The sequence below is a fragment of the Cydia pomonella genome, chromosome 12 (assembly GCF_033807575.1).
Source record: "Cydia pomonella isolate Wapato2018A chromosome 12, ilCydPomo1, whole genome shotgun sequence".
NCBI lineage: Eukaryota > Metazoa > Arthropoda > Insecta > Lepidoptera > Tortricidae > Cydia > Cydia pomonella.
The window spans coordinates 17,004,656-17,148,834 of NC_084714.1; the positions used below are offsets into that span (position 1 = coordinate 17,004,656).

A 144,179-nucleotide genomic window follows, 5' to 3' on the forward strand; every position below is an offset into this window, starting at 1 on the left:
TACATCTTTCCCTTTTCAATGAAAATAAGTTTACAATTATCAATTACTTAGTTTTTTAATATTATACAATTAGCAATACAAGTTGTTTACTATCATACATTGGTTTTTCTTCCCCCTTAAAACAAAGACATTCGCTATCTATTAAGGTAGTGAGACTTAAGATAATATACAAACTATACTAATTACACGCAACCTAGAACTACGCATTCGACCAACCCCGTGACTGTTTGGCTGGTCTGGTGAAACATCAAGTCATCATGCCGGCCTTATATGATACGATGTCCTCGTATATTTAACATTATTTTTATCTATGAGATCATACGACCTCATGCCATTACACTTGATTATGTTACCCTGTAACCATACATTTTTATTAATATCCTTCTTCCACCACACATCTTGACCCTCAACAAATGGTTGCTTATTTCTAGATCTCTTATTATAATTTATTACATTACTATTCCTAATTCTATTAAATATATTTTCTGCATTTTTGATCGTCTTTGGTTGTAAATACTGTGAAGTAACTATTAACTTTGTTTTTAAATTTCTATTCATTACCAGTTCACTAGGAGTGACATTGGTGCCAGATGTGGGTGAAGCCCTATACTTTAGTAAAGCTAATCTGTAATCACTTTTATCTTCTAAGCATTTGTATAACATTTTTTTAGCAATCTGAACTCCTTTTTCCGCCATACCATTCGATTGGGGATACCTAGGACTTGTGTATGTGAACTTAAATCCCCACTCCTGTGCAAAGTCCTTACACTCCTTCGAGTCAAATGGAACATGGTCAGATACTACTTCAGCCGGAATTCCAAAATTAGAAAAAATTTCTATCAGTGCATCAATTATGGACTTGGAACTTTTATTTGTTATCTTTTTAATGTCCAACCATTTAGAATAGTAGTCATAAATTATTAAATAATTCTTTGTTTTAAAATCCATAATATCAATAGCTATTTTATAAAATGGTAAGCAAGGTATGTTGTGCGACAGTAGTGGCTCTTTAACATTATTATTTTGAAAAGTTTGACAAGGAAAGCAACGCTTAACATATTCTTCAATATGAGAGTCAATATGTGGCCAATAATATAAATTTCTCGCCAGTTGCTTCATTTTTGTCACACCGATGTGTCCTTCATGTAAGGTTTTAATGAATGACTGTCTCAAACTTTTAGGAACAATTAATCGATTATTAAAAAATATCAAATAGTTATCTATAGTCAGTTCACCTCTTAATTTATGGTAACTATGTAGACCATCAGGAATATCCTTATTATGAGTAGGCCAGCCATTTGTTATGAAATTTCTTAATATCTGTAATTCGTTATCATTGGTACTTTCATTTATTAATACTGTTTTTTGTTCCTTAGAGCATTCTAAATTGTGTGCTAAGCCCATGCAATGTATCACTTCATACATGTAAGACTCATCGGTGTCCTGTGACAATTGATAAGAGCGTGATAGTAAGTCCGCAATGTACATAAATTTACCTTGTAAATATTTGAATTCTATGTCATATCTTAATAGTTTTAGTTTCAATCTTTGTAACCTTGGCGACGGTACTTCATGAAGATGTTTCTTAAGTAAACTTTCTAGGGGTTTGTGATCATTAAGTATTGTCACTTTACGTCCATATATGTAATAATGAAATTTACGTGTAGACCAGGTTACACTTAAGAGTTCTTTTTCAATCTGTGAAAAGTTACGCTCAGCTGATGTTAAACTTCGTGAAGCAAAGCAAACCGGTTTGCCATTTTGAAGTAGACAACATCCAAGTCCATCTTTGGATGCGTCACACTGTATAGTTATGGGCAAATTATCATCAAAATTTTGAAGGACCGGAGCTGTACTGATTTTATTTTTAATATTAGTATATACATCTTCATGAATTTCTGTCCAAAGCCATTCAACATCTTTTTTCAATAACAGTTGTAATGGTGCTGCAATATTAGCCAAGTGTGGGATAAATTTTCTTAAATAATTGACCATTCCGAGAAAAATTTGAAGTTCCTTCTTATTATTAGGACTTTTCATATTAACAATAGCACTGACTCTATCTGGATCAATTTTCATGCCTTGTTCTGAAAAAATATGGCCAAAATACTTTACTTGCTTTAATTTATATTGAAATTTATCTTTATTAAAGCGAACATTGTGTTCTCTGGCTCTACTAAACACCTTGTCTAAAATTGCATCATGTTCCTGTTGAGTGTCAGCACATATTAAGAGGTCATCACAATAAACAATAACTCCGGGGATGTCACCAAAGGCAGTTTCGCTATATTTTTGGAATACCTCAGGAGCTACTGAGATCCCGAACGGACACCTTACAAATTTGTAACAGCCAAACGGGCTATTAAAAGTACATAAGTCACTTGAGCTGTCTGTTAATTTAATATTATAAAACCCATCTGATAGGTCGAGCACAGAAAATATCTTCTTATTACTTAATTTTGGCACAATCTCATCTAAGGTTGGTATTAAATGGTGCTCTCTTATTAGCACTTGATTCAAATCCTTCGGGTCTAAACAAATTCTAAGTGAACCATTCTTTTTTTCAATTATGACTAAATTGCTAACAAAACTTTTAGGGTGGTCTACCTTAGCTATGACTTTGTGCTTCACCAGAGCTGCCAGTTTGTCCGCGAGGCGCGGCTTCAGGGAGTTGGGCACCCTCCGTGGAGGTCTCACCACAGGCTCAGCGTCAGGTCGAATGCGCAGTTGCAGTGGTGTTTTGAACTCTCCAACACCCTGAAATAGTTCGATGTTTTTATTAATTACCCAGTTTTTACTATTATTATTAGTTACCAGATCAGTTTTTAAAATATTAGTGGCAATATGATCAGTCTCAATTGAATCAATATTAGTATTATTTAATAACTTCAATTTTACTAATGAGGCTAATCCTAAGATTGGTCTGACACTTTCTTTGACAATTAAAAACTCAGTCATGACTTCATCACTTTTAACTGCTTTAGAAAAAACTTTTAGTGTGACTTTACCTATTGGGAACAATTTTCCACCCCCGAAGACTTTAATTATTACTCTCGTCTCAGATATTTTGAAATTGTAATCATCATTGACAATTTTCCTAAAATCCCTGACACTGATCACATTAATTTGAGCTCCGGTGTCACATTTAAAACAAACATTTTTATTTTCTACTCTGAGCGTCTCAGTCCAATCATTTTTACCCAAATCTATGGAATAAACCTCATAAGTAATATTATTAGACAGTCATAAGTCATGAACATTGTTACAGGCTTCTTCAATGTCATTGTTATTAATGTTATCAACCCGTCTCTTATAAAAAGTACAACCCACACTAAAATGATTCAGCCTGTTACAGCTCGAGCAAGTCTTACCATAAGCAGGACACTGTTTAGGACCATGCTCGGTGTTACACTTTTTGCAGTTATAAAACCATCTATTATAACGACCCTCCATATTAACATTTTGAGACAGTCTTTTTATGATTACTGAAATACTTAGCTTTATTGGACTGCTGTGTTGCCCGGCCGGTCTGAACTGCATGCACCTCCGGGTTGTTGAGCGTCTTCACAAATTCTCTGGACAGCTCTGCAGACCTGCAGATGTCGATGGCCTTCTCCAAAGTGAGATCCTTGATTTCAAGTAGCTTCTGTTGGATACGTTGCTCCCGAACACCAATAACAATCTTGTCCCGAAGAATCTTCTCTTTCTGGTCCCCGAAGTTGCAGTTCTCCGCTACTTTTCTTATTGCTGTGTAAAAAGCATCAAATGTTTCTCCCTCTTCTTGGTTCCGCTTGTTAAGATTGTATCTGTTTATAATTTCATTTTGTTTCGGCTTGAAGTAGTCGTCGAAAACTTCGATCACCTCCTCTAGCTTGTCCTTGCCTTCCACTTTAAGAACATTAAAATATAATTCTTGCGCTTCGTGGCCAACGCAGTTAATAAGTATTGCTGCTTTTCTTGTTTCCGATATTCTTTCTAACCCCGCCGCTAGCACGAAGTTGCGAAAAGATAGCTTGAAACGTTGCCACTGCGGCCAGCAGTTTTCGATATCTTCTAAATTGAGCCCCACGGGCATTTTATATTCGACGGCAGACATTTCGTTAAAATCTTCTTAATCTTCACTTGTCTTTGTTCAATGAACATATGCACTCAGTAGCGATTTGTAGGTTATCTTATCCAATCCAGTTTAATCTTCCTGAATTTGACTCCTTTTCGGCTGCGCCATGTATGATCTTCAATAAAACGATACTTGAAAGTCTTCGGGTATTTATTAATAAAGTCTTCTTATAGATATGACAATATTATTAATATTAATATTATAGCGAGCTGTGTACCGTGTCAGGGATATAAATCAAGAGGGGGCTGTCATAGTGACACTTGGTAAGGTTTTACAGCACGTTGCATTTACAAAGAATGTTATGACAGGTGCGTTTATAGAGTATGCTACATTCCTTCAATAGATCTATAATGCCATTATTCAGATGCCTTAGGTGGGCATTAAACATTAACACCTCATATCGATAACAGCGGCTAAATGAACATCATTTATGTTCGCGTCATAAATGCCTACTTTTCACAATTTCATTATAAAACTCGTTACACACACATTATTCAGCGTTGATTATTGTACGTATCTAAATGTCTATTAAAACTTTCCCATATCAACCAAACTATACTACCTCTTATCACATTTTGCATTCACTTAAAATTCATCTTTATGAATGACCACTACAAGGTTTATTTTAGGTCAATAGTTGAGGTAGATAAGAGTAGATGAATTAGTGGATATAGTATACAGTTCATTAGTTGAGCAGTGAGTGACAGGTGTCTAGAATTATCGAAATCATAGTTAGTTCGTTAGGGTTCTGCCGGTAGCTTGTATGGTAGCTTCTCACGGCCCACCCATGGTAGGTTTTATCGATATCACGTGTAATTTTTTTAATGCACGTGTAGAAGATTATAATGAATCCAATTGAAAGCATTATTTGAGATATTGTTTGCATGCAGCTGATGATTCGAATTTATTTCCGACTAGCGTCTGGTCGCGATTCCGTCAGCTTGGAATAATGATGACGATTGATTAAAAATATCCTAAGGACATAGGATAATTTTCCCCGCAAGGAAATGTCCCGGGTCTCAAACTACCTTCATACCAAATTTACTAAATAGGTTCTGCGACTTAAGCGTGAAGAGTTAACACACAGACAGACAGAATATTAGTAGAGATGAGTGTAATGGCCTAATTAATCCCTTAGTACATCGAGAGATAAGAAATTCTGAATTATACTCGTATGCCGCTCTTTTTAGGGAAAAAAATCAATATTGCAGCTCGGTGTACCTCTGCCTACAGGGATGAAAGTGAGTGACACATTATGATAAGTTGTATTAGATAGGCGTAAATACCTACTATTATTGTGTAAAATATGTAAAAAACTAGAACTCAAATTACTAGGTGCAATAAAGTTATTACTTTTTATTGGATTCAGTAAAATGTCACTCCTTATGATATTTATCTCAGAATCATTTGTCATCATGTTTTAGTTTTTTTTAATCGATGCGCATTATCAAACGATTGTGTTGTTTACCCTAACTTTGCGGTTCAAGGATAATAATATCTAACATTAATCTCTCAAAACAATAAACACCTACAACATTACCTTAACCTTCAAGTGTTTTTGAAACTTTTTCATGGCGTGACCTCCTTAGAATGAAATAACTATCAAATAAGCTTTAAGAACATCCTTTGCCATAAAGCTGATACTTTTTAAACTGCTGGATATTTATCAAACATAACTAAAAAGCAAGGAAACTTACTTTCACGTTAAAAAACCGAAATCGGTCCTTCCATTAGAGAGCTATGATGTCACAGACAAACACAGAAATACATTGGCTTTAAACGTATACCCTCTTTTTCGGTCGGGGGTTAAAATTGTTTCGATAACAGATGTCGAAATATAAATGATATTATTTTTTTAAAGCTTTGTGATCGCAACTAAACAGGCTAATAAAACGTGGCTATAATCAAATTAGCTTTTGAAATATGCGAACACTTAAACAAATGATAATCATAGGCAAAAATATACATCCTGAGTTTAAAAATGAGTAAATGTAACCATATTTAAATTCACGCGGCTTATGGAAATCGAACCCTCGACCCCTTGACCCCCAGTCCACATATAAATCACAAATGGTATGTAATTTGTGGTTAATTACTAATCAAGATATTCGCCATGTGTTTATTACCGCGGATGCGAACGGTACACCCGTTTTATGGGCCGCCATTATGTTCAGAATAGATATGACTGCGGTTTTCAATAAATTGGAAAATTAAAATCTTGATAAATAATGATTCATAAATATCGTTCGATGGACACTGAATATTGCTGATGTTTGAGAAAAGGAATTCTTGAGATAATTGTATCTTTGTCTTTCAATAAACTCTATCGGTTGTGTCGGGTCTTAAATAGCGTTCCTATATGTACTCGTAGTACCTCAACTCAGAGAAATATGTAGAAATTACTCAAAACTTTCTTGTACTGGCAATATTCGGACTCGGGCTCGGACAAGTGGCTTTAATAAAATCAAGTTATTTTGCCTTTGCTAAAGCTAGCATTAAATATTTATGATAATTAACAGGACGTTAATATAACTTTTTCAAAGCTTAATTTTCCCGAAACGAGTAAGCGGTCGAAAATTAGTTAATCGTGAATTTTCACTTTAAATAATTTTGACTGTGGAGTCCAAAAGCAGGAACTGATCTGGACCTTAATCTAAGAAGTTTTGTCACGAAAACATGTTCGCCACAAAAATTATACGACATTTGTCGGCAGAATTTTGTTAGATCTTTATCTACATTTCAATGGTGTATTTGAATACCAAAGTGACAAAGGATTCGCTAAAATCCCTCTCGGAATTCTCTAATTTCCTTCCCAACGTAAAGCCGTGAGAAACTTATTAGAATATATGCTAACGAATGACATGAGCTAAATGCTTAATAAAATCGACAGATTGTATCGATAAACGTAATCTGAGCATTAGGCCCTCAGTGGAGCGTAAGCGTAATCGTCGCGTAAGCGTATTGTAACACCAAGTGTCACATAGGCGTCGCGTAAGCGTAATCGTTTTATAGGTGAAATCTCATTCGTTGAAATCAGGGCGTCACTGGCGTCAGATGTCTTCGGCGGATGTATTGCCGTTCTTACTTTATCGTCAGACGAAGAAGATTTTTTATTGTTTGATTATGTGAATAATGTCAGAAGTTTTGTTGTTTACGCTACGCCTGTTGTAATGATGACAGAAATCTCATACGCGACGCTACGATGACGCATCGTGTACGGACTTGTTTGAACTTGTACGTGCTCACGTAGCGCTCACGTTCTACGCGCGTATTACGATACGCTTCAGCGTCTTTTACGCTTACGCTCTGTGTGCTAAGGGCCTTAGTCAACAGGTTATGTACAGAATATATGAACATCGGCACTGATTAACGGCCCGATTCGAAGAATGAAATACGATAACGATAAGTTCTGTTTAGATAAGTTCTCATTTAGATATCGTTTGCATGTCGTATAATTGACAGTAGGGCTAATATGGTCGGCTCTTTATCACTTGTCACTATGTCTATCACGTTCTAACAAGTATATAAGTGCGAAAGTGACGCATGGCATGACAGGTGATAAAAATGCGACCATGATACCGCTGCAGAAGCAGCTCGATTCGGGCAACCAATGTCACTTTGACGTTGGAAATATCGTAGATAGATTTGATTGGGATTACAGCGGAATCGAATTAAACGTCAATTTTGACATGTCGTTTAGCTATCGATGTTTTAAAGATCTTTCCAAGATCTTAAACGTGTCTTAATAATTCTTCGAATAGGGCCGTAAGTATAAAACGGTAAAATACACAAACATTACACTGATTTTAATCGGTGAAATTAACTGGCCGATTTGTTTATAAGATTACACATAAAGATAATATTTCTTACAATTCATACTAATCTAGAACGTTGAGTCACCTCGGATAAAATTGGTAATAAATAATTATGATGTTCTCCGTTAAAATCAATAAAATAAATTAGAAAACTAGTTGTAATTTGATATAGTTACGACTACTTCAGAATTTATCTGAGCTCATCTATGCTACTTGCGTGTTTTGTTGAACTATTTTTATTTTAATATATGTAATTTAATTACCTCTAGATGGTTTCGAAAGCTAATTAAGAATACTCATTTCGAAATACTTTTTGTACACGTTTTTGAAATTTAAATGTGAATTGAACTTTAACAAACTTTGGAAAAAAATATATTTACCTACCTTTGATGCAATAAAGTCATGTGCTTGTAGTTTTTAAAAATGCTTTTGTGTTTTCAAAACATGCCAAGTTTATTTTTCTTAGTAGGTACCTATTTCTTTTATTATTTTGTGCTTGCTGGTATATTACCCTCCAATGCTAGGTATGAGGTGTGTTTTGAATAAAGATATTAGTTACTTGATGAACTTCTTATCGTAGGTATAATTAGGTATAGCAAAGTTGTCGGTGTTGTTTTGCAGATATATATTTTTGATAATGCATTAACGAAATTACCTACATATACATATTAGTATATTATAAACATGCCATGTCCTAGAGAGTGAAACTAAATGAAGGCATGTTTACAATGCAACATCAGTAAACTAGACATGATTTTACAGGAAATGAAAAAAACTAAATGTCTTCTTATATATTAGTTAGTATAGATAAATATTGTATAGGTGATTTTAGTAAGTGGCCAATATACGATGACGTTCAGAGATATACGATGACACATTTCAAAGACCAGTATTTTTGGAAAAAGATTGAATAATAGGTTCGTCAATTATGCTGTTTGTTAAATTTTGTTAATTATATGTTCTTTTTGTAAGAAAATAATATAATTTCTATTACAGTAAATTCAAGTATATTATATTTAAAATTAAGTTTTTTATGTGTACCCATACAATTATGTTCTTTTTGTAAAAAATAATGTAAATATGTAATTTTTGTAAAATGGGTATAATTTTTGGGATTGATATCGGACAATGGGGTCATTTTTTGACACTATGTTTTGCTCTACTTGTAGATCCTGCTTAGACGAACGCTCTGATACCAATAACTCAAATCCGCCAAAAATGTTAGTTATGTTGTTTTTGTAGTATATTATGTATTTTCAATCACATTTATCACATGAACTACGCTAATAACTAAGCAAAGGAAATTAAAATCTTTAACTGTCACAATTAGCTTACTAGGAAGAATCGAAAATTAAATATGAAATTATAAATCGGTAGCCATCTGCACATCGTTCCATGTTTAATTATTATTTCGTTACATAGATACCTAATGGCGTATGTCCTAAACATTTAGCAGTTTATATAACCCTTTAGTTTCAAGGACCAAAATGAAAACTAGTTTTACGAATGGATATTGATAATATCATTCAGTTGGTTGTAATAAAATTGGCACAGTAATTACAACTTAGCAAGTTTATTAGTCTTAAGCCCACCGTGTTTGTGTTTGTATAAGATTACATCTTGTGTTTACACTTTTTTACAAAATGTTTGATCGAAACATATTGCATTTGATGTTATAATATTTATTTAATTAATATGAAATGAGTAACGGTAAGTGTAAGTAGGTTTATTTGAAAATCCTCGCATGGCTTTTGCACTCAGTCAAAAAAAGTATTGCTTATAGTCTTGATACGCACCAAATTGTTGTGTATTTTTCTTTGGTTATAAATACTGTCCTCATTCCTGCCCACAATAAACACAGTACGATCTTCAACTCCGGAATCTTGTTAAGCAGCCCATTACGATTTCCTCTTCATTTTTTGTAATACACACCGGCTTTTTGCAGTTGTGCTGTTCTAAAATAATGAGTGGCCGCGACCGCGCGCGCAGCGGGCGTTGAATTATGGCGACAGAACGCGTAGATCACCCCGTAAGAGCCGTCGCATTCGGCGACTTTTTGCCGCGATGCAGGCGCGATGCAGGCGCGATACAGTTGCGATGTAGTTGCGGGGCAATTGCGATGCGCTGGTCGATCAAATCGCCCACGTAGTTTGTATGGCCACTACAATTCTGGCAAATATAAAGGTAAACTATTCTATTGTGCATCCCACTAATACCTTATTTAATGCAGCACTGTTGACTTTCCTACAAATAACCGACTACAATTGTCAATTTTTAGGAAAAGGCGAAGAAAAACATCTGACCCATGAGGTATCAGATGTTTTTCTTCGCCTTTTCCTTTTCATTTTTGAAAGAAAATAAAACCTGCCTGATTTTAAGAACTTAAATATACATTATATTACATTACTTCTATACACATTCTATACAAGTTAAAATTCGTAAAGCCATATACATCCATCACTCGCAGAATTTGCTAAAAATAAAAATAAAACTTTACTTAATATCAAGGTTGTTTTTATTTATAGATGAACACGTTTTAACAGAATGTTGACAGTTGGCCGTCAGATATGAAACTAATAATTAGAATTGCCTTGATGTTTGATGGAAACTTACAAGTTTATAGAAAAATCGGACAAGTGTGAGTCAGAATCGCCCACCGAGGGTTCCGTCCATTCCGTGTATTTTTACAAATTTACAGTTTTTAGATTTTTTCCTGTACTTGTAGTATAAGACGATAATACTTGTCAAATTTCATAGTTCTAGATCAACGGGAAGTACCCTATAAATAGCCGGAAGATTGATTTTTTCACAGCGTAAAGGGAGTGTAGACCTGAGTATAGGTATATTATTAATTTCAACTTGACACCTCCACGCGTCCCTGAGATAAAGAGTCTTGTCAGATAGACGAACAAACGGACGAACGGACGGACGGACGGACTGACGAACAACAAAGTGGTCCTTTAAGGGTTCCGATTTTTCCTTTTGAGGTACGGGACCCTTAACAGGAAGTCGAGGCCTATTCATGACAGTTGGTCATTGTAAAAGAGGAGGAAATACTTTCTAATAAAAAGATTTAATTAATCATAATAATAACTATCATTGGCCCGCAGGGCAGCTTGTGGCGAGCTGTTGGGGAGTAACGACTCCACGGATCAGAGTGCTTCCGAGAGTTGATCAGGGTTTCCGTCTCCGGCGTTTCTTCGTCGGTCGGGACCCCAAGGGGACCCGCAGGGCTCTCAGCTCTGGCTTGCCTTCATTGGCCGACCAGAGAGGAGTCGTTAAGGTTGGAAGTGATGAAAGATGCATACGACGCGAGCTGGCACAGTGAATTTTAACAGCTACTGGGTAGAATGTGGCGCACACCTCTCGACACCACTGAGCCGCTCACACCGGTGTTGCCCCTGGTCGTCTTTACGACGGCAGTTTCAGGGGCCCATCTCAGGTCACCACCTACCTCGATAAAGTGTACTAACATTGTTATGGCAGGTGTCCGGCGGACGTCTTTGCAATAACCCAGTCTCATTGTCCACCAAAACTTCAATCCATAGACCGTTATACTGTTCACTTTTTCTACAATAGTTCCAATTGTTGCACCTGTGAACGGGTTCCAGCAGGCGTTCTACATGACATTAAAATTCTCCAAAGGGTACGTTTTGGATCTATATCCCCACGCAAGCTTATCAAAAGACAGGGATTTATAGGCTCGTGAAATCCAAAATTGGCATTGATAGTATATACTTACACTATCAGTATTTAGACACAAGGAACTTCGATACACTGGTTAATATAACTTAACCTTATACCAATATCACTCAGCCTTATCCTAACCCTACCTAAGTATGTCAAATTATTAGATATTACTCTCTAAATCATGTTATTCATTAAATTCTTTAAACGACAACCAGAACACGCAGGCTAAGTTCCGTTTCCGGGTTTAACTACTTGCTTTATGCACTTGTGAATTAGTAAATACAAAGGTATTTATGAGATGTAATTATGATACCAATTTGATGTCAATATGAGTCAGCTATGCCAAGTCATGAGTGCGTTAGTGAGAGCAATGAGCAAATTTTATAAATCTCCCTTTTATTTCTGAATATGCCCTGTGTTTTAAATTTAACAATTCATTTGGCTACGGTGCAAAAGTTTGGCATCTTGGCTAGGCCCTCTGGACTGTAGATATCTAAGTATCACTAGCGTTTGCAATAGAGATATTACCTAGTTTCTACAAAACAGAAAACATACATAGATCACGACGTTAACAGTCGGCGTGTCTACTACGCTGAATTACGTCGCTTGTGCGCAACGCTGGTTATTAAAACGTATTCGGTCGTAAGGCGAACGTTGTTGCGAACGTTTGGTGAGCGCAGGCGAGCTGCCGCCGCATGACAGCCAACCGCCGCGCCAGCGATGCTGTACGCTACCCTAGAATACAATGGGGTTGAGGCCGAGATCGAGACTGATGCGCCAGTAGCGGCTTTGCCCTTAGGCACAGTAGGCCCGGGCCTAGGGCAGCAAGACATTAGCGACAGCAAGGCAGCGGTCTATATGACGGGTGCTGAGAAAGGGGCCGTTAGTAGTTACTTACTATAGGGCCTGGGGCCTAGGGCGGGCGGCTGACATTACAAATCCGCCACTGGGTTGCGCTTTCATCGTCTATTGCGTAACAGGTACTCAAACTTACATACTTTTTTTAATCCGAAGCCACAATTGCAGATGACAAAAGCGTGATCATAAGCCTGTAGGAGTGACTATCAGACCGGCTAGCATGAATTGCGTTCTCGCGCGCGACTTCAAGTAACTATGGACTTGCGCGAAAGGAACGTACTAGATGTCATACTAGATGGTCAGAAGACATTAAATAAGTCAAATGATGCAAGTCAAGAAAGTTAAGAATTTTAAAGGTGACCTTACTCAGAATAGTAGCTATATGAATAATGTGAGTTTCTAATACTCGTACAAATGATCTAATATAATAATTCTACTCTAATATGTTGTTAAAACTATAAAACTACATCAGTATGATTAGAATTTGAATTGAAAAGTCTTCTGAAGACTGAAACCAGTATCCTCTACGGGCTCGAGCGAGACGAGAGCTCGCGAAGCACAAACATTAGAAGCGCAGGTCGCGTTTGATAGGTAATTCTGTGAGCGGCGATCCTTGACCCGCAGGCGCGGGCGCATCTCCGCGACAGCGGTAGAGACGCTGGAAGAGACAGTGGAGGCTTCTCTGTCGCTATAAAAATAGTGTGTGTGGGTCAAAATCCTGTATGTTCCTTTATATATATATTTCTGAGTTCATGTATTTTCTATTGTGTTTATCTATATCTATTATATATATATATCGACGTCTAGCCCAAAACACAAAACCTATAGAGCTTACTGTGGGACTAAGGCCATTTGACATGCAATTATAATTTTGGAATGGATACCTATCGAAAACAAAAAGCGGCGTTTAATAGGTACTTGCTTATATTGAGATTTTTTGTATTCGTTTGTATATGTCATGGCATGAAACATTACATACGAAATTTAGTATGGCTACGGCGTAGCACTTTGTATGTGTCATACATGATAATGTGACGATGACGGCTCACGAGACGCGGAGGCTAATTCGAACTTATATTTTTATGTCTCGTACTTTGTTTATAGGCTTTAGCATGAGCGAGATGTACGACCAAATGATAACGAAACGATGTCGTTTTGAAATCGAAGAGGAATGTATGTATGAATTGGCCCCCTGGACGCCTATTTAGATTTTATAAGAATATATTTATCTTTTTATAAACATGATTGCAGTTGGTATTTCTAATGGACAAACGATTGAATTGCATTGTCAATGCTTGAGCGTACTTGCTCACCAGTGCAGGCCACATCCGTCCCCGATCTTTAAATCTTTGTTCAGCAGCTCGTCGCCAGTGGAAGCGACTTGTGTAACAGTAGTGCACAACAACGCCGTGTTATAGGTCACGCCCAATCGTACAGCCTTGTTCGAAAACATATATTTTCTGGCAAACAACGTACATGCATACCTATACTATATAAAATATATGACGTAGTTTATTAAATTAAATTTACAAATTAAATTAAGTGGAAACTGAAGCGGCAGATGATATCAAACGTAGTACATTGGTACCATTTTTTTTAATCTAACGTGTAAATGTTTTTGAAAAGGTTTCTATAGGTGCCTTAGCTTATATGGGTGTATTTTCAAATATAAAACGGCATAGATGCTATTTTAACAGTCGGGTCTGTACGCAGAACAATTTAGTAGCAGTAAAACACTTTTAATGTACAAAAGAATCATAAAGCAGGAAAAAACACATATCATTTGTACAAAGGCGAACTTATCCCTTTCAAGGATCTCTTCCAGTTGAGCAATTGAGGAAGAGTTGGAGAACGGTAGACATCAAAACTGTACGCAAAAAGAAAATATTTAATATATAATATGTGTATTTAAAGGTTCTTAATACCGGTAGAAATTTTAATGGAATATAATTACTTACTTCTTAATATATGTCTAAGTAAAATAAAATATAACCTTGGTACATACACCAAGTATACAAGATACAAAATTTTAACTGAGTATATTTGACCAAGCGCAGAGTCGCATTAGACTAATCGCATATATTTAATAAGTTTAATACGCGCGTACAATATTACTGCCTTGATCCCTTGACTCGTGCACGGGCCTCGACAACCGTTAAAATGGATAATTGTATATAATTGATAGTATAATAAGGCCTATTTATGATAATAATAATAATCGAGAAATATTATGATGTTGAGGACTAGATAGGCCTGGTGATTGGACGTCAAGTGGTGACAAGACTAACGTCTTTTCGAGGGCTGATGATTAGGATAATAATATTGCCGTGGGCTTGTTATATTTTTGCCATCTACTAAATGAAGTATTAAAATCAAAGAAATTTATACAAAAGTGACATAGACGAAACGAAGTATGTCTACTTGTAAAACCACAAATGATGTACAAGTGGACACTATTACTACTAGTGCCCAGGGCTGGGCACTGGAGGCCTTGACTTGATTTTTATTGACTCTTTTATAATTTATATGACGGACGAACCGAGCCGCACCATAAGGGTTCCTTTTGTACCTTTTTGCTACGGAACCTTAAAACCACAAATTAAAATATTTTCATAGAAAGTAATTCTTAGAGAACGTGACAGTATTTTTCCTCAGCTGGTTCGGACCGCATCCTGGGGTAAAGCTTCTGGAATAATGGTAATGGGATTTTTCTCAGCTAAGACAATATTGATCAATCAAGTTTGTAGAAAAAGTTTTCAACAGATATTCCAAGCGCCTGGAAAACTATTGTAGCAGCAATAGGTAGCCAGAACCACAATCCTCAGTAATGAAGTTTATTAAAAAAAAGCTTTGTGGGTACCATAATTTTTAGATACTTACCGTAAATGAAAATAGTTTTGGGTATCGAAATATCAGTCTTCATGTGGCATGTGATTTAAGCCAAACTATGTTGTTTCTGTTTTGTGGAAGTTATAAATAAGTCCATATATGTGAATAAGTGAATATATTTTAGTTGACGAAATATAATTTGCTTTGCACCAAGTTCTCGAACATTTATGGTGAATCGGTCAGCTATACGCGGTCTTTCTTTATATGGCATTTTCCCACGTCTCAGAACATTAAAATAAAAGCACTTGACAACTTTAAGTATAATTCAGCAAGACCAATTCAGTTTTAACATGCATTATCTTAATGTTTTAAGTAATTTGGGTTTCGATTAAGTTTGCACTTTGCGGCTAATAATTATGATGCGTCCCTCTTTTAGTGATATGTCTAACTCCCGTTTATACTTAGTATGACAGTGTGAGATACGCCATTCGGCAAAGATGAAGATGAGGTCTCTGTATTACCATCTTACCCAATTGAATTTTTTTTTAAATGGTGTTTTAAACCATATAAGGTTGTAAATAACGCTACGGTAAAGGTTGCTCTTGTAATTTATCTCTTCGACCGACATTTGTCGATGTTAGATTAGCATATCCGATATTGGGCACAAACAGTAACTTGATCGGATGTTCACCCCAGGTTCAACGTTCACCAGCCCATATACCTGGTATTTACACTATAATTTATTTACAAGGATGAGTCACTTGGATTGTAAACTGAATAGATCATCCAATATGGCTACCGGAGTAAAATTAGGACCGAATTTGTGAAAATTCGCAATTTACCATGTCATCCATCGCTGCGACTTTGTAGTCTGACTAAAGAGCTAATTACTAATATTTACAATTCATAAATAATAATTGTCTGTAGTGAAATGTTTTGCTAGCGACATTTGATTGTCACTTGAACATATTTGTTTTTCTTACTCATATATAGGTATTTGATTTGTTCTTAAACTAGTTTTATTTCAGTACAATAATCTAGCATTAAAATCACCGAGGTTTCTAATTAGCTTCGCATCAGGGGAAGCGTACACTCCTTTGCCGCCCTCCTTGTGGTTTAAATAAAAATCGTTATCAGAAGACTTTACTGACTTTAGAACGACCCTGATTTCAGAACCTATGGTCAATTTAATCCATGCCGTACTCAAGGAGCCATAAAAGTGTTGTACACAATTCTTATAGGCATTATTAATTTCGCACCAACTTATTACATTACTTATCCCGCTTTATTAATATTGCTGCCATAACTCTTGCGCACCTGAGACCTGCACCTTTGCTCTAGTCAGTACTAAAGGCTGTAACTACCTATAAGTTTCATATGTACTTGTTACCGTTTGGTTTAGAGCGACGGGCCAGGGGTCAGTGCACATGCGTGCTGGTGATAATAAATAAATAAATAACGTCGCACAGGACGGCCCTCTCTAGGATTCCTTGTCTCGGAAACAGTGCGCTTCCAAAGTGCAGGTCGTAAAGTAGATTAAAGTTTTTGTGATACGTCTTTGAGGTGCAATTCTGGTTAGACTCGGGTAGAAATGTAGCCAGTAATCATACAAACAGAAAACATCGAAAAAGTTCATATTATAGACGGATATATAGTCTAGTCCAGGCCAAATCGCTCAGTTTTTTAATGGCTTCTAAGTTCGTTTGATTATAACCAGACATGTAATATAAGTAGATTCGTAAATCCTCATCATGAAGTAGCCAATGTTCGCTTGACAACTATCCGGAAAAGTAACAAGTGGCTGTGTATGATCAGTTAAGTCTCTACTCCTTTCTCATTCGATATATGCTCCTACTGACCATGTGGTACAATATAATTTTTAGGGTTCCGTAGCCAAATGGCATAAAACGGAACCCTTATAGTTTCGCCATGTCCGTCTGTCTGTCTGTCTGTCTGTCTGTCTGTCTGTCTGTCTGTCTGTCCGAGGCTTTGCTCCGTGGTCGTTAGTGCTAGAAAGCTGAAATTTGGCATGGATATATAAATCAATAAAGCCGACAAAGTCGTACAATAAAATCTAAAAATTTAATGTTTTTTAGGGTACCTCCCCTACACGTAAAGTGGGGGTGAATTTTTTTTTTGCTTCAACCCTAGAGTGTGGGGTATCGTTGGAAAGGTCTTTCAAAACTAATAGGGGTTTTCAAGAAACATTTTTTGATAAAGTGAATATATTCGGAGATAATCGCTCCGAAAGAAAAAAAAAATGTGTCCCCCCCCCTCTAACTTTTGAAACATAGGTCCAAAAAATATGAAAAAAGTAAAGCTTAAGAAAGACATTAAATGAAAACTATAGCGGACATGATCAGTTTAGCTGTTTTTGAGTTATAGCAAAAAGTTTTCCCTTCATAGTAAAAAGACTTACTTTAATTAGGTACTGATTATGCAAATATGCCTATTTGTTTAACTCGGGTGGAAGGTACCGTGTCATCCCTTGGTTAACAATTTACTATACTTTAAGCTCCAGTTTAGCTTATTGTGACGGAAGAGTAACTACGGAACCCTACACTGAGCGTGGCCCGACATGCTCTTGGCCGGTTTTATTTAACATCTTGGGACATCTCGATTCTGATGGTGACATGGCCGTAGCTTAGGCGCATGTCTCATATGTTCTATGATTTCTTGCATCCTTTAGCGGCGTTTCTTAGTTCGCAGGTGACATTTCCTGTGTTCGCAGTTAGTAAACCATAATTATGTTAACGGAATGGTGGCCGCTTTCGGATGAAAGAAGCCCCTGGCGTCCATTGGCTCGTTGGGTGGACGACATTCGGAAAATTGCGGGACACTTCTGGATGCGATTAGCTCAGGATCGGGACAAGTGGCGTACTGGAAGAGAGGCCTATGCTCAGCAGTGGGCGATAAAAGGCTAATATGATGATGATGATGATGAATTACTGTTTGCGTTTTACCAGCACTGTATTTTTTAAATTAGCAGTTATAAAAAAAACTTTTACAAATGTTAAAATCCTGTTTAGTTACCGATTTCTGTAATTCCTATGCAAATACTTTAAAGTTATATTGAGTAAGTACTATAATTTTTATATAGTTTCTAAAAAAAAAAAATTAAAATGTTTTAAAGAAATAATAAATTCATATAATTTTTGACGACCGGTCTGGTCTAGTGGTTGACCCTGCCTATGAAGCCGATGGTCCTGGGTTCGAATACTGCTAAGGGCATTTATTTGTGTGATGATACTGATGATATTTGTTCCTGAGTCATGGACGTTTTCTATGTATTTAAGTATTTGTATATTATATATATCGTTGTCTAAGTACCCACAACACAAGCCTACTTGAGCTTACCGTGGGACTTAGTCAATTGAAGTGTAAGAATGTCCCTATATTTTTTGTGGATTGCCTTGTAAAAAGTTTATAGAAAAAGAAAAACCCATGTACATACTTGTACATTGGTGGTTTCTGGCGGAAATTGAATCCGCAACAATATATATTTATTTTTTATTTTAGGTTTAGTTTTAGTAGTTTTATTTTATAAGTAGTCATAATTTATTTTACTTATATATTTATTTATTTTTTATTTTATATATATTTTTATCAAATTTCTATAAAGAAAAGTAGCAACTATATGTAACTGCATGATTTCTATAGTAATCTAAATTGTATTTTTTTTCTTAATTGCATGTTAATTATAAGATGTAATGTTTTGAAAAGATGTGTCCCGCCGAGTTTCTTGCCGGTTCAATATTGGGATAGCCTCCTAGATAGCAATTGAGGGGGGATTTAAATCTTCTCTGGTCAGAGGTGTAGGGTTAGAGCCGGTGTAGCTTTATTTGACGTTCGTAAGCGCATTGTAATATGCCTACTTGAATAATAAACTATCTTTATCTTTTATCTTTATCTTTAATACTATCAACAATATCAACTAGCATAAGGGCATACTTCCGTTTGGTTTTATTTTTACCCACGACGGAACGGAGACGGTATATGCGTTTGGGGTGAGAGGATGTTTGTGCAAATCTATGTTGTCATTTTTCTTAAAAACTACTAGTCTGATTTTGATGCGGTTTTAAGTGATGGGTTCTGGTTTGATTGGTTTCTTAGATAGGTGTTACGGTGACAACTCACCAGAGGGCGCTGCAGTAAACATTTATTTGTGCATCCTTTTGCAACTACGTTTTAACCGTCGTGGGTATTTTCAAAAAAAATAATTTTGTTTTTATATTAGAGTGCAATAGTCTTTCTACTACCATTTGGTTTCAATTACATCGATAACTTAAATTTGATAAGTTCCTTTTTTTCTTTTGGGTGGCAATTTAGTATACCTCTTTTTGTATATATGTAGATATTTAATATATGTCTGATGATGGTCATAATTATTCAAAATCGTAATTTAACGAATGGGGTGAAAATATACAAAATTTCGAGTGCATCAATATTTTATTTTGTACGCTCCGCTACATCTCATTATTAAAACACGCTAACTACAATTATATTTACAAACAAACAAACAAGCCTATTGTCTCACAACAGTATTATATATGAGTATGTGTCTTGTGACTAATTTCACTACATTTGAGTACATTATCGAAGCTTCGCACGTAATATTGAGCAAATACAGGAATGTATTGTTCTAAAACATTACAAAGTTATTTCGGCCGGTGGCGAAAATATTAACTAATATAATTACGTACTAATTTCAAGTCTACAATTCGATTACATCGATTTGCCACTGGCGTAAATAAATTTGTATTGTTTAAACCCTTTTAACGCCTAAGTCATTTAGACCACCGCACGCAACGTTGGGTCGCGTTAATGTTTATAAATCGATACTAACTCACACAGCAATTGGAATGTATAGTTGTACAAATAATATTTAAAATTGATTAAAACAACTTAAAAGTACGGATAGAGCTCACAATGCACCCGAAGTCTCCAAACTCAAAAAAACACTCCAAATTCTACTACAATTGAATAAATTATATTCGAATTATCAAAAAACATACGTAAGAATTTCCTTTTTACAAAAATAATGGAGCTGTCTCCATTTACATAATTAAAACGAACTAGTATTCTAAGCTTAGTTTACAAAATAATTTATTATTTACATTCGTTTTGTACATACCGTTCGAGTACCAATAACATTTTAATTACTTGCTACTTAAATTACGTATTTGGATAGACTCTTTCAAGCGATAACAATTTCACAAAACAACTGCCGTAAGTCTGGTCCTACTTATCTTTAAAATCACAATCCGATTTACTGGCCTTTAATTATTCACTGACGCTATTAAAGGTTTCGACGGCACTAAAGGACCCTTCGAATCAGACTTTGGTGGTAAGGTCCAGAGGGTGGAGTTTAATCCTGTTGATTTCGGGGAATGTGACATCTTCATCCTCGCTGGCTGAACCCGCGCCGCTGCCAGAGTGGTTGTCATCGTGATCGTGAGCTATCACTTCGCTATCGTCTGATCTTCGCCTCGCTGAGCTTGACCGCCCATCAGATTTCACGGATAAGTCCATTGGGTTTTCCTGCAAAGGAGATTCACTTGTTCTCCGCTCAGCCGGAGGCGTAGGCACAAACTCTGCTTCAGGAATCACTTCTTCTTGAGGTGGCGGCTGCACTGACCGCTGTTGTTTCAGGATTTCATCCAAGAAGAAACGCTTCGACGAGTCAGCGTTGTGGTCATCAATTCTGACATCATTGTTGTTTTCCGCAGCTTGCCTCAAAGCTGCGTGGTCAAGCAGATGCCTCGAGTACAACGGATGGAAACCTGGAGGGAACAGCAGGGGATGGTTCGCCGCGAACGGGCTGAAAGGTGGCGGGGTAAGGAACGGCGAGTGGGGAAAGTGGGGCAAGGACATGTTGGCTAACGGCATGGGGATAAATGTGTCCCGGGGAGGCGTGAGTGGTCTTTCTTGTCTCTGCGTAATTCTATGTTTTTCGTCTAATTTGGGGGACGAGCCACTGCGATGAGAATCGGGGCTACCGGAGCAGGGTGGTTTGTATTCATCCAGGCCTAGTAGAGCCAGTTCTTCTTTTGTCCTCGGTCTGGCTAGTCCGGGAAATAGGTGAGGAGGGAATGGCGGCGCTAGATGGTGGGGTGATTGTGGCACTCTGGGAGGCGATCTAGATTGTGCCGCTTGTTGCTGCTCTTGAAGGAGGCAATGGATCTTAAACCAGTTGGATCTCCTGCCATATCTGGAGCCGGACTTGGACATGCCGACGAGAAGGCACTTGCGGAGCCGGCAGGCCTTGCAAGCCGTCCTGTTCTTCTTGTTGATGACGCACTCGCCGTTGTTCTTGCACTCCGTGATGGAACCGAGGTTGTTGTACGATCGCCCGAAGAAGCTCTGTAAAGAAGAAACACAGGGTTAGACATATGACGATATGACAAAATTTTGGTCTTAGATTTTGGGTGAAGTCCTAAATTAAATTTGAATTGCTCATCACATAACGGAGGCTTAGCACTTATGCAATACTGTAACTATTTGATGAAAAGCCTGCAATTTATGAAATTATCGATGCTTTAAAACCATTACCTCTTAAATATTATCCTATTAACTATTATTAAATCTAAATATAACGATTATGTTTAAGTGCATTTATTTTACAGCTGAGCATTGCTGGGTTTACAGCTTTTCAAAGCAATGTTAAACTTGTGTTTATGACGGTGAGATACTACCTGGATTGCTGCGTTTATTGATATCGGAAACAAACTAAAATCCACTGTCGGGGTCAAAAAATATCAATGAATGTCTTGGCGTTCAATCGATTTCCAGCGGTTCTCTTAAGACAAAAACTAAACAACAAGAAATAAATGTAAAACCTGGTCATTAAAATAAATAAATAATTGGTCATGGGATATATTGTACCTATCTTGAGAGTCAAATTTCTAACAAGGTTCTTAGGAGGTTAAATGGAATAGAATATAAGTAGTATAGGTGAGGCATGGCATTGTTGCGTAACAGTGTTTGAATCTTTTATCCATCCAGCCCTCGACAAAAGACTGTCGCATTTGGTCCAAAAATACAACTTCACGACAAGCAATAAAGAAATCAAAAGTCCATCGAAGCCCGGCGACCTAAAGACACGTTTACACGGCCGGCTGCCCGTCGAGTAGCCCCGAGAGTGAAAATCCTAAGACGTCATTTCCCGTGGAAATGGGCCACGCTCCGGCGGTCACTTTGTTTCTGCGACCTTGCGTTATGTAAGGCATGGCTACTGGTTCGGAAACGGTTTGGAATTAACAACATTGGGCCGTTTTTGGTGAAGGTATAGTCAGCGTCAATAGTAGCAACTACGACGAACGACCGACACGCCACAACAACAAAAGTATCTGTAAGGACGCACCAAAAGTATCCTGCCAATTTCTAATAGTTTTGCAAGTAGTCGAAATATATATCTACAGTTCGCGTACAAATATATAAGTCACAATCAGTTTATGTGCATATTTCTATACATATCTCTTTTTGTAAAGCTATTAGAGAATGGTTGAAATGCGTAGTCTCATCTGCTACTATTGATTGGATTGTACAGGCAACATTAAATTATGTATATCGTCGCGTCAGTCGTGCTGTGCCATATGAAACATTTCAATTCATTTTAAGTCGAATATTTTGTACTATCATACCGAATAAAATATGATATACTCATCATATTCATAATGGCGAATCAAGCTTACAGCATTTAGACTTTAAGTACTTATCCAAGCCTTAGTAGGCGAATCAAGCTTAGCGTAATAAGCCTAATAAGAATAATTAGCCTCATAATGCTTGGATACTAAAAGTCTAAATGCTCTATACTTTTTAAAATCAAATGATTTCCAGTCCATTCGTTTCGTTAAGAAGACCCCAACGGTTCGGTCAGTATAGCATTTATAGGCTGGTCTGTGGAAATAATCATAAATTACATATAAATTACCTTACACTTGCATCTACCGAGCAAAACTTTCCCGTCGTCATTTGACCTCCGGATGCCCAGGTCCAGTTAGGTACCGGTAAAGTTCGAGAATTAATAATCTGGATCTAAAATAGGCTAGCCTTGTTAGATAATTACACTTTAATATGAAAATTCAATTCCTGCAACAGATTATGTGAGCTGTCACTTATGTCAAAGTTGGTCGCGTTCACGATTTATAGATTTATCGTTACGATTCTTTTAATGTACGTATATTCTACAAATTCGTTGTATAAAGTTATTTCTTTACTTTCCGATTTGTATGTGATGTGTCTAATGATGTGTCACTTTTTAAAAATATTTATTGTAAATATTGTGTTACGCTTCGTGCTGTACACGGTCATGGCCCCGAATGAAGACCAGCGCTAGCCCAGCCAGGCTAGCACCATGCTGTCGGGACCATTTCGAGGCTTATATGTTATGTTATGTTACTTGGTGTTTTCTTTTTTACTTTGCCACGAATAAACACTCTCTTCTCTACTCTACTCTACTCTAAAAAAGTTTGTATTTATAATATATTTAAGAGAAAAGCATTTTTGTGATTATCCTCGATTGATATGTGTTTTTTTTTGCGAAATTGCAATTAAATATTGTTATAAGTATACAGATTACGTTGTAATTGATATTGTAACGAAAAAGTTGTTCATCGTTAAGAAACTATTCTGTAATAATAGTAAAAGAATCTATGACAGTTCCCAATTTGACCACCGGGAAACATTTACATCCAAGAAAATCATCATGAGTCTGAATTTATTTGACTTCAAACTTTAAATTGCTACTGTTAAGGTAGAATTTAAATAGTTTTTCAAATGGAATTGTGTCTTTTTAGTTTTGAGTTGTAAAAGGCATTGCCAAAACAGTTGCGCGCACATCGTTGAATAGCAAGTGGGATGCACCGGGCGTCATAGATTAAGCGTTTGAACCGAAACAATGCCATCTTAACTGCGCGTGAGTTGAATTTTATTGCGATTATTGTAAATGTTTGCATTTTTGGGAGTGTTACTTACGATAGAGACTCAACTGTAAAACGAGTACATCTAAAAATGTACAAGAATATAATTAGTCTGAGTTCCAAAAACTAATTCAAAATATTGTATTTTTCAGGACACAATGGACTTACTGACTGAAAATATAAGCTATAAGTCATGAGCTATATAAATGTATGTATATTACAATTGAGTCTAAAATATCATGAAAAATTACCTAAAATGACCATTAGAGCGCGATCTTTATTGAGAAATTTAAAAAATATATTGCATCTACTAAAATGTTGATCTTATTAACGATTTTTATTTAAAAATATCGGGTTCGATGCCGAAAAATAGTATCCATTAGCTCGAGACGTGTAATAAGGACACTATCATATATATCAAGATTATCTATTATGAAAGATCAGTAGATTAAGGTAAATGCAAGTATTAATGGCGTCGAATGGGCCGCAATTAATGCAGATAAGGGCGCCGCATGCGTTATACTAATTGCGTCATATGTCCAAGCCTTGTTAAGGAAATGCCATATAGAGATTATAGAGTATATACCTAGCAAAGAAGCTCACAGGCTTGTTAAGGGACTGTTTGGATTCAGACTAACCAGCAAAAATCCGGTCAGTAATGTATCGCTTTTTGTCATTTCAGCAATGTAGTCGGCAGTAATGTTGCGCTGCGGTACTGCAGCAGTAATGTTGGTGAAGGTAAATAGTACCTTTCTCAGGTATGTGACACGGGCTAAAGTGGTTTCATAGTTTTAATGTTACTTTATTGGGTAAATCTTATTTTTGATTCTTGTGAGTTGTTTAAATAGTTTTTTTTTCGATTTTTAAGACAACATTTTCTGTGGCATGTCTTTTTTACAGAAGGGGGTAGGCAAAATATCAGTTCTAATACAAACATTATATTTAATGTTTAATAAAAGTCATTATAATTGGATCAATAAATATCAGGTATTATGGGTTTTAATTGACAGAATAATTATAGATTTTTATGCTCGCGTAAAATATACGCTAAAATTATAGCAGTTATTAAAACAGATATTATAAAAAAAACCGGACAAGTGCGACTCGCCCACTGATGGTTCGACACAAAATAAATTCTTTTTTATTAATATATTTAAAAAAATTCGGTTCAAATTATTTTTTGTCTGATTTTTCTTTATAGGAAGTGTAAGACGGGAAGGACCCTATAAATTTTGATTCCCTTGAGAGTGTCGACATGTACGATTTTTGGCGACATAAACGATCATATCCTTTTTTACGTTAACTTAGACGTTTGGTTTTTTCACAGCTTTAAGGGACTGTAGACCTAAGGTTTTAATTTTAACTCGATACCTTTACGCGTTCCCGAGATAAAGGGTCTTGACAGATAGACGGACGGACGTATGGATGGACGGACAGAAAACAATCTTATTCCGGGTTCCGTTTTTTCCTTTTGAGGTATGGAACCCTAAAAAGACTGTTTTAATGAATACAAAGTCAATTAAAGCAATTATGTGAAATTATGTATATTTAAGCGCTTACAAACTGCTCAGTTGTACAAAAAAGGTTAAATCCATGAATACAGTTTAGGCATTATTGACTACACGTGACTTGAACTCTGTTTTTGTTTCAGATACTTTATTAGTTACCTAATCGACCTGAATTTCTACCAATTTTAAACAAAAAATTACAGATCGGTCTGACAAACTGGAGCAATCGACCACTTCAGTATTTGGAATATAAAAACAGTACTCTCTGACCAATAGTACTTGTTTTGGATTGATAAAAAGTATATTGCTAATTTTCACTTAAACCATAATAAATCTGTACTTAGCGCCTCTTTCGTGGGGACCCTGAGTCCTCGCATAAACAACGTTAGGAAAGACGTTGCTAAAGTTACCCGACCTCTGCCCGCTGCCCCTTGGCACCTTTCATTATTATTCATTTATTGCCTTCGTTACTTTCTGCTAATTTACGAGGTTCGGCGCACAACGCACAACGTGTGGTGACATCTATCGATTAGGCAGTGAATTAGTGGAAGTCTTTTAGTGCTATTAGGGTTTCAATTGATTGATGTTTAGATAACAGATAGCGGTGCCTAGTTGTTAGTAGAACTTGTGGTGACATCTGGTGGGATTTTTAGTATAAACTAGTAGAGTGAGTTTCAAATAAGCAGGCTTTTAAGATGGAGATGATGTATTTTCTAATAATATTATATTCAAAAACTGGGTTTAGCTTGACCAGTATTATAATTATGATCACGCGCCATGTTACAGAATTTCATTGGAAGTAATGTCTTCATACTTTACGGAACTGACACCATATAAATAAGAATAACAGCCCCTCTTGACAATGATCATATACTACTGGTCAGTCTTTAGCTAGACTAGCTGTAGCCATTCTTAAATTGGTCGTTGTTACCTATGTAAAGTACATAGGCAACTTCCCCGAGAGGAAGGATTCCCAAAAATAAAATGTTTAAATACAATCGAATAACATATCGTGAAAATCTGTTCAGTAGTTTAGTCGTGACATGGGAACATGTAACGCTTTTAAAATAGGTGTATAAATCATAAATCATCCCATTCACTATCAGTTTCATGTACAACTACGTCAAAATGAAACAAATCAGCCTCGAACTACCTCGCAAAAAATACACGATCATTTTAATAAGACTTGTCATTTTATCCACTTCCATACCATACTATAACCGACCGTATTTATAACGTATTAGAGTAGGTATTTGATTGCATTTCGAAGAGGATGAGCAGGCGCAGAGTTGAAGGCAAGAGCGATAAATTTCGCGTCGCCTAGGCAGCGACAAGCGGCCAGACACGAATATGTACTGACAGGAGGGCTGTGGTAATATTTGCTACATTATTGAACGATGCTTTATGATGTTTATTAATTTGATGTGGAAATAAAATTTGCATAGGTTTTTGTACATGTTACTTGAAATGTATGCTATAATAATTAATATGCCGAGCGTAGCAAAGGTTTCAGTTTCAGCTTGATAATAATGCTTGCACTTACTTATACTTACGTTCTCTACAGGTCGTATTTCTCAGCCGCGTCTTTTGAAATTTTGTGAGAAGGTTTGATAATTGCATGTTTTTTTTGTCGAATCAGTTTAAATTGTTTCCAAAATTATGGGAGCGATGGTAGTTCGTGAGGTATACGCCTCACAGAGCCGCTTGTTAAATTAAGTGTCTAGCGAAAAGAGCTTGTATCATGTTACGTATTTTATAGAAATTTAAAGCGCGCGGTTGTATTATGCGATAACGGAATGTAGGAAAAATGACAATGCGCTTACCGCTGCGTTTACCGCGTAAAATAATATAGTGACATTAGATTATTTGATGTAAAATGGATGTACGGCAAACGCAAATGCGATAACCGTAGCGTTGAACGCGATAAACGCTGCGCTTATCACATAAAAAACCGAGCAGTATACTTGCAAAGGTATATTATATAATATCTATTCCTGACGACATACTCTATTTTATTGACTTTATTCTCATACTAATACAGTGCCAGATGTTATAATGATGGCCACCATTTACACCTTTATAAATTGAATTTCCATGTTAACAGCTTTTCAAGTAATTTAATTATGAATAAAACCATGACAGCGGTAGGTCCTTTTAATTGCCCGTTGTTCGTCATTTTGGACTTATTTTATGTTGACACACATTAGTTTATTGTAATCATTATTTATAGTTAATAAAATACATTGATTTTATGTTCTGTGCTCTAGAATATGGTGATAATGTATTATTTTTATGAACCAAAGATTTGTTGTATGAATCGAGTCTTTATGTCAAACCAGTAAGAACCTATGTACATTTATCATGATGAAATTAAAACATGCTATTGTTAATAAAGTCTCCTTTTTGCATTAATATACTTAAAAGATGAAACCAGATTTTAATGCCTATTATGTTATGAGAACGATTCACCCAACCGCATCGATAATACGATTAAATAATGGCAAAGTAAAATTTGGTATTTGTAGTAAAAATTAAAACGAAACCATTTGCTACCTTAAATCTAGAAATACTAGGAATTCAGAAAGTAAAGGCAGCCTTGTTTCCATTAAGAGCTTCAGGCTCCAAACACACCAATATACCTAGGTCAAAGCACTAAACCTCTTATCAACGTCATTGTCATAAAAACCTGAGTATACCAAGATTTACGTAAACACCATAAAATTGCTTATTCGTCACTTACGTTATCGTCGTAACTATAACGAGCATTTAGTACCGAGACGGCTACAAAGTAGGGTCCATAAAGAAGAACCCGCAACACCATTAGGACCCCATAAATGAGGGATAAAAGCGTGTTGCAGATTTTCTGCTTATTTTGCTGAGTTTACCTACCGCAGCGCGATCGGGACTAGATTGTGGAATAAAAAAGGGAAGGACTGAAAAGATTGCTTCCAGACTAGCATATTATCTGCGCGTATAAGGCTTTAAGGCTGTCCAAAGTTCAATAGGTGACTATACGCAAGCATCGTCAGTTTTACGCACTAAGACGTCAGTCACTTGTTCAAGGGAACACGCCGGAATAAGTGAGTATACGGAAAAACGCTGATAAGCTAAATATTGTTTATAGTTATACACGGTGAAAAGTACATGCTACCAAGAGTAGGCCCCTAATGCAAACATTGAAACCCTAGCGAGAGTTACTGGTAAATAACGTGTCATTCTGCTATTCGCAAATTGATTAGAAGGTCGAACGAAACATGATGAATTATGTATCGGGAATGTCAATTACTTGTGTGAACCTTTTGAGTCTGGCGAAAGAGGTAGTTTCTCAGAGATGTCACTTTCACTTTTGAAATTAAAGTGCTGAATTCACATTGACATCCTTCAAAACACTAATTTTAAATACCATAAACAATTTGCAGGTTCATTTGCCTGACAAATAGTCGGCATAGACAAACCGGACTCGTCCAATCAGCTAACCCACACAAACAGGCGTGAGAACACCATAGATAACAGCGATAACTTTTATTTTGACCTCCACAACGGTAGTACCAACCGTCATAACTTTACCATTTACACGCAAAATGCATTTAAATTTATTCTCAGTGGCGCTAGCTTTAAGGTTGCATATTGACTGGTAGTGTTCTCAAAAATGGAACAGAGATGGGCCATAGAGAACGCGAGCGCTTGTCATCCTTAGTTTGCGTTCGGAAGCAGTGACCTGTACAGTTCTCGAGATGTTTTGATTGCGGCTGACATTCGAATACAATCGATTATTCGTGTTACCGATCATTCGACTAACGTGATTCGATTGCGCTCGATTTTCAGCCATCAATCAACGCGGAAGCGAATTTTGGCAGTCTTGGGCGATGATTGAAATCGTATATCATCGGGTAGTTGATTGGCTATGGATAGTTAAGGAAACTGGAAATTTATTATGAAATCTTCAAGTAAGATATATCTCTAAGCAAAGAACCCAAAACTAGCGCTCAGACATATTGAAATATCTAGTTATATATAGTTTATATGTACACATCAATTGTAATTGAAAATAGTTTTCAGGGTACTAACGCCACTGTACAGTTGGCCTTGTTACACTTACGTAATAAGGCGAAAAATAGAAACATATTTTTTACGTCCACTTTAAGAGTCCTTATTCCTACAGACGAGCGTATTTTGTAAAATGCTTCCTTTTTCATTCAAGATTACGACGTAACTATTAGTATTTATTCAAAAACTGATAACGTACTTAAATAATCGTTTCCTAAACTAGGGGCTCCAACAGTTCAAATTTTCATTTTCTCTTTTAAACCTCTTTTTTAATGAGGTTTTTTGGGAGTCTTTTCCAAATTTTGCAGTGAGATGTGGCGTTTCGGTTCTCAATTTTGCTATAAAAAAGAATCATTTGGTACATGAATGACTACAATTTGATTCAACATATCTCGTACGAGGGGCTGGAATGATTAACAATCGAAAATTCATTTGAAAAAACTGATAAAATACCTTCCGAGTTTTCTTCATTTTTTTGGCGAAAACAGGGTTTTATTATATTTTATTTCCGCAAATTGTACGCATATTTTGCTTTAAAAATAATATTGTAGCAAACTGTAACTTTATGTTAACCTATAAAAAAAAAATCGTAACTATGGGACCTACATTGCCGTAAATTTATATTTTTTTAAAACACGTATAAATCACGCAGCAGCGACGCCCCGCTCTCAGTCCGCGCGGAGCGCGCTTAGAGGACGGACCTGTGCTCGATTGTCAGGCATTCGTTGCGATCGTAATCAGCTACGGAGTTCCGAGAAGTGCTATATACTGCGATTAGAAAATCTTAATAAAAGTTCATTTTTTACAGTATGCCAAACAGACTCGCTTATTGATGGATTTTCAGTGTTACTTTTTTTTAATACTAAGTCGGTGGCAAACAAGCATACGGCCCGCATATGTACGCCTGCAACTCCAGAGGAGTTACATGCGCGTTGCCGACCATAACCCCCTCCCGCCCCTCGTTGAGCTCTGGCAACCTTACTCACCGGCAGGAACACAACACTATGAGTAAGGTCTAGTGTTATTTGGCTGCGATTTTCTGAAAAACGCATTTTCACTTGAAATTACGTTAGGGTTTGCATTATTATTTTTGACCCGGATGAAGTCCAAGTTCTCATGATGGAGTCAGGAGTTGGTCACCAGAACTCCTAATCTACTAATTATAATCCCATCGTGTTTGGGCTCAAAAGATTTGCCCTGACGAACACCATCGATCTAGATGAGGTCCAGGGTCTCATGATGGAGTCAGGAGTTGGTCACTAGAACTCCTAATCTACTCATTATAATTCCATCGTGTTTGGGCTCAACAGAGTTGCCCTGACGAGCACCTTCAATCTAGATGAGGTCCAGGGTCTCATGATGGAGTCAGGAGCTGGTCACCAGAACTCCTAATGTACTCATCATAACTCCATCGTGTTTGGGTTCAATAGAGTTGCCCTGACGAGCACCATCAATCTAGATGAGGTCCAGGGTCTCATGATGGAGTCAGGAGCTGGTCACCTTAACTCCTAATCTACTCATCATAACTCCATCGTGTTTGGGCTCAATAGATTTGCCCTGATGAACACCATCGATCTAGATGAGGCCCAGGGTCTCATGATGGAGTCAGGAGTTGGTCACCAGAACTCCTAAACTACTCATCATAACCTCATCGTGTTCGGGCTCAATAGATTTGCCCTGACGAGCATCATCAATCTAGATAAAGTCCAGGGTCTCATGATGGAGTCAGGAGTTGGTCACTAGAACTCCTAATCTACTCATTATAATTCCAACGTGTTTGGGCTCAAAAGATTTGCCCTGATGAGCACCATCGATCTAGATGAGGTCCAGGATCTCATGATGGAGTCAGGAGTAGGTCACCAGAACTCCTACTCTACTCATCATAACTCCATCGTGTTTGGGCTCAATAGAGTTGCCCTGACGAGCACCTTCAATCTAGATGAGGTCCAGGGTCTCATGATGGAGTCAGGAGCTGGTCACCAGAACTCCTAATCTACTCATCATAACTCCATCGTGTTTGGGTTCAGTAGAGTTGCCCTGACGAGCACCATCAATCTAGATGAGGTCCAGGGTCTCATGATGGAGTCAGGAGCTGGTCACCAGAACTCCTAATCTACTCATCATAACTCCATCGTGTTTGGGCTCAAAAAATTTGCCCTGACGAGCACCATCGATCTAGATGAGGTCCAGGGTCTCATGATGGAGTCAGGAGTAGGTCACTAGAACTCCTAATCTACTCATTATAATTCCAACGTGTTTGGGCTCAAAAGATTTGCCCTGATGAGCACCATCGATCTAGATGAGGTCCAGGATCTCATGATGGAGTCAGGAGTAGGTCACCAGAACTCCTACTCTACTCATCATAACTCCATCGTGTTTGGGCTCAATAGATTTGCCCTGACGAGCATCATCAATCTAGATAAAGTCCAGGGTCTCATGATGGAGTCAGGAGTTGGTCACTAGAACTCCTAATCTACTCATTATAATTCCAACGTGTTTGGGCTCAAAAGATTTGCCCTGATGAGCACCATCGATCTAGATGAGGTCCAGGGTCTCATGATGGAGTCAGGAGTTGCTCACCAGAACTCCTAATCTACTCATCATAACTCCATCGTGTTTGGGCTCAATAGATTTGCCCTGATGAACACCATCGATCTAGATGAGGTCCAGGGTCTCATGATGGAGTCAGGAGTTGGTCACCAGAACTCCTAAACTACTCATCATAACCTCATCGTGTTTGGGCTCAATAGATTTGCCCTGACGAGCATCATCAATCTAGATAAAGTCCAGGGTCTCATGATGGAGTCAAGAGTTGGTCACTAGAACTCCTAATCTACTCATTATAATTCCAACGTGTTTGGGCTCAAAAGATTTGCCCTGACGAGCACCATCGATCTAGATGAGGTCCAGGGTCTCATGATGGAGTCAGGAGTTGGTCACCAGAACTCCTAATCTACTCATCATAACTCCATCGTGTTTGGGCTCAATAGAGTTGCCCTGACGAGCACCATCAATCTAGATCAGGTCCAGGGTCTCATGATGGACTCAGGAGTTGATCACCAGAACTCCTAGTCTATTCATCATAACTCCATCGTGTTTGGGCTCAAAAGATTTGCCCTGACGAGTACCATCGATCTAGATTAAGTCGAGGGTCTCATGATGGACTCAGTAGTTGGTCACCAGAACTCCTAATCTATTCATCATAATGGTAATTTGATGGTGCTTGTCGGAGTAAATCTATTGAGCACAAACACGATGGAGTTATGATAAATAGATTACGAGTTCTGGTGACAAACTCCTGACTCCATCATGAGACCCTGGACTTCATCTAGATCGATGGTACTCGTCAGGGCAAATCTTTTGAGCCCAAACACGATGGAATTATAATGAGTAGATTAGGAGTTCTAGTGACCAACTCCTGACTCCATCATGAGACCCTGGACTTTATCTAGATTGATGATGCTCGTCAGGGCAAATCTATTGAGCCCAAACACGATGAGGTTATGATGAGTAGTTTAGGAGTTCTGGTGACCAGCTCCTGACTCCATCATGAGACCCTGGACCTCATCTAGATTGATGGTGCTCGTCAGGGCAACTCTATTGAACCCAAACACGATGGAGTTATGATAAATAGATTACGAGTTCTGGTGACCAACTCCTGACTCCATCATGAGACCCTGGACTTCATCTAGATCGATGGTACTCGTCAGGGCAAATCTTTTGAGCCCAAACACGATGGAATTATAATGAGTAGATTAGGAGTTCTAGTGACCAACTCCTGACTCCATCATGAGAACCTGAACATCATCTAGATTGATGGTGCTTGTGAGGGCAAATCTATTGAGCCCAAACACGATGGAGTTATGATGAGTAGATTAGGAATTATGGTGACCAACTCCTGACTCCATCATGAGACCCTGGACTTCATCTAGATCGATGATACTCGTCAGGGCAAATCTTTTGAGCCCAAACACGATGGAATTATAATGAGTAGATTAGGAGTTCTGGTGACCAACTCCTGACTCCATCATGAGACCCTGGACTTCATCTAGATCGATGGTACTCGTCAGGGCAAATCTTTTGAGCCCAAACACGATGGAATTATAATGAGTAGATTAGGAGTTCTAGTGACCAACTCCTGACTCCATCATGAGACCCTGAACATCATCTAGATTGATGGTGCTCGTGAGGGCAAATCTATTGAGCCCAAACACGATGGAGTTATGATGAGTAGATTAGGAATTATGGTGACCAACTCCTGACTCCATCATGAGACCCTGGACTTCATCTAGATCGATGGTACTCGTCAGGGCAAATCTTTTGAGCCCAAACACGATGGAATTATAATGAGTAGATTAGGAGTTCTGGTGACCAACTCCTGACTCCATCATGAGACCCTGGACTTCATTTAGATCGATGGTACTCGTCAGGGCAAATCTATTGAGCTCAAATACGACGGAATTATAATGAGTAGATTAGGAGTTCTAGTGACCTACTCCTGACTCCATCATGAGACCTTGGCTAGTCACTATCATGGGTGCGTAGCCAACATGCCAATCGTTTACGATACGACAACGAAACACTACTCTCTCTCTATCGCACTAATATACGCAAACGATTGGTATTTTGGCTAGGCACTAAGCAAGTGTGTGGCCAACATGCCAATCGTTTACGATACGACAACGAAACACTATCTGTCTCTCTATCGCACTAATATACTTTATTTATACCTGCAGTCATTTACTAACTTCTTCATTTTCCATTGGTGTGAAAGAGACAGAATAAAGAGCAAGGGTTATAGTACACTCTGTAGTCTGTACATAAAAAAAACTACTGTGCTTAAACAATAAAATAAAGAGTGCCCATATGATATCATATGACACTAAAATTAATGTTGCTTGAAATTATATTGACAACTATCAAGATTATTCTAGTCTGCATTGAAACGCGCGTCGCGTTGCCGGCGCTCGCGTACCGAGCGCCAACGCCATCTATCGAGCGTTATTTCGTGAAATCGGAGAACGCTCCAAGGATTAAGGGCTCTTAAATATAATTAATTACCTATGTATTATTTATAGTTTTAATTAGAATTGCATTATATTGTTGTGAGAGTTTGCTGTATGCAAATTGCAAACATAACGATTGTGGCAATGACTTTTTTTTAAATTTTATGATTAATTATAACCCAATCCAACGTTATGCTACCACGTCCAGTGGTAGGATGTAACAGTACACACAAATAGCATACTATCAAATTGGTCACCGCACTTAGATCATAGCCTACTTTATATCACGCGCGCTTAAATACTACCCTTGTGATAAAAGGACATGTGTCGCTATAAAATCTACAGACACATATGACGTTATTCCGCCCAGGGGTCGAATAATCGAATATATTATGCAATACTAATCAGACAGTGCACGGACGGTGGGAACGCGCGTCGAATCCTAATGATCTGCCACAGAATGCCATGAAGGTTTTTTACTGGATCGATTGTAGATAGGATTTTATTAGATACGAATTAAGCAAGTTATCATTTTTGTTATGATTATGTAGTTGCAATTTGTTACTTTTTTAGCAATATAATTACCAATAAAAATACCTACATTATAAAAGTGAAAAAGCACTGCTCGGCAGGTCTTCTGCACGATTTATTGCAGATTTATTCATTTAAATGCCAATAGATTTCTTGTATTAGCGTCAAGTACAATCACTATCAATGTCTTTAATTCGTTTACATTTGATTTTATAAGTTTATAATCTTCTAATTCAAAGATATTATTTATTGGCAAGGTAGTCAGTCGTAACTTTTCAAAAGATAAATGTATAAGACGACGTAATATGTAGTTAGTTTGTTTGGCTACGCTCCAATAAGTGTGCGCAACCATTCGCGACAGTTTCAAAACAATAATCATTAAACATACGATTTGCATCACTATACGCCATAGAAGAAGCACTAATCGATAATCGGGTCAAGGCAAAACAGTCTAATTAAACTCGATTAATCGGTAAACCAACCGATCAATCGAAAAGACAAATACAATAAATTGACTCCATAATCGATTGATTTAACTTATCAATAATCGTAACAATAATAAGCTATTAATTGTAACAAAAGTACGCAGTCGATTGCGATGACGACTATCGGCTGAGACGAATCGATTGGATACGATTGCCAACAAATGGTATTGTTTCAACGTTGCACCAAATCAACCGGGTTTTGATCTAGTTTTTTAATTAGGTTTTTTATCAAGGTTGTTGCAAGGGCGCATTGGAAAATTTAATCTGTAATTTAAGTAAGTGCAAAATGTCTTAATTTGTTTGTTAGTATACTAAGCTTAAGTATTTTGTATGGGAAATTATTATACATATCATGACTTCGATATGAACATTACATATTGTGACATTTATACTAAGAAGTAAGTTATGTACGTTGGTGTATAGTGCAATACCGATTATCAAAATAAATAAATCACAAAATGGTCCAATTGCTCATTCGTTTAGCTTCATTTACCTTAAATACATAAATAATGTAAGAATCGTATTATCCAATGATAGTGTCTATTTTATAGAATTCAATATAACTTAACACGAGAATCCTTCATTATCATTATAACACGTAAATACGTCTACTGCCTTACATTTAGCACATTCAATAGATTCCTGTAACCTTATTTATACCATCCAGGACACCCAGTTAGGGGGCTTTCTGCGCTGGAGTTTTAGAGCTGCGGTCGCCACGTAACCTTTAAAAAGTATTCAGCTCAGTAAAGCCCACTACCCCAATTCAAGCAATACCATAAACAACCTCCCATTACCCATACAAAGGCGGTTGTCAATTTGTCGACAATTAACCTGCCGTGGCGCCGTTTGTATGCAGATGCGTGCGCTTCTATTCAGACTTATAAGGCTTTTGCGGAATCCGATTTAGACGCTTTTAATTTCTGGTGGGGCTTAAAACTAATTAAGAGGAAAGGCAGTCTCAGAGATTTAAAAGTAGGCATTTCAATAAATGTTGCGAGAACGAGAATGTTGTTGTTAATAAATGTTTGGTAGTAAAAAGACAACTGCCACTTGGTTTGATTGTACCAATTGATTATATAGGGCAAATTGCATTTTGTTGTTGACGATTACCAGTTCAAAATAATACTATTTAGCTTTTTAAATAGATGTATTGAATAAACTGGTCAATTGTTTACAAATGTTGCAATCGATAAATGTTTGTACTTTTAGAATGGTCTAAGGTTTTTCATTACCCTATATCTTATAAAATCGTGGAAAAGGCGAGGGACGTAGCAGTGGTAGAAATTCGCAACCCAAATAGAATTTCCTTAATAACATGCGACATTACAAATAATTATTTAAGGAATATAAACTTAACAAAATCGGTGTTTCTATTCATTAAACAGCTCTAAATCCATTTAAAGCCATATTCTGAGTAGTCGGGCAGGTTAAAACAAAAGCCGCCAGCGGTAGTTACGAGTAATGGCCGCATGATTGATGGCGACCGCCGCGGCAAAAACGTGTGAACAGCCCTAGTTACGTCACGTTCGAGTTCCGAGTGAGTTACGAGATTGTAGTAGCCGTTGCTTACTATGTAAATACGATACGATAACATCAACCCATTGATATCCTATAAGTCCTAATATAAATTTAACGTCTAGCTTCTGTTCAGTTAGGTGCATTTTTTACGACAAGACCCTTGGCTCCTGGAGGCCTAGTCAAATAATAATTTCTTGCTACGAAACGGTTATGGATATGATCATATCTATAATAACCTTTTCTTAAAAAGATAATAAAGTTCGAATCGCCCTTCTGGAAACTAATCTATGGTCACATATAAATATCATTGATCACTACATCCCTGTATATATTTATGACAAGCATTTAAGATCGGTAAAATGAAGACTTTGTATGAGTAACCATTGTAACTCATTATATTGTAGATGAGTATATTATCAAGAATGAGTATATTTAGTGGAAGACGGTACAATTAACAGCCTATTGAAATATACAGCGTATTTATGGAAAGTTTCGTTAAGTAGATGTGAAATAACGGGAATAAGCTTGAATATCAAGTAGATAAACGTATAAAATCATGCCAGCGTTTAGTAATTTCGTATTAAAATTCAATTCATTTACGATTAGTGATTTTGTACTGTAATGATCCAAATACCACAGTTTGGTCATTTGTCATAAGTAACTTATCCTTTCTCTCAGGAGTCGAACATGAAATGTGCATAAGTTGAAATACATTGAATGACATGATCGTTATAAAAAATTGAAAATGAAGATTTGTTCTGCTAGCCTACGAATAAGTTTATTTTTAAATATGTTTTTGCTGACAGCTAAGGTAGAAAAAAAGAATTGAAAGAAAAACCAAATCTCGATTATCAGATGTCTCAACTCAACAAACCGATCCAGTCCGATAAGCAAACGGTCGCACGGACGAATTATATTCCAATTTAGCTCATTCGGTACACATTCAAATTGCGGTAACGCACGCGAGGAGAGGAAACAGATATTCGGGTTAAGCCTCGCTCTGTCGTAACTCGTTCATAAATCATTGCTTCTAATTTGTTTTTAAAGGTTTCTGGAAAGATGTAATCGGGTATTGTACCATCCTCTTTCAAACGGAGTCGCTGAGAGAGGTAACAGTAGTTAAAAAGGCCGCACGGCTATTTGTCACCAGCACAAAGAGAAGGAAACAAAGCTCACTAACGACCCTCTAATGTGGCTTAATTAATTGACATTGTTCGTAATTGGCCAGCTTTGTCGACGGCTAAGCTAAAAGGTTTTGACTCTATTTTGCCTTTACTGATTTGAACAATGTCAATTGTTTTTGTCATCAAGAAAGCATTTTCAGTGTGGAACTGCAATAATTAAATAGGGAAACAGTTATTTCGTTAGAATAACACAGTAACCGCTTTGTATTTAATCAGAGCAACATTAACGAAAAACAATCGACAAATAAATCGAATTCTCGTAAACTTCCTCATGGTATTGATATCGTTTTGTAATTGCCAGTTTTGTATTATGGGTGTTAAAGTGAGATATTACTTTTTATTATTTGTAATCGACTCAATGCGGGATCAAGATCGATTACTATCATCGATTACAGTCAATAAATTGTTATTATTATTAGTCTGTGCGTCTAGATGAAACTTCTCTCTTTGTTTGTAGAGTTGTGTAGTATTGTTGTAACGAAATTAATTTCTGCAATTGAAATATCTTTTGTCTAGTCATATTATTTATTAATTAAATTTGTTTGACATGGTTTTGTTAAATTAATTTGTAAAAGCACTTTGAGATTTTGTTATAGGTAGGTAAGTCGGTAATAATTCAACTATCTATATACGTCTGATGATTTCCTGTAAACTTCCTCTGTTGCAACATTTCTTACTTAAACATCAGCAAGTCTGGGGAAGCTCTCGGGTCGACAATTTCGATATTTCGTCGGCGATTTTACGCGCCATGCGCCGGCGTTGGCTAACACCGTTCCGGCGTCAAACACCATGACCGGCCTTTTCGCTGCCACGATCATTGCAATACTGATAATGGACTATCAAATACAATACGAATTGATAAGATTTAAAATCTTTAATGGAAATCAAAGGCTGATTCTAAACAATTCAAGGGAAAATAAGGGAATTATATGGAAAATTAAATAAGAATAGTTCAGCATTTACCTATACAATTCAAAATCGTGGAAGATGGTCAATTGGTGTTTTTTAGTAAGTTCATTAGAAACATGAGAACATCTTTACAGAAGTAAACAAAATAAAACTAAATGAAATTAATAATAGCATCAGGCGGGCCGTATGCTTGATTGCCACCGTCGTGGTATAAAAAAGTGACAACCCCTGAATTTAGTTGCATTTTAAGAATGTAAGGTACTTAGAGTTAAAAGTATAAGAAGTTGCCGTGGTTTGTATTACATATACCGATGGGATTGACTCATAATCGTAGGTTACTATTTTAAATTTATATAATATAATTAGAGAACTGGCTAACCAGGTCAATGTTCAGCATTGTCAAGCCGACAATGCCCTAGGTTCTGTTTCTCAACCACCATTGTTCTGATCCACTTGCGCTCATACAAATTGCCGGTCCGCTTAGTGACGTAACTCCTAATGTGATTTAAGGAAATAGCCATTGTGAAACTGTTTGTATTGAGTTAAGTTGCTTGTTTGAGTTTGCATAAATTGTGCGTCTACGTCTGCCCTTGTTCTGATTGTTGATTTGGACAGACAATTTGTGATGTCTATAAGTGCTTTATTTACTATAAAAAACATTTTACTGGAAAATGCATGTTTTACCTTCTGATGATAACATATTTTTATACAGATTGAAATTGTTATGTTTGATCATACGCTGAGGGGTGTATGTATATGTGGGTCATACTAAACAACTTTTACTATTTGGCCAACCACGTAATCGTGAAAAAAAAATCTGCCATCTCATACATTTTGGTGAATCACATGTCAATGTTTTCTAAGGAACAGTAGATTTTTTTTCACGATATCGGGGTTGGTATGGCCTGACCTGATTATGATATGACCTAATGCCACTTTTTTATGTGACCTTTTTTGCTTTTTTGTGTTATTTTTAGTCAGGATCGCGAGCCCTTTCATCGTTCCGGGAGAAAAAAATTCCTTACATTATTCAGACTTTCCTTTTTGTTACCGCCATACAAAGTTTATGGGGAAATAAATGGTAACACCATAGAAAAAACCCCTGGGACATTTTGTTTATCCCATTAGGATCGAAAGAGCTCGTGATTCTGAGGAGAAAAAACTCAAAATTAATGAAAATGTATTTTTTTAAGAAACGCTAATTTAACTTTAGCGGTTCGTAAGAAGGAAGTTATTATGGTCAGCTACTTACTGGTTGAAAACTTGGCTACTAGAGGAAGCTGATAAAGATAGTTTATTTTCCAAGTAGGCATATTACAATGCGCTTATGAACGTCAAATAAAGCTACACTGGCTCTAACCCTACACCTTTGCCCAAGAATCTACTCTGGCCTCTGCTGAGTATTATGTTAAGTACGTAAGTAAGCCAACCACCTGAGATAATTTGTGGAATCATAGTAACTTTCCTTCTATTGATAAATGAGATCGAGTTAAACAAAACGACTAATTTCGCAATATAACAGAATTTATAAGATAATTTTATGCACTAATAACCACTAATAATTACAACTATAATAGTTATTTACGATACAAGTGCAGAAAATAGGAAATTCACAACGAGTGGTGATAAATTAAAACACGACCGAAGGGACTGTTTTAAATTGACACGATTCGAGTTGCGAATTAACTATTTGCATGTGTATCGTACAACGTTTTACAGTACATATGGCTCTTTAAAGTTTTGACATATGCACGGAAAGCGCTCATTCCCGCACCCGTGCGGGAAAGTTGCACCGTATGTACTGTAAAATAAATGGATACACGCTCAGGAAAGCCAAATAAGGAAACATAATACTAAAACCGATTAAAGGGAAACGCATTATTTTTAGTATTTGGTCTAATTTAGATTCGGCAAAAAATCGGTATCAGATCCTTTGCGTGTTGATCGACTTATTGAAGTGAAGATCCCGGATATGACCTTAGAATACCAATATCATCTTTCCGTTGATTACTCGTTATGGCTTTTAATATAAGGTTGGATATGGTTTGATTAGAGGATAGGTTGAGTTATATTTAATAATCAGTTGTAATTAGCGATGAACGAATTTTACTATAAGAATGGTTATTAAAGTTAGGGGATTATTGCATGATAAGAAGAGGAATTAGCCGATTATAAAACGAAATCTGTAATGAATGTGATTGTAGGCAACCAGCATTTGATGCATAAACCTTAAGCGTACTACATTGTACTTGTGTTAATTTGTATCACGTGTTGAACTAACACTCGTGTTGGAGCACTGGGTGTGGTATTTTTTTCATTCAGCATGTTATTATATTTAGATGAATAACACTTTTGTGAAAATATTGTTGCTGTAGGTAGATATTTTATTCGCTCTTGGAATTGAAGCTCTTGCTTTTTATTTGGGAAGAGCGACTATACTCGAAGATGCTATTGATTTAAAAGTGAAAATTTCGTAAGTAGTTAAAGTGGTTGAAAGCTTACCTTACAACCCTCGCATGTGAAGGCCCCAAAATGGAAGCCTGCAGCCGGCTCCCCGCACACTTTGCACTTTTGGTTCATCTGTAACAAGAAAAGATCCAAGTTAGTCAACGTTACGTTATTTTTTATTAGCAGAATGTTAATTCGTATAAGATAAGTAGACTTAATAGTGACATAAAGGATGTGAGAATTTTTAATTCCAATAAGAAAATAAACATTAAAGTGAAGATATTTGTAAATTAATAAAAATGGAATTCGAACAAGCGAAAATTCTATGATAAAAATAAAGTAAATATAGGTAATTAGAAGACAACTTGAACACTAAATGCAAGCAAATATATATCTGCATAAAAAAAAAAAAATTGAACACAACAAATGAAGCCCGAGCAAAAACTAAAGAGAAATAAACCTTCAAACTGAGCAATATTGTCGGTGTTATCGGTCGACATAAAGTGCGCGCGAACCCGGCACAGAAACCCAATTCACTATTAATACGCCGTGACCAAAACCGACCATTTTCCAATCAGTCATTTAGTTGTTAATTTCGAGGACCACAGTGCATGATATTGCTTCGATAAAATCTCTTGTATGTTTCAGAATCGTTATGTATCGATTACTATTTGCGCTGTTTTTTTACTTTTTAATCCATTTCAATTTGTCGGGTTAGTTTTGTGGTATAGGTTTCTCGCGTTGCCGATCGGTTACGTGTTGAGTTTAATTAGTTTTCGATTATTGTTTTTATAAGTTTTATAGCACTATAATAATTGAGCAAGTGTTTGAGTGGTTATGAGATTATTGAACGTGTGAAGATGTAACTAAGCCAAAACAGCATTTATTGTAACTTGAAATTCTTTAATTTAAATGATTTGATCCGGTTTTGAATGCCATGAAATCATTAACTACCATTACTCAGGATTTGAATAAAATTTCTGTTGTTATACATTTTAACACTCGCTCGAGCGTTTAAGAAGCATATTTCAGTTTAAATGTCCTTTTGCTAATACGCTGTAGGAATAAGGACATAAATACGGGTAATAACTTTATTTAATCTGTAAAGGATTGCAATTGGATTGTGGATCTGTAAAAAGGGTTGCAATAAACAAATGTTAATAATTATTCTTTTTATATTAATTACTACTACTACACTTACGTTTTAATAAGGTAATTTGTCTATGAATTAATCTTATAAGATGTTTGGACGAACTCGTTATTAGTAAAAAATATTTTGTAAAGTTCTGTTGAAATTTTGTGCAGGTAATTATCGACCACAAACTATATCGTGCTCTTGGAATATATTAGAGCAATAAATGATGTAACCAGGCAAAAACATTGCACAATATCCTACGGTAAAACGTTTTATCAATTTTGCAAACAATTTCAATCCAAGTTAGACCAGTTTTAAACGCATTCTACAAGAAAATCTTCACAACAGAAAGCTTGCTCATTAAGGGCTTATTTAAAAATGTAAATACGTAGGTACATCTAGAGGTAACTGTTAATCAAGTCGATATGCATCGAGACACCTCGGAGTATGAGATTTACTGGAGTGTAAAGAATTCCGTTGGATTTGGAGATATTTAGGAGCATAAATAATAATGACACTTAAATTTAGATTTAGATTATGTATTAGTATTAGTTTTTGAGTTAGCTACGAATAATTCAATATGTTAATAAATCTCAGTACTAAGCAAAATTATTTAGCTTGTTAAATTTTTGGAAACAAGTATCTTAGAAAATAATATGTTCTATAAATTGTAGCAAATTTTTTTTAAAGAAAAAGTACAATAGTTGGTTGGTATCACTGATGTAGATTGGACGAAGTTTGTTACGGATTCCGTTTAGTACCTACTTACGCTTTTGACGAAGCTTGCGCTGTGGATTTAGATGATGGATGTGCTTTAGTACTTATGTTTTCGTTTAATATATTATTATGCATAGTAATAAATAGCAGTATTTGGCCACTTACAGTAAATCGAGTCAAACAGAAGCTATGATAATTAATATTTTAGTAGTCCACAAGTGAACATGAAACAAATGTTCGTACACGACAACCCTAGGCTGCGGGCTAGACGCCCCGTCACAGTCACAGGTGCCCGGTGACTCGGTTTACTGCGACAATTCAAACCCTAGTTTGTACGATGAATATATTCCATTTTTGCACGCTGAAGAATTCACAAAAATCCACATTGACCTAAATGATTAATAAAATACATTTGATAAATAGTATTTGTAAACCTTAATATATATTTTTGTCGTTAAAATAAATAGCCTAGTTGTCATGACTCTAGTTTAGCAACTCATATCGTCACTATACTTACTCAACCTCGTATCTATGTATTAGATACTATATCAGATACGAGTTTGAGTAGGTATAGCGACGATATGAATTAGCGACTGTGCTTTTTGCCGCTAACAGACTAAGGCTGCCTTTCCACTGAGGAGGAGCATCAAAACTTATTATATACCCGAATGCATTTCAGCTATATTATGTAGTGCATGTCCACCATAGATAGATAGATAGAAGATAGAATACTCTTTATTGACACACCTCAGTAAAAGGATACAAAAGAAAAGAAAAGAAACAATGGATTAAATGTACAGGCAGACAACAGGTCTTCTCGCTAATGAGCGATCTCTTCCAGACAACCTTTGGGTAGTGGGAACAGATAAATTAATCGATAAAGAAGGTGTTGCTAAAACTTTATGAAGCCTACATTCACACCCGCAATGACACACCATTTGTGACTATATTAAGTCAAACCACAAACGCAAATGGCGATGGCGCATCGCTAATTCCTTGCTCGAGATTAGAAATTATCGTCTATAAAAAAAACCTCCATGAAAACTTATTTCAAACCCTACTGCACCTCGGCAGTATTACAACAGTCGCATGGTCGCCCGCCGCACGGAGTAAATCACGCCGCATGAGCCCGGCCGCTTATCGCCGATCGCCCGCTCTAAATTAGATCGAACACGATTCCCTACAAGCACTCGCTTGTTTTAAGGGAATGTCGCCCGATGATTTGTCGTTTTTATGATATCCGCGCTTGTTAAGGTCTTTTAACTTTTTTAATGGTTGGTAGTCCTGCTGTTTGGTTTTTTTAGTCGTTTGGCCTACGATGTTTGTTTTACCTTTACCCTTTTTGTTGCATTGACATTATCTAGTGAGTTATGTTATGAGTATTGTTAACAACAATGTCGTTTCCATGATTTTGTAAACATACAACTTATTTTTAGAAAATGCATCGGCTCAGGTAACTTCGTATATAATTTTCTGACTACCCTTAAGAATGTGAAAGCATTCTTACTCTGTCATATTGCATTTAAATTTTCTCCCCGGTCAACGAACTCGATGCAGAATGCCGTAACTGCATTATCCGAATCAGCGTGTATTCGAGCATGTAATGCGATGCAGCGGATCGATTTTTACCATACGACTTAATTAATTTGACTCCTTGTACTTTAATTTTTTAAAGCCATAGTGACGTGCAAACTTAAACACTAATTAAACAAAGATAAAGTTGAATATGGTTTGAAAGGTCCGCTATTTATTCAACCATATAAACTGAAGGCTTATGACATGAGGACGAAAAATGGCGAGCCGAAAAGGTTGTCACTGGATAATCAGTTATCTGAATGAAATCTCGACACACAATTAGCATATTAATGATTTCATGTTCCTTGGGATTGCCTTTTTGTTCTAGAACATTTATTGGATTGTGTTTTAAGTTTGAGTCTGTATTTTATACTCCTAATATACATTTAGCTACTTATATCCAACGTCCGTAGGTCCCTATGCTTTAGTAATTTTGCTTGTAGGTGCTTTTTTGTCTTTCCGCCCGATTCGAAGAATGAGATACGATAACGATAAGTTCTGGTTTAGATATCGTTTGTATGCCGTATAATTAACAGAAGCAGCTCGATCCGGGCAACCAATGTCACTTTGACGTTAGAAATATCGTCGATAGATCTTATTGGGATTACCGAGGAATCGAAATAAACGTGAATTTAGACGTCGTTTAGTTATCGATCTTTTTAAGATCTTTCCAAGATCTTAAACGTATCTTAATAATTCTTCGAATCTGGCCGTTTTGCACTTAAACAATGTTTTTGCAATTGCTCAATATATTTCCACTATTGCTTTATTTTTACTTTAGAAAATTTGGACGTAGTTTATCAAAAGGGATCCATCCTCAAAATGATGTAAAATAATATCTGACTTTACTTTTTATACAAATAGTTTAAATTTGATTGATAGATTTTTGTAGGTTGGATCCTTTTCCTTAAATTACATTTGTTTATTCTTTCTTGCGGCTTATTTATTAACTATCAATTACATTATCGTTTTCACATGATCAAGAAAATCATATTAAAAGTACCAGGCGGCCATATATCAAAGGAGATCAAAGAAAGTTGTCCCTAGATTCCCACGGAGGTCACTCGGACGGCGTCGGCAACTCTGTAATGCCCGCCAAATGACAGGGCCGCGCGTTCACACGCCCAGGGAGTAAATATAGTAGGTGCTGTGAGTGAATCAAATGATTCCTATAGTTTTGTATTGGTACAGAATGATATGCAGGACAATGATGAGGGACTGAATTTTGTTAACGAATAGAGGGTAATTTCGTTTTTAATGTATCTTGTACACAGGTTTTTAAAAAATGACAGTTTTTATTACAAGTATAGTTTGATAGACAACTATGGCGTCCACTACATTTCCTTATTTATATCTTCTATTTTATGAAAACCCACAAAAACTTACGGCATTTTATTTTATACAGGTGAATTGCACTGAGATGATTAGGTATTATAGCACGCACTTGTTTTTGTTTTTGTTACGTCACGTTTTTCCTTATTTTTGTTTTTTTTTGCTTCAACTTGTTTTTCATAAAACGTGATCTGTTTACAATATGGGAACAGCACTAATCGCGGGCCGCGATATGGCAGTTCTCACAATGCCGGCATAACTGCGGAGTCTATAAGTGAGCGCGACTAATTTGTAATGCCGCGGGAACATCGAGACGATACCGACTGCAAAAATGATCTACTTCAGACACGTCAGTTTTATACTTTTGAGTCCCTAGTAACGATTTTACAGAACCCAGATTAATATATATAACCGCGCGCGTAGGTATGGCGCGGAGGTCGCGGGTTCAAATCCTGGCTCGTACCAATGAGTTTTTCGGAACTTATGTACGAAATGTCATTTGATATTTACCACCAGCTTTTCAGTGAAGGAAAACATCGTGAGGAAACCTGCATACATCTGCGAAATAAATTCAAAGGTGTATGTGAAGTCCCCAATCCACATTGGGCTAGCGTGGGGACTATAGCCCGAGCCCTATCACGCATGAGAGGAGGTCTGTGCCCAGCAGTGGGATGTATATAGGCTGAATTATTATTATTCTTATTTTATTATATATATTCGAATTATGGATGAAAATTGAGATATACCACTGCAGGTTCAAGTTTCAGTATTATTAAGGACTTAACATCATTGGATGTCTTTGCAAGGACAAAATACAACTATGTAGTTTTAGGTAACCATTATTTTTAGAATATTGTTGAAAATAAATGTGCAAATTTTGTATAGTATCTTAATTTAGTCCTACATGCTGACTAATTGTTGTTGCATAATTCAAGTTGAGTTGTTGAATTTTACAAATCAATTTGCAGTTGTCATTTTTAATTCACTTAAACGTTTTTTTTCGCCGAAAAAAAGAACGCTCAAGTTGACATTCACGGCCCGCGTCGAACTTAAGAATGCGTCAAAATTTTCTTAAAGATACGATATGGATTGGTTATGTCAGTATCAAAAGAGACGTTTTGTTGAAGAAACATATGTTTTGACACTGACATATCTAATCCATATCGTATCCTTAGAAAATGTTTGACGTATCATAAAGTAAAGTTTAAACCGGGCCGTTAGTTTCCCGTTATTAGTAAATCGTATAATTTTGATATTTTAGATAACTTGATTGATTCAAAAGGTTAGGTGCTAAAACAACCTTATTTTTTTAAGCATACGTCTAAACTAATTTGTCCATAACAGCTTATAGACTTTTATTAATGACCAACAATAAAATAAACCCAATTTGCATGTACAATAAGATAAGGTTTGAATTAATTTATGTGGGTGTTTTGGATTACGCTTTTTTGTTAATTTTATTTAGTCGTTTCAAAATTACTAGCGAAAACTATATTAATTTTAATAACAAGAATTCAATAGAATATATAGGTGTTAGTATTATGTTCATTATTTCATTAATCTATTTCTCACCTATTAATTAAACAACAAACATATATTTTTCTTATCTTACATCGAAGTATATACACTTTTGCGTACCGTACCTACCTGCCTTGATTTAGTTTTGATAGATGTTAATTCGTAATGCCTCGACTTATGCATATTATACTTTAAAAAAGTCTTAAAAGAGACTTCAATTACTTCAAAATAAGTTTTTTTTCTACATAAATCTCAAATAATTAAATTTGTCATAAAAATTAATTGTCATATTGTCTTCGTAAAGTATCTGCTAGGCTTCATGTTTGATTTTTCATTCGTTATATTTGCCCTGGAGGCATATTCTGATTGTAATAACAGGTTGTTAATTTGATCCACAAATGGTAGGGATATGATCGTCAAAAATTACGTTTTTGGCGTTAACAAATCCAGATCAAATTCATAACCAGTTTTTACATCCAATAAATAACCCTCCTGGTATAAGGAGACGGATGGCAACTAGGTTATTTATAAGGCAGCATTCGAGCCGCTTGTTATAGTTGTCTTCCTTATAAAATATCCTAAGTGTGCGGAAAGTGCGCATTAAAAACGACCTTTTTTGTTATGAACCCATTTTATTGGAGGTTATCTTTTATTGCTCTTTAAAAGGGTTACTTAGCCTAGGTTTAATACTTATCGAGATCGCGGCTTTTCTATAAGACCATTTTATTGCTATTTTAAGTTTCCTGAAGTTTTACAACTTATAATAAAATACTGGCGGATACCGCGGACTTATTAGGAATGAAAATTTTGTGAAGCTAGAAAACATGCGAGACTACGGCACGAAATATTGTCTAGATTCTTGAAATAGAACAGAATTATTAAAAAAAAGCGACCGACATGGCAGCATTATAATTAAAAATAAGTGGACTTAACTAATAAAATTACAATAATTCCCATTTTTAACAGCCCCTTGACAACATTCACTTACGGATACGATCATTGTACCTACCCCTAAATGTGTGAGGTGGGTTTAGTTTTTATCTACCTATAAACCTTGCTTGGTTTGAAGAGCTTCCCATTCTGGACGGAATAAATACGATAATTTTGCGTTAAATTACGAAAATTCTATTTATACGTTCTTCGCACAGCGAAATAGAATGTTAACAGTTCACGTAATATACTTTTTTAACTTTTCGTTTTTTTTTTTGTAAACTGCACGAAGTGTGGAGGGGTTCTGAGCTTTACTTTCGTCCGCGGGTAGATTCCGATCTAGGTAAATATAATACTATAATATGAGAATACGATAAGAACATTCTTTACAGTAAATTTTACAAAAAACATGGAATGACTTAATTAACCTTCCGTGTGTGTGAAAAAATCGTTCTAAAACAAAATGGAAAAAGATCAAAAAATCAACCAGGAAACTTTTCGTACACAGACGAAGTTTAGAACATTGATTAGAAGTGGTTAAAAAAAACCGTGTGCATTTGTTGAAAGCAATCTACGTCCTACTACCTATATAAGCTGTGGTCGAGTGCATAACGTAGTGCGCCTGACCTCGGTCGAGCACGAGCGAATCACCACGACCTGCGACCTCCCGTACACCTGATTTTCGGATGCCGTGCGATCACGACTAGCCACAATACATATTCATGATTGCGAACTGCGAAGTTTGCCGTAAGTATAAGTTTTGGCGACAAAAGGGCGGTTATTTATTTACTTAAGTTATAAATCGATGGACTCTTTGGGTCATTCTTTAAACGCTTTATCCCTGTAACCTCACTTGTTTCCTAAATTTTAAACTGCAACTTTTGCCGAGATTCTTCTGTAATAGATCGCCATCGGCCGCCAAAATAATAAAGAAAGAAGCTATTACGGGCAATGATCGTCAGATCAATCGATAACAATACACTGCAAACATCGTTGACTTTAAGTAACTTGATTTATAGAGGGAAAAGCGTCTGTCACAAATTGACATAATAGTGGATAGCTCAGTTTCTCAATTGCGTTTGATTCTTTTTTTAAATAAAAGTCGTTTACCAAGCGTAATGTAATTATGTCACTTTAAAATAAACTTTACAATAACAAATACGTACAGTGAAGTTCAATAAATAAAGCACAGGTGAAGGCTCGCGATTATTTTAATTGACGCTGGCTTAGGCGATAAAGGCGACAAACGTGAATAAATACGCAATTAACATGAGGAATCCGCTCACTTACCGTACAATCCAATTAGACTCAATGTACAGTCAGCTATATGAACATAATCACTATTCCGTTGTTCAACACGCTTCTGGACAGTCCTTGTAATTGGTAGATAATGTCATTAGATTGATTGAGCCATTTGTAGTAGTTTATACCAATATAGTTGTATTTTTAACCTTTTCGGGGCCATTGACTTGATATAAAGTCAGTACATTTCGTGCCCCATACGCCACGACTTCATATCAAGTCGTGGTTTTGGTCAGGTTAGTATATGTACAGTTTTTGACGTGACGTTAATGACACCTTATTACTTCATTGACGTGGCGGCGAAAAGGTTCACCTACCATACTAAAATACCCAATTATTCTGACGAGATGATCTGTATGTCGAAAATGTAATACAAAAGTAGGCCAGTGAAAAGTTATGTGTGATTCGAACTCTATAATATTGTACATTTCTGGTTAAACAAAATGACATTTCTTCTGGTAGGTCATATTAATAACGGTTTATTACAAGAAATTGCTATCTGAATACGCCTCTTGGTTATGTTTAAAGAAATTACTTATGCTGTAGCATTTTATTTGTGAAAACTCTTAGGGCCAGGTTCACAATGTCCAAGTAAAGTCCTGAATAAGCTACTTGCCACTTATCTGACGAATAAAGTCATCGTTGGCGTTTCACAATCTTCGAATAAGCTTAACCAGTAGATGAAGTACTAAGTTTTGCAGGTAATTTTATATGCTATCCAATACTCGTACTTTACTTGGACATTGAGAAATAGGTCCTTAATAATGTCGATATTATTTTCTGATCAAATAGTTTTAAATCGGTATTGGCAATACCTAATTTATCATTAAAATTTGTAATGCATTATTAGTTTATTAATGTATAGATAACGTATTGAGATAACTATGCAACTGACTGTACTAACAGTACCTCCAATTATTTCGTTTGTTCCTATAACTACCTATACACATTAAAATTGATAGAACTATTCAGGTATTTAAACTTGTACGCTTGAGAAGAAAATTAGAGGAAACTGAAGGTGCTAAGTGACATTAATTGCTCTAATAAGCTACACAGGGTCTTGCAGTCATATAAGCGCGAGTTAAAACTATTATCGGAATTTAAGTTAATTAAAATAGGGAATACGGAATGTTCACTTGATAAATACAATAAGGAGAATAAATTAACTTTAATTAAAATAGATTTATGTAAAAAATACTAAAAGTTATATAGGTGAACCAACGATACAAAAGTTTTTTTTTTCGTTTCTTTACAACTGGTTGGCAAATATATTTGTTTTAACAGTACTTTAAATGAAAATCTTTTTTTTTTTTTTCTTTTGTCAGGAAGAGATCGCTCATTAGCGATAAAACCGCCTGTTATCTTCCTCTATTTTTAATCTTTTTTTTTTCTTTAATCTATATCTTTAAATTAAAGAGTATTCTATCTATCTATCTATCATCGTTACATCACATATATTAAGTGTTAATTCAGTGTTAAATGATCTATTAATACGACATTAACATAACATAGATCTAGATCGTTTCGCGCACAATTAAGCGCGCATCGCTTTCGGGCGCATGCTCCGTGAAGCGCGATTAACATACACGTGTTTTTGTTTATTAACAGCTTAAAAAGCGTAACTGATATGACTTTTATATTACCTTGTTGTCTTGTAATAACTATGTTAGAATTTTTTAAAGTTCTTTTATGTCATTGAATTAAGTAAAGTGATACAGCGAATTCAAAAAATGTATCATCAATCAATAATCAAAAATACGTGCCCCTTTTGGAACAAAATTTGTCCTTTTTTGTAATTTTTAACAATCGAATGGGTATTTGTCATTCAAAAAAGGCAAAGGATTCCGTTAGACGATCGATTGGTTATCGTTAAAAACGCATGATTTATTATATCTAATTGATATAATTCACGTCACTGCCCCTCAGGGGTCGCGTATGAAGTCATGACGCAACACATTTTGACAGACCATGACAAATTGTTGTGACAAAATATTTCAACAGTTGCGTCAAACGAAACCAACCCTCATCAATGAATATGGAATGCATTCGAACAATTTCACCTTGACAGTTAAATAAACAATTGATAAACCTTAATTCTAAACATAAAAGGACAAAAATCAAATGTATTCTATTTCACGAATTGCAAGTTGTGCCGTTTGAGTAACACAGAGAACGAAATGACAGTGCGTTCTTAATTCAAATTTGAAAATTGGAATGAATGATTCGGGTCCGAATTAAAGAAAAGGTTTTATCAGGATACGTTCTGAAATACGATTTGTGGAATGAGTTGGCGTTTTTTTCTGGCATCTGTTGCAAATGTAAATTTTGAATTGAATTTGAATGCAAGGATTAAAATAAAGAAATATATAAAATAAGGATCCATTTAGAAATGTCAACGGATGCGCAATAGTCCCATAGGAAATTTACAGTCTGGCAAGCCAAGTTTGTCAGCATAAAAAGGCGCGTTATTCAAAATATTCTAGTAACAAGGCTTGCCAGACTATTATTACTTACCTATAAGTTTTCTTTTCACGATAAAATTACCAGGCTTAGTGTTTAATTACGAGTCTGATACTGTTTTATAATATTCGAATTATATTTGAGGAAAACAAGTCTCATAAAATCTGAACATGACATTATCTACGCTTTATAAAAAACTATTATATCACGTCATGTGATGTCGAATGACAGCTATAGAACAAAAATATGTACTTTTGACACGTGACATACATTTAATCAAGAACCAATAATATGCGAAACATCAAACCGTTATTGAAGCTTACTATAATCGAGTTGTCAGTGTAAAATTACACTTGAATAGGTGCCAATTGATTGACAATTTAACAAATAATCATTTCCTATATTAGTTACGGATCTAAATAATAGTGTGGATTAGAGATTTGTATGGACGGTGACCTATGGCCCTGTTAATCGTATTCCAAACGCTTATTGAGCGCAGGCGACTTTTTGCTTCAGAATAGTCGTATAAGTATGACCTTACATTCCGTAATAGAACTGCGTTTTGGATATTTGACTTATGGTGGTTTTATTGAGTCACAAGCTTATCAAGCGATAGTAATTACAGCCCTGAATACCGTTGCGTTAAAATGCCTAAACATTATATAATTTATCTTGCACTTAAGACCTTTTTCGTATAAAGAATGCTCCATGACTGGCCATCGGCTAAATACAATAGCATGAAGCTATCACCTGACTTTTTTATATGTAATTCTCCTATTGTTTGGTGTAAGTGATACTTTGCAGTTTAGGCCGGCGTTTCGTTGCAACGATTCTCATGTCGAGATTAGGTCGTAGTTGATTGGTTTATTGATGAATTTATAATTTCATTACTTGTTATTATAATGTGCTTAGAAAAGCTTATAATTAGTTAGTAAGCTACACACACATGACGTGAGCAGGACCAATCTGAACGTGACATAGTCTACGCTTGACAAACTTTAATACCACGATACTACAAATTACTACCAAGTAGGTATAGGAAAATATTTAATACTTCATATTTATATTGTTCTAAAATAAATAATAGCAGGTAGTGTAGGTACCTACATTGATCGATAGATGAAATAAATTCTAGTGCTATAATTATCAATACAGTATTGTGTCTGAGTATTTTTACATGCTAACTTGCATAAGTTAGTCAAACATTAGGAACATACACTAAAAAAATACAAACATCACTAAAATGTCAAAAAGCTATACACTAAAAATTACAGCCATAAATACAAATAAATACAAGTAGTTATCTACTAAAAATCTTACGTCAAATACTTGGAAATTCTATGCTATTTCATTAGATCATAGTTAATTGTTAATTCAAATAAACACGACAAACTACTGCTGCAAAAACGCGATTTTTTTCAAACTACATTTGTTATTGCAATATTCTGAATTTAGTAAACAGTTGAATCGCGAGACTTCAGCGCGTGACAAATGTCCGTTGGCACGATTCTCCGATTAATTGAAATGTTACTAATTATAATCGTTAATTACAGATAGTTAATCGTTGCTATAACAACAGCGAGCTAAGCGCGCGCTGAGTCACGCTATCTGACTGGAGCATATTGAAGACTTTGACTTTTAAGTCACATGCACATAGCCGCCGCCGCCATACAATCGAAGTTACGTTCTCATTTTAAAACGACATTCTTAAATGACATGTGACATGAACATTCAAGTAACATACAGTACCGGCCAAAAATATATAACCTCTATGTTTTTACGGTAGTACTTTTTTACATTAAATTTGTAAGTGATTTCCACCTTACTACTGAAAGTCGTCTAGTAGCAGTAGTCCACGATTGATAATAAACATATATGACGAATTAGCTCTGCAAAATTACCCCGCACATATTGTGCCGCAGCGGGCGGGGCGTCAACATTGTGCCGCGGAGCTGTTTAGCTGGCAAATGGCGGCCCGTTGTCACATCATAGTATTCAAATTATATCTTTAACAAAAAAAAAAAAAATATTAAATTATTTTCCAAGAAAATTAGAGCGATTAGATTACATACAAAACTTCTGCCTGTTAAACTTTTTACCTCTATCTTCATGTATTATATGTGTTTCCATCTACATTTTTTCAGAGGTTGTGCAATAAAGAGGATTTGTATTGTATTGTAACTTCTACTCGGCTTACTTCTTGAAATAAGCCGAGATGCCGAGTATGTTATAGGCCGCTTAGTAACATGAAGTGTTTTGTAATCCATTCTATTCATATTTCAGTCAGTGTTAAGTGCGATACTTTTTATTTTATTGCATTTCAATTTATAAAATAAGGCAAATAATCACAAAGGCACGGGGTCACATTTTTGTCCAACATTGTACCTATACCCAATTATTACCTATAAAACACATCATAGTTACGTTGTACGATATTAATTTAATATCAGCACAAAACGAATGTATATCATTTTTTGTGATGTATGAACACCTAAAAAAACGATATGTGTGACAGTCAAATGAGACACCATTCTGCTATTGAAACGTAATTAGGATACCAAAACGCAAGTATAAGTGACATGTCAAAGCAAAAGTCTGTCACGTGCCATATAAAGGCGTAGCATTGTCAAAAAACAATGGCTTCCGATGCTCTAAATAGATTCGAGCATCGAATAACCATCGATTATATTTATAGAACAATATAACAACCATGTTGATCTTTAAACATTCGTCTTTTGATTATGAGTCGCATGTTTATGCAGTCGTAGTCCTGAGTACGGTTTGTTAATTAGTTATTGTTTTAACTTCAGTTGAATGTTAATTGATGCCAATAGGTATTTGACAGTTAGGTATTGTAACCAGGGCTTAATCGGCCAATCAACTTGGAACAACATTTTTTGCGTTATTTTGGTATTCTTGTAGGCTTTTAAAAGAGGCACATTATTTTTCTAGATTAACCCTTCGGTATGTCTAAGCACTGATCAGTGGGAATGAATTTAAACCTATTGTATTAAACATTGGATTTAAATTCACGCGCACTGATCAGTGCTTGCTTAGACATACGAAAGGTTAAAAGTGTATCTAGTCTTGTTAAATGTTGCAAATTTTTTTATACTGACGTAAATGAAAACTGACATAATAAGCTATGCGCTTTCAGATACATAATATATGAAACTGTGTGTTTATTTTATTACTTTACATTTTAAGATAACGATCATCTTTTATATCTTCTAAGTAGAACAAAAATATTCTTGTATCAAAAAAGTTATCCTGTTGTATAACTAACCTTTTTAATGCGTGAATTTTAAACATGCGGAAACAAACAATGAAGTAATAACTTCCCACAATAAACCTCTTTTATTGAGCAAAACAAAAAAAACTAACCTTTTAAACGGGCAAATCCCAAAATTGCAAATGGAAACAAAGATTAAGTCTATTCTCATACAATAAATTAACGATAGTAGAAAGGCATAAGTATTTACTATGTACCTATTCGCATACGTCAGTGTTCAGGACGGTTCATGCCACCCAGGTATTTTATTGCAGTAATTAGAGAACAAGCGAATTTGCGCTAAAACGGTAACAATGAATACAATAAGCTATATATCCGTTAAAAGGTCGGGCAATATGAACAGAGTTCCGTATGAGTACCGAAGATATTTGAAATGACGGAAGAAAACGGAAAAAGTGTATCCGGAGAGTTCCAATTAACGGAATAGTGATTTATTTCATAGATAACAAAAAAATAGTTATATTTGATACTTCCTCCTACTACGATGTTTGTAGTATGCTTTTCAAGAAATCGGTAATCTTTGTAGCGATATACGGGTTTAGTTTTTGACTCTTTTATTGGAATAAGAAAACATGCATTTAATTCAGATCGCTGGACCTTTCCTATGGAAGTTTTATATCGGTCATTAAGAAGTCGTAAAGTGTTTTTTTCTTCAGAACTGCTTTTTACACTTCTTACCGAACCCTGAGAGCAACAAAACCGCGTCGGCGCATGAAAGAGCCGCGAAACAAAAGCGGTCGTAAAACAAAACAAAATCAACTTTGCACTCTAAAGAACACATGTTACGGTGCAAATTGGAATGCTCTTGTTATTACTTTTAGTGCTTTTTCGCTCTGAAAGGGCAGGTCATAAAATCTATTCGCAGAAAAGAAATTTGCACAACCATTGTAATGGTTAGGCTAGGATCTGCAATAATGTAGAAAAGTCGTAGTTCATTATGAAATATGTATGGAGATAGGATGTTTTGCAGAATGTGATAGAGTAATGGTTAGGGTTTAGGGTTTAGTGAAGATAAAACGCACATAAAGGCTTTGACAGCATGTTCTGTTATTTTTAAGATATGTTTCTTGAGTGAATCTGTGAATTTTACTGACCTTTACTGACCAATGCAATGAACGCAATAGATACTTTTAAAAGTAGGTACACGTTTCAACTTAAAAGAACGCCGCAGTAAAACAATACTCAATATACGAGAAGTAGGTACTAGGGTGTATAATACTTTTTACCGCTTAAACTCTATGGAAAAGTTGACTAGTCTGCATTTATTTTGTTTTTATAATTATGAACGAATCTTGGTCATAAAAGTATTCGTGCAGAGTGCAACTCCTTTCCTGTAAATCTATAACTTGGGTCTTTTTGAATCGAGAGCGACTAGACATCTTTCAGCAGGACTGCCAGTACAAAAATCTTGATTATACAGTCCAACGTCCAACATTATACGAAATTCGATTGCATTATACGAAAACGATTATACCCGTTTTTTTTTATTACTTACTTTAAAAACTGACTTGTATTTAGTAAGTACAAAGTAAAATCTTTTAATAAGTAGCGCCGAAACACAGCACAAAAAAGTAAAACACGTCTCACATGTTAACAAACACCCATCATATAGAACACCAAACCGATCAAATGGTGAGTCTAAAGAGAAAAATCACTCAAACCGTCACCGTATCGTATTATCAAGTTGGCAATCCGTCGCTGTTAATCCCGTGCTAAAATAGAAATGCGAAATAACCATTCTACTTTTTTCGTATCCTATTATACCGAACGACTAATAATACATAATTGATACGATAATCAGTCCGATTATACGAAATTCGTATCGAATTATACGATCTGGCAGCCCTGTCTTTCAGGTAAGTATTTTCCATCCTAGACTGCATAGACACTTTCCTATAAAAAATATCGCTGAGCTACTTTTTCCGCAATATTAAGGGAAGCCTAAGCAAGACGAATACTTAGGTAAAAATGTGCGTTGCCGGCATACGTCCGAATTTGGTTTTATGATGTATGTTTTATCCGTTTTAGCATATGCGTAACTATTTCAACCGTCAAGTTTGAGTTCTCGGAGCATAGGTAATCTCAAATACCTACCGTAACGTTCTAACAGTGACACTGATCTATATATAGCGGTGTGATACAGATCGGTTACGTTGCGCAACAGTTGGGCGGAGCGATGGCGACCAATCACTCGGCGGCGTTTACGCATGCGCGCGCCCGGCGGTCCCGAACGTCACATGTGGGTTCCAAATTTGAATTAAGTTACGGCTTTATTGATTTTTGATAACTGGCTGTTAATAAATGATATGTGTGTTTGAAATTGGAATTGACTACGAGATCGGGGATGTATATTAGTGGATATGATAGGTACATGATATCATAATATAGGCTAATCATGAACGAATGTGATCTTTTGGTGTAGGTACCTAGGTAATTTAGTATAAAGTCATCAAGTAAATCTATCAAAATTAAGTAAATATAATTAATACATATTATTTACACAGTTAATAACCAATTACATTAACAAAATATGTTTTTATTATTTTAACCCGGTCTGTTTATGATTGTGTTACATACTGCAAATTGTATGTAAAGTAAAATTTACTTATGCAGTAGGAACTAGGTTTACTAGGTACTTTTAATTACATTCATAATATAATTATATACAGATTTCTAAATATAATCGTATTTCTTCAATAATTATTACTACTATAATTATTACTAACAAGTAGGTATGTATTTTCTCATAAACTCAGATACCTATACAAATATGCTGTCCTGTAATAATACGCGCTGTTTATGTTCTAAGTAATGTGCACTAGTTGGCCGTGGAAGATGCATCTATTATGTTTACAGTAATTAATGTTGTATAACTAGTACATAACATATGGGAAACAACTCATATGCAATTATTGTAATTAACGACCGTATTTAACTGAAATTTAAATTTATGTGACCACTGTAAATTTAAATATTGAGAGGTGGTGATCCTCGCTCTAGGTCGTATTTGGTTCAACAGGTCTCCAGTTCAAATATGTCTCCATAGCGGTTCAGCGGGACCTTTGAGCCAGGTATTAAATGCACAATGACCAATTGGTCTTTGACAAAAAGTCACTTTTGATGAAAGACAATGATGATCTCATTTCATTTTCGTTGAGCGTCGTTGCAAATATTTAGGCCAATACGAATGTACGGTCACGTCTGAAAATATCGGTAAGAAAAATGTGCCAAAAATATGTATACACTACCTTAATATATGGGCAATAAAGTCGTGTATACATATTTTTGATGTCAAGGTATTGAATATCGACACGGACAAAGTGCCAAAAATAAAAATATACACGATCTTATTGCCTATACACTAAAGTAGTGTATACATATTATTGGCACTTTGTCTGTGTCGATATTTAATACGACTGTACGTTCGAGTTGGCCTGTTAGACTGCTTAAATGGCTGGTGTGTATTGTTTCCTTACTGAGTTTTGTCGTAACATACGTCTTAAGAAGGAAAATTAATAGCCCATCCGAACATTTCATGGTTTTTTTAAGTTTCATAGATGATTCTAAATGATGTCCAAAAAGGGTCCATTTAACCTATATGACAATTTTTCGGGTTACATAGACTTGATGATCTTCTGCTGATTTAGGATAGAGCTGAGTACAAAATCATATGCAAAAATGAATGGATTTAGGCACTATAGTGCTTGTTAGAAATGCTTATTAATCTAAAATAATAAATAACAATAAGTATTAAATACTCAATGTGTTTATTGTTATTTCGGAAAAAAATCATGAAATAGCATACACAGTGTCAAACCAAACATTTCAAATCCATGTAAAGATTAAATTAGATGATTTATTTTATGAAAGCATTGATGGCAAAACTATACGAATTTCGATCATGACGTGATCGTCAAAATAAAATTGATAATCGTAATTATAAAGTTAACAATACTAAAAAATAGCTCCAATATTGTCAATACAATTACAATAAGAGTAAGTATTACAAAATATATATTTATAAACTTAAAATGTACAATGTCAAAGCTTACGGAAATACAAGAACAATAAAAATGAAAATAATAATAATAAGAAGCCAAGTAATCGCCAATGGGAACAGACGTTATAACGTCACATAAATAGAGTATAAAATAATACAAATAATGTCTTCCAATGAAAATGTAAGCATATTACAAACGTTTTGTTCATACATATTTAAACACTAATGATTTTCCTTAATACCTAGATCTAATATTTCTTTTACTTCTTGTTTTATATGGTCAATACGTATAACCTCATTTTCAAGGTATTCACACATCGTGATTGTAGGTGTTATTAAGTCATCGGGGATAGATAGATGAAGAGGAGCCTCGCTTACTTTGGACCTTATACAATCTGGGTTTAGAAACATACTACAAAATTTACTTTTCATTATCTAGTATTTTTTCATCGCAGTTACGCGTTAAATGTCGTGGGTAAACAACAATGTTGTTCTTTTTTAACCTTTTCACCGCCATTGACTTGATATAAAGTCAGTACATTTCATGCCCCACACGCCACGACTTCATATCAACTCGATGCTTTGGTCAGGTTTGTATACGTGCAATTTTTGACGAGGCGTTGATGACAGTCATATAACATATTACTTCATTGACGTCGTGGTGAAAAGGTTAACGCAAGCGCCGTTAGACTATCTTATGCTACTGACCGTTCGCTTATTTGCTAGCAACATAGAATAAGAAATTGTCAAGCGTGAAATTCCCGTATAATCTGAACCTGCCACCCAGGAGCGCGCGGTATAAAAAGCGATCCACTTCTCACCGCGCGCGCAGTTGAAATGTATTAGATTCATCACGGCCGGGATTAGGGGATCTAGATCACACGGCGCCGACGCCAGCGCTAAACACATTGACCGTCCGCTACCGCTTATGGCAGGTGTCCAAGGGCGGAAAAGCCGTTCGTCGTAAATTTTCTTGTTCTAGAGACTAACGGGTACATACCCAGTCTGAATATCCGATTCCGATTCCGATTGATTAATTGAAGAGAAAACACTCGTACTAATTAAAGCTAAAAAAACATACTAATTGATAAATCGTCAGGTGACAACCAAAACTCACTAACCACGAGTTCAAAGCCATATAGAACAGTACAGATTACCTACTGTACTGGGTACTTACCCAAACAAGGTTGATTTTAGATTAATATTTATTTTTGCAATTAGTGAGTTTATTAGTGGCGAAATATAGATAGGTATCTGAATTCAAAATAAATACTACAACTCTCGTCATAACTATCAAGCAACTTAAATTATTACGAGTTAAAATCTGTATGTAATTCATAACATTTTAACCGACGCCTCATCAATGATAGAAGTATGCTGTTACTCGTAGAATACCTACTTTTAGAATTAAGCTAAGTTGGTAGCGATTTTGATAGCCCATCAAACGGTGCAAGTGTTAAGTGAACGTCATGATTTCATAGAATTTTGACGTTTAAAATAACACTTGCACTGTCTGGGCTATCATAATTGCTGCCAACTCAGCTTTGTCTGACTTTATATGACAATATTTTGATACAAACATAATCACAAGCGTGGAGCGGACGATAATGCACACACACCCTCACCCGTCGATCGTCGATCAGCGATCAATATGGATGAGATGAGGATCGCATTCAAGTGTCAGCGCTGCGCACGCGATCAGATAGCCACTTTGTCGGCGCATGGCGGATTGGTCGCGGCAAATATTGATATTGGATGGTTAGGTTCTAACAACTGGCCACGCACTTGAAGTGGTGCAAGTGTAAGTATAAGAATTATAGTCGTGAATGCAGTTTATATGTTTACAAAAATGTGTTTTATTATTACTACCTATTTGTAGTGTATTATTAATTTACTAGCGACCTGCCCCGTTTTCGCATGGCTTACACAAAAGTGTATACTGTTACACCTAAGTGTATACTCTGGTACACTTAAGTGTATACTCTGATACACTTAGGTGTATACTCTGTTAAGGTTTTGTGATTATTTAGAAAGGTTTAGACCTTCCTCAAGAATCACTCTATTGATAAGTGAAAACCGCATGAAAATCCGTTCAGTAGTTTTTGAGTTTATCGCGAATATACGCGGCGGGGGACTTTGTTTTATACGGTGTAGTGATTCGTACAAGGTGGGCGCCTGAAACCCGAAAAACTACGTATTCCTGATTGCATTATGAGTGAACAATCTTATATCAATCGTTTCAGTGATTTTGTATGCAATTTAGAAATACTAGAGTAAACATATTTCCCTTTTTATTGACAGGTATTAATTACCTACGAGTTATTTAAATAATGTTAATAACAGATTATTTATAATTATTAGATAGTTTATTGTATCTTTAAGTTTTACATGTATAGCACCAATTTTAAATGTAATAAATTATATAATCCGTATACTAATAAAATAATTTGATTTGTTACCTAGTTGTTAAATTTTAGTAACAAAGGACATCAATGCCATCTTGCAATATGGCAAAACGTGTATTCAATGAGCTATCATATCAGGTAATGACCACTTTTCTGTGTTCTGTCTCAATATCCTCTCGGGGGACCTTGGACGGCGGACGGCCGACCTTCCCGTAATGACGGGGCATCATTCACCTTGCGTCAGCTACTGTGGAAAATTTTATACTGTGGAACATTATTATCATCATCATTTTAGGCTCCATTCGCCCACTGCCGAGCATAGGCCTCTCGTGTACGCCACTTATCTCGGTCCTGGGCTAGTCGCATCCAGAAGTGTCCCGCGATTTTTCGAATGACATCCACCCAACGAGCCTACCAATAATAAAAAATTGTAACAAACATTAGATTTGGGTTTTGTCTACTAATTTAGATATAAATAGTTATAAATATTGTAGAAACTGTGTACCTTTGTAAAGACACCATTAAATCTATTCGATTTTAGAGCTCTTCCTCCGCTCCTATTGGTCTGATGACAACTGGAAAGTTAGAATTTTTCAATTTAAAAAATCTAAGTTGTAGGTAAAAATAAAACAACCACCAAATGCAATGATTATGTTCCTCATAGAAGATTGTGTTGTATGTACTCAGACAACGTTATACATATATAATATACATACACATACTTAAATACATAGAAAACACCTATGACTCGGGAATAAATCTCTGTGCTCATAACACCAAAAAATAAATGCCCTTATCGGGATTCGAACCCAGGACCATCGGCTGCATAGACAAGGTATATTTTACGGAGAGGTCTTTGCGTTGATAATGTTCAGCTAATCGGTCCGACCTCTACGAGCCTCGAACCGACCGATCGTCAGTCGCTAAACGACGGCCGTCCGGGATGTCGTGATGATAATGTTCGATTTCACGCGCAACGCACATCGGGTTCCCAAAATACTTACATAAGTATTCCACAGATTGGCACAGTTTCTTGATAGTAAGTTAGTGAAGCATATTTGTATGTTTCACGGACAGATCGCTTTGATAATGATCAGCTACTTAATCGGTCCGACCTCTGCGAGTCTCGACCCGCCGGTCGATCGTCAGTCATTAAACGACGGCCGTCCGGGATGTCGTGATGTAAATGTTAGCTTTCATGCACATCGTGTTCCCAAAATACATGACATGAATTACGAAATACCAATAGTTCACTATGAATTAAGGTTTTGGTACATTTAAGTTGGTTTGGAAAACATTGATAAAGTAATCCACTCGGTCAGAAATAGAACCTGCGTTGATATTTATTTCATTTCATTTATTCCTTGTTACAAGGAATGGTATTACAAGATGTTCGTATAATTAAGTAATCAGTACAAACATGGACCCAACTAGGGCGCAACAACATTTTTAAAACTATGTTCAGTGTTAACCTATTTTAAACTAGATTAAACACAAACATAAAAACGCCTCAGCGGGGCTAATATTGTTTTACAAATTACTGTACTTTTCTCATAAGGTTAAGGCTGCTCCCACTCACGCGAAGATGAAAGGAGACTTGCGGGCATCAACCAATAGAACCTTTGGCCGAAACGTGATTATTATGCCGCAACCTGCCAAAATCAAAATCGAAACATCGGTCAGACACTATCGAAAAAACATTTTTGGCGCGGCGAAATGGTCCGGCAGTTTTTTGGCTGAAATCGAACCTTTGGCCGAAACAAGATTTTTACGTCGAAACCTCCCGAAACCGAAACTTCGGTCGGACGCTTCGTTTTATTAGAGTCATGTAAACAAAGTAAGTGAATCACCCTGTGTGTTGTCACGGTGTCTGCACTCGGAAGTGAGGCAACGGCGCCGTGTGACACACTACCCCACTGTCGATTGTCAACTGACTTCAAAAAGCGCGCTTTAAAGTACCTATCGAAAATAAATATAAAAAATATTTGAAAGAAAGAAAGAACGTTTCAAACTATTACAACACTTCACTGAAAGTCTCCCCTCTGCTTCATGTCAAGTTACCTTTCGGGTATCTTTACGCTGGTCTGATATGGAGACAGCAAGCGACTCGAGGGTTATTTATAGTTATGTGATTTGCAAGCAGCATTTTTTTTAATTATTAAAATGTAATCTAAGTAAAAGTTAAAGTAAATGGCATAAATGCCTTAGTGTTTGGCAGCTTCATTCCATTGACAGCTCAATTGTCATTGAGACAGTGTCGAACACTGGGATATTTTTGTTAATTAAAAGCATAATTACGTCGATTACGAGTAAAAAATATCTACATAGGCAACTTGAAAAGACTAATGGAAACAAGTCTTATAGAATAAAATATGCAATTATAATATCTCAACAATTATCCGAAGCATATGTAATGAACTGGCTTTAAAACGAAATCAAAATTACTATTACTTACTCAACCAGACTCAAGGGTTATTGAAGTCAGACTTTCTAGTTCAACCACTATGTCCTAGTCCTTATTGCGTCGCTATACAACCTATATTGCTGTAGCACTCTCACTAGGTTCTTTATAAATTTGTAACTTTACTAGCTTGATTGTGAACCTTAACGGTGTATACCTAGGGTTGTTTTTAGTTCGGCTGCGTCGGATCGAACCGATGCTACTAAATGGTACTAAGGTGCGCTTTCTGCAGGTCACGGGATGAGCCCAACCTTTCACGCGTGGTTTGTTCTACAATGGTTCCGCGTCCTTTACAGTACTGAGACCTGGCTATAAAATCTACATAAATTGAATGGTTGTGTTGAAATGTAGACTTAAATTATTATGTAATGCAATAGGTTTGTTAGGTTTTTGTTATATATAAGTATTTATGTACTTGCTCGTGAAAATAACACGATAATATAACATAATGCATACCTTTAATTCAACTATAAAGACAATCTAAACATTACAAAGTAGTCGCTGTACAGGAAACCTAGTTCCTGTATCAAATTGCTGTAAATGATACCGACAACGGCAAGTCTAATTACTTGTCGCTTGACATAAAAACCTATCTGTTACTATAAAACATTAATAGACTCAGACCAAGATAAGTTAGAAGTGATTAGCCTAGACAGTGCACGTGTTATTTTAAACGTCAAATTTCCATGAAATTATGGCGTTTACTTAAGCCTGGGCCTGCAACGTCTGGGCTATCAAAATCGCTGCTAACTTATCTTGGTTGACTATACTTATATGCAAGCAATATTTTTAATTTCTGCATTGATGATGAAATCTTCTTAGCATGTGAATATTAAAAAATAAGCTATAGATGAAAATTTTAAAAACTTGATTATTTTGATTTCTTTACACGTACTCCGAACTTTGTTCCACCAATGGTAAATAGTAGTTGAATATTTTGTTCAGGCTGGGTGCGACCACTGTGGAGCAGCCCGCCTGGCATTCTGTGCATTTCTCCCATCTCCCGTTTAGTATCTATTACTATCGTACATTTATTGAAACGGCCGCGGATTGTATGTTAATTTTTGTTGAACACCGTTGGAAACCTACATTTTATAACTTGACAAGTTAACGTTGGAATATTTACATTGAGGAGCGACACACATAATTACGATGCGAAAAATATTGTTATTATTTAGTGTACGTTTGATGCCTTAGTGCCTACAGCCTAAACATATGTGACGTACACGCGTAAACGCGTCAAATTGAGTTCGTTTGTATATAGGTGCGACTATACTACTGCTTAAAAATGGTGACGCTACGGAATCGTAGTGACGCACTGTAAGCGTACCGTTTTTATCGGACGCCGACAGTGCGGAATCGGAATGACGTAGCAAATGTCACGATTTTATCGCAGTAGTATCTTAGTAAAATCGTAAAGTTTACATCACGTCAATGCGTATTTTGAGCAGCGGTGTGAATGGCACGCAAAAAACACGGTACGCTTACGATGCGTCACTGCTAATCCGTACCGTCACCGTTTTGAAGCAGCAGTGTGGTCACACTTTATATGTGCAAAGACTTGTATAATGTATGCATCTTTATTTAGAAAGAGTTTAAATGTATCAACTGTTTTACTCAACACCGTATTCAGGCCGATACAGTTTTTACGTGGACTCGAGAATTAATTTCTTGTAACTAATAACTTTAATTAAGTTATAATTTACTCCGTCATCGAAACCTTGAGAGAAAAAACATGTTTAAATTATAAATACAGATAAATAATTTTTATTATGCATAATAGCAATGTTATGCATAACATGGCATATTGAAACAATTTATAGTATATTGGATTAGTTTTATGTATTTAATAACATATTTTAATATTTGTTGTAATCCTTGCAATACTTAATTTATATACATCGCGATATTTACAATACAAACATATAAGTATAATGCCAAACAATACTAAAATTCATAAAAATATTTCGATCGCCAATGGCCAACTTGAACGTACACTGACAATCAGAATGATGTCATTTAGCTATCGTTTGTCTCTCTTGCGCCAATACATGTACAGGGCAAGTACGAGCGAAATGCACGATAACTGAATGCCATTATTTAGATGTAATTCTTACCTTCGAATTGTTCTATATGTCAATGTCATACTTATAATAATATATATCGTATCTCATTCCAACTTTTTAAAGTTAAATAAAATATAGATTGTGATTAAAGCCAATTTTACTAACGGCCCGCGTACGTAAAAATATTAAATGAAACGATTATCGTATTAAAAAAAAACACTAATACATAAAGCACAAATACTAGCCAGTACGCGTTTTAAAAATACATTGGAAACAAAACAACGCGTTCGATAACTCCGCATTATGGCGGATGTATATTGCAATGATACTGGAGGTAATAATTCTGAAAATAATTGGCTGCGAGATGTAGTGTAAGTGCCCCTGACCTGCGTACATACTCGTAAAGAATACACCTGCGTGTGACTTAGTGTTCTATGATGCTTATGGGCATCGAATGGGCTAGGACAGGGGTCGGCAAACTTTTAAGAAGGGCCAAGCGCTATAGAAATCACTTGTTTTAGGAATCTCAAAGAACTGCAAAGGTTATTTCAGTTGTATTAGAGCTCTAAATGTGAGTTATTTGGCTTGAAGAGCGGCGATCGTTCCTACCCTAGAACCGTATGCAGCTCGCGAGCCACGGTTTTCCAATCCTGGGCTAGGAATGCGTTGTGCTATATGAAAATACATAGCTCATGAGTATACTCATACTTAATATGAATGATTTACTATTTTTTCTGGCAGAGGTAAGTGTACGTATATGTATGTTTATATAGGAATATATAAGTACTAGGAGGTCAAGGAGTGTATAGACTGTTAGGTACAATATTTGCTTCGTGAAAAGAATCGGAAGTCGGTAAATAAAATCATTTTATTAACTTATAATTTTTAAATAAGTTAATAAATAGGATTTTTGATCGATTGTTGTTCTTACTAACGTTAGGTCTAAATTATAAACCTTAATATTCATATCAAACAATCTGTTTAGAAAAAAAACTAACAGAACTTAAAAGCAATCCGTAACGGAATTCGAAGTAGTCAGCGCGTGTTCTTAATTCGAATAGATAAAAACGAATTAAAAAAAGCAATCAATATTTTGCTACAAAATATTGTGGCATTCCCAAAAAGTGGAACTACGAACCGTCATAAACTATACCAACAAAACGCACCAATAATTTATATAGAATTTCATCGCCATATTATTAACTTTATTGCGATTACGATCTTGAGAATTCATTTTTGACATTTTTATTCGAATTTATGCGGTTCCTTACAACGTATAATAACCAATTTAATGTGTATGCCGATAGTTCTACACGTACTCTTAAGATATTCAAAATTAGGTTCAAATTAGTTTGGCATTTATGAGAATGCGTGCATCAATAATTTTGTTTTTGTGACGCGGTGTGACCGCTCTAAGATTTTATTATTTTAAAAATTGATATTTTATTTTTTTAAGTTCAACTGCTAACGCTCCCAGCGGGTGGGTTTCCGTTCTCATTTAAAAGTAGACTTTATGAAGGAGTTAATAGGATACACTTTAGCTCATCGTTTTATTTTGCCCATTGAAGGGATTCAAGGAATCGCATCTCGTATACATTTCAGCGTTTTGTTTTCTCTGTTGGAAGTTTTGATGTGATCTCTAGAAAATATTACAAATAAGTGAGCGAAGATAACTGGGATTCAATTCCATTGCCCGAGTTAGGGTAACTGGGCTCCGCTGGAATTTTAACGTCTAAACATCTGAAAGGAGTTCAATAGTTCATTTGCAAGGCACAAGTTTTGTTTTGAATAGCTCAAAGTTCAAAGGATACGAAAGTGATTTACAAAAATGATATATAGTTTTTTACTATGTTTTCCCACTGTTGGGCAACGGCTTCTTGGAGCCGGGGATCAGGGGATCTTCCACTACTCCCGATTTAGTGCCTCTTCCGGCCAGATGTTGGGAAAGGTGTTTACGTGGTCCCGCCATCTCCTGGGCTTGCCGCGGCCGCGCCCTTCTTCTGGCATCCACTTGGTAGCTGTACTGGCGCATCTGTCTGGATAAATGCGACAGACGTGACTGGCCCAGTCCCATTTGAACCTAGCAGTCTTTTCGCCGACATTAACAAACGCGGGTTTTTGCGCGCAGTTCCGGATGCGATCGGACGGCGACTTCACACCTAAAATGCTGCGCTCAATAGCCCGTTGGCAAACTTTCAACTTGGACTTCTGACTCTCTGTGAGTGACCATGTTTGAGCACCGTAGATAGTATTTAATAAAATAAATCTTCGACAATTACCAAGTACCTTAATAGGATCTGTCCAACTAGTTTATTTTATATGTTATATATTATACATTTATCTTGAACAGTTGAAGTTTTTTACCATCAAGCAAAAGCTTATTTGCCACCAATAGTGTTAAATGAAATGTTCTAAATCTAGATTTAAACCAGTATATATCCACCCCTTACCTATCCTCAAATCAACCAATTACGATATACTTAATATCTTACATGGGCGCAGGTCGATAAAATGATAAAAACATGATATACACTCGCGGGCGAGATGGAATCAGCAAATAAACACGTAGTGTTATGACGCGACGCTTTGTCGATGGTTATCGTTATGTCCACCGTTTAATCGCTAGGTGGATAAGTTATTGGTCAAGCGCGAGTGGCTTGCGTGGCAATGGTTCTGATTGGAATGTGACTAGGAAAAAGTAGATCGCTGAATATGGTTTGGATTCAATTGAACTGAGAAAAAAAAATGTTTTAACAATAAAAATGGTATGCATGTTAAATATAACTTTTAATAAAAAAATCTTAATTTTGTGAGGTCTGGGTCACTGCTTTTCAGTTGCTATCAAAAATAAACTGTACCTAACTATCTGCTGTAGAGAAAAATACATACTCACAAATATCTGAACCAGCACTAGCATCTCGACACTTTTATACTATAATTAATCTTGTGCTTTATTTTCAAAGCAATCGACTGTATTTGTAAGCATTTCGATCCCTCCTGTTTCTTACGAACAATTTTCAGTACTTTGTAGTGTATTTTGAAATGAATAAATTTAGTATCCATTCTTTAATTTAAGCAAAGTTTTTACTAGCGACGCGGAACGCTAAAAGCTCGCCGAGATGTTATAACCTAGTTGTAATGTAATGAGTAAGGTACGCCACGAGGATAGTAGTAAAATTTACATGTGATCAGAGAAAGAACCGATCGGGGTCCTGATGACCGTAATAGCTAGCTTTATTTCAACTTTAGAGCATTTTTTATTGCGGTCTAGTCTAGATTTAGTATTGATCTGGAATAAGATCTGGATAGCTTTGGAATTGAATGCAAAAAAAATGTAAGTATTTTATGATTTGCTATTTAGTTATCGGAAACAAAAACATGAATATTTTTATGAGTATTCCATCACCAAAACATTATTAGTTCAGAGCTGCAATTAGATATATAAAGTTGACCTGGATTTTCTAAAACAGATACCTGTGAAAGGTTTGCAATTAGCGCCCTTCAATTCTCCTAAAAACTTTCTGTCATACAAGCATTTTAGAAAAATTTAACTTTTGACAACCAAGTTCCATTTGTAATGTAGCTTATTTATCGTACGAGATGAAAAGAGAACATTTTGAATGGTGTGCACGGCGGTTTATAGTCGAGCGACCGCCTAATGCTAGCACAATTTTCCCGTCTTCGTCTAAAAAGTAAAAATCGTGTTAAGTGTACTTTCTATTGATGATGTACTGATTGCTTAAGCAATAACCGAAGGCCGCAGAATCTGTAGGGCGTTTACGTGTAGCAACTTCAAGTATGACGCGGGAGGGTCCTAGATTAATTCTCTTATCCCCAGTCTGATCGCTCTATTGCTACCATCGGTTAAAAAAAGGCGTTTAAGTGCATCTTCTGACAAACGAAGTTGCTCGACTTTAAGTTATGTATTTTGTGGGCTGTATTTTGCAATAAATGGGTCATCGATATGCGAATTAACTAAGCTCCTGTCGTTGTGAACTCTCCCATCCAAACATAACCACATCGTGTGCGCCGCGTGCGTGGTTACACGTTTGGCTCCGAGCGCGTCGGGTATTAGGGCATTAGAGGTTCTTCGAAGCGTTTAGGGGTCGAGGGATCGATCTGGAGGAAGAACTGTTTGTTTATCTATATTACGAATCGATGAAAATGGGTGGTTTTAGCTTATACTGGTGGTTATTCAAATTCATTCAAACAGAAAGTTTGATTTTCGTCAGGGGACATTCTTACACAAATTGACTAAGATCACAGTAAGCCCAAGAAGGCTTGTGTTGTAGGTACAATACAATATGTAAATACTTAAATACATAGAAAACACATCGGTGTTCAACACACAAATAAATGCCCTTACCGGGATTCGAGCCCAGGACCATGGGCTTCATACGCAGGGTCACTACCCACTAGGCCAGATCGATCGTCCAAACACGAATAAAAGCCAGGAAATTTCATTGAGGCGTCCAACAGTCCATATATTCAGTGACCACGCTAGGAAAGTGTTTAAACTATCGAGAAACTCATGAATTTGAAATTATTAGAGCTTATTAGGGATTATCATTTGCGAAACGCCAATTTATCCATAATGAGCCAAAATACAATATTATGCATCAGGGCGGGACTGCAAGCATAATTGTTGATCTTTATCTATATAACCAGTAGGACTTTCTGCATGGGAGCATTTTATCCGATATATAGATCCTTTAACTGTATCCACTTCTAATAAAACAGTAGCTGTTGACATATAAACCTATTCCAGAAATATAAGCTACCACTCCCCATATCTACATTGGCTAGAAATTAACCAACTAAGAACGTAATAATTATGGGTTTACATTAATTCCACATTACCCTCTGGTCTATACCTAGCACTATCTCTATGGATGGACGGACAGATTATAACTCAAGATAACTTTTATATATAGTTAACGTAACAGCCTTAATGGACACGATAAAGATAGCAACGGAAACTTATATTAAAAGTACATGAAATTGTTTATGATTATGGCACTTTTTGATATTAAAATTACGCGGAGGAATGCGAAAGGGTTAGTACTGGAGCGTGCATCTGCTATTTTACAGTCGTTTACTAAATTCATTACTATTTGCACATTTTTTATACGCTTTTTGGTGGAAATAAAACGTAAGACTTGCAGCGCGCCAGATGGATTACGAGTAATGAATGCTGTAGGGCTAAGATGGTCGGCTCTTTATCATTTGTCACCGTGCCTGTCACGTTCTAACAAATACGTAAGTGCGAAAGTGACGGGCATAGTGACAAGCGATAAAAACGGAACCATGTTGCCACCGCTGGTTGTGTTTATGCGTCTATTTTTAACAAAAAAATGCGACAAAAGGCGAATTTATTCGATAATACCTAATAAAATATGAGGGTTTAAATGCCATTATGGATACGAGTATAACAATCAATGTAGGGTATTATTTAGTATATCCTTTTGACCAGATTATTTGGCAAAATTTACGGAGCAAATTATTTTATCTGACGGTTTTTAAAATGGAATATGATACATTAAAATATTTGAAAATGTCTTCCCGGAGTGTAACATTGATATTATGTAAAATCAATAGTCCTTCCAACCAGATTCGAACCAGTGACCTACGGCCCAGGTAAGTTAGGCTACACCTATACAGTGCGAACGGTATAATCGTTGGGAGTTATAAATAATGCGCAGCGCAGGCGGCGCGTGGGCGGGCGGATCGTGGGAACGGCATTGTATCGCCCCGCGGGATTGCTCGACTTTGGAAACATTGTAATATATATGCTAGATAGTATTAGGAATTGTATCTATATGGAGCCTAGGGATGGATCTCCTGATTTGCGGTAATGCCCGTCACCATCCTTAGGGCCTACCGCGAATCACGTTCGACGTGTTGCATCTCTGTCACACTTGTAAATTCGTACGTAAGTGTGACAGGGAGGCAACACGTCGAACGTGGTTCGTGGTAGGCCCTCTGGTACATGGTACATGTCAACATTAAGATTCACACGAACCTACCCACCGCCGTACAAATCGACGTTACTCTCTCATTTTCAAACGAAATTCTGAAATACATGACATGAATGACGACCAGTCTGGCCTAGTGAGTAGTGACTGCCTATGAAACCGATGGTCCTGGGTTCGAATCCCGGTAAGGGCATTTATTTGTGTGATGAACACAGATATTTGTGCCAGAGTCATGGGTGTGTTCTATATAAAAGTATGTATTCATCTATATAAGTATGTGTTTATTATCGCCTAGTACCCATAGTACAAGTTTTGCTTAATTGGGGGCTAGGTTGATGTTAGATGTCCCATGATATTTATTTATTTGATAATTATGCCCACCATTATGATTTCAAAAAGTAATTCATGTAATAGATGTTAATTTCTTATTAACCAATTTGTTCTGGTTCCTAATTTGCGGTTATCGTAAGTATTTTTCTTTCATTAAAGTACCATAAATCATTTTTTATTTGTTATCACTCACATGTTATCCGCATTATTAATAATAGATAAGCGAGACAATGGCGCCCGGGTCTAAAGCGTGGGACGGAATATTTTAACCGTGATTCAGAGGTTATTAATAGTTTTAATGCAATTCATTCACCGTGAGGCTTACTCGAATTCTCCAAATCTGAACTTGGTATTATAATAAGTCTATTTATTTACAATAACAATATACAGATGATGACAATAATTAGCTTATATCTAAAATAGGCCCTTGAGGCTTTGTACCAAGGATGCTGGCGGCATTTCCTCGTTGTATCGCAATACTGATACGTTGTGCGAGGAAGCCGCCAGCTCTTCGGTCGCCAGTTACGTCAACCAGACGTTTCGCGATTTCTCCAAAAAACTTGTGCGCGCTGGGTCCCGATGGACCTAGAGTTTCAACTCCAAAATTTATAACCTCATATTTTTTTGCGGGTAATCGTGATACATTCACCGTGAGGCCTATTCAAAGTCTCAAAATCTGAAGATGAATTGTTATTGATATGAACATCATAGGTTTTAGCGAATTTATTTTGGTTACCTATATTTCCGACGTTCTATGCAGGATACACTAGGTCGCGCGCGGATAACTGATGTCCCAGCAAAATGTAATAGTATACATTTGTGTAACTTTTTTGCATGGTAAGCAGTCTCCGTAACCTATGTACGACTGTAACTCCAGAGTTGTTACACCCTAACACTCCGCACCCTCGTTGAGCTCTGCCTAGCTTAACTACCCAACGAAAAGCCAAAGTTGGGGTTCTATCCCCAAGCAGACATCAAAAATTTATCATCATGCTCGCTTATTGGAGCCTGCGACTCGAGTCATGTTCACATCATATCATTAACAAGTCAAGTTGCGATTTTAAATTTCGGTTAGGCCTCCAGGATAAGTGGCTACGTTAAGAAGCGCTGGTGGCCTAGCGGTAAGAGCGTGCGACTTGCAATCCGGAGGTCGCGGGTTCAAACCCCGGCTCGTACCAATGAGTTTTTCGGAACTTATGTACGAAATATCATTTGATATTTACCAGTCGCTTTTCGGTGAAGGAAAACATCGTGAGGAAACCGGACTAATCCCAACAAGGCCTAGTTTACCCTCTGGGTTGGAAGGTCAGATGGCAGTCGCTTTCGTAAAAACTAGTGCCTACGCCAAATCTTGGGATTAGTTGTCAAGCGGACCCCAGGCTCCCATGGACCGTGGCAAAAATGCCGGGACAACGCGAGGAAGAAGAGATAAGTGGCTACGTTCGTAAAACCGTAAAGTATACATTGAAGTATGGACCACTTTGATTAGTAACTAGTTTAAATGAGAATATTATGACAGTGTGCCTTCTAAATGTAATACTATCACCAAAGAGAATTTGAAACAAAAACAAACTGCCTTCAGTTTGGCGAAGCTTTTGTATTTAGTCATAAGTATTTTAGCCACAGTAAATTTACTGCCATCTGTCCACACATGATTAAAACTTTTAGAACGCCATTTGACTTTGATCCTTATTCTTTTACTGATATGTGTTAAATTTGTTAAATATCAAAAAGTGGCGCCATTCAGATACGAGTAAAGATATTGGCGGCATCTTTTTGAGCGATGGCGATCATGTGTCGAAAGATGGCAGTATTGGCAGTAAATTTACTGTGGCTACAAAGTTAACTGTTACCTAGCCCTATCGTGGCGTTGGTGAAGGCACTAGTTTTTGTAAAAACGACTGCCATCTAACTGATCGTACTCTTAGGATTAGGCTGAAATGACATATTTCAGGTCATTGTTGTGTCATGTCAAATTAGTTTGGTTATTTGTTTTGCAAATGCATGGAATTTTCAATGACAAAGTGTAGCACGTCATCATGGATATTAAATTTCTCTGAAAATATGGCGTTTATAATGATACTCCTATATTATGCTCTGTTCAAGTCATTGCCGGCCTTAGTCGTAGTCGTATAGTTTCGCGACCGGTTAAAAACACATTTAATAACAATCAATTATTCGCACAAGGCCATAAGTCACCTGGTACGGTCTATAACGTATCGAGTTCCATATAATCCATTTGTAACGTAATCTCTATATTTCAGGGTCGTAGGTCATCTACAAAAATGACAACGCAAACCGTGCGAGCGGGACAGAACATACGTTTAAAATTAGGTAGAAAGAGACAGAGTAAGTCGTGCCGATCGCTTGAGGCGCCGCACTATCCGCAATGATGATATTACACCTTCCTTGGTTCTTGCATTTACCGTTAAGTTAAAAGTTAGTAATCCTTATCAGGAAGGACTAAGGCTCAGAATTGTTTGATTGTAGTTTTGATAAGTGCAAAATTATCTTTGTAAGTGTGCAAATGCATTGGTTTATTATGTGTTGAACAAAATGGAGGTTATTAAATATTTTGTAATACATGGTCGGATTTAAGTAGAGCTCGGAGTTAAAAATAATATGTAACGTGGGAAATAACAATAAGTTGTAGTGGATATGTGATTATGCTGTCACGTGAGGCGGGTCTTGTCTATTTGAAAGCTTTAGATTATTAGTTGGGACAGTTTGTTCAATTGAAATGTAAAAGGTGAAACTTTCATGAGATGTAATCCATACAAATGATATATGTTATAGGTAGACAGGAATATTTCATTCAATAATGGGTTGCCAACGCGTATGTTAACATCTTTGAAGTTGTTAGCCCTCAAAGACTAGGTATCCATGATTCCCATTATGATCGGGCGAACAATGTGCTTATTTACAACCATAGTGGGACATAGGTCTATAAAAAATATTTTACAATAATCCTACAAACATTTATACACCTATCTATAACTATCTTTTCTAATTGAAATCCCGTGTAAAATGTAAATTTGTTCTTAAATTTGAAAATAGAACTTATTCTTAAAATAGATCCAACCTGCTTTTATTTGAATCGCCCATCAATTTCAAATACAATTAAACGTTCAAAAACCAACATCAATTAATTTCCAAAAGCAATAATTAAAAGTACTAGCTGTCGGGGGCTTAATGAAAACTTCTTTAATAACCAGCGTAATCTCTGTAATCGAGATTAAACAGAGACATTACGGGTTGCCTAGAGCTAAGGCTGGGTAGAGATGTAGAGGCACTGGATGAGACAGATCTTTGACTTCAATTGAGTCGCTTAAGACGAAAGGTGACGGCCGCTTCACCATACAAACGTAGTCACCATTTTCCTCTCTGTATATTGACATTATGAATATTTTTACATAATTTGATGTATATTATTATTATTATTAAATCCTTTATTTCAGGCAAAAAACCCATAAAAGTGTTAGTATTACACAACATAACTTACAAGACTATTGTTAGTACATACAGAGATCACAAACACAGACATAACCGGATGAGCATAAAATAATAAAATGTCAATAACTTATCTCTACAATAATTTAAATTGTCCATTAAACAATATAACATAACAATTACAATTAAGATATTACAATTAAACGCATTAAATTAAATTTTGAAATTTGATATTAACCACAGCTATGCCACTACGTTTGACTCTTTTTAGATTATTTGATTATTGTAAAAATTAGGAGGGAAACAGATTTCATACATTTTTTAAATGCTCCTTACTCTTATAATTATTGAAAAAATCGAAAAAAGTCAAACGTTGGGGCATAGCTGTGGTTAATCTACAACAAATTGTGTCAAAATAATTTCAATAATGTTAATATCCAGAGAGGAAAATGAGGACTACGTTTGTATGAAAAGCTTCGTTTCTAATGTGACCATAGACTCATTATAAAATATAATGCCTACTCGAAGGCATATTGAGATTTAAAAATATGAAACCAACATGTAAGACATTTAAGAACTTCTAACTTGCGCTAATTAACTGAGCGTTAGCAAAGGTCTCCCTATAATGCCTACTCGAAGGCATATTGAGATTTAAAAACATGAAACTAGCATGAAAGAAATTGAAAAGCATTTAACTTGCTTTTAGAGATCATTTCAGATCTTTATTTGCATAAGTACCAGTATGATACATAGGTACATAATGGGCCCTGGAAAGGGTGTAGCAAAACATGTTGTCCAGAATACAATATCTTCAATAGGTTTTACATTTTGTAAGCTTATCGCGAGGTTCACAGCTCACAGAGCCATTATAAATGGTGCACAGGAATGCTCTGAATGTACCTACGCTCTGTAACCTGTTCCAAACCACGCTCAAGCCTCTTCCAACGGCACTAGCTCCGCCCGCAGGTTTGTTTGTAATGGTCCGGATATTAAATTACCGGCCGCGGGTCAGATGCACATTATATCTTGATTACGCTTTAACCTTTACTTAATTACATACTACGATTTCTCTATTCGATTTTTGAGGGTTTCTAATCGGAGTGCGAATTTCTCTAGACATTCTATGTAATTGTAATGTTGTGTGAGGATTCGGCATTATCTAGAAATGCCAAATGAATGGGGTATGTTAACTGTTATTAAATCTTTGAAATGTTGATTAATTAAATACAAAAAAAAACTATTTCAGGACGTATATTAAAAATAAATCACTTTGTCATGTGTATGTTTTCCTTGTGAAATTCGGAAGTAATGTGTACATACAAATTTTGAAACATTCTGCTTCCGTATAGAGTGGCTGCATTTTTATTTATTACTAAAACTAAATGTGAGACGTTAATCAAAGTAATGAAAACTATATGCCAATTCCCAACCCATCAAAACCCTAAATTAGAACATAACAAATCGTACGTGTCGATATCCCGCTACGGTGTGTTCATTCTTCATAAAAATCGATTCAAGATCGTTAAATAAATCGATTAAAAATCGAACCTCGCGTAGTGTGAACAATATTTCATTTTGAAAAAGGAACAGCGCGCAAAACAATTGAAGCATAAGTCTATCGCACTGACCTGGGCACGACCCGCGAGCCCATACGATACGCCCAGCCCCATTAGGAAATGCCCAACTAATAAACTGATTTTATAATGCATTTAAATTGGAGCCAGTTTTAGCTTTGCCCATAAACTAAAATGGTATGGGAAATAAATGAATCTGCTTTGTGCTTGCCAATTGAGTGTATTTCGCAAAGTTTGATAAGCATGAAATGAAAACTAATCTAACGTTAGTTCGTGTTATCCACGATGACATTTTTTGCTAAATTCTACTAATTTGTCAATATCCTGGTAAACTCGTGCTCCACGGGATATCACAAAGTTAACCATTCCTTTTATACCTGAAAAGGATTTGTTTTGACTTACTTTACCGCAGATTATGACAACAAAAGTGGGACGTACCTGAAAAAACAAACAGATTATTAATAATTGTTAACTCAAACTCGATTCAGAAATTAAAATAGAACATGAGAACCGTCTTAAAACCGGAAAGACGGAACTATAAGTGCACCTGCATTCCAAAAGCGACGCTATGCTTAAAGTATTTAAAGGCGAAAATATAACTACATCTATTTAAGAATCGGTTACTATTTTATTTAAAAAAAAGATGACTAAACGGTAGTGACAAGTAGGGAATAATCCTCAGGGATTTGAAATCGATGAATGAACAATTGTTCTCCTCTTAGTAGCACTGTGTTGTTTTTTGTTTTCGTGACAGTTCTCTTGATGTATTTATGAGTTTTGGGGTAGCAATGACAGGATGGGATAGGATTAGACCGCATAATGTGGCTTTCCGGGAATATCTGTTTTGCCGCAAATTTACCCATATACAGAAAAAGTCGTTTTGAGCATACTTTTAAGGCTGTGAATGTTAATGTTTTTTTGTGTAATATGAGAATAACCATGCAGAAAAAATATGCAAAATCAAACTACTCCCTAGTAATAATAAATAAATTAATATCGGACATTCTTACACAAATTGACTAAGCCCCATAGTAAGCTCAATAAGGCTATCTTGAGGGTACTCAGACAACGATAAATATATTATATAAATACCTAAATATGTACATAGAAGACACCAATGACTCAGGAATAAATATCTGTGCTCATCGCACAAATAAATGCCCTTACGAGGATTCGAACCCAGGAGCATCGGCTTCAAAGGCAGAGTTACTAGTCACTAGAGTGCTTATGAGGGAAGTATAGCACGAGATCGTACATAAAAAACCGGACAAGTGCGAGTCGGACTCGCCCACCGAGGGTTCCGTACTTTTTAGTATTTGTTGTTATAGCTGCAACAGAAATACATCATCTGTGAAAATTTCAACTGTCTAGCTATCACGGTTCATGAGATACAGCCTGGTGACAGACGGACGGACGGACGGACAGCGGAGTCTTAGTAATAGGGTCTCGTTTTACCCTTTGGGTACGGAACCCTAAAAAGAGAAAATGTTTTCTCCGTGATTTTTTAGTATGTTTTTGACAGAATAAAAAACTAGGAATTAATAAACTTCCAAACATTTAAAAATATTGGAGTTACTGTTGGCACTATTCGTAGTTTCTAGAGTCGCTAATTGAGTAGCAAGCGCAGTGACTAACTCTAACTTGTTTAAGCCCTTCGTATAACGCTTCTATTGACCATTCTTCAACCATCATTGGTCAAACATTGGCCATATGCTCTAACGATTTAAGTGCATCGCTAACGTGGTCTCAATATGAGTACTTAACATGTCCACGATAGTAATGGCCTGATAACTGTATGTAAAGCAACTTGAGAAGTTTTCATGTTTAACCCAATTAAACATGCTGTTTGCTTTTTACGGTTGTTTATAAAAGAAAACCCAGATATAAAATAAATTTGGGGGCTATCTTTATTGATCGACTTAGCCCAAAACTAAGCAAAGCTTATACTATGGGTACTAGGAGACGATATTAAATTAAAATTTAAATTAAAAATTATTTATTCAATCAAGAGTAATTTACAGATAACATATTATTTAGTACCTCTTTTTAAGTAAATCATTATACATAGAAAACACCCATGACTCAGGAACAAATATCTGTGTTCATCACACAAATAAATGTCCTTACCGGTATCCGAACCCGGGACCGTTGGTTTCATAGGCAGGGTCACTAGCTACCCACTAGGCCAGACCGGACGTCGAGATCCATACATTACATAGTCCATAGTGTACACATGATATCAAAGCACATGTAATACGCCTGTATTACATGTGCTTTGCTGAATAAATATGCTACGCCACTATTTTATTGTGACGGTACAACTATCCCAAAACAAGTCTTCGATTCCTACTTCCGCGGCCCACCCAATTGTTCGGAACTCGACCGGTCGGGGCGATAATCATCTCGCAAACAGCGACGGCGAAAGTAGCGAGTTTCCAAATTAACACTGCGACCGATTGATACTGTCCGAATTAGCGGGACTGTAGGGTGACAATAGTGACACGAATTTAGGGGACCAGTTCTGCAGAATGAATAAATATTTGTAGAGGGTCCATATTGGGTTGCATACAAGTTTAAGTCATATATTTGATGTCACGACTTGTGTCATAATCATCATTGCGCATACAAATGAAAAGTCATATTATGTTGTGTCATACATTTTTAGCCATAATATTTGATGACATACATAGCAGTTGACATATATTTTTTGTGCATACCTAACAAACTTAACCTAACATTTTATGCGAATTAAATTAATGACTATAAAATTTATAACTCATTTATGACAAAAACCCAGTCATGCTCAGGAATAATTATGACTAAAGATTTTTATGACTTACAATTTTATGCATAAATTGTTATGGTTATGACAGTTAAAAATATGAAAAAAGTTGTTATGCGACCAGAGGGAGCCCCATTTGTAGATTGGCACTTTAATATATTTGTACTAGTGATTTCGTATCGGTTCTATAGACTCTTTAATATATTGTTACTAGTGATTTATGCTTTTAATAGATGATACTTATAATTCAACATTGAGCATTAATTTCTTAATGCAATTCAATATAGAACCAATTGGTATCTTTGTATTTCTATTTCTATTTACATTATTTGACGTATCAAGATGGCTTTTTAATTATTCAATGAAGATAAAATATAAGAGAAAAATAAATATGCCATTTAGTAATGTCGTTTTGTATAACATTTAAAACACCTATCACTTATTTTAAAAGGAAAATTGAATTACCCACGAGTATATGTATTGTCACAAGGTATTTATTTTTAATTTTGAATTAATATATACTGCAACTTCTACTATAACACAAGAAGTACACGAGACGCAGTATTTGAAAAATACCGATGAGTGGTCACCGTAACGTTTAGCGCCTGCGCGCGGCGGAACGATCGAGTTAGCGCCCACTTTTACGCCCCCCGTGTCGTGCGGCACTTAGCCTGATTTCGACAATAATGGCTCGACAAATAATAAACATTACATAAGTGACTGAAAATTAAATAAACATCGAAAATCAGTATTGCTGTATGCTTGTGGTTTCGTTTGAAATATAACTTTTGTTTAAGCTTTCTTTATTTCTTATTATAAACTTTCATGTTGTATTCTTAGCTGTTTATCTTTTCTATTAAATAGATCTTTCACTTTCCGTTTTGACTATAGAGACTAGAAATAAAATGGTTTTTTTTTCTGTCAAACTGGCTTACCAGAATTATATCTAATATTTTTTTTTTTTAAATTAAGCTGTAACCTTCGAAAACCAATAGAGGAAAGTGAATCTTTACAGGAAATCTAACCTACATAGTAACTATTACATCTTGCAAAATAAACCATTACATCGTCGCGTATTTCTCACTGGGGTCAAATAATGAGAATAATAAACGCACGCAAAACAATGGTAGCTCATTTTTTCTGTGCACCCTATAATTAACACAGTAAGGTTAAAAATTGCTTGATTTTCGAGTAAATTGTTGTGGTTTTGGTGTAATCATACCGGGTCAACAGTAACAAAGGCCATTCTGACGTTTAATGTTTAAAAGGTAATAAGTAACGTATTGGATTCATATAATCTTAATTCGTTTTTGTTTTGAGTATAAGCGTTACTGCGTGTTGGCGATGAGTGATATGGAGCTTTATTTCACACAGAATCGAACAGTTTTTTTAGAGTTACGTTGACCAAAATAATTTTGGTCAACGGGATTTTTTCTTAGTCATTTTTCAATGCTCGCAGTGTATTAGGGTTTTTTAGACCTAGGGTTTTAAGCAATTATATAAATTACGATTAAACAGACGAATTTTTTTATCTCATAGGCTGTAGTTTTAAAGAACACATACGAGTAGGTAGCCTTACCACGATTGTCTTAGTAGTGTTAAACTGACATATTCGCTTACGTCTGCGTAACTTACTTTCTTTACATCTCGCTCGCACTAACATGCGAGTACGAGGGAGATGCAAAGAAAGTAAGTTACGCACTGAACGAATATCTTAGTGTTAAACTGGTGCTACACGTACTTATAGGTTATATATAAGTTATTTTAAATCAATAGACATAAATTTAATAATTCTTAAAGTTTAAAGCCTAGCCTAGCCTAGCTAACATAAACAGATTGTTTGCAATATAACATTTAAAACTTTCGCGTTTTGAATGTAATCTAACAAATTTCTTGTTACTAATCTCTATATGTAACTGAGCGGATTCGGGGAATAAAAAACCTAGAACTACGATCTAAATTGACATAAATAAATAAAATAAAATAAAAATAGCCTTTATTCTACCATAATTAGTTTTTTTTTTTTTTTTACATTTCCTTTGCATGCATGATAATAGTTTTTAATAACACATTCCTTTGTATTGTATTTAAAATATACGTATTGTTTAACATATGTAGGATAGTAGTATTATTCATAAAATATTTGATTTAAAATTTTGTTTCAATTGGTTCTATTATCTATTTTTATCACAGTCCTTTAAGTTTAAAGCTATTCACTTTTACAATTATTAATTATATCATTAATTATTTGTATAGATTTAATAACTACCAGTAATTTAATATTCATTTTAAATACTTAAATAATTATCTTTTATTAATTATGGAAGTCGCCTCTTTGGCGTAGGCCTCCCCCAGTGTTCTCCAAGTGTCTCTATCTTGAGCTAATCTTCTCCATACTGTTCCACAACGTTTCCTGAATATGTCTGCCCATCGTGTTTTTGGATGACCGTGCTTTCGTGTTGATTTTTCTTTTGGTGGGGTCCATTCTATGATTTTCCTTGTCCATCTATTATCTTTTATTCTACTAATATGTCCAGCCCAATTCCATTTCAATCTTCGTATTCTCTCTATGATGTCAGTTACTTTAGTTTTCTTTCTTATATAATCGTTTCTTACTCTATCTGATATTTTAATTCCTAGCATACTACGTTCCATTTTTCTCTGTTCTATGGCTAGTTTTGTTTCATGTTCTTGACGTAGCGCCCATGTCTGGCAGCCATATGTTAGACAAGGCAGAATTGCAATTTCATATAGTTTTGTTTTTGTATTAATAGATATGTCCTTATTTTTCATAATTTCTCGTAAGCTCCAGTATTTTCCCCACGACAGGGCAATTCTACGTTTTATTTCTTTATCAGTCTGTTCTTCAAAAGAGATCAGCTGACCCAAATATATATAATCTTTAACATATTCTATTTCCTTGTCATCTACGTAGATCATTCTCTTTGGACCATTAGACATAATTTTTGTTTTTGAAGTGTTTATTGATAACCCCACTTTAACAAATTGACATATCACACTTTAAATAATTTAAATCGTAACGTATCACAATTGAACCATTCTTTCCAAGCACTTTCTCGTTTCCAGACCACTAAGATGACCGTGCAGATAACCAAGGCAGTTACCGCTCTTTACGACTGTTCAAACATGTGTTTTTATTATAATTATTAGCCGTAAAGGTTAGGCGCCATTTTGAGGCAATGGCGTGATCTATGGCGAGATAATTTTCACCATTTTATTGGTGAGTTTGAACTATTTTTTTTAAATTGTTGATTGTTATTAATGTTGAAAGTTTTGTTCTTAATGTTCTGTTAAGACGACTATATTTAATATTGATTATACGATTATTCGATCTGTCTCCAATATGATACTGATCTGTCAGGAACAAATGCATGGATACAGTATATTTCTAGTCAGTAGTTCACGTAAACTTATAAGCCAATTCGAGTTTTAGTTATTCGATCCGTTTCCGATATGATACTGATCAGTCAGTGTCAAAAGTTACGTTTTTGGTTGAAGAAATGTCACTTTTGACACTGACAGATCAGTATCATGAAACATATCGAATAACTACACTTCGAATTGGCCTATATGTAAGTTTATATAAACTGAGAAATATACTGTGCCCATGGATTTGATCCTGATTCTTTTAGGTTGTGTGTGTTACATAAACTGCAGTGAAACCAAACTTACCTACCTTTAAATACTATAATATTTGTTGTAGAGCTAATATCAGGGGCCCATTTCTCGAACCATTACCTAGGCTAATTTTATAAGTGTGTGGTCATGGAAACCCATACGACTTGACTAAATAATATTAGTCTTATACCGTTCTAGAAATGGGCCCCTGGTGAACTTTTTGGCTTGGACTGGTGGAGTCAATGAAGTTCTATCTTTTTTCTTATCTGAAAGTATCTCCTTCAGATATGGTGATCATTTTAAACGTTATAAGGTATTCAAAAGTATAGTTTATTAGATGTAGGTACAAAGTAGAAACTTCGTCTATTTGAACGGTTTAACAGCCAATAATTATAACATTGTACTCCGTAACGAGCCTAGACAATACGGCTGTCATCGAAAAGTGACGGGACGCCTTAGAGCGGCATGGGTGTATCCAAGGTCTGTCCGTGGGAAATGACGTGGACTGTAATTGTGGAGGGTGTGCAGAAAAGTCTACTTAAACCTTTTTCTTTACTTTTATCACGAGCACTAGGTATTGGTTTATTACTAGAAGAAAAAATGTGTCCAGTTTTTCAAAATCCACTAACGCTACTTTTCAGGTAGTTAAAAAGAAATCGGGGACACTTGTTTTTCTTAGTAGAATCAATATAAGGAAAAATTTAGCATTGCTGGGAATCCTTGTCATGAACTTATAACAATAAAAGAAACGTCCGAAACAAAAGCAATTTGACATATTACAACATATCTTGTTTTAAGCTGGTTGAAGGGAAACAGTCAAGGAATTGGACTTTTCTGCTGTTCCGTACTTTTGTCACAGTGACATACAATATGAAAACAGCAGGGATCTCGAATTATGGTAACTATGACAAAAAAAAATTAAGTAACCAAAAGCATTTTAATTCGCGGTGAAGTCATTAAGAATCAAACAACTTTATTGCTTAAACTCAGTATCATTTGAGTTTACTCAGGTGTTCATTCGATTAAAAATAGAACAGACAGATAAAAAGCAACTCTTTACTTAGCCAACGAAACAAAAAAAATACGACACTTCAAAATACCAATACCAAAGCCTAAAACGTTTATGGATCAATGACTCAACTATTAAAGCGTGTAATCCATGACATTTATAATCATAACATTTCGAAAATGTTTGAAAAACGCCTCTATTAATATCATGGTCCAATCAAGAAAATACACAGTTTTGAAATGGTTAAGTTGGACAATTAAAACGACACGGCTGCGTGACGTAACTATGATATTAAACAAAGTACTTTGTCTCTATAAAGACGCTCGAATTCGACTCGAAATCTTTTCAACATGGAAACGAGAAGTAATAAATAGCTATATATATAGTATATAACTATGTTTGGTAATCGGTTTTGGTGCTAAATTTTTAACACAAAGAAAATAGAGCGAGTAGAAGTTACATCGTTCGTAATTAATGCGCAAATGTATATAAAACTACAAAACATCTACTAGTTACAATACAATACAAATACTCTTTATTGCACACCTATTGAGGTATTGGTGGGGGAGGTTGGAGTATTGACAGAAACAATTATAGTTATATTTTCTTTGCTCTAGAATTCAAAATGCACACAAAGGAATTTTATTAACCATTAAAAATATCAAAATGTTTAAAAGTCAGACAGATTAAGCCCAGTTATATGTACTTCTAGACTTCTACATAATTGACGTTTTGTTATGAAGTCAAAATACTGCGGATGTCATAATATTTGTGAAGACATAGTTTGGTTGATTTTTATGCCTTTCGTACACGCGATGGTTTATGCTATCAGGACGGCAACTTGTATCGTTATTTAGATAATAGGTATGCATATTATATGTCACGCGTTTTACTATATTGCTTGATTTATGTTGATAATATTCGATACTAGATTACTCAAAAGTAAAAAGTTTATAAAAAAAATTGTCATTACCAATTAAAATAGAGCTGGGCGGAACATGTTGTCTAGCAGAGTGATGGCAGGTGGGCAAAAGTGTTAACGGAATGGTGGCCGCTTTCAGACGAAGAGTGCCTGGCGTCCGTTGGCTCGTTGAGTGGACGACATTCGGAAGATTGCGGGTCACTTCTGCATGATATTGGCTCAGGACCGGGATAAGTGACGTACTCGAAGAGAGGCCTATGCTCAGCAGTGGACGATAAAAGGCTGCAGGCTGACATGATGATGAATTTTTGATTTGTTTAAAATTTCATAGCGTCTATTCAAGAACACCAACTATGTAAGTGCCAGCAACGTTATGTCCTTCAGTCTTGTACCAACTAAAACTACTAATGAATGCTACCATAACCTTAACTTTACCAAATCCGTGTTTAAGCTGTTGGCTTCGAGGTGTGAATATGTGCGCTTGTGCTTCCAATAACGATTAAGTTTGCATTTCGGTTTCGAAACTATAGAATCGCTGTTTAACATAGACCGTGGGATTAAACCTGGGTTTAATTAAATTTGTCACGGTACGGTCAAACTTTTAACATTTCACAACTTTGTATATAAATTATAAACATTGAACCATTTTGCGTCTTTACTCGTTTATTTATCACCTAGCCTTTTAAAGCCCACCATACAAGAAAAATCTGGACATTTTTGGGCTCATTCTACTCAGAATCGACAGCATTCTTCATCATACCATTAAAAAGATATATCTCAAAATGTCCGTTCCATTACGTCACATTTTAGTGTGAATTTTTTTCACTTGTATGTGCGTGACGTAGTAGAAACTACAATTTACGTAAAAAAAATGCAACATTTATTTAGCATCAGGATTGAATATGCTAGTGATTCTGAGTTGAAAGAATTCAAAAACGCCAGGATCTGTGAGAATCGATTCAATATTATTTTTACAAAAAGCTCACGTATTATTCGAGACTTTGGTGTCCATATACATCGTATAGCGTTATTAGTCAATATGTATGTAAGTAGATGCCTGGTTTCCAAAGGGTAAGACACTGTGAAAGTAACCAAACTAAATAAAGCACTCACAGATTTCCGAATAACCCTAAGTGGACTCTAATGCCCTTACAAAGTTTGTAATTAATGTACAAACACATCGTTTGTTGACTAAGCGTGCACAGCAGTTGGGATCATGGGATACTACAATTCGAAATATCAATAAGAACATTTCTTGATACACATGTTAGAAAGACTTCCTAATGAACGTTCCACTATAATGTATACACATCATTATCGTCATAATTAACTACAAAAAATTTACAGCAACTGTATTACAGTAACTGTACAAATACTAAACTAAATTAATAACTAGCTTAAATCTATAATAGGCCCTTGAGGCATTGTACCAAGGATGCTGGCAGCGTTTCCTCGTTGTATCTCAATGCTGATACGTTGAGGAAGCCACCAGCTCTTCGGTCACCACTTACGTCAACCAGACATAGATAGAGACAGAATATCAAATTTCATGTTCCTGGAAAACTCTATTTTCGGAAGGACGAAATTCGGTGCAATGCCACTTCAGGACAATGACAATAAAAATATGCAGTGTACTTTTTGTTATACAAGAATCGATAGAACAAACCGTTCCTCACTAATTCGAGCTTCACAAACATGTCACATACAAATTTATGCGCCCGCGTCCGTGCAAAGTTCAGCCGTGTTCGGTGCGTGTTTCCATGAGACGTCCGATATTTTGTCAATGATGTTAACAAGGGTTCGATCACGAAGGCTCTGTTGGGTTTGATGCAACATGAGATAAAGTTATATGTCACTTGAGTTCTTAACCATTATCGTACGAAAGGCTTTATTTTATTTTAACTTAAGGTGGTTCGACTAGGTTACCCAAAGCTTAAACCTCACTAGATGGCGCCACAATTGCAAATTTTGAGTTTTAATTTTTTTGTGGAGTAGTCTTGGTATTTCTATACTGTAAATTATGTTTAGCGCACTCTTTTAATAAATATTGAACTATTAAAACAAACATTGAACACTTCATTGTACAAAAACTACCCCTTAATGTCGACAGAATGTTTCTTGACTCTATTTCTAAGTATCACTCACACATTCAAACAGTCGTACTGGGATCCTTGTAGTAGACAATTTGGCACAGCGTGAGTAGGCTTCAATATCGTTGCGGTATGTACGTGGAAATACATGCAAGAGGATGTGGGTTCGAGACTCATTATTTTTTTTTGTTATCAGTATTATCAAGTACCTATTATTAATAAATTATTTTATGAGAAATATGAGCGTTTTTCCATAAAAATATTAAAAATCTGATTCTCACACATCATGATATTTTTGGGTTCTTCCAACTCAGAATCACTAGCATAATCAATCCTCGTGCTATAAAAACCCGAAAATTTGTATTGAAATTTTAGTTTTACACTGAAATTTCTTTCACACTAAAATGTGACGTAATGGTATGGATATTTTAGGATATCTTTTTTTAATGCTAGGGTGGAGAAGATTCTAAGTAGAATGAACCTAAGAAAGTCCAAATTTGTAAGTCAGATTTTCCGGTATTTTTTTCAAAAAAAAACGCCAGCCTTTAAAAAAGTAGGTACCTACTATTTTACAGTAGAATTAAAACATTTTTTTACGATACATTTAATTAAATTACAGTGAGTTACAAAATTGAATGGCGTTCTATTTATAACCATTATAAAAAGAAATGAGATATTTACCATTTTTGTTTATATTATTGATTTCCCGATATTTTGACACAACTAGAAGTTTCACACAATGCCTAGAGATAGAAAATTATTTATTTATTGTCAATTTCATTCTACGGATCACATCATATTTAATTTATGTGTTTATGTATTGCATTGTTTTCTACCTAGTTGGTTATTAAATTCTGTTACTGCAATAATCTTTATCTACATAAAATATACCAACGAAAGTTTAATAAAGTATATATTAAAATGAAGTACACAAAATCAGGAATTACATATGACAATATCATTCAAAATCGCCCCCTCTGGCTTTGACACAGGCCCTCAAACGACAAGGCCAGTCATCAATAGCGGCACGCACGATTGTCATGTCTAATTCCGTCACTGTCTTAACTATGGCCCGCTTGAGGGAGTTAAGATTTGTGTGGGGTTTAGCACAGGCTTTCTCCTCAATAACCTGCTATATGGCATAATCCAGGGGGTTAAGGTCCGGGCTGGAGGACGGCCAGTCTTCGTGGGCAATAAAGTCAATTTTGTTCCTTCGAAACCAGGCTTGAGTTGTTTTTGCCTTATGTGCAGGAGCTGAGTCCTGTTCAAAGATCCATGGCTGGTTTTGAAATAGGGTGTGGCTTAAGGGCTTCACTATTGGTTCGAGAACGGTTTCCAGTTTCCGGTTTTCACACCTTTTTCACAGAAATGAATCTGTGTTAGGCGAGTATGATACACCCAAAATCATGTTTGGCGGGTGCCCACATTTGTGCAACGCAATAGGGTTGTTTCCATCTACAAATCTTAGGGCATAATTGTATCCCATAAATTCTTTTGGATTATAAGAACATGTTAAACTACTTTTAGGGGACGTGTAATGACCATATTTTTGTAAATATTGAATTTAAAATATCTATTGGCACATGTCACGTGACCAAACTCGAAACGTCATTGAAGATTCTGATGACGTCACAACTCTCGGATTGACACTGTTGACAGTTAGGCGATTAACATCAAATGACAAATATCAGTTGACAGTTCGTATCTTCTACGTGTGTATGTAGTTATGTGTCAAACCACAAACTGTGACGTCACACAATTTTCAAAGAGCGTTTTGGGCGCGAAAGCATCTGTCAAAATATATTTTGTTAATTTAACAAGCCGTTTTTAGTATAAAAGCTGAATTTTAAGGCAACTTTTAGTTAATATAGAAAGTAATACAAGCGTTTCAAAAAATTGGAATACGATTCTCTTTTAGGCCCCAATTCATTATAGATACGACGAGATAAGCGTTATGTGTGGTACTTATATAATTATAGCTCACAAATCCACCACATTATGTCATTTTTTATTTTATCGGTAGCATTTGTTTTAATGGAAATAAAGAGGTTGCAACTTCAGAACAGATATCATTTGATATTTACCAGTCGCTTTTCGGTGAAGGAAAACATCGTGAGGAAACTGGACTAATCCCAACAAGGCTTAGTTTTACCCTCTGGGTTGGAAAGTCAGATGTCAGTGGCTTTCGTAAATACGTAGTGCCTACGCCAAATCTTGGGATTGGTTGTCAAAGCGGAGCCCAGGCTCCATTGAGCCGTGGCAATATACTGGGACAACGCTAGGAAGAAAGAAAGAAATCGAGTAACAGAACTTAGTAACCAACTAGGTATAATAGTTATGATGTAAATGTCCATATCATGTTGGAGTCATATATTAGCCAACTAATTATTCAAGATCAATACACTTAGCTCCCTTAGGTATTCGCCTAAGTACCTACAATCTCGGGCAAAATTGAGTTTTATAAAAGTGAACTAGTTTCTAGGTCATATTTTCTATGAATTGGTCATATTTGTAGACTCCAATTACCTACAGTTATACTTTTCCTGGTTTTTCGCGGACCAGAATATCGATGATTTTTGTAACTTGATTTAGACGTTGCTATCATTTTCAATCCAAAAACACATAAAATCACAATTCAGAACATGCGGCAGCGTTATTTTCTATCAAGTACCTCAAGCACCAGGGCGGCTACCGGGAAAATCGAAATTCGTTAATTTCGGGCATTTTTCTCTGTCACTCTTACGTCTTAGTGAGAGTAAAAGAGAAAGATCCCCGCAATTTGCGAATTTAGGTTTTCGCGGTAGGCCCCCAGGTCCTGTCAAGTTTCAGCAGTGTTGCCAGGCGAACGGAAGAGAATTATCGTACTTGAGTGTCAATATTATTGTACCGTTGAAAAAAATATCGTACGCCAATCAAAAAGGCAGATCCTAAAAATGTCTAGCAAAATAAGCTTAAATTTCCAATTAATAATAAAATAAAGACAATTTTCGCCTAAATTGCGCAAAAAATCTGTTTATGTTTGTGTATTTTTGGGATAGACTCAAACGGTATACAGGAAATTGAGACATTTTAAACTTTAAACTTACACCAAGGAGCCGAACACCCAAAAGATACTAATTTTAGCCTATTTCTGAGAGAAAGTGTCATATTTTGCTTCAAATTACTAGACTTTTAAGGTGGCATCATCCAAGGGCTGAAATTATAGTACTTTAGTGTACGATAATGCTCTTTGGAACATTACGTCATACCGGGGCCCAAATTATCGTACATGTACGACAATTATCGTACGCCTGGTCACACTGAGTGTCAGTGTCGACAGAGTCAGCTAAAAACGCGTCAAACATCGCAACGTCGCGCCGATGGCCGTTCGAGGCATGGAGTGGCAACGCCGCAATGTATTTGTACACGACATTTGTCACACACACATGAGTAAAATTTATAAAAATATAACGTTGATTATTGCATGATTTCTGTATGAAACAAAGTTTTTCTATTAATTTAGCGCAAATGAATATTCGAAAGTAGATAGATGCGCAACTATTTATGTAATAATATTGTGTAATTAATTAATAAATAGCGATTGTTTTTTGTATGAAAATCGAACCACCTTAAGTACAATTGCTTCTAAAACAATAGCAACAGGAACAAAACAATAGCAGTTCATGCTTTTTATATAATAACATTTTTTTAGAAGGGAATTCAGCTATATTTTAAACTTGTTTGTGTCAACAAATTAAATTGAAATATTGAAAATATGAACCTTGTCTTCTTGTAAATATTTACAACGTAAAATATTACCTAATTATTGCCGAAGTTGTCTTTGTTTTTGTCGACTCTTAACTTATACAGAATGTTTATTTAGTCACTTTTGAGCAACTTTTACTATGGGGCCAACCCCGATTCCGTGAAAAAAAAGTTGTTTGTTTTATACATTTTGACTGTCTGACCTTGACATTTTCAATGAGAGAGTAAATTATTGCAGGAGACTAAATAAACAACCTTTATGTTTTTAGTAGAATTGGTAATGACAACATTACATTTTTATTTCGTACCTAAAATCTAAAAAAATTCGAAGACAATTCTTTTAAATCCGTAACACTTTGGAAACAAGTTGGTGACCCTAGAGCATTTGGAATGCAAACCCGGTCGATGAAGACGCCATACACGACCCATAAAACATTATCCAAGGAATTAGATCACCGTGTTCGGTACTCGTGCACCTACTCCAGTCAAAGAGGCCGTTGAAATCCGTGGAAAATTTGCACGTATGGAAATTATTTCATGATTGCAATGAAAGCCTGAGGTAAAATGTATTAAACAACGCGAAAATATATAAAATTGAAAAAGGTCTGTTGCTCGTGACTACAAGAAGATACTTTCATAATAAACTGATCACTTTTCCATGCAAAATTTATTGACGACGAAGGTCCCCGGTTTAACAGGGGCATTTTGCAGTCGTATGTCTGGATGTTCTCCTCTGCAAGTCGCAATTTTTAACCGATGTTCGTGAAATTTTGTGACCATATTCTATAATTAAATATTTTTTTCTTGTCGATCCGAATTTTAGCAAATTTTTCAAAATGAGGAAATTACCATAAATGAATGGCCAATTTGATAACGACTCAACGAACTAAGTATTTTTCACTTTTACATTTTTAAAGCTTAACGCGAGGTCTACTGCTCACAGAGCTAGTAGTAATATCCATACCTACAAAGTGACTAATTTTATAATTTTCATTTGCTTCTGTTTACCAATACTAGTCGTAATAATAACCTCAACCAGATAAAATCCTATATGACAGAGCTTCTCAATTGATACTAATCGATTAAATTAACTGTATTAAACAAGGATGTGTTCATCAAAAACTGTTACTGCACGACTGTAAAAGTCTTCTAAAGATTAACTTTTAATAAGTCCTAGTTGATTAGAGTATTACATTGGTAGCATCGTTTTCCGTGCATTTCGACTCACGATGCTATGAGTTTATGTGTTTCGTTGTTGGCAGTTTGTACGATACTATGCCACAGACAAAATGTTTGCTTTTAACATGTTTGTTTGGTTTTCCAATCTGTGTCTTTTGAATAACATTACATAATGTCAGACCAAAAGAATTTGGCAGCGATTTTGACAGCCCAGACAGTGCAAATGTCATTTTAAACGTCAAACTTTTATGAAATTATGACGTTTACTTAGCAATTTTGAGGTAAGTTGAGCAAATATCGCTCTATACCTACTGTAGCATGCTCCCGTGTTAGAATAATCATTGCTCGTCCATATTTGCTCAATTACTGAATGTTTCTGCTGTATTACGCAGCGGCTTACGTGAGCGAATAACTCACGATGCGAACGCGGCGCGGCGGCTCAACGGCATTCGCGTTCACAACGAGATCGCCCACGTAGGATACTTCCATAGGTATCAAAGGATTGAAGTCATCCGCGCCGCGCCGCTTCGCGTTTGCGAGTTATTCGCTCACGTAAGCCGCTGCGTAAGCAGGGAAGCTAATGGCTACTTGTATTTGCAAGTGGCTTGCAAGAGAGGCTTCTCTCGCGTTGAAATTAGGTTGAGGGAGCCACTGTTCCCTCCTTAACCCTGCGTAAATATACTGTGTCATGTTCAAGTTTACCGTTAAAAAGTTCAGTTCAGCAATTCGGCTTATAATCTAAATTATGTTTATTTACCAACTTTTTGTACAAAAGCCACAAAGTGCCCGCTGTGGTCGATAATATTATAAAGCGCGGTTCGGGCCATTGTTTTTATTAGTAAATGAGTAGGAAATGATTTATTTTGATTCATTAACGAGGCGGCTTACCGCAAACCGTCATTTGTTTCAATAAAAGGTCATGGCGAAGACACTGACATTAGTAGTCAAAACAAAGTGATATTTTTAGTACGAGTATGTTATAAAATAAGAACAAAAAAATATGTAGCCTAAGGCCTAGTAAGTTTGTGTTCTTCTGTCACTCTCACTGAGCGTAAGAGTGAGCGAAATGGAAGTGCGTGCCCGGGAGCGTGGATATCATGTTTTTATTTTAAATTTTTTGTACGTTTAAATAAAATAAAAAGTAATCGATGCGTTTTCTCAAACATAATATTGCCGATTTTTAGAAGCAATTTTCATATTTTTGGCATTTGTGCATAATTTGATACAAATTTTTAAAAGCGTGTATGGCACACTGCATCCCGCACGTCGCGAGCGGGATGTAGCTATAATACGTGCATAGGGTTGTCTCGTTCAAACTTCGGAGCGACCAGTGTCAGTTGTGCCAGCCTTACATAAACAGTTTTTTATTTATATAAAGTAAATTTTATTCGAAACGGAACTATTTAAGTATATTCCTTCTATTAGAAAACTACCGTTAACCCCATAAACCTTATAAATTCAACCTTAATATTCTCATAAAACTAATGATAGCGTGATTCAGGTTCCGTGAAATACCGCAAACGACATCTAGCGGCAGCCTGAGAAAATAAAAGTAGCGTAACAGTGTAAGCAAGTAATCGTAACACGTTCGTAATGATGACGTCACACGACGCGATCGGACCGTGACGACGCGTAAAAGTAAAAACACTGCTCCAGTTCTCACGTGCCGTGGTACAAACGGTGGGAACGAGCGGATTTCATAGGAGGGCCAAGATCATTTTTTTCCTGACTGATCACATTCATATTGACGACCGGTTTGGCCTAGTGGGTAGTGACCCTGCCTACGAAGCTGATGGTCCCGGGTTCAAATCCTGGTAAGGGCATGTATTTGTGTGATGAGCATGGATATTTGTTCCTGAGTCATGGGTGTTTTCTATGTATTTAAGTATTTATATATTATATATATCGTTGTCTAAGTACCCTCAATACAAGCCTTATTGAGCTTACTGTGGGACTTAGTCAATTTGTGTAATAATGTCTTATAATATTTATTTATTTTATTTATATTAAATAATTTAACCCAGAATTTGAAGTACTGAGATACGCAATTTGAAGTTTTACTATAAGCAATATCATGACCACGGATCAATATTAATAGGAGTTACTGTATTTTTTTTATTGTCAAAGAAGAGCATCCAAATTCCATCAAAAAGCATAATTCAATAGTTTTGAGGTGAAATGTATATGTTTTAAGATAGTTAAATCTGTCAAAAAGCCTAAGGTATTACTAATATAAACTAATTTATGTTTTTACTGCTTAAAACCAGTCTCGATATTTGGACTGTATTAAAAGTTTGCTGTCACAATGTTATTAAGTTTTGGGTAAAGAAAAAATACATATTTTAAAGTGGCATTGCTCATTAATTCATTAATTTAATCCTATGGCATTATACAGTAACAATCACAGATATAACATGAATCTAATTTCAGAGACCACTCCACTTCGGAGCTTTATCGTTCAACTCGACCCATTCATGAAGAAAGCGTACAAAATTGCCCCGCTGCCGCTCGTCGCTCGCGCCGCGACCTTGATCTTGCGCGTAATTAAGCGGCGCAAGCGCCTGACGTCACGTCGCGGCGCATTGTCTCGCTAATTGGTGCACTTGCTGTTGATTATGGTGTAAGTACTCTAAGTAGTGTACGATGTAGTTCTTATTGATGACTGATTTTTTTTCCTGAAAGGCAATATTGCTGCTTAAGGTTCTCATTAGAATTTTATTTTGACACTTGTGTGTCAAACCGATTATGTTGTGTTGAGGAGGTAAGGAATACAATCTCCATATACCAAAAAGTGTCCGTCGAAAAACCTTAAATAGGTGGCGCTACAATACCTAGAATATTTGAACAAAAAAATCAAATCATAGACAGCGTACTTCACTCCGTCAATAACGCCGAGGTTCTTAGCTACTATAGCGCTACTAGAGATTTGGAACTATTATTTATAGCTGACAGCTGGACACTGCAACAGTTCTGCCTATGGAGATTGTATTTCTTACCTTCACCTCTTCCATATGTTGTGTCGTCGAAGAATACTAATTAATAAACAAAAATAAATTAAAGTGTCCGGATTCTTTTGGTATAGTGCGCAACTTAAGAATACTATAGGAGACAATAAGACTATATTACTTACACTGATGTATGTAAGTGTCATTTGCTTAAAATTTAAGGCTAACGAAGGCAATGTTAAGTAAATTATTCTATACTAGGGGATATTACGCAAAAATCTGCGTAGGGCCTACCGCGAAACACGAAAATCGAATTTTCGTTTTCTGCTTCTCTATCACTCTTGTATATTCGAGCGCAATAAAGAGGCAGATAACGAAAATTCGCGGTAGGCCTCTGTATACAAACCGCCTTGATACATCAATGTCATAGTGTACAATTTCCAAAAAAACTGTTTAAGACATAGTAAGTTTAAGTTACCCTTAGAATATGTTATAGCGCTGCTCTCTGGCGGCAGAACATTACAGTAATACTCCCTATTCTTTATACGGTTTTTTTTACAGTTCTCTATGAAACAAATACTGTTTTATAAATAGTGTCGATGCAAACCTTATTGCGTAACTCACTACTCACTCCTCTCTTTCTTAGTGGGGAAATATATAGACGGTAATTGGTAGATAGGTTAATTGGCAAGGGGATTAAATATACTGCGTAAGGACAATTTGGCAATAAAGCAATAAATACTGACGAGGCCGATTTAACGATTTTTTCTATTATTATAAGAGTTAAATAATTACGTAACTACGTCGAAAACTGTACAGCCACGTCTGAAAACATCGACATGATCGAAGAGCCATAAATATGTATACACGACATTATGGCCCATATATTAGGGTATATATATTTTTGGCACTTTGTCCGTATCGATATTTTCAGACGTGACCGCACTGTACTGTAACTGTACGATACATGTGCGAATAGGTAATTCGCAACTCGTGTCGATTTAAAACACTCCCTTCGTTCGTGCAGACTCGTTGCGAATTTCATATTTTTCGCACGTATATTGTAATGTACTATTTCCATAAATAGAAGGGAAATGGGGACTACGTTAATATGGACAAGCGCTTGGCCACCATCGTTAAGATTACCCTATATCACTTAAGCCATTTATCTTCTTCAATAGCCTATTATACACTTCACAGTCCTAGCAAAGGTTATTTGGTAGAATAACATTCGAACCACGAATAATTGCGGCCATCAATGAGATTGACAGTCATGCGCATTGACAGTAGAATGCGCACAACTCCGCAGCGACGCCCGCGTCGTAAAATTGAAATTCAATAGCAGATGTCGCAGATTTTATTGCTACTTATTACGGATGGCGATTTATATGTTGCGATACGACTTGACACCTTCGGATACGCAATGCAAGCGCGGGATGAAACGTAAATGTTACCGGTAGATGCTGAAATTGTTACTAAAATTCTGAAATATAATGAAAACATTTCAGTTGATGACATATACATCCAGATGACTTAAAAGTAGGTATGTATCTTCAACTTCAAAGTTGCAATAAGTTATAGAATATGAATTATTGAGTAACCTATCTAAGCTCTTTTTGTAATCATTTGACGATATTGAGTCTGCTTATAGTGTTGTGTTCCTGCCGATGAGTAAGGTTGCCAGAGCTCAACGAGGGTGCGGAGTGTTAGGGTCGGCAACGCGCATGTAACTCCTCTGGAGTTGCAGGCGTACATAGGCAACGGAGACTTCTCACCATCAGGCAGGCCATATGCTTGTTTGCCACCGACGTAGTATAAAAAATTATTAAATTAGATTTGAGAATTCTAATGAGTTATTTTAATGTTTCCGTTATTTATAAAATGTATTTGTAACTTACCTACCTGCACTTGATGGAATTATAAAGAGTGGTCAATAATAAAGAAAAAAACATAATGGCGTTTGCGTTTCATTCATATCGTAACATTCGTAACGTAACGTCGAGCCTGTAACAGTTACAACTTCGGAGACTAACCTTGAGGATAAGTGTACGTTAACACAGGTCATTCTTATATGTACTTAGAGCAGAATAATTAATAAAAATAAATAATTAAATGATAGAACAATTTATAAAAATGCAACGTAACGAGTCCGACACGACCTTCCGCACATCCTAAAACACCCCGAAGAACGCAGACGCTCCGGCGCCGCGAAAGGAGAAATGCATGTGCCGTTATTGTATGCACATTGCACATTTTAGGTGCATTCCACCGTAAAGTGCAAAGTGGACGCGCTGTGATTGAATACGTTGTATTTCTAAATGATGCGCTTAGTCTTGAAACTATTTGAGGTGTCCAGTCAATTCGTGTTATTGTAATTTAAGTCTTATTGCTTGCGGAGTAGAATTGTTATTACTTTCTCACTATAATATATAGAGTTTAGGTGGGTCATAGCTAGGAAGCTTGTCTATTACAAATGTTCAGTTCGTATTTTATAGTGGCATGTTCGATTAATATTAAATCTTTTTAGTTAATATTTGATGCATAAATTATTTTCTATAAATAACTTGATTTGACAGTTAACCGTAATATGTTGATAACTGCTGAAAGTTTTTCGTATTGAAATAAGTCAAGGTCTACAAATGATTACACATTAATAATAATAATTTTAAAAAAATACGCGGCTAGTGTGATCGGTACCTTTGCGCCGAGGACAACTTGGGGGGGGGGGGAGGGGATGGTACTTTTTGACTAGGATTTAAATAGTCTTTTTGTATATTATACTGCAAAAAAAAAATCGGTAGCTTCAAAAAAGTACAATATCTCCGCTGGTGCCTATAATATATGCCTCTGCATTTATTTGCATATAATTTAGTTTCAGAATACTTTGCTATTGGATAGTGCTTCACAAAAACTATTTTATTGAATACATTTCCAAAGCGAACTTCATAATACATAACATATATTATACTCTGCAATCATATCTTATTCAACTTAGTAATTTAACGTTCTAAAATGTATTATTTTGCCATGTCATTGACAGAAAAGAAACATGAGCGTTGAAATCCACTTAAAACCTCTTCAGCACAACTACAAACAGTTTAAAAGCATCCTCATGTAATTTGATTTCAATTCAACACTCAAAATCCAATATTGTAGAACCATCTTTCACCGTCCCACTCGACCGATAAAAAATACTTATGACGCCTGCCAGTGGTAACATTGACAAATTAAATATCAACGCTTGACATATGAACTACAAACTTATAATCGCAGTCCAAAAAAGGCTTTCTTACCTTATTGTAGGACAAATAAAGTCTTCTTTTGTTTAAATTCTATTTTTGAAACGGTAGTTAAGTGTTAAAACTAAGCTTTACGCTCCGAAGTAAAAATGCAGTAAGGATATATGAAGTCGCTAGAACCGTAGTGCGTTTTTCTTTTGATGGTGTTGTATTGTAAAATTTTGGCGCATAGTAATTAGAGATGTGAGTGATGCAAGGGGTCATGCGAACGTGTATCGTCTTCAAAATTTAGATGGCGCGGAAATCAAGCGGCAGCGGAGAGTAATTTACAATTTACGAAGAAGCTTTCGAAAGTACGATATCTAGGCACTTGTTTAATCTTTTGTGAAATAACTTTTTGGTAAAAATTTCATTTTCGGTACAAGCTTTTATCGCTGACTGTAATTTTCTTAGGTTGCGTTGTTTTACCACAGAATTCCTATACCCACCTCCTATCTCCATCATCAGATCAGCTCGATGGTACCATAATATTGCATTGTCACCCGACTTACATATGTATGCAAATTTTCAGCTTCATCGGAAACCGGGAAGTTGGTCAAATTGAACTTGCAAGATTTAACCCGTACATACATAGGTACATTGTAAGCTTGTAAAAATGCACTTAAATACATCGACTTAATCCAATGTTGTCTTTTCTGGATAGCTATTGGATTGTCGGATATATGTGATAAATAACCATAATTGTTTAAGTAAAAGAGTCCGTTACAAAATAATACATACTTATTTATTGCAACAATTTAACTAAATGACAAAACTTTAATTAAGTATCTTAGTATTTTCTTAAAAAAGTTGAACAAATAGAATGTAACTTATAACGCTTGTTAAAAAAGTTAAAAAAAAAAATAGTTTTACTTCTTAATCAAAACTGTTATAAGAAATTAACTAATTTCCATCACTGACAAAAACATAATTACCTAAATTAATACCTAATTATCACTCCCACAATCTGTCATTTTATAATTATAATAACCTCTATTAATTTTTCATGATTAATAGACGTCTGCGTTCCAGAATCACTTGCTATGGCAGTTTGTTAGTTAGATTGATTAGACTCAAATCCGCTACCGCTTGTCGCTTCACACGGCCATTAGTGAGATTGGGTGGTAATTATAATTAATAGTGTGTAACTGACCGTCGTATTGTAACTAATGGTTTAGTTTGGGCTACTTGGGGTGTTTGGTAAAAAATGGCCAAGTTCGAGTTCATTTGAATCACTTTTGTTTAAGTTTTAAGGAATGCAGGGTCGGCAACGCGCATGTAGCACCTCGAGAGTTGCAGGCATCCATAGGCTACGGTGACTGCGTGGTAAAAAAAATAGATTTGATAATTTTAATGAGTTATTTTAATATGTTTCCGTTATTTATAAAATGTATTTGTAACTTACCTACCTACACTGGATGGAATTACAAAGCACTCTTTGTAATTCCATCAAGTGTAGGTAGGTAAGTTACAAATCAATAATCCTTTGCAAAAAGAAATCAATAGTTATGATTTACCATTAAATAATTTAATTATTTATACTGAAATTAAAACATTAACTTTTAAAATAAATATATTTAGATTAACGAGCTAAGCTAAGCTAAGCAGAAAAAAACGCATTTAAATACTCGATTTGCACGACCGAAGTGATCGCATAAGAGCTCCGGGAACAGTTTTGTGCGGAGCTCTAAAAATATCACCACGGATCTCTAAAACATACCCACTAGTAATATAAATTGTTATTGTTAAATGACGTGTCATATCAATTTATTTCTAAAGTTTACAGCTAATGATGAACTGACAGATCGACCTGACTTTTAATCAAATGACACGCAAACGGTAATTTATATTCACATGATTATTCCTTTTGTGACTTCATCTTCTTACTGACTTTTTTTGTTAGCTTATGAGGATCTTAAAAATAGATCTTTTATTTTTTGGGTCACGCGGTGGTTTGATTATAATAATATTAAATCACGAACGCATTTAGATGTACATCTACATATATTGCCAATTCTTAGGGCTCCGTACCCAAAGGGTGAAACGGGATTACTAGGATTCCGCTGTCTGTCTGTCTGTGTGTCCGTCTGTCACCAGGCTGTATCTCCTGAACCGTGATAGTTAGACAGTTGAAATTTTCACAGATAATGTATTTCTGTTGCCGCTATAACAACAAATACTAAAAAACAGAATAAAATAAATATTTAAGATTTTTTACCGTTTTTATAAATAATGGTATCGTGCGCGAGTCTGACCTGACTCACAGTCGGCCGTTTTTTTTATTATTCACTGCGGTAGAAAATTAGAAATGTGGTGTTTATTCAATCCCTAGCCATATTTTCTGAGGTGAATATATAGGTCATACCTACTTAGTAACGTTTACTATGGGAACAACCCTCAAATCGAGAAAAAAAATCTAGCAACATTTATGAAATAGCTTTTTTTTCGTTATTTAAGAAAAAGCAACTTGTATGTTAGTCATCTTCTTCTACCTAGCGTTATCCCGGCCTTTGCCAGGTAACCATAACACAAGCCTTCTTGGCTTACTGTGGGGCTCGGTCAATTTGTGTAAGAATATCCCTATAATATTTATTTATTTATATTTATCTGCGCGTAAACGGGAGTATCTTTCACGTCATGGAGCCATCGCTTTTTTGTATATTAGTCCGAAAAAGTACACTTGAGAACCTCAACTGGCTTTTTCAGTCCGTTAAAAGCTTTCAAGCAGTTTAATATTCTTAACTAAAATAAAAAATAACGGCCTTGTAAAACTTCTAATTACCAGATTTCTTGATCATGTTAATTAGCGAGGAATAAATTTAACACGACCTGTGCGATTTGGTCACGATCATGACCGCTTAGGTTTCCTACATGTTGCACAAGGATACATGGAAAACAACATGTAGTTTAGCAATGTTGTAACACTTGTAATATACCTAATTACTTAATGATTATTTTAAATAGTGACGATAAAGATTTATTTTATTTTCCAAGTAGACATATTAGATACAATGCGCTTATTAACGTCAAATAATAGTATATTTTTGGGACGGGGAAGGGATTGTAATTTCAAATAATAATAAATAACGGTTATTGCTTATCCATACAACATATATTTTTACAGTACATATGGGGCTACTTTATAGCACTAGTGCGAGAAGTAGCATATTACGTTACTGTGTCGAACATTTAAAGGGCCATATGTACTGTAAAACGTTGTACGATACATGTGCGAATAGGTATTTCCTATTTTTCGCACTTGTATCGTAATGTACTATTTTAGACTGGTCTGGCACTGTGGTTAGTGACATTTAATATGAAGTCGATGGTCCCGGATTCGAATCCCGGTAAGCGCATTTATTTGTGTAATGGACACAGACATTTGTTCCTGAATCATGGGTGTTTCCTATGTATGTATGTATTTATCTATATACGTATGTATATCGTTGCCTAGTAGGTACTAGTACAAGCTTGCTTAGTTTGGGGCTAGGTCGATCTATGTCTGTTACGTTTTTACGCTTAAACCGCTGAACCGATTTAGATGAAATTTGGTGTGAAGGTATTTTGAGGGGAAAACTTATGATACTCTTTATCAATCGTCATCATCATCATGCCACGCAGACGAAGTCGCGAGCAGAAGTTAGTATACATATTTATGTATAGGTACATATATATACAATGTTTAAAAAAAACACATGTGAATATCGTAATACTCGACATGTTCGTGTTATATTAAAGTACTTGACTTTGACCTCAAAAATATATTTGTTCTTTGCGTATATACTTAAGGCCTTTCTGAACGCATATGTTTTCTGTAGATTAGCCTTAGAGTGTAAATATATACGTGAAAATATGTATGCATGTTTATATCCGTGACTGTGCCGTACCGATGTGTGGTACCGTAAAATACCCTCGCATACTCGTATCCTAGTACAATTGTTGTTGCTATTAGATGCCATTACGGCTCGTGGGAATGGGTGCGGGCCGCGGGGAGCATATTATATACTAATGTGATACTAGGCTCTAGCGGAATATGTCTGGCGTTGGTCTTGGGTACGTTTCGTTGGGTATGTCTATACATGTCATACACCTATTGTAATATTATTTATTTGGAGTCAACGAAGAACGTCGTTTTCGAAATGTGAAATAAAGAGTTTAATTCTAATATTAATAAAACAAAAATTAAGAGCCAATGTTCCTTTTTTAGGGTACGGTACCAAAATGGTAAAACGGGACCCTATTACTAAGACTCCGTTGTCCGTTCGTTTGTCTGTCTGTTTGTCCGTCTGTCACCAGGATGTATCTCATGAAGCGTAATTGTTAGACCGATGAAATCTTCACAGGTGATGTATTTCTGTTGCCGCTATAACAACAAATACTAAAAACAGAATGAAATATTTATTTTAAGTAAATACTTAAGTGGGGCTCCGATACAACAAACGTGATACTTTTGTCGTTTTTCGTAATGGTATGGAACCCTCGTGCACGAGTCCGACTCGCCCTTGGCCGGTTATGTTAAACTGTTTCTTAGGAACTTACTTAAATATTATTATTTTTTAAATTCTGAAAGAAGACTTCTGTTTTATGAACCTTCACAAATTAATACCTATGAATAAGTTCAAGCTTTCAAGGAGGACCAAAAAATGTGATAGAAATGTCTATTTTTCAAAAAGCTGACGAAACCTAAGCCAGGAGGCGTATTCTGATTGTATTAATAGGTCACTGGTAGAAGACAGCCATTGACAGCCCATCCATACAAATCCAAATCAAATTCATAACCTGTTATACTAATCAGAATACTCCTCTATGCATGCTTTCCGCAGAATTTCTTTAAAGACGAAAAGTACCTTTCAGTACATAAAGTACGGTCAAGAGTACATAAAGTAAAATATGAAGTTACATTTAATTAGCGACTGAAAGACCAAACCAACATTTGCGGCGCAAGAAATCAAACGGGTCAATTCTTACACTTTTTACCACATCTCTGCTTTATTTAATTAATGCTTTTTAATTTCCATTTATGGCGATCTACTAGACTAACAGGAGTTGACTAAACAAGTCAATACGAAGCATTCGCCAAGCGACTTCAGTCCTAATTTCATGCAGAAAAGAGCTCAAGAACTCGCACTTAATTATATGAATCCATTAGAAGTGCTCTAAATGGGTATTTTTATAGCACCTAGTTGTGAATAAGACCACAACAGTGGTGATAAATTTTTGCTGCAAATACTTGTTTTGAAACGGGAAACGTACCTGTAGTTGACACTAAGCAAAAACATTTAACATCAATGGAGCTATACATTAAAAGGCGATCAGCTTTTTAATTACCATTAACAAAAAAGTCTCAAGTCAAACATTGCCACCTTTACCTTATTAACTTGATCGACTGTTACAAATATGTGTTAATTACCACAATTATTAATTATTTATTGCATTAAAACTTGGATCGATATGGAGTGGTATTAGGTCTCAATAGCTTTTCCTGACATAAAGTTTGTTCCTTTAAGGTAAAAATTAACTAAGGAAAGATATGAGTTTAGTTTCCAGATTCAGAGAGAAATTCAATATGGGATAGTTTTTATCCATAAATCAACCAATCAGTGCAGTAATAAATATCCGAGTATTACAATTCCTAGAACGAGAACTAATTTCAGGCATATATATTTGTTACTTTAATATTCATGCCAAGTTTCATGTTATTCCAGCATGACGTGATTCCAAAATAAAAGTGTAACTACGTTTGTATGGTGACTCTTAATACCTTTTCAGAACGTATGGTGCTACTTTTCTGCACTGGTGTGAGAATAAGCCCTTTTCGTGCCTATGTCGATATATACTGTAAAACGTTGTAAAATAAATGTATGAATGAGTGATTCACAACTCATTTGGATTCAAAATACCTTTGGCCGTGTTTTAATTTATCACCACTTGTTGCGAATTTCCTATTTTTCGCACTTGTATCGTAAATAAATATTACAGAACACTAGGTTAGAGACTACACTGATGTTAAAATATGATATATATATAAATCTTTCTCCGAGAAAAAAAAACTAACAGAACTAAGGGTTTGGTCATCTCCGATGTGGCAATGGTTGCGACATTGGTCCCACTAATTGGTCATTACCGAAGGCTCCGTTAAAAGGCTAATGCGAAGCTGATGGGCTCTTGCCAATCTAGAATAGGTTTATATAATTTCTCTCGAGTTTCAACACTTTTACCAACGCACTGTGACTGCACTGTTTGCAAGGAACGTTTTACAAACTCCTTTAATTTTTTTATGGATGTTTTAATATACTTAGAATTTGTTTGTATTTTAAAATATTACTTTTAATTCTGGAATTTTTGTAAAAGTATATAAATAACTTTATCTTAATCCGGTTAAACAATGAAATGTTTAAAATTTAGAAACGAAATTTACCTATGTAACTATTTAGATTTTTTAAGAATTGAGTACCAAGATATAACGGGTGCTAATCCTTATTGTAATTTAAGTATTCTGTATTTTTTCGTAATCTTTAAACCATAATAAACTTTAAAATAAAAATAAAAACCGCGAATTTTTTTTACCTACACCGTATTAATATTTATGTCGATTTATTTTAAGCAGTTTTTATACAACCGTTGAGGTTATATTATATCGCATTTTGAATACATTAAATTAAGACAACAATTATTCAATTGCCAAATTCAAATACACAAGTATGAATTATTTGAATTTGAAAATTTATTTGCAAAGATTTGAATTGACAAATTCAAATTCCAACTTGTTAATTGTTGAAAAATAATCTGACGTACCCTTCATAATCACTGAGCGTCGAATAGATAGCGATTAAATGCAAAAAAGCGCGATTACCGGCGCGTGATAATTGTGGGAACCGCGTCGGTTACCGGCGGCGCGCGCGCAGCCCGTGCCGACGATTACTGTCGCCGGGATGTACGGGAAATGTTTAGCGGTTTGAACCAGGCCATTTTTCAATAGACTTTCGATATGTACTCTAAAAGTGACTTTGTGTCCTATTTGCAGGTTTACTTCTTGATGTACCTAGGGAAAATATTTGTGCATTCGATTTTTTTATTTTGACAATTTGCCGTTGTTGGCATGTAGGTACTTACGAGAAGTGTTGAGCGCGGTTAGCAATATGGCATTTTGTCCATTGACTTACAAAGATATGATTGAGAAAGTAATATGAATTAAATACATTGTAACATATCAACAGACGACATTATTTTTTTCACTTATTACTTTGGAAAATTTCAATGGACTAATAAAAAATGATTAAGTACCTATGTAGCAGAATATTCGGGAATAGGTTAGTGCGGTTAAAATTTTGCTTCTTTCTCAATTCGTTGTAACTATTTTCTTAAGTCGATAGATTATACGCAATTTAAAATGTTAAACGAATTTTTATTATTTTAACTCATGTTTACAAACAACTACGAAAGAGGACTTGAATGCCATAAATAATGAGCAACATATTTTTGTTTCTATGTATGTATCTGGTTTTAGTAGATAACCCAATAAAATACTGTTTGTCTACGCAGGCTAAATTATATAACCACCAATTTGATTAAACGCTTTATGTTAAGAAAATACTAGTAAAATATATTATTTTATCATTATATTAATCTATTACTTTAAACGCCTATATAATGAGACGATTGGAATATGTATTCCTGTCGCAAATTTGGGTGCCAGTTAAAGCATGCTTAAGAAAACAATAAAATAAAAATCACTAAGTGGGTTCGCCATATTTGTGCCTGCATCTAAACTCCGTCAAACCTTACTAAATGTATGAAAAGTTTGACGGAGTCGAGTGTGGCCGCAGTCATATAATTTGAAAATGACCCAAGTGACCCCAAGTAATGGTAAGTACTTTGCCGTTTGCCTGCCTGTTGGCTGTAAAGTTTAAACATTTGACCAAAGACAATGAAGTCTTATTAATACTAGCTCACATATCTAGCACAGGCTGAGACTGGTACCCATTGCCTTAACGATATGAATTATGTAATTATGTAGGTACCTATTATGTTATGTTTAATGTCTTGTTTTTTCAATTTTTTTTATAATTTGTAATGTTTAAGGAAAGATGTTTTCTAGTTTTGGCAATAAACTTTTTTTACTTTACTTTAAAGTAAGTATAAAACAATTGCATATGTTGAATCTCTTTATACCATAATAATCAAAAGTAAAGAGCGAGTAAATAATAACAATCACAATATTAACTAGACACGCGGCAGCGTGTCCAGCCAAGTTCAAAGAAATAATATGTTACACTAATTGATCTAAGGTATCTAGACTAAGTGGTAGGTTTATCAAATAAGAAAAAAAACAAATAAAGTCACGTTACATTTCACGCATTGAATTCAAAAAATCTTATTCATTAAATTTTTTATGGAATCTATTTATAGTTCAACCGAAATAGTGCTTTATTTCTGTAATCAATTAGTGTATAATGAACAGAGCTGCTAAACGTACCTCGTCACAATAAGTCCCCGCTAATCCCAATAAAACCACAAAACACCTGTTGCCTCTTAAATTAACCAGTATCGTTTGACAATGGTGATTGTGTAGACATAAGCCCTGCTTTTTGCGATACAACCTTATCACAATCCACCCGTGGGAGTCGTTCCCATAGGGACATTGTCTTGGCAAAATGCATTTTTATGCGATTTTTTACAATTATGCGCATAATGGCCAATTGTTCAATTGATAGGGTCAGCTAGGTTTATGTTTGTACGATTGTCCTAGTTACTCGATGGCATAAGGTAACGTAACAACTAGTAAATGAACAATTTGCTTATTTTATTTTATATTATCTTTAGCTTGTTTTTATTTTTTGTTTCTTTTAATCGTTTCTCACGTTTTTCGCGGTTCGTTAGTCACCAATTTATTTTATTTTCATTGACTCTACTTCTACAGTTTGGTTTTATTTTTTTCTATTTAAACATTGTACAATGTATATCCTCACCATAATACAGGACGGGGTGCAGGCAGACCGAAAAGGACATGGCGGGATGACTTGGACGCATTCTACCGAAAATGGTGGGAAAATGCCAACGACAGGGTCGAGTGGAGAAAATGAGGGGAGGTCTTTGCCCAGCAATGGGACACTATAGTAGGCTAACAAAAAATAAAAAACTTTGACTTATGCTCTATAGTATCACATCATATTACGCATATGTAGGTATGGTCACAGAATACAGCCCAAAAATACGTTCATAAAAATCTTTTAGGAATATTTATCTTACTTACAAGACTTTATAAAAATATAATTAAAAAATAATATTACAATCATTTAACTAAAACAAAACGTATTATCCTAAAAATTGACTCGTGTAGCTCTTAACGCATCCACTGCCAACGTTTTCGTAGCGCTACGCTTGTAGCGTTTTCCCGCTTTATAGAGGAAAGCGACTACAAACAGAGAACCCGGGTCCTCGGCACACAATGTGTTAAAATTGACAACAATACGCCGCAATAAAAATGTTTGTCAACCTATTTTAAGGCCACCCTACCCTGGTACAAATCTACCCGTAGCGTAGTACTGTAGTACTCTCATTCTTTTCAAGCCGATTTTTCTCAAACGTTACCGCGTGATTGACTATTTCGAAAAAAGACATAAGTAGGTAATTTTGAAATAAAACCATATATTTCCGATATAGTTTTATCTCAGAAATTTACAAGGACAAATTCGAAAGTAAGTTGGTTAAATTAACAAGTCGAAAGTAAGTTGGACAAATTCGATAGATATCTAAGCACCTAGCTAATCCGTGGATCTATTTTATAAAATATAATATAATCCTTAATGGTTAAGTAACACGCGAAATTCAGAGGGATTAATAGATTAATATTTTAACATTTGACTACCTTCTTAAATTCCTATTATTACAGAAGGGATTAACGGTAATCTGGATCAAAATATTGAGCGATCTATTTAATACACTTATTTTGGTAATCCTGCTTAAAATTTATACGGATAATCCTACTAGCTAGGAGAATGAGTAGGTAGTTAAGCTATGTTTCAGTAGTAGCTATTGTTTTTTACTTCTCTTACATTGAAAGATTACTGTTAGATTTTTGGTTAGCAAATATTAAGTTAGATTCGTGCTAAGTATGTCTTTTAAGCGGATATTTCAAGCAATCATAATGTGAACGCAATGTTAGTTTAGCAAGTGTTAATTTTTTTTATCGACACTTTTTACTGTTGGTACTACAAAATTAAAATGACAATGTATGGACAATGTACACTAAAAATATAATCAAATCAATTTATGACAGGTAAACAATGCTGGCAGATTTAGATACATTGTGAATTGCGACATTTATGTTTACGACTTAGGTATGGTATAAGATATTAGAACTCTATACACCAAAGACAATAAATTATACATATTATTCATATTTGAGTTTTCAATGAGTAATAGATAGTATTAGTTTAATTTTATATTTGCTTTTTTTTTAATTGCGTTTATTTGCGTCGCTCGCTGCCCCGTTGATGTCTTTTACAGGATGCACGAAACTCACTTGCGTTCCCGGCAAGCGGACGTGTTGCGTTTCAATTAAATTTATATGAATTCAATCACATACTTATTTTATTGAAAACATTCAGTTCGAATAAAAATTTAATAAAAAAAAACTTATTTTTAGGAAGCAGTGTATTCACGTGTATCGTAATTAATATGACTCACCTTTACAGTATCTTTGGCGCTAGATTAAAATAAGTTGATCGCAGCCGATGGTCTCCTTCATAAAAATCCCACAGACACTTCACCAATTTTTCAAAACAATTCAATGTCTAAAATCACTCGAAGACGGCCCGCATCCGCGGTGCCTCAATTACGAATACTATCGATTTCAAATGTCACAGTCCAGTCACTTTCACTGAAAACAAACAAATTCAGGCGACCAATTTACAGGAGTGCGCTAACTGAAAACGCAAACACAGTCCACAGTTAACCAAAAACGAAACGAAAAAATGTATACGTTAAATTTTATATAAAGTTTCGTTGAAGTTTACGAACGGCATTTTTGAATTTACGAATTCAATTCAAAAAAAATCAAATTTAATTCGCGCGCGTGTTGTCGGATCGGCGTGCGCGCACGAATGCCTCTGTAGGAGGATTCGGCGGGCCAAGCGAGAAGTGGGCGGGGCTTCTAACGCAACATCTATCGGTAGTTCATCTCCGTCGCTCGCGCGCCAGCGCGCTATTTGCATCTTTATCTCGTGCGTTATGGTGGGAGCGTGAACTTTGCCACTGCGCCCGCGATTAAAGATACGCGACGTTATAGATCGCGCGATTATCGTAATTCTATAGTTTAATGCGTTTACTTGTTTTTATGCGTGGTGTGATATATTTAGAATAAATTAAAATTTCATCAAGTAAACCGTAATGCACACAAGTAACTTGTCAGTATACACATGCTGACATTCTCTTGTTGATTTTTCATGCGGGATGCATATTAGCACAAATAAATTCTAAATCCTATTTTAATTTGTCTGAAAATGTCACAAACAAGTTGAACGTACTAACATAATAATGATTATTTATAACTAGTACCATTAATCAACCTCTTTCATTAAAAGATATCTCTACTTGAAACGAAATACTGATATAAAGTCTTAGACTGACATTGTCTTTCAGACTAACAATAAATTGAGGTTGTGATTGTTAAGTTTTTATATTTTTACGATTACCAATATGTAAGGGGTACGTTATTATTTAGTCTTTATTTATCTTTCATCTTAGGCTAGGTTTTTATAATATGGAAATAAAAGTATAATACAACGGCAACCTGCTGAATTCTACGCCGAGTCCGACGACGCTACGGAGGCACGCCGTTTCGTCGTCGCCCAAATCCAATGTTTAAATTGTATTTTGTTATTATTTGTATTTTCTCGTATATTTTTTGTTTTGTAGTTCGCACTGCTTTGGTAGTACTGTAATGCAGGTTAGCTAATTTGAAGAATAAAATAATAAATATAAAACCTAACCTAGGGTACCGCCAGCAGCAGCGGGGCAGGGCCCAAGCTGCCGGTGGTCAGGGCCGCAGAGAGAGGACCCGCCGGACTATCCGCGCTGGTCCAACCACATAGCTAGAGTTTCTAAAGGTGTTGTGGTACCTATTTATTAGGTATTACTACGAAATTACTACAAATACAGTGTACTATAACTAATAATTGACCAGATCATCCTGAGTCAGTTCGAGCCCTGAGTATTACTTGAAAGTTGTCGTTTTTTTTTTTTAATTGAGATCCTATACCTACCACGTTTTTAAATAAGATTAGACTTTATCTAACCTCAAAAGTAGTGTTTTTTTTTCTTCCGAAATGTATCTAATATTGCGGTACAATAATATGTAAACGACACTTTAATTCAGTGCATTTACTCAGATTTAATTTTGGAGGAAAAAGTTATCACTACTCAAAAGTAGTGATAACTTTTTCCTTACAATTTGTAATCTGAAAAATAAATTGGACTATAACACTGGTTTATTTTATTTTAGTTTTTCAGTCTTAAGGTAACATTAAATAAGGAACCATACAAAATTAAGAAATTGAGCCTCAAGCACGGAAATGTTGAAATGGGGCATATTTTTAAAGATTTGGTACACATAGTTCGGCGCAAAAGTGTAGATACTAATATAAATAGCCGTATAAAGCGGTTATTAGTTCAATGATTCAGTGGACCGACTGGTACTACCATCATAAAACTCTGATCGTGACTCAAACAGTTGATACTTACTTCATTTTATAGAGGTAGAATTCCTTAATTTTCTACTTAAAGTTAATTGTTTTAATGTATGTAATGTACCGTCTCTTAAAATATCGGTAACTAAAGTATACTCGTGTATCGTATATCGTTGTCTATTGCCCATAGTACAAGCTTTGCGTTGTTGTGGGCTAGGTCGATCTGTAAAAGATTGCTCCCTCCAATCTTTCTTAAAAAGTTTCTATCTTGTTTAACATTTATTAAAAGAAATACGCACATTTCTGACCTAAATACGTTAGTAGAAAAAACTAAAGGTGCTTCCTTAGCAATAGAAGGCCATTAAAAAAGGTCCACTAAAAGGTAACTATCTCAAAATCATAAAACTGTTACTTATGCAACTATGCCGTTCGGCCATAAAACTTTCTTTGCCGGTGCTAACGGGACTTTTGCAAAGTTTTTTAGTTATGGCAGTCATTTGGATAAAAAAAGACGTGAATAAAGGTGTAAAATACCACCAATAGGGCTTCGAACTAACTATAAAGGATTTTCCTGATATCATAGAGAAATAAATAAATAAATAAATAAATATTATAGGACATTATTACACACATTGACAAAGTCCCACAGTAAGCTCAATAAGGCTTGTGTTGAGGGTACTTAGACAACGATATATATATATAAAGCTAAAAATAAGTAAGCTTCCGGCCGGAACTTATACGTCAAACATTTGCTAAAGATACAATATAAATTAGATATTTTTTATACTATGTCGGTGGCAAACAAACATACGGCCCGCCTGATGGTAAGCAGTCACCGTAGCCTATGTACGCCTGCAACTCCAGAGGAGTTACATGCGCGTTGCCGACCCTAAACCCCCTCGTTGAGCTCTGGCAACTTTACTCACCGGCAGGAACACAACACAATGAGTAGGGTCTAGTGTTATTTGGCTGCGGTTTTCTGTAAGGTGGAGGTACTTCCCCAGTTGGGCTCTGCTTATCTTCCGGACCGCCCGTGTTAAGTGGCAGGTATGACCACATCCAATGTCATTTCATGCTCAACTTCCATCTTCCTCAAACATATAGAGCGGACCAAGCTAAGTCTGTATGGTATTGGCAGTGACAAAACCGTCACATTGTCATCATTAATGTCAATTATATGAAAAATATGAAGGTTATAATGACACCCTAATTTTGTTCTATTCATACATACATACAAAAACTCACGCTGTATTCCCAAAAGGGGTCGGCAGAGCACATGAAACTGCTAGTTTCATTGCCACTTAGCAATCAAGGGGTTTAAAAAAAAAATGAAATTGTGGTGATGCAAAATGTGACAGGTTACCAGTTCATCGCCTACAACACACTTGAAACCATATCCCACAGCCAGCTTCTACGAAAATGGTGAAATTTTTAATCCCACAAGGGATACGGCAGTGTAAAATTAACTTAGTCGGACACTATCTAAATTTTCACACCGGCATAACAGCATTGACGAACTAATAAGAAGAAGTTAAATAATTGTACATTACGATACAAGTGCGAAAATTAGGAAATGCGCAACGAATGGCGATAAATGAAAACACGACCGAAGGGAATGTTTTAAATCGACAAGAGTTGCGAACGACCCATTCGCACATGTATCGTACAACGTTTATTTCGACATAGTTACGTAATGTGCTAATTATCGTACCAGTGCGGTGAAGTAGCACCATATGTACTGTAAAATAATAATTGAAAGTTAAAAGCGCAAGAATGCAGATAAAAGCGCACTGATGTGAATATATAATGTATCGCGATTATTTAATGTATCATTGTGGATAAAATATTACAATTATATGGACGTTAGAATAAAATGAATATTTATACATGGTCTATTTACTCTAAGTAAAGCGAAAGTCGCCGCAACCCAACGTGACATAGCGTCGATTAGGACTAGTGATATGAAAATCTCCACTTTAACCAAGCAATTTACTTATTTGTGAACTTAAAATGATGAATACTATAAAACTATAACTATATTTACATTAATACACTATATGTATTCGAAGTTTAATGCAAGATCATGCAAAGTGAGATACGTGAGATCAAGTACATAAATTAGTATATAAGTGGAACTATATGGAAATCGAGGAGCATCTTTGGTATATGATTCAATTTGCAGTTATCTGCTAATGATGTATTTAAGATAAGCTTAATAATACAGTCAACTGCAATAATATGTAACACGATGAAGGCCGCAAAAATATCTGACACGGTCTTAATTGTAGAGCCATAAGTGTGTCAGATATTTTCATGGCCTTCGATGAGTAACATATTATTGCAAGTGACTGTATAATTTTTCGTTAACACCAGAGACTAGTTAATATTTAAGACAAACAACCTCCGTATAACACTGCGTTCCTCGCGTGGGTTATTACTAGTTTTAGACATGCCTGTACAATCTGTATCCTACTGTTTTTATGACTTCTCAACGTAGAATTTGACTTTACTGACTACTATTATATACACAAAAATACAATTGAAAAATACAACAAACAATAAAAACATCTAGTTTCAGGATTTTTTATTTAATAACTATAATATAATTTCTGAAGGCCAATAATGCTTTATTTATGCTTAAAATTTATCACTGACAATTCCGCGGCGTTGTATGGGGGCAATCAGTCAGTCTTGTTTATATAGGTACTAGACTATGTTAATATTTAAGTTTACCTACATCTGTAAATATGCTTATAAAAAAGATTATTATGTAAGTAGGTAACTAACATATGTGTAAATATTAGCTACCAATCCAATAGCCTATATGCTTTAAGCCTAAGACTTCACAAGTGCTAATATTATTCGGTAGAAAAGGGAAACCGAATTATAAACGAATTTATCTCATATTTGTGTCATATTTATTTATTTTATTCACAGAACTTGTAGACAAATAATTCCATACAGCGAGAGCATTTAAACTAATTGCAAAAATTCATTTTAAAATCAGTCAAAACGGAACTAGTTATCGCCTGGTCCATCCAATAAAATCAATAATAATTTAACGGTAAAAACAAAAATAAAAACATTTGCGCAATCTAAAAAACCCTGCAAAGCGACCGACACAAGCGCCGACGAATTCATAGAAAAGAAATTTGCACAAAATGTTATGAGAGCAAATATTGTAATTGTTTTATTGCAGGACAGTTAACTGTCTTAAACGTCCGTTACCCTATGACGTCAGTAACAAAAGGTTTTTTATTCGAGCACGGGTCGTTTTGAGAAAGGTTTTCGGTTGTTTAGTAACAGTTTAATAGTAAAAAATAACGGTGTTTAAGATTTGCCTTTGGTATTCGTTCTGGTATTTTTAACAAAGATGTTAAATATTGATTGTACTTTTATTTTATAAAAATCTAGGTACGTGGTAATCTGACAAGGTAAGTTGAAAGCTGTTTATCGCTATGACTTGATTAATTTTATTTTTGTTATCACTGTTATTTATTAAAATGAAATAAATTTAGCACTTAGTAATAACAGAAACCACCAAATCATGGTACAATACTTTACAAAGATAGGAATAGGTACTTATGTAGTTAGATATTCTTTTTTAAGCACCGCTGTGCTCCTGTCCTGCGCCCGCGCCACCCGTGTTGAGTCACCAATCCTACGTTTACCTACTTCATAATTGTAATACCTACATAAAAATTGGCCATGCCGGGACGGTAGGACAGTGCAAAATTATATACCTTTTTATAAGTAAAACGAGCGAGCTCATCGCCAACAAACTGTCTCGCAGTTTGGCGAATATTTTGTTTTGTGGTACACATATTTTATATTTTAATGTTATAATAAAAAAAAAAGATAGATAGAATACTGTTTATTGGCACACTACAGTAAAAAGATACAATAAAATATTCAAGGAAAGATTTTGTAGTTGAGTAAGTATAATTCTTACGTAATCCAACAAGTTCCATAAATAGATACAAAGATTAAGTCAAATGATTTAAATTTCAAAAACTTGTTCCACATACAAATCTAGAGCCGAACTAGTTCATCGTTCCCATCGAAAAAAAACTCAAACAACAAAAATAATCACTCTCTAATAGAAACGACATTTTTTACCCAAAATAAATCTTTTAAATGTATAAATCTCTGGTCGGAGATTAGATCTACGTCTCAATATGCTGGTGGATTTATCGGTGCGACTGTACGCCGGTATTTATTGGTACGACTGTACCTAAATACGTCGGTGTACAAGATAATAGTATTGAGTAACGGGTATTATATTTATTTGTAATTTTTGAGGTGAAGCGCGTTCTGTTTTATAACCAGAGGGATCTTGTAGTTGTAAACGTACAGATTTAGTCAGAATATTAGCTACATTCTAGTGTTATATCACAATTTATCTGTTACTATATCGAGGAATAAAAATCATGCGAAGAAAGGGGCATTAAGTATACACTCGGAGGGTTGTAAGAGCTCAAGAAAAAGGTGAATATATTGTGTGAGAGATGACAACAGAAAAGGAGTGATAATGTGACGGGATATAAAAGAAAAGTACATGCAGCGATTCCAAAAAAAGGAATAAAATAATGACGTTCCGTTAGCCATAACGAATTATAGAACTGACAAACATATACCGTCGAAAATCATTTACTTAGACGACCTAGAGTACTCTTCAGGCATCGTTGCATAACTGATTAAGTACTTACCTAACGTGATATAGGTAAAGTATGATCTAGGTCCTAGAACTGTCCTAGATTCTAGGAAAAGGCGGCTAGATTCTAGAAAAATAGTTTTGAACTTCGAACTACGTGAGCGATATTTTTTCGTCATCATATTTCAATTAATATTTATATTAAGTATGTAGTTGTTTCTGGCTTTAGGTAGCTTTGGTTAATAGCTGTCATCCTTATGGTCTAAGCAATAGAGTTCAATAAAAACATCATGCAAGCGTTTAGGAACCCTTCCAGTGGACCCCTAGCCGCAGCCTCCGAGCATGTAAATTAACACGTCTCGTGAGATACGAAGCCCGGGACGTTTAGTGCCTGTTAAGCCGACACCGCACTTTGGGCGATTTATTAATATGACCCTTTTTGATAAATTGCCCGCTGCTACTGCGGGATGATCTAATAATTTTATGGTAAAAATATGTTTACGTATTTCTTGGTCATATTTTATTTGAAGTTTACAATACGTACCTATATAACTTTATCGTTAATGAATATTGTATTTGTAAAGTCCGCGTAAGAGATACCTAAGCCTTTTTATGTAATAATTATATCAATCGAAAGAAATCCAATGCCGGCGAAACGCGTCCTCAAAGATATCCATAGTTAATGACATACAGCGTTGTTGGCCAGTTCGTGGGAGCCGTCCTATGTTGCGTCTTTTTTAATACTACACCGGTAGCAAACAAGCATACGGCCCTGCCTGATGGTAAGTAGTCTGTGTAGCCTATGGACACCTGAAACTCCAGAGGTGTTACATGCGCGTTGTCGGCAACTCACGCACCCTCGTTGAGCTCTGGCAACCTTACTCAATGGCAAGAACATACCCCAGTGTTTGTGAGATGAGAAAGAAAAAGAAAGAGATAAGAAATTTCTCATATCTTTAAAATAGTATCGATTTTTTAGCTGATGCCATTAATTCTACAAAAAGAATCATTTCGAAACATCTGCAAAGTTTCAATACTTCATTCAAAACTTTACCAGTAACTGTAAAATTTTACCGTTGGGATAAAACCACCCAGTTAGCTCATTACAATCCAAACCGCAGTGCAATAATCCTTCCTTTGTTTTCCATTAAAATATTTAGATCAAGAAATAATAGCATGGAGAAAAAAGATCAACTGTCTTTTGTCATCTTTTGTTTAACTATAATCCTTATAGGGGAGAGTTTTGTGCTAAAGATACAGTTAAGATGATTTATGATTGATTTTATTTAAATATGGTTTAGTTTGAGATTTAATCTTTTTTGTTTGTTTTGCAATATTGTTGAAAGTTGCAGAATATCTTTCTTCCAGGATATCAGCCTAAAAATATAAAAAAATACTGACGAAAAATTCGACCACCATTATGTAATTACGCCATTATTCATCATAATAATGCCCACTGAGGCAGTAGAAACAATTTAAAAAGAAGGCCAAGTTATCGAAAATATATGATGTAGATATTTATAACTTATAACTATACAAAAACGAAAGTCATAGTCCGTCCAGCCCGCGTAGCCAACATACCAATCGTTAACGCTCCGTAGCAAACGAATCGCAACCGTCACTGTCGCGAAGAGTGATAACTACGCTACGCTACGGTGTGTTAACGATTGGCATGTTGGCTACGCGGGCTGGTGATCAAATCAAATTATGTGTAATTTCATCAGTAGCTATTATTTTTTTAGTTTTATAAACCATTTCTACGTTCCATTACTTAATATCCATATATGCCAATTTTCGGCAAATGCTTGACACGATATTTGTAAGTATGATATGTGGACATAATGTAATTTTAGTGCCTAGGAAATAGAAACGGCTGGATGATAAGATAAAGTACATTAATATGATCATTTCCATCCGTGCTGTTTTATGGAGAAAAATCAAATCTAAAGTCAATATTAATATCAAAGAGAATTGATTGTAATAGCGAGGCAAAGTCGTGTCAATGGAAAAAAACGTCCTCCTTAGTTTGACATCCAAAAAAGATGGCGATGTACTGTGCCATAGGTTTTGCGGTCACTGAATTGAAACGTCAACTTTTGACAATCAGAGTTAGGTACCGCAAAATGTATGGAGCTGTACTGCGATATCTCGTTTACATGTTGTTTTAGATTTTACGCATCTTATTTACTCAATCAATGTTTCTTTGTTAACATATAAGATTTAAGAACATCCTCCATTTAACTTGAAAGAGATTAAATGTTTTCTCGTAAGATTTCACTACATCAGAATTATTAAATGAATTATTAAAACGTGAAATGACTGGTTACGATCACGGAACACGGATAGTTGAATTGGAGGTAATTGTGTGGGGTTTTGGTCAACTGTACTCAGCTGCTGCAGTCGTCTGTACGCTGATATCCCCTCAGGTGGCTAGAAGCTGGGAGCGGGCTACTTACTGACAGCAAATGCGGCGCTTATTTTTTAACATACCGGATGCGCCGTGGGCCCGTGACTTTTGTACAAATTTCCAGGATGATCGCATATGACCAATGAACATTCTATTATCAATCCATTTAATGTAAAGTTAATGTTGAAAAATGGTATAAAGTGATACAATGCTATTAAAAAGTAGACTCACAGCAGTTTTAAGGCATTTTTCCGTGAAAATATTTGCGAGAAAAAATGGTTACAAGCGTTTAAAAAGGTTAATATGTATATAATAATATTAATAATTTTGACGACTGGTCTGGCCTAGTGGGTTTGCTTGTGAACCCTGCTTATGAAGCCAATGGTCCCGGGTTCAAATCCTGGTAAGGACATTTATTCGTGTGATGAGCACGGATATTTGTTCCTGAATCATGGGTGTTTTCTATGTATTTAAGTATTTATAAATATTTATATATTATATATATCGCTGTCTAAGTACCCTCAACACAAACCTTATGAGCTTACTGTGGGACTTAGGCAATTTTTGTAAGAATGTCCTTATTTATATTATTCAACATATTATTATATTAATCCGCCCGCAAACGCCAAAATATTATTTCTACTTTTCAGTATCAAAGTATGAATTCGCTACATCAAGTTCTGGCTATTTCATTGTGTTAATTAAAAGACAACGGTTTCCATTGACTCTAGAATGCCTAAGGTTAAGCAGCCATTTCCTATTTTATCAAATTTATATCAACCCTTGACCTTAGAGGCTCATCTTAATCTATTCACATTCATCGACAAACTTAATACTATAATATTAGGACAACTCTAATACGCACATGCTCTATCTACTTAAAATCTTTTTTCTAAAAATGTGCCTTATCACATATATTTAAAACATGAAATTCTTTAAATTTATTTTGGTACTTACGGCGTTTTGTATTTGGATTGGTCAATTTATGAATGGATGCGCAAATCTCCCGCGCACTCTCATAATAGGATCCGTTAGGTTATTCAATATCACAGGAATGTTTAACTGTTTGACTGTGCAGACGGGCGTTTTTAAAAACGCTGACAATTTTGTAGTTGCACGGTGGCAATACTTTTGAAACATTGAGTTGTCTATTTACTTTCCCATTTCACCAAGTTTTTATTGTATTCTCACGAGCATTTAAATTATATTGTACATTTTAAATTTAATGTAACTTATTTCTAATTAAAGTGTCAAATTTAGTCCATTATCGTATCATAATGCTTCATTTTCTTACTATAACTTGGTAGATTGAATTTCAAGCCTTTGAGTTTTATATATATTTAAATAGTCACGTGAGGTAAGATATAATTTATATTATTGAATGTCTGATCGTAGTCCTTTCGTAAAAAATAAACTGTTCCAATTCTTGAGATTAGGTTGCCAAGCAGACCCCAGGCTCCTTAGGCGAGTCGTGGAAAAATGCTGGGATAACGCTAAAATATTATGATCCTAATTATGTTGTATGCTATTTTCGTTACGTTTGTGTCTATTATGTAAAGCTTGAGATGCTTATTCTGATTATAATAACAGGTTATATATTTGATTCGAATTTGTCATTGATATGATCTGTCAGTGTCAACAGATGGATGAAGGAATGTAACTTTTGTCAATGATATTTCAAATCAAGAACAAATTCAGATGGAAATCATAACCTGTTATTACATTTATAATAAGCCTCTAGAACATTGTACAGTAGATACAAAGCTATTATTATCTTAGCACCTCTGAATATAAATATGTATTGGAAGCTTTTTTGCTGACTGTACAATTAAAGTCAAGTCGTTTTTTCCGCTCGTCTGGCCTGGACAATCGCACTCTCCCAGGGCGCGTCTAATCTGCCATTAAGAGCTTGACACTTATCCCAAACATACTAAATATTTTGATACAATCTCCCTGGAATAAATGTCCTCTATTTATCAACTCGCGCGCAGCCTTTATACAGGCCCGCTGATAAATGCCTTTATTTATCTTAAGATTATCGTGACGTCTATATTTCGGTTAGATTTCGAGCGTTGCTTTGATTTTTATGTAGATAAAGCTTAGGTGTTCTTAGGTATAAACACGTATCTTCAATTCGAAATCGAAATAAAGATATTTGTATTTGTATTTGAAATTCTTAGCTTACGTCATTACGTTATATATGAATGTGTTTGTGCGAATCATGTTTATACAAGGTATAACAAAATAATGTGTCCGTTTAAGCGCATATTCAGTATTGTGTTCTAATTTGGAAAAAACACAAGAAGGTTAGAAGAAAACATTTTTGGCGCAAAAAAATTTCGAAAAATGTTTGGGCTTTACATGAAGGATCGGCCGGCTTTGACCGGCCTACCCCATAGAAAAAAAACTTTTTTTTCGCGTCGAGAATTTTTTCTTTTACAATCAAAATACGATAACGATTATACGCTTAAACAGATCCCAATAATTTTGTGCTATTCCAAAACAGAAAATAATGTCTATCAAATGGATTTATACACATTTCAGAGGAGACGATAAAATCTTCTGAGTTATTTAATCGTAGGCTTAGGTAGTACCTATAGATCGTGTCATTCACGAAGACGGTGGTGGACGGTGGACGGTGGCTTGACTCGTAATGTCATGTTATTAAAGGTTAGATTTGACACATCTGCGCGTCAACGTGGATGACACGAACTATAGTCAGGTCAACCTTTTCGATCACGCTCAAATCCAAATGATCAAATAAGTGGAATAAAATTGCGGTATTCCTTACCTCTCTAATCTAATTGCTTTGATTTGGCAACATTTCGTCCAGTACGTTTACATTGTGCAACATACCTGTCCAATAAGCCACCAAGTCCACAAACATAATTATATGTACAGTTAGCATCAATAGTAGCGGATGAGACAACACTCCAAAAGTATCTGCAATCATGGAATTATTTTCCAAATAGAGATATATCTCTAAGAACAAATTGAATGACTTTCTTATATATTTTAATTTGTGGTTTTTATAAGTAGTCACTTAAACTAAACTATTAACGAAATAAATGTCATATACATAGGAAAAAATGACCTAGTGGCCGGGTCTGAAGTCCCCTGTTTACGTGACAGATACCTAAACCGCTCGGCTACCCGAGATCAGTAGCATGGGTCGAAATTTCGAAGTATATGTCAATTTTCGAAGGCTTGTGGCGTCCCCTGGCCATCCCTGAGGTAGAACAGTATGGTTCGACCTAAGAAGCCTTGGTTATTTTTAGGGTTCTCGGGTTATTTATAGACTCGGCTGTCCGTCCGTCTGTCTGTCTGTCTGTCACCAGGCTGTATCTCATGAACCGTGATAGTTAGACATTTGAATTTTTAAAGATTTTGTATTTCTGTTGCCGCTATAACAACAAATATTAAAAAGTACGGAACCCTCGGTGGGCAGGTCCGACGAAAACTTAGCACCTTATTTACCAGTTAACCGTATTTGAAGATAGGGAAACGCCAACGATGACTTTACACGTTTGATTTAGTGTCAAGTAGGTTACTCAGGGCTTTAATTGGACATTGTGAAATAGACCCTTAGAGATCTCTCTTCAGTTCGCGTTCTAAATTACCTCTCACGTAGAGTCTAAATTGTTCTACATACTCATATCTTTTTGTTAAGCTAATAGATAATGCTTTTAACGCGTCCGTTAATCCGTTACTTTTTATACTGACTGTACATATTTTTAACTTTGTTGTATAATTTTAGGTGCCGGTTTTATTACAATCTCCAATTAGTAAGATAAGAAGGGAAAACCTACACAATTTATAACTAGTTTTGGTTTCGGCAGCATTTCGATGAATTCGACTAGAAATTCTTAGAAATATTAATGACAATGAGTCAATTTGCATTGCAGTGAAAACGCACTAAGTCCGAATAAAAGCTCATTATAAATTGAACTTAATCACAATTGTTATAAAGTAAAAAATATGTTAAGTAAGAACTCTTTACACTTGCATTTTGTTTTTGAATTGATTTAATTAGAACAAAATTTGTTTAAAAGCTGGAAAAATGTTGCTTTATAATAATCCCATACTAAATCAGGTTTTTTAAAGTTATTCGTGATTTATCAAATGCACTTAAAATTTTGTCATGCGATTCGGCTGTGAAGTGATTAGAGCCCAGTTAGTCCAGTTTATATATTTGTTTAGGCCACGAATGTGGCAATTCTAGCAAAACAACGTAGTAGGTACCAAGATGTCTGATGTGCGTGTTGTTTTTATTTAGACTAATCATCTTGTTCGATGCTAGAAATTTCTGCAATATTTGTGATACACTTCTCGAGAAAGATATAATAGTATTTTATACAATAGGGTTGTTTCCAATTTATTGAAACGCTTGTATTACGTTCTATATTAACTAAAAGTTGCCCTAAAATTCAACTTTTATACTAAAAACGGCTTTAAATATGTTAAATTAACAAAATATATTTTGACATGCTTTGGCGCCCAAAACGCTCTTTGAAAATTGTGTGACGTCACAGTTTACGGTTTCACACATAACTACATACACACGTAGAAGATACGAACTATCAACTGACATTTGTCATTTGTTGTTTATCGCCTAACTGTCAACAGTGTCAATCCGAGAGTTGTGACGTCATCAGAATCTTCAAAGACGTTTCGAGTTTGGTCACGTGACGTGTGCCAAAAGATATTTTAAATTCAATATTTACAAAAATATGGTCATTACAGGTCCCCTAAAAGTAGTTTAACATGTTCTTATAATCCAAAAGAATTTATTGGGATACAATTCTGCCCTAAGATTTGTAGATGGAAACAACCCTATTGTAATATAATAGATAGCTTTTCAGTCGGGTACCGTGTTTAGTAGTAAGTGAGTTACGAGATTGAAAAGCTGGATTACTTATATCACATTGTATACAATGCTTTTTCTACAAGTCATCAAAAATAATATCTTTTTTTTACTATAAAACCTAAATAAGTAATGAAAATTGGTACGTATCTAAGTAGACGTGATTGGTCAATTTTTACAACGTATCGTTTTTTTTTTTAATAGTTGAGTTCGGAGCCCATACATGAAAAGTACGCAATTATAGTTTGGTATTAGGTTTGTACACAACAATACAAAACAGCTACCATATTTGGTATTGTTTTGTAAATATTTAAAAGGATTTTTGTGATTATTGTTTGAGATATAGACATGTTTTTGAGCTAATTGTAATGACTGCTCTATAATAGCGGAAAATGGAGCATTTCAGAGTCTGCGGCAAGCTCTGTTCTCCAAACAAACGACTCGCTAGACTGCTCCGAAACTTTGTACTTAGATGAGGTATATCTACGCCTATAATTAATTAATGTAGCTTCAGATACCATAGTTAAAAATGACAGCGAATTAAAAAATTTGATTGAAACTTATTTTTGCTCTATTTCGTTTGTTTTATAAGCTGAAGCTGGAACATCATGTCATAGGTATTGCATAGTTTAATTACAATCTAACACATAGTTTTAAAATGAGAACGAAACTCCGCTTGTAGGGAAGGTGATATTGCTGCGGACTCTTTATTATTTTGTATGATTTATGTACGGTAAGCTGCGAAAGTGCATGGAGAATTTATGAATGAATTCATTGATAAAGTCGCCATGCAATTTTACGGCTTATGGTACATACATGTTTTCTTTTTTTTTTAATGCATTCAAAGATATATGTTTGAAAATACCTACAGATATGCTTGTATTCAGTAATAGCTAATAAAATCATTCAAGCTCTTACATATAGCTATTACTATCGCAAGTGCGGACTTCTGGCCGGAGGGTGTGGTGTTTCGGCGGTTCCGGGGCAACCTGCCGAATCTTACGCCAAGTCAGACGACGTTACGGAGCCACGCTGTTACGTCGTCGCCCAAACCCAATGTTTAAATTGTATTTGTTATTATTTGTTTTATCTCGTATCTCTGTATTTTTTTATATGTTTTGTAGTTTGCAGTGCCTTAGTAGTAATACTGTAATGCTGTGTAACTAATTTGAATAATAATAAAAAAAATAGCTGGCAACGAAGTAAAGGGGAAACACCCTCTGATTTCAGATACAACATTCGCGAATTCGTCATTACACCTACAAAATTTGTGAAACATCTTAATACAATAACAAAATCGAAACCAGCTAAAGCATAATTCACACTTACACGATAATCGATTTCTCCCTAACCTTTAATGTTAATGTTTGAACCGAAAATTAGTCCAATTTAAAGTTTTTGTTCAAATCCTGTTGGTTGAAATCCATTTGGATATGTTAATTGATTTGCGTTTTTGGATATGTAAACTACATAAATGTGAATCTTTCGTGAACAAAATGAGGTTAAGCCTTTGTTTTCGTTTAAAATCATGTGGGTATCAAGTAATATACTCGTATATGAACTTACTTCTATTTACAAATAAGAAGTATGAGTCAATGTAAAGAGACTTTTGAAATCCAAAGAGAATAGTATGAAATAATTAGGAATTTGCAAACAGGAAAGCGCTAATGTGAAGAGGCGGACATACGTATGTTTCGTTTCCAAGCAAAAAGTCCCACTTTGTCGCTTGCTATGAGGACGCTTTGACTGGATATTTGTATAAAGATAAAAGCAAATTTCGACCTTATGGTAAGCGACAAAGTGGCACCTTTGACTAGACTTCGACATATTATTTCTGTGTTTATATGCAATATTAACATAATCTTGGAAGGCGGATTCTGCAATGTGTTCCGATTATTCAAGCCGACTCTGATTTAACAATGTGTTGTGGTTTTGGTCTTGTTTTGACACGACCTTATAGAATTCAGAGTCTCACGCTGTTTTGTGCATGCGAGATCAAATTAAAGTCGTACATAAAATGCGAACCAATGACTAAGACGATCATTAAGGTCGTACCAAAACAAGAATAAAGCCATAACCAAGGCTCGGAAACCGGTTAAATTTCCAAACCGTTATCATTTCCTTGGCGCAAATCCTTTTAATTTAGGTTTCGTTCGTAAAACCGTTATTTTAAAATCGGATTTTAAGGAGAACATTTCCATAAAATGTATGTCAGATTAACCGGTTTAGAACAATAAAAACCGGTTTCTTCTTATGTTGGTGTCTTTGTTTACGCGGCACACAACCAAGCCGGCCGGCCGTCTCGTCGCTCGTCGAATAAACTGGTTTATTTAGGTTACAATAAAGTTTTTGAAACGTGAGTAAAACCGAAACAAACCGGTATTTACCTTGTCCATAACAAATTGTGAAATCTGAGTCGGAATCTAGAAACTATCATGTATATATTTATAAATGTAGCCACCTCTCACTATTCCTGTGGATGTCGCCTCTAAGTCTGCTTGTAAAACTCGTTCCCTAACGATTCCTAATTAAACAAAACATAAACCAAATTAGACATTATTAATTTTATAAACAGGCACCTAGACAACTACTTTAGACATTTCAAGTAAATTTAAACCTTAATTAGTTCATTTAAAGTTTAATTTAGGTTAATGTAAGGTTTTTATTGTATAAGTATGACTCGGCTGGTTTTGTAGCATTTCAGAAATGTTTACCTAGTTGATTGCTAAACATTTTAGTATTTGTATTACTTAAATATTTAACAAATAGGATATGATAGCGGGAGAATTTGCTCTGGAAAAAAAGGCAAATTTGAAATTTAAACTGTTTATTTTCAATTGTTAAATTAAATTCCATTTACGTATTTAATGTTAAAAAAATAACTCAATCTATATACGTCCCACTGCTAGGCACAGGTCTCCTCTCATACGCGAGAGCGTTTGGGCTATAGTCCCCACACTTGCCCAATGCGGGTTGGAGACTTCATACACACCTTTGAATTTCTTCGCGGATGTATGCAGGTTTCCTCACGATGTTTTTCCTCACCGAAAAGATAGTGGTAAATATCACGTGATATTTCGTACATAAATTCCGAAAAACTTATTGGTATGAGCCAGGATTTGAATCCGCGATGTCCGGATTGAACGTCAGATGTTAGATCCACTCGGCCGCCACCGCTTATATTTTAATGTTAATAGCTAATTAATTATATTTATCTAACTTTCTAAGTTACTTATGATATTATTGGGAAAACTGTTTATGACACAGGGTAGGTAAGCCCACACTCTTTGAAAGAAGAAGAAAGAAAGTATATTTATTTAACGCCACAACGTATTACACATGGAAAAGGAATACATACGGACATTAAAAAAAAAACATTGGACGCTAAAATAGGATAATGCCGCGGCAATCCGTGGCGCGGTGTGGCGCGTGGCAATCAATGGGAACCTGACTTAAAACTATGTGTTAGTGGCGCTGGCGACACATATGCCACAGACACACAAAAAACAAACATAAATAAAAAAGTAACACTAAAATCTTTACATAATTGCTATTCTAACTTTGTCAAATACATTCATAAGTCTGCAGTATTTAAATAGTTTCTTATACTCAGAGTTTCTTATACTCGAGAGGACACTATTTTGGTTTAAAGCCAAGCTTTGGATTTTAGATTCGTTTCGTACAGTGGTCGTATTACAACATTTCTTATGCTATATGACCAACTGACGCGGCGTGCGTTGATGTTTTTTGTTTGTCCTTGTGAATTACTGTAAATTAATTATTATGTTACCGTAGTTCTTGAATTAATGAATTTTTGAGAAAGGAACGCTGCTGAAAAATCGACAATGGAAAATTAAGAAAAATAAACACATGAGAATTATTTATCTTCATCAATTTTTTTACAAAATAATTACCACACTTTTATATTATTTTTGAGTTCGTTTTTATTTATTGTGTTTCTAAGTAGAAAGAAGATCGATTTAAGATTAGTGTATATGTACAGTCTATAAAAGTGGCGGATAAGACTACGCGTCAATAGTATAAGTATAGACTACCATTCTTTAACAAGTTAAAAAATACCTCTAAAGCCTTTAAAAGTCTCTTTTTATAGTAGAACAATTAGATTGCAACAGATAACCCGCGTACTGTAAAGTTATATCATGTATATTACCCAGACAAATAGGGATGGGCTTCCCCACTTTGCGAATGCGGAGAGGAAGAGCAGACCATCGAACATAGCTTCCAACGCTGCCCACTCCACTCATATCCTGGGCCTGCTGAGGACCTGAACACCGTGACACCTGACTTGGTTGCCTGGCTTAGTAACCTCAAGGCTACACTCTGATTGCCCTCAATGTATATATAATGCCATATATTTGGAAATGCCAATGCCAATGCCAATGTATATATATTTGGAAAAGTACAATTGGTGCGTTGTTATTGATGCTGCAATTCCGGGTTGGCAGATACAATTGGTGCGTTGTTATTGATGCTGACTGTACCTAATCTAACCTACTGTAAATATTTAAAACTAATTAATAAATGCCTGCCAAGTGATACTTAAACCTTAGAAAGCAAGGGCATAACGTCGTTGATGATCGTAATTAGAGCTCATATTACTTTTCACGGCTGAAATGTTTGAAGTCTCCGCTAATCATTGTCCCTTTCAATCATAACAATACGTCGGAAAGGGACAAACGATGATCAGCAGCATCGTAACTTTAGTACACGTTTATGAATAAGGGGGTAAATGTATAGTATTTAGTATAACTGCTTAGTTTAACTACGCAGTATTATGAGTATTTTATCGATTACGCTTACCACTTGCGCATGAGGCCCATATAATTAATATTAGTAGAGATATAAGTTGTTGTTTGCGGTTGACTATATTATTCTACAGTTGATTTGTATCTTCATAACTTCGAACAACTTATGAAATCTTGCTAGGTATAATGCATTGAATTAATGTTAAAGAGGCTTTCATAGTATTAATTAGAAGTATAAAATACAAACCCTGATCTTGTTTTTGTAATTGAAAGCGTATTAAAGTGCATTTTTTTAATATTATAGAGTTTTATGTTAGAGGAGGCAAATGAGCAGACGGATCACCTGATGGTAAGCGAGAACCGCCGCCCATGGACATCTGCAACACCAGATGGTTTTTAAGTGCGTTGCCGGCATTTATTTATTTTCTTGAATTTTTGAAGGTCGTATCGGTCCGGATATACCGCAGGCGACAGTTCATTCCACAGTGTAGCTGTGCATAGTCGTTTATGGCTGAATATATCATAAGAAGGTTCTTACCTAAGGATTTGATAGTTTTATATATACAATCAATATCTATGTAGCTGCGTCTATATTTAGTATATGTATGAATATGAATTTGTGTCGTAGCAATTATAAGAATGTAGGTATCGATGGGCGGATGTGGTGGACGTGGATCTGCTCGAGCTTCTGGTTGAAAACTGGAGAAAAACTGCACAGGACTGGGATAAATGGCGAGCAGTCATGTTGGAGGCCAAGACAAATTTTAGGTCGCTATGCCAGAAGATTAAGTAAGTAAGTAAGCAATTATACTACATACCTAATCATAATAGGCTTACAATTATGACCTATCATTTCGACGTATGTGGTATTTCTGTGGTTCCGTGGGAATTCGCTGAATCCTACACGGGAATAGGTTACGCAACAAAAAACTGTCACGCCAAAATGATTTTTAGCTTATAACGCTTTTATTATTGAATGTATGTTAGTTTGTTTGATGTGTATATGGGTCTTATTTGCACGAATTTTTGCGAAAATTTTATACAAATCCAGAATCTGGAAGTAATGAAGACTTCACAAGGCTAGCAGCTCTCTTTAGTTGCACTTCACCATGTTTCGATAAAACAATCACATGAAGTATAGTCGGCGCGGATATCCTATGCCTTCAAGGTGCTAAGTAAACGCATTGTGCCGCGGCGGTCAAGGCGCGTTCCAGATCGCACGGGAACAATGGACGACTGTACTTTATTGTGTGAGTTTTTACTATTGACTGTACGATGGTAATCGTAGTAATTGGGTTGTTTGTTAAACAATCAGTTTCGGGTTATTAATTTGTGGTAGTTTACGAACGATGTTATGTGTTTAGTGTATAATTACGCGCTATTTAAAATGATAAATAAATTGGGCATGTCTTTTTCTACTATGAATTGTGTTTATCTTATTTTTGTACAATAATAACAATAACTTAACTACTACTAGTTTTTATGCAAAAAGTTAAAAAAAACTTAATACAAAAAAAAATTAAATCGCCAACCCTTACCAATACTAGGAATTACGCTATAAAAACGTAACTTTACCTACTAGCATTCTAAAAAATTAATATTAAAATTTTAAATATCATTAAGGAAGATATGCTAACCATTTAATATCATTAGTTAACATTTTAGAATTATATCAGTACTTAGCAAATTAATAACTGCACGCTAATTTGCTCCATACATGCATTTATTTATACTCTAACGGGTCCCTGAACCGGACATGAAGATACAATAAAGTACGCAGAATCTTAGAAATATAACGTCTTTCCCTGTCGCCTTATTTAGAAACGAAAATTCAATGCAAATTAAATTAGAGTACCGGCGCGTTGCGCTCACCCACATATTTTATTGTTCTAACCCATGTAACCTCTTTTATTATCCTAATATGAGACTGAAATATTTGTGTTAGTTTTGAAATGTCAAAGAGGTGCAACTACTACTACTGAAAGACATACAGTTTTACGTAATGCCGCAGAAAACTATCGGCCCAATTCGAAGAATGATTAAGACACGTTTAAGATCTTGGAAAGATTAAAAGACCGATAACTAAACGACATGTCAAAATTGACTTTTATTTTGATTCCGCTGTGATCCCAATATGATCTATCTACGATATTTCTAACGTTAAAGTGACATTGGTTGCCCGAATCGAGCTGCTTCTGACAATTATACGACATACAAACGATATCTATATGAGAACGTATCTAAACCAGAACTTATCGTTATCGTATCTCGTTCTTCGAATCGGGCCGTAGGTCATGGATTTACCTTCCGTATTCTGCCTCGTGTAATGCAGCGGTGGCAGCGTAGATTCATTTTTATCGCTTGTCACTGCCCGTCACTTTCGCGCTTTCATACTTGTTAGAACGTGACAGGCATGGTGACCAATGATAAAGAGCCGACCATCTTAGCCCTACAGGTGGCGGAACTGAGTTTGCAAAAGGTCAATCGCGAAACCGCGATTGTTAATGATCTGGAAAAATTAAATAAACCTTTGGGTCGGCAGCTGAGGGAGAGGGGGTGCGACCCTCGGTCCGGATCATTCAGCATGGTAACGCTGCCAGTGTGATGGATACATTTGAGCCAGGTACGATTCGTGACGGTTATTTTCTTTAGCTTAAATTATTGTTTACTCGTATGAATGACGAAGCCTGTCGCGGATGCACTTGCTGATGCACTCGCGAAAATTCGACCTATACTATTACCCGACTCGAGTGGCGGAGTGGTTAATGCATCTGCCGCGCATGACAGGACACTGATTTGATTCCATCCTGGACAGTGGACACTGAAGCCCTTGGTCACTTTTTCCTTATGTCATCTATTCCAGATTATATTTACAATCGAGATTGATCATCTCAGGGGCGACATACTTTTCCTAAGATCGTCCGTATAGGTATGTATTCAATATGCTTTTCATATCATTTTGATATGTAAATTACGAATGAGAATAAGCCCACTTTAGAATAACTCACGATTCTCGTAAATCCGGGATTTGTCCTGAATCGCACAAGCGGGTGGTCGCATCGTATATTAGCAGTGTCCTGCGTGAACTACCGGTCATGGTCACCTTATGACATAATATAGTGTTTATGATCTAAAGAAGTCCGGATGGCAAATAAATCTGAGGTTTCAAACCTATTAAATAATAAACTTACTTTTGCCTCCGACTACGCTAACGTAAATAAATTTAAACTTCATATCATACCCAATTATTTATTGCAAATAATGTACCTTTGCAGGTAGAATTAAGCAAGAAATATTTATGCATGGCCGACATGTTGGGTGAAGTTTAACTATTTTAAAAATTTTGCTGTTTGACATTTTCTATGGGAGAGTAATTTTTTTTTCGCTATTTCGGGGTTGGTCCCATAATAAAGGTGTTCATTATGACCTATATATTCAGCCCGTAAATTGTTGCAGGTGACTAAATAAATACCCTGTATTTATTTTGTTAAAAAGTATTTTCCGAAAATCCGGAGTAGTACATTTGGCATTAAATATTAAGCATTGTTAAAATTGTTGAACTAAATTTAGTGCGGCTTCTTCGCCTCAACTATGGTCCCATCCGGCAGAAAGCCAGAAACATGGCATGAATATAGCTTTTATGTTAATAAATAAAAATGATTACTTACGTTTATATCCACATTTTTTTTATTTTCACGATAACTTCGAAAGTTACAATAATAATGTGTTATTACTGTAAAAAAATGCAGTAATAACTTCCCGTCCGCTAAAACAGGACTATTTCATTTGATTTTGACCATCAAAAAATTCCCGTTCTATTTGTAATACAATAAGGTGAACATTTCCGAGCACAATGGATAAATATTTAATTTAAAATGTTATAACTTTAATTCATTATTTTGGTGACACCAACGGATAAAGTATTAAAAAAAATAAGTCTATTCAAGTCCCGTTCAATAAGGGCTTTGGCCCAGCATCAAGAGTTCAACTATGTTAAATCTAGTGCGACACGATTCCAGAAATATCTCGAATGCTAACTAGATTATGTTCCATCTTATCTCGGAGATCTTGTACAAACAAACCGATTTGTAGCGTTATTTAGATACGAGTGCGGACTATAAGGTTCCATCCTTTATCGATCTACTACTGTAGGGATGGGACATCATAATTACCGTGTAACTGGAGATTTTTCTTGTTTGGTCAGATAACAAACGACGGTTTATTCGGGTAGGTCATTTTTATTTTATTAGTGAGAACAGTTAAAAAACCGGCCAAGAGCATGTCGGGCCACGCTCAGTGTAGGGTTCCGTAGTTACTCTTCCGTCACAATAAGCTAAACTGGAGCTTAAAGTAAAGTAAATTGTTAACCAAGGGATGAAACGGTACCTTTCACGCGAGTTAAACACATAGGCAAATTTGCATAATCAGTACCTAATTAAAGTAAGTCTTTTTACTATGAAGGGAAAACTTTTTGCGATAACTCAAAAATAGCTAAACTGATAATGTCTGCTATAGTTTTCATTTAATGTCTTTCTTAAGCTCTACTTCCACGATTTTTTTCATATTTTTTGGACCTATGGTTCAAAAGTTAGAGGGGGGGGGGGGACACTTTTTTTTTTCTTTCGGAGCGATTATCTCCGAATATATTCACTTTATCAAAAAATGTTTCTTGAAAACCCCTATTAGTTTTGAAAGACCTTTCTAACGATACCCCACACTCTAGGGTTGAAGCGAAAAAAATATTTCACCCCCACTTTACGTGTAGGGGAGGTACCCTAAAAAAAAAAAAAATTTTAGATTTTATTGTACGACTTTGTCGGCTTTATTGATTTATATATCCATGCCAAATTTCAGCTTTATAGCACTAACAACCACGGAGCAAAGCCTCGGACAGACAGACAGACAGACAGACAGACAGACAGACAGACAGACAGACAGACAGACAGACAGACAGACAGACAGACAGACGGACATGGCGAAACTATAAGGGTTCCGTTTTATGCCATTTGGCTACGGAACCCTAAAAAGGTGCCATTCGGTGATTAATTATTGCCTATATTTTTATTTTATTTTTAGCTTTAATTTAGCTGCCTTCGGATTTTAGTTGAAGTTTTAGGTAAAATATTTTTTCGGGTATTTTTTTTATTTGGCTCTGAATTTTCACCATGCTATTTCGAGGCAATAATGGCATATATTTTTAACTAAATCTATAATAACATAGATATATTCCGCAGATCATACTAAATGTAAGAATATTTATATGAAAACTTAGAAATGGATCCGGGAGCAGAAAATGAATTCCGATTGCAAAATAATTTGCAATACTGTTTATTATTACCTACATAACTTTTTATAACTATGCCCGAAGGACAACTAATACTTTTTTTCTCAATACATGAGTGACTCATATTATTTACGCTACCAGCCATCTATTAACTGGACTATGAAATTAAACAAACAGGGAACCAGGCGTAAATAAAAAAAAAATCGTACAGTCACGTCCCAACAACGAATATCGGTACGAAAAATGTGGCAAAAATATGTATACACTACCTTAATGTATGGGCAATAATGTCGTGTATACATATTATTGGCACTTTTTTCGTATCGATATTTTCAGACGTGACCGTACCTACTATAGAGCGTTTTACTAGAGTGATGCAGTGGGGATAACGTTTTATAAGTATAATATTAGCATGTTACATGAGTGACAAAGTGATAATATTTATTTTATATAGTGGAGAGACCGTACAGTGAATACCACCTATTCTATGTACAGGTGACAGGGTACTTCCCGTGAACTCAAAATCTTGAAATTTGGTACGAAGTAACATCTTATAGCACAGATAAAGGAAACATTACTACAACCGTTAAATTTTGGTTACATCATATAATAAAAATATTTTAAATAATTGATATGACTCGATTGTCGTGATGGGTGAACTTTTACTTATATACATACAAGTTTGTACGGAACCCTCGGTGCGCGAGTCCGACTCGCACTTGGCCGGTTTTTGTAGTTACGATTACACGATTGGTTAACTTTTATGGCAGAGAAAATTGTATTAAAGATTCCTCTTTTCAAAACAAACATTTTCATTTTACGGGCAAATGAGACCGATTCAAGCCTATACATTTTTCATGTAGATTGGTCTGAAGAGACATTTCAATTCTTTAGTTGTGATTCGATTGATTCTTGTTTTTTTTTACTTTAAACGGTAAAGTAAAACCCTTTTTCCCGCATACGACCGTATAGAATAAGCTACCGCAAAAGCATATTCACTACGCACGAAGTATCGGGATGAGCGCGGGTTTCGGGAAGCAAGCGCCGCATTTTTAAATTTTATTGTTTAACGATGCGTCAACTTAAGTAAGTCATTCTGTAATTATTAGGTAAGTTGACAAGACTGCATGTCTCTCAATGTGCATTCTTAAATCCAGTCGAATGTACAACATGTAATGCTTTCCGTGGACTTGTAAATAACCTTTAACACCCAGCAATAAAAGCGAATTGACATTGATTTCATATTTTTAATGTTATAATTTAATATTGTAACATAATTACGCTTTCGCAATAATATCAGATTTTGTCGCAGATGCTAAACGTTTGTATAAATTAGGGACAATTAATGTAATCGTGTTTATTCGTGTTAATTAATGGTCACTTAACTTGGACTTAATATTGTAGCAAATACTTTTAGTGTTTTTCAAACCGGTCAGAATAACAGTCTTTTGACACTTTGGATCTTTTTTTAATTGCCGTCGTACGGAACAAATAAGTTGTTAATTGTTTTTTTACTTGCGTTTTGAAATTCTCAGTTGTTGTATTAATTAGTAAATGACGTTAGGTCGATCTTAAAGGTTCAACCATTATTTTTCTCGTTTTGTCTAGTGGTTATTGTTGTAATTGACACGTTTCTTTGTGATGTAATATTAAATTACCTACCGTAAAACCACTCAACTATAGTCCAAAGCTCCCAATTATGGTCCACAAATAAACTCAATTTTTCTCGTTCAGGTGTGTATTTTACTATATTTTTGTAGTTCTAAGGCAAAGTATGTTTATAAATGGAAGGTAAAACTAGGAGGAAACCAAAAGGAACATTGGTATAGATACTTAATTTCCTTTTGAACTTGTGGACCATAGTTGCAGTATTGGACTATAGTTGGGTAGTTTTACGGTACTCTTTAAGTAATCCTGATATTGCTAATAAATATATTAGCCACTTTTACATTTCTCTACTTGGCCCTATGGTTGACTGGTAGAGAATGCTATGAGTAATTAAGTCCACTATTTGTACCTTTTTTGATGTGAAATAAAGTTTAAAATAATTATATTAACATAATATCAATTAGAAGTTAAATAAACGGACAGACAGACGGACATGACGAATCTATAAGGGTCCCGTTTTTTGCCATTTGGCTACGGAACCCTAAAAATACACAAACGAATTTGTCAAAGTAAAAGGATTCATTCAGATATTGTCAAGTAGTTAGTACCTATATCTATTAGTAAAAATATGTCAAATTGTTGCCCAATGGGGGTTAATCATTGTTATTAGGAATATTCAAAAATTAAAATAAAAGCGACATAACTGCTCGTATCAACGAATGTTTGATGCGTCTTATAATGTTTCGTGATATACGGCTATCAGGAAGAACATAAATAACTACAAAAAAAATGCACTTCGATAGTGCGGTTTAAATCCCAACACTAGTTTTAATTAATAAAGTAATCGGGCCGAGCTGCGCGAGAGTGGACGTTGATGTCACCCCGGTATAGTATTTACGTGCGACAGCAACTTGTAGGGACTTTGGTGGAGAAAAGTGATGGGCGAAAAAAAGCATCGACATCTCAAGAAGACAAATTTTTTCACCATTTTCGGATTGGTCCGTCAGTAAAATTTACTTAGTGCAAACCATATATACACCTGGCAAGATATGACTAGGCGTTGAAAAAAATACCCGGTAATAATGTAGTTTATTATTTTGTAGCATATACATATGTTTAAAAAAACTTGGACAAGTGCGAGTCGGACTCGCCCACCGAGGGCTACGTAGATAAAAATATACTGGTTTCAGATTTTTATCTTTTGTAAGATTACTAAAAGTTTGAAAAAATCTACAGAAAGACCTGGTCACCCATACAATTACGATCTTGCATACCGTTGCTTAGCCTCGATGATTGATTACTTACTTTAAGTCTATATTTTTTATGATTTAATCACAAATGTATAGGTTTCTGATTTTCCCTATAATTGTATTACTTGTAGTATATTTAAGACGTAAAATAGGTCAATACAATGTACCCTATAAATGTTGATTCCCTTGAGAATGTTGAAATTTACCTATTTTGTGATATAAATGGCCGTATCTTTTTTTTACGTTAACTTACAAGTTTGATTTTTGTCACAACTTCAGCAGACTTGAGTATATGGTTATAATTTCAACGCGATACCCGTGTCTCAATACTTTATTCCCGAGATACAGGGTCTTGACAGATAGACGGATGGATGGATAGAGAGACGGACAACAAAGTGATCATATAAGGGTTCCGTTTTTTCTTTTGGGGTACGGAACCCTAAAAAAGTTTGTGCTGATTATGATGTAACCAAAAATGTGGAGTTGAAGCCCTTAACTTGGGCTAAGTCCCAAGGTAAGATGTGGACTTAAAAATATCTGTATGACCCTGCTATTAAAAGTCTTCATCTGAGTCGCTCTCTCATTGCTGAGGTTTGTGGATTGACCATCTAAGGTTTCTACTTCTTCGTCGATTCAATTGCAAAAAACTATGCTCAATCGCATTGATTTTTTGTCATCTATTAAGTCTTGCCAAGCAATAATGCATGGAATATACAAAACTTTTCAGTATTTCAATAATATTACATATAACAAATTAAAGTACTTTTGTTGTCACCAGTACTAGGCGCTTCTTCTGTCATCATTTTCGCGTATGTAATGCCAACGGGTCTAACCTCGCCTCATCTCAGGTTACCCGTATGACGGTTAATCGATTATTTATACGATATTCGTCTAATCACAGCGGATACTGTTTTAAACCTCAGCATAAAAGGTACTACGATGCATGACTTTAATACTATGTTGTGCCTTTATTAGAGATCGCGAAGATAGGCTGCGCCCACTCGTTCTCATCCCTTGAGATTTCTATCGATATTGTTTTTAAATCGATACCGTTTACAATAAAGGACGTCAAGTACGCCAGCATGCATAATATGCATCGCATCGTATTCATGTGCCGTTATTATAAGTACAGTTTCATTTGAATAGTTGTGAAACAATTGAGTACATAGTATACTAAGCTACGTAACATTACAAATAGATAATTTTATTCATTGCAAAGTTTGAGTTCATAGCTACAAACCTCTAGGGTGCATGTTTTTAGTTTGAAACTGACCTAATATGTAATAGCTTTAGTAGTTATAATTGATAAATTAAACAATTTTCCATGAAATAAGGATCGACTTTATTGTAATTAATATGAATAACTAAAAATTTTACTGCTAATTAGGTATAGGAGTCATGGATTAAATTAGCTATTCTAAAAATACTTCAAGCCTATCCCGCGCAAAAACCGAAAGAACCTGCAAAACAATAAAACAATTGATACATCGTAAAGACAAAAAAACTGTGCAACAATCGCCTTAGCGCGACCTGCAATTACTGCATGAAAACATGAACAGAAATCTCCAATGTAAAATAGACTTTATATACTTCTAAGAAGGTTGAAGAAAATGGTGTCTTTTATATTTTTCCGCAGCATGGATCTATCATAAGCGTTTGACAACGTTAACCTTGCGGCGTTCACACAGTCCCTTCACTGTGGAAATGTGGAAAAACCTGTACAATAGCTTGGCTCGTGCTTGGACAAGACAATCGATTACAACCGCTCGTATGCACTTTATTGATTATTGTCAAACGTATATTGAATTGGGAAATAGGCATTCTGCAAGGTTGCGATGTGAGATCGCTTTTGTTTATTTTAATGACCAATTTAACGAGGAATACATGGTGTGTTTATTACTCGGCTGCTAAGACAGGCAATTATTTCGCGTATGTAGGTATGTTTTGTTTGTGGGTGAGTGTGTTTATTTTTTTTTGGTTGCCTAAAGTTTATTGATCGAGTGAGCAGGAAGCGTCATTGTCAGCTTGAGCAAATTTGTGAGCAGTAGGCTAATTCAATTTTACATTTCGACCACAAAATGATATCGAAATAATGTTTGTTTTCATTCGCCCTGGCGTCTGACTCGCTCGATTGATAACTGAATGACATAATTTACTTAGGGTATCATTTTGATGTCAAAGTATACGTTTGAATTGACCTCTAGGTTCGAACATTATTGTCAATTTATTGGGAATCCTTCAAAATGGCTGACTGTTATGTAGTGTATGTGCATGTGCATATACATATGTTACCATAAAAACTTGTTTTTAGCTAAAACGCATTTTCCCTTGTTACAATTAGTTTTCCGTATCAGCTCAGTAAAACGCATTTCCACTAACTAAAACTAATTTTACAAATTTGGAAAAATTCACCGCTTCCGGTAAAACTCGATCTTGCGACCTTCTGGAACACCGGTCCAATCGCCCTTAACCAACTAAGCCAACTAAAGTTCGCAAAGTGCCTCGGTGAAAACTAGTTTTAACTGGGATTATCAGTGAAAAATATATTTCATTGAAAACTAGTTTTTACTAAACAATACACGATACAAAAGCAGCTTTTTTAAAATTGCCATTATAAAATATATATAGTCGGTTCTGACGCTGGACAGCCGCTGCCGCAGCAGGCTCGCTTCGCTCGATCGGCTTCATACACTTTTTGGTCACGGTCAACATAACACGCTCCTCCTCGCTTCGCTCGTCGTCGCACCTAATTTTAACTAGTATGAACGCGTTTTTCCTAGTCAAAAATAGTTTAAAGTAAATTTTATTTTGCATTTAGGAAAACTTTAACTAGTTAAAACGCGGTTTTACCAGGGTATCTAAACAAAACTAGTTTTAACTAAGGAAAACATGTTTTCACTTAAAACGGTTTTTTTTATACACGTGTTTTTTATATACTTAAAATGTATTAGTCGGTAACTTAGTCCTTAAGTAAGTCTTCTCAAATAATTGTGTGTGAATCTTTGTACTAGTTTTTCATTAAATTATAAGACTGCTTCGCCCTTGCGGGGTACATATTATATAATATCATGTAATAAATGCTTTGTCGTGTCTAGAGTAATTACACAGGAAGCGCTGAAATAAAATCCGAAAAATCCCAAATCACCCAACAGAATCCCAGCGATGTTAGCGAACAAGGAAGCCCATAATTGGTGTTAAATCAAACATGGCTAAAATCGCGCGTGAATGGAATCTGCGCATCGGCGATGACCGCAGGTGAGATGCTATCGGGAACACCTAGCCCTGGACAGGGAGTTAGGAGTACTATGGCAAGTGGATATGTGGATGCGGCATTGGGTACTGGGATTAAGTGTAGGAGTAAACAACATTATTATCTAGATCATTGTTCCAACCATTATTAAAAATTTAATCATCATTTCCTCTCTAAAGGACTTTATTTATCGGAAAGACAAATATTTATTGCTATTTCACATCGCAATTGCATATATTTAATCATGATGGTTTTAGTCGTCCACGTATAAATATATGTGGTACGTAGGTATATTCGTGTCGTTAGTTCTACAGTAGCGTCAAAACTACACAGCGGAATTTATGACCATATGAATTGTAATCGATTCGTTTTTTGCACTATATTAGGTAATAAATAAAATTAGTTACTAGTTTACCTTTTTGAGTTGCAGGTGACGATAAATTTAAATGATATGTAATTTTAACTGTATTATGACTAGACCTAGAACTTTATCTTGTAATCAAAATACAAAATGTAATATCGACTTAACTGTTATCGATACGTAGGTAGCTCGACTCTATAGATAATTATAAATACTAATAACATTGTTTAAGAAAATATCTACAGCGAAATTAGTAGTTCTTTAAAATAAAGGATGTTTATTTAGTCACCTGCAATAATTTACGGAGTGAAAAAATAGGTCATACTGAGCAACTTTTACTATGGGATCAAGCCCGAAATCGCGAAAAAAAAAATTGGCTGTTCCATACATTTTGGCTGCCCGACCTTGGCATTTTCTATGGGAGAGTAAATTTGTTTTCGCGACTTCGGATTTATAATATTTATTTATTTAATAGTCCTTGTTGGGTATATAAGCTGAATTATCATTATTATTATCTTTGTCTTGCCTCCTGCCTCGTAAACAGGCATTTATTTGCGTGTTCATAATTTATATCACCGATATTTGATCCTGAGTTTAATTTCTATGTATTGAAGTATTTATCTATATCTAGATATATCTATTATATATGTCATGGTCTATTACCCACAATACAAGCCTTATTGAGCTTATTTCGGGGATAGGTCGATTTGTGGAAGTTTTGTCCCAGACGGATTTATCGATATTTTGTCAATCCCACGTTTTTGCTAGAAAAAATCTAGGTACAATCAAATTATGAGAATAGATTGTCGCTACCAAATGCAGTTTCCACACTGCATCTCGTTGTTAGTAGCTCCGGCGCTAGGAATTTAACGCCAAATCTTGCGCCGGCGCACGTAATTGCGCTTATCGGCGCATTGTGCGCAAACGGCACAAGGCTGCTGACGGCGCGCATGCGTACAGACAGTGTCCGTTTTGTTACAGGATTTTTGTGGCGGAAGCTTGGGTGTAGTCTTTTTGCAGCTTCGATTCGTTTGAAGGTTTTTAAATAAATAGATATATGAGTGTGAGGTTACTCTCACACTGTGGTGTGTAACTTTATAGAACTAGAAGCTTTTGGCCTAACTTATCATAACATCATATCTAAGTGTTGTAAACTGGATTAATATTTCCTACTACGCTAAACAATGTTTGTCTTGAAAAATATTAATTCTTTATCAAACAGCCTCCATATATCTGAATCTTAATAAATGGAGAAGGTGACCATTGTTAATAATCAACTAATTGTTACATATTTCAAGCCAATATTTGGCATGTTAGGTTACCTATCTATCTTGAGAAAATTTATGGTATAACTTAATATAGAAAATAGTAGTTCAAAATTAAACAGGTAGTTTTAGTATGGCCTTAGCTCAAAAAAATCCTCGTGTGATAGGACCTACATATTATGAACGACTTTCAACCGATATAAGAAGTGAACTGTGTGATCAGACATTCAAACGCCGATTGAGAGATTTTTTGTTTTGGTAGACCGTTGTATTCTGTTAATGAATTTATGAACGATGTATAGATTTTGACGATCCTCTATAGGAGATACTATCTTGACATTATTTTGAAATTTCAGTACCCAGTAATTATTTAATTTTTGAATTGATATTTTATTGATTATATTTTTGTATATCTGTTTTGACAATCATAATATGAATTCTTGTAGATTGACATGCCTGCAATTTATAATGTAATCTGTATTATGAAATGAATAAATCTATCTATCTATCTATTTTAGTATAGTTTTTTTTTAGTCTTACCGTTTAGGGCTATGAGGTCTCATAATCTTAAACGGTCAGCTTAAAAAAATTCAACTATAGTTATTACGACGAATGCCACGAAATGATTAGTTTTAGGTATCTAAAACGTACCTAAACGATTCAAAATAAGCAATGAAGATAGTACGTAACCTAAAGAACAAGTTCAAAATAAGTACTTAAGCAGTCATTCAATTAAGCCTAGTTTCTTATAAAGGTAAAAACGTAATTAACATTTGCATGCAAGAAAATCACAGGTGTGACGATGCACTATTATAAATCGTTAACGAACAAAAGAAGTCAAATCTCACTTAAGGAGCATCAAAACATTTGCATCTATTACGCAGATTATTCTTTTTTGTCTACCTTAAGTCGGTGAACCAAAACAAGTTGCCCGAGTGCCTCAGGGAGCGACTCTGTGTCTAAAGTCTTCATGAGTAATATGTATTATTAAGTAGCACAGTGTTGGTAGCTGAAACGTTTTTAAAGATATCATCTATTTGTACTTCACCCTTTGTTTCGCTAACAATTAATGTTATGAGAACAATTATTGTGTTGGATTAATTATTATTTATATCCTTAGGGTGTCCGTGGTTAGTGTGAATATTATTTATCGTAGTTTTTGTTTTGATACTAATGTAGTGATGGAGCTCTAATTTTGGTCGGTCTTTTTGTGGTCTATTTTTTATGGCTTTGCATGATGAATTAATTTCCTTGGTGTATCTGAGGTTTTAGGTTCCCGTTTAATTAATTGTTTATGATGGTTTCGCTGATTTGTCAGTTTTTATGTACTGTAAATCCTAAGTTTTTTTTGTAACCAACATTAGAGTTACTCTTATTTCGTCTTAAATGGTACCAAAAGTCTCAATATTGCAGGTCCATTTATACCGTTTAAGGAATCGTTGGTAAGAAAAGCAATTTTATTTTAATATTTTGTGATAATATACCGGGTGTTTCCTGTAAAACGAGCAATAATTAAACCATATATTGTACGCCTAAAATAAAATAACTTTTATTTAACAACTTTTAAAAATTATGAAATCTTTAGATTTTATTTTTTTTCATACAAATTTAATATTATTTTCAATGTACGGTGACATCAGTGTGTTTGACGTTGCTTCTCATGCTTTAAACATAACAAACTTCGCAATACATTGCGTCTTAGAATTAACTTCAATGTGTATAGAATAGAATAAAAGTTGTTGAACTAATGTTGATCAGTTTGAGCAGTACAGCCTACAGTTTAATTTATTGCTCCTGTTACA

At 35.5% G+C, this 144,179-nt stretch overlaps 1 protein-coding gene across 1 annotated transcript; it reads right to left on the bottom strand.

Moving 5' to 3' along the window:
• Window positions 1-19,739: 19,739 nt before the first annotated feature.
• On the bottom strand, window positions 19,740-111,104 carry LOC133523755 (knirps-related protein-like). The gene is made up of 3 exons (XM_061859462.1): window positions 110,669-111,104; window positions 41,924-42,001; window positions 19,740-21,672 (listed from the first exon to the last, which is right to left on the bottom strand). The coding sequence occupies exons 2-3, from the start codon at window positions 41,999-42,001 to the stop codon at window positions 20,644-20,646; spliced, it is 1,107 nt and encodes a 368-aa protein (XP_061715446.1). The 5' UTR covers window positions 110,669-111,104; the 3' UTR covers window positions 19,740-20,643.
• Between the last annotated feature and the right edge of the window lie 33,075 nt (window positions 111,105-144,179).

What these genes read in the sequence shown, in the direction of transcription:
- LOC133523755 (XM_061859462.1), bottom strand. Translation starts at nt 42,001, where the DNA reads ATGAACCAAAAGTGCAAAGTGTGCGGGGAGCCGGCTGCAGGCTTCCAT. An exon ending in TCACATGCGAGGGTTGTAAG is followed by an intron (nt 21,673 to 41,923) that starts GTAAGCTTTCAA and finishes TCTTCTTTACAG; the next exon opens with AGCTTCTTCGGGCGATCGTA.